A 122500-nucleotide genomic window follows, 5' to 3' on the forward strand; every position below is an offset into this window, starting at 1 on the left:
GGTTTTTTGCCCCTTGCAATTTTTAACGGTAAAAATTGCCTTTTTTTTTACAAACCTTACGTAAGGCAGCCTCAAAATTTCAATCAGTGAAAATTATTAAGTTCCAAGCCCTGTTGTTAGTTTGTGTACGGTCCCGTATTTAGTTTTCTCTTTCATTTCCTACCCTCAGCCGCTGAAATTTTTTTAATTGTTATTTAATATTTATTCATCCATCATTATTATTATTATTATTATTTTATAATTTATAAATTAATTTTTTGTTGTACTGTAGGACCAATAGGACCTATTCAATATCCTAGGAAAACCGTACCCAAAGGGTTCCGCTAAATTCCATATACTCCCTGTCACGGGGTTCTATAATTCCCGTAACTGAATAAAACACATTATCAAAATTCTCCTAACTGTAAATCTATTAATCTCTCCTTAACCGGCTTTTTAACCCCTAGTAAGGGTCGTCTCTATTATATCCGATTACATCTTAATAAGGTATATATTAAATAGCCGGTTAGTTCTCTAGAAAACACAACACCCACAATCCACTTTGGAATCTGGATTACTGAAACGCTGACAAACATGTACAGCCGTAGTAGTTTAATTATAACAGCAATAAGAACACCCGAACTGATCACTTAATTTAGTTAATCCGAGGGGCAGGGGTGTCTATTTACACAATATGGCGAATCACTTCACACCGTTCCAACCACACCCACACGTTGATAATGAGAACGCGTTCCTCTAGGAGTTAAGTAAATTAAAGGAATTAACAACACCATTCCTAACTGGTTAATTTGTTAGTTACCCTTACTACTGCGTTCAGTAACGTGTGATAATTTAGAAACTCTTGCAGGGGAACTTTAATTAATCAAGGAATTACACAGCTGATTATTCCTAACGGGTTCATTTTTAATTAACCCTAACTACTCTTTCAGTAATCTTGTAACACAGAATTAATACTTACACAATAAAAGACACTAACCTACAGTGTGTGCTACCTAGGTCCGCTAGGTACTGACTGGCTAAGCTTTATATTACCAAATACTCCGTCTAATGTTAACCAACAGGTCCTACGATTTACTACTTTTCGTCAGATGACCCGAAGACACTGTCTAAAGAATATTGGTATAAATCCAGTATTATAACAGTTTACAGTCACATGCAACATCACATCAAGGTTATACACAGATCGACAATAATATGTATCCAAGTCCCAAACGGACTAACGTTCCCCTCGGAGGCCTTCCTATTCGTTCTCCCGATCTCTCTAAAACACTAGCTATTTATATAAACAGGATTTGCCTGGGGGTACAGCGGTCCCCCTCAACGTATCCATCTCATTTCTAACTCTACTAGATCGTATATTTTCTCTCTGATCGTCATCGGCTGTCGCCCAACCCGCGAGCAATCTCCTGTCCATAAACAGCACTACCGGAGATATTACGTAATTACTCGCCACATGCTCCACAGCTGACTAAAAGTGCATATTGGAATGTCCGATCGCGCGAAGTATTACGTAACAAGTTGCCCACCCGGGGGGCTACGGGCCAATAAACTGCAACACGGCCCCCTAACACAATTAAACGCCAAGGCCGAAAAAAATTTAAGCCATGTTCCTCACACACACCCCAACCTCAAAAAGGTTTTCCTCTACCTAGGGGAATAGGGAAATATACTACATTAAAACAAAAGGTGCGTTAACCGACGCATACCGGGCATTTTATAACACCAAGTTAATAAGGTGACTACCCTTAATCACACTGATTTCCCCCCCCTCTGAGTCCCTGGATACAAATAAAATAATATAAACAAACCAAATAAAGATGTCCAACACATTATCATAACTTCAACTTTCGGGACCGGGCATCACGATTACCTTGGATGTGCCCTTATGGTTCAATGGTAATTGGGTATTCTTGCAGAAGAAGACTCCACCTCAAAACTCTCTGGTTGGTGGCTTTCATTCTGTGAATGAAATAAGCGGATTATGATCCAGTAAAGACCACCCACTTGGGCCTGGCCGTTTCACGTAGATCTGAAAATGCTTCCAGAGCTTTACCAGGGCCAAAGCTTCCTTTCTCTATTTGGAATAGTTCACCTGGTGTTTTGTCAAACTTTTTCGAGAAGAAACTTACAGGATGGTCCCATCCTTTTCCCGTCTTCCTGGAACAGCACAGCTCCAGCTCCCACGTCACTTGCATCCACAGCTAGCTTGAACGGCAATTCGTAGTCGGTGCTGCCATCACGGGAGACGAAGAAGCTCTGCTTGAGACGGTTAAAATGACTTTTCGATTCACTACCCACTGGAACTTCGTTTCCTTCTTTACAGAATCTAGCCGCAAAACGATAATAACCGGCCATGCCAAGGAACCGGCGAACTTCAGACGGTTGGTCGGTGCGGGTAAACTGGCGATGCTTATGGTCTTGGCATGCAGTGGGGCGAACCCACCATGTCCGACAGTATGACCTAAGTAGGTCAACTGAAGCTCTCACGAATTCCGCATTTGCCCAGGTTCACATTCAAGTTAGCCTTTCTGTAGGCGACTGAATATTAAGTTGTAACCCGGTTTAAATGGTTCATTCCCAAGTTCGGTGGCTAACACCACATCGTCCAATACACACTGACGTTTTTCTAAATCAATAACACCTGGTTATCATCCTTTGAAAGGCAGCAGGGGCCAGTCTTCAAACCAAATGGCATACTCGGAATTGGAAAGAGGCCGCAGGTGGATCATCGCCAGGTGTCCTTAGCTTCCTCCGTTAACGGAATGGCCTAAAACCCTTCATAGGTCCAATTTGGTGATTATTGCGGCGTGTTCAACTCGGTTCGATCAATCGTCAAGGCGGGGTCAGGGTAGGGCATCTGCCCTTGATGATTGATTTCACGCGAACGTAGGTCCGCACACCCGGAAACTGTTTCTCCCTTTTGAATAGAATAACAGGTGAGCCCACTGACTGTTTGATGGTTCCAGAATGTCGTGTTCTAACATGTAATCTTCTCTTTTTTTAGTGCCCGCCCTTTTTTTACAGGATTTATCCCGATAGGCATTGCTGTCGAATCGGTGTGCGTTGGGTTCCAAGCGCACATCCTGGATTAAATTTGGTAACCGTTGGAAAGTCCTGAACCAATGGAAACATTGCTTGTTCAAGAGTCAGCTTTGGCTCGCTGGGGCTGTCAAGGTGCGTAGATAGAAACTCAAGTCTGCTAGAATCTGGCTGTTGGGTTAATTTGATGTCCCTCTTGACGTCATCACCGGAAATTGAGTGACTCTCAATTTTGGACAGGCAACACTGGAACTATCGGGCAGTCTGTCAAAATAACCTTTTGCAAAATTGATGGACAATACCTTTTTTCCTAACCCTATCAGGATTTTTATCACATACCCTTCTCATTAACCCGTTTGTGGCACCAACATAGGGACCGAAATTTCTGGTTTCTGTAATGAACCCCGTTTAATGGAAGGACACAGCACTTTTTCCCCTGGTTTAAATTGCCGACTCTTAGCCTTCCTATCCAAAACATGAATTATTTTTGCTCTGAGCTAGCTCAGATTGCTTCCTACCTTTCGGGGTCGCCTCCACAAAACCTATCTCTAACTCCCCCCATAAATCAGCAAGGTTTTTCGGCATTATCCTTGTCTAAACCAAACTATCTTTTACCAATTTGAGAGGGCCCTCGGGCTGAATGCCCATAGACCAACTCAAAGGGGTGAATCCTAAGGATTCTTGCTTAGCATCCTGTGCTGCGGAACAACACGAAAGGAATTGACTGGTCCCAGTCAGTACCATTTCGAAACAATGGCAGCGGAGCATACTTTTCATGCTCTGGTGGAAACGTTCTATTGGCGCCCTGGCTTCTCAGGGTTTGGAATGCAGCAGAACGAATCTGTCGTAATCTAACATAGAAGTTCCCTTGCTGGATTAACTTGCTCATAAAGTTCTTACCCCCCGGTCGCTTTGAATTTCACCTGGTAAACCTGTGCACGTAAAGTCCTTAACAGCGCACTAGCTATAACCGCGCAGTAACCTTCCTTAAGGGAATCGCCTCTGGAAAGCGCGTAATTAAGCACAAATTGTTAAAAGAATTGGTTTTCCTGAACGCTTTTTCGGTAATGGCCCCACGACATCTATCAACCTTTGAAAAGGCTTCCCCAACTATGGAACCTTCTGCAGGGGATAGGGAAATTAGGCCCTGATTTTTGGTTTGCCCACAACCTGACACACCTGACATGACATACAGTGGCTTACTGACATCTGCAAACATTTCCTTCCAATAAAACTCTGAGGCGTTTTACTATGATTTTTATTCCGGCCCTAATTGGCCACCAAACACTCCTCATGTGCTAACAGTAACCAATGACGGACGGTCCTTAGAGGGCACCACAATTCCTCATCTTGTCACACTTCCTCACATCGGCACCAACCTTTCCCACTCTTATTCCATTAACACTCCCATTGTCCATATAATACCCTGACATCTGATCCTTCCCACCCTCAGTTAACAATGTAGGCGAGCTGCCAACAAACTTGGATCGCCCCCTGCTCTGGATTACTCTTGTCTATTACAAGGTAAGTCCCCCGTATCAAACCACGACCTGGTTTATTTCCCCCTGCGGGAGATAACAGGTTTCCACCACATTTAATTCCTCATTTGACTTTCTACCATTTACTGATAACCTCTCCACTCCAATTTCATGGCTAATACACGTATCCGACAAATCCCAAATATCCTCCTGGGTCCTCGTGAAACCTACTGGCCATAGCCCTAGTCATTAACACGCAGGATATCTAGTCTCATCCAACCTCCCACTCTTCTATGGGTAAAAGGGCTTCTTCAATTAACAATTGGTCACATTGCGGCGGACAACATTGACTATCAAAATCATTACCCAAAAAACTCCTATGTTTTTCCAAAAGGCAAGTCCTTAACAACACCCCATAATGACTGGTTCCCGTCCAAACTTCGAACACAAAAAACCTTATGTAACCCGGACAACCTATTTTTCTCCAGTCCCGAGGTTTAAGGCCAAACTAGGTCCTATGTCTAATTTTCAATACCACTAAACAACCTTGCCTTATCAGACTCTGACTACACCCGGTATCCTCTATAGATTGTATTGCCTTAGGACACAACTCTTGTTTTCACTCACCAAACCACCAGTGGACACCTAACGGGTTTACTTTCTCCCTGCCTGGGCCTAACCCCCCATTTAAACTCTCTCGCTAACCGGAACTGACCTCACTAAACCGACCCACTTGCCGCATTATCGCGTTTTCCTTTTAAAACATTCCCCATAAGATGGTTACCTTTTTAACAGTAACTGCAATGTGGACGAAAAGTTCGCGCATTGTCGATAATGCAGGTCTATCCTTACTTTGCCCACCCGGTGCATTCCTGGCCTGACTACTGACCAACAAGATGACTCTCCCCAAGTTACTTTCCCGGGAAAAACCCGGTGAAATTTCTTCTTATCACCCTGTTGTAAAGACTACCCTGTACTGCCCTGAGCTTTGTGTTTAACAACGTAATCATCTGCCACTATGCCTCCTCCTCATCTTTTTGACCACGTCCTCTAAATTAAAGTAAGCTACTGGTAATCCATTTTTAATGTCCTGTAAGATCAACAAACTCCCGAACTCGGTAATTGACTCTAACCTGATGAGAAACAACCCATTTATCCAAACATCCCTCCTTCTTAGCCACAAACTCCCTATAAGACTGACCCTGCTTTTTCTCAATCGCTATACCGAACATAATCCCAGGTCGTAATTCATACCCTCAACCCTGCAAGCCTTAACTTAAGTCTTACTGACTTGCTCGCTCATCACTCATTGAATTTTAAGCTAACTAGCCTTCCCCTTAAACTTAGACAACGGCTACAAGGTCCCCTTAACTGCGGCCAATTTAGCTGCTTAGCGGCCCTTTCAAAAAGTTGAAAGAACCTATCCTACCTCCTGGTCATCAAATACCGGCCCTGATCTAATAAGCCTCCCGACATGTTTAAACCCATTTTCCGGCTTCTCGTCTGCTTCTTCAGTTTCAACTTTAACTCATGTTCCACTTTTAATTTTTCTAACTGGAATTCCTCTAATTCCTTTCTTCTTTCTCTCTATCCTATCTTCTCTTTTCTCTCTCTCTCTCTATCCCTCTCTTCTCTCTCCTCGCCCCCTTTCTCTATCCCTATCTCTATCTTCTCCTATCCTTCTTTCTCTCTATCCCTATGTCCTTCTTCCCTAAATAATCTCTCTTCTCTTTCCTCCTCTCTATCCCTAATCTTCTCTTTCTCCTCTCTCCCTCTATCTAATGCCGTTCTTCTCTTTTCTCTCTCTTTCTCTTCTCCTTTCGTACTCAAGCTTTTTTAAAAGCTAATTGTTGTTCCACACTTACCCAATTTATCTCTATCTCTGGAACAATCCACTGTTTCCATAACAGGCCTACACCAAAAACTTCCCCTGGATAATAATTGTCTTTTATCACCTGAAGGTTTTTACTGATGTTAAATCATTTCTCGCTCACCCGCGATTTTTCAACTAACTCGGCCTTACGGCTCGCTTAATCTCCCTACACTGAGCGTAGGCCTATCCAGCAAATTCTTATCCATGTTTAGATATGACGCCTTATTTTAATAAATGTTTCTAGTAACAACGTCTACTTCTAGTAAATTTTAAAAAATTAATTTTAAAAACCCCCATTTCAAACAATACTTTTTTAAATATCTGTCCCATTTCAGATCCGGGACAGCGCCCCAATTTCACTCCTGCACGGGGATTCTATAATCCCTAACTGAAAAACACGTTATCAAAATTCCTCCAAATGTATACTATTGATCTCTCGTAACAGGGCTGTTAAACCCTAGTAGGCTCGTCTCTAGGTATACAGAGATGATCTTATTTAAGTATATATTAATATAGCACGTTAGTTCTCTAGAAACACAACAAAACAATACCTTTAATCTGTATTAATCTACCGACAAATGAACAGCCATAGTAGTTAATTAAAACAACAATAAGGGCTACAAAAGAATCCACTACTCAATATTGCATGGATGGAATTAATTTTCAGGGTAGAATGATGGCCAAATGGCCACATGGTAAAAAGGCTCAGGTTAGCACATTTGTGCCAGCATGATAGGCCTATCTTATCGTTTTTTCCGAATTTGAGGTATTGACTCATAACGTCCAAATGGCCGTAAGTAATTGTCCTAATAGAAAAATGTAGAGGGTTCCGCTCTAATCGACTATATTCAAAATGCTCTAGTTGTGTTGTTAAACCAAACCAAAAAGACAATTAACAGTGCGATCGTGGGGAAATTCTAATATATATAGTTCAGAGATTTCGTATTCGAATTTTTGTTTAAAAATAATATCAAAAAAAACGGAGGTCGACGTGTATATATATATATTATATATATATATATATATATATAAATATACACACAGTCAGACATCGGTATTTATTTATATTATATATATATCGATTAATAAGATATAATATATATATATATATAGATATATATATATATTATTACAGTGGTGAAATTCTAATAAATATTAGTTCAGATATTTCGTTATTCGAATTTTTGCTTTAAAAATATAATATAAATAAATAACGAGGTCTGACTGTATATATATATATATATACAGTCAGACCTCGTTATTTATATTATATTATATTATATTATATTATATTTATTTTATATATATATATATATATATATATATATATATATATATATATATATATATATATCTTACCTTTATAATTTTAAAATTGTAACAAATTACTACTTTTCAAACTAAAAGTTGTATTTTTAAGACCTAAATCCAAAAAGGGGTAAACTATTTAATTAAAATCCCCTGCCAAAATAGTATTTTTAAATCAACGAATTTAATTAATTCACTATTTTTTTTTTTAAATCTACATTCAGTGTCACAACTATTAAATGTAAAATCATTTAGGCATTATTTCGAAATCAATATTGCGACACCCCTTCTACTTTTATATAGACAGTTATTATAAAATAGGTTTCCATCCCATAAATGCTTATATCTTTCAATAAAATTATCATCCCAAAATGTTTCTTGGAGACAAATAACATTAGCATCTCTACTTTTAATAGTTGCAAACGCTGAATTCAACTTATCGATATTCCTCAAACCATTAACATTTAAAGACAATACCAACATTGTAAATAAAAAGAAATTCATAATACAATCCACTTCAAACATTTTAAAGCTTACCAACATTCTCCCTCTCATTCATTCTTCTCTTATTCACACAATCATCCACACTTTTACCTAGTGCAGCTTGTCTCTTTTGTTTCCTCGTTGTGACCACACTCCAAATGGAGTCATCAGCCGGGCGTTTAACCAAGCGTGACTGACCCCAAGTCCTCTGGTGCGTGCAGTCAGTTTCTGTATTTTCAGTTGCAGTCGCCCGCGTCCTTCTTAAGACTACTCTCAGCTGATTTTTCTCCCTTACATTAAACTGTTCCAGTCACCACAACACTTGGCCTTTTCTGTAGCTTGTCCGGGTTCAACACGGGTGTAACTGTGTTGTGAGAATCTTTTCCCTCGACATGCCGTTCCTTCTGGCCCGTGACATAACGCTAAAAATATTTTAAAATTACTTAAACTTTTTTTTCATTTTTTTTTTATTGACCCCAGACACAAGTATGGCAGTGTCAGTGTTGGGGGCCCTGATTTCACTACCTTACATCCATGTTATAAGTACATATGAACATTATTTATATATATTATATAATATAGTGTAATTAGAATCAATATAATAATATTAATAAGGATGAATACATGGAGTTCACTAATATGTGGGGTTAACAGTGAAGTTAGAGGTAGAGGAAAGATTTGAAGGAAATGGTAAAGGGAGAAAAGAGAAGGTAAGGAAGGAAGAAGGAAAGAAAGAGTGAATTAAATACTTTAATTTCGAAAGAGAAAACATATTTGTATTGAAATACCTCTAGAACATTGTATTGCCATGTCTTGTTTCTAGGTATCTGGACCAAGGTGCCCAATATTCCTCAAATTCTTGAAATTGACAATTTTCGAGAAGTATATATTTTTCAATTTCTATTTTATCTTTTAAAATATTTTAAAAAACATATATGTTAGGTCCATGTTTCTGCATTTTAGATCTATATATATAGTATTTAACAATGATAATGAGCCAATTAATAAATACCATCTTTCTTTTTCCCCTCTTTATGATTTCAAACAAGACTGTCTGTTTATTGAGTTGTGTATGTTCACCTTTGTCCTGAATCCACCGTTCAATTTCCTTCCATAAAAGAAAGATTCTATGTATTTTATTTTATATAAGAACGTGTTTGTCGTGATTATTCGATGTAGAATTCTATAGTTGTATCTTTTAAACATATAAATGGTAAATTATACACTTTTTCCCACTCCCATTACGATAGTATGAAACCTAAATTGTAATATTTTCTTTGGGAAGTCGATTTGTTTAAAATATTATACATTTCTTTGCACCCTTTAGTAGTTTTAAAAAATAACTCTAATTTAAATGGAAATATAGGATTTAAGGTGTTAACCTGTTGGTTGTTGATACTTGACAATGTGCAATGCATAACGATTTTAACTGCTTTGATTAAAGATGCATGTTCTAAGAAGTTTGATTGTATGTTAAAATTAGTTAAACTTTTTGGCTTTAATTCTCATACTGAGAAACTTTTCAAAATTAATCTCCGCCTCTTTTACCTCGGCCACAACAACTGGTCTTCGGTGTTCCTTCAGTGCTAAGTGGTGATAATCACGCCTCCCCCTCCCCTCTCTGTCAAAGACGCAAGGGCTTGCTCACGCAAGAACTTGAGCCCATGACAGGCGTGCGCTACAACAGCTTGTTCTGAATGTGCATGTTAAACCCTATGACATGACCTGGCCTACTGGTGTTGTTAAACAAAACAAACTTTAAACGTTGTATGTGTGTACGTCTGTGTGTGCGTGCACATACAAGGGTGCTGTGGATTTTTAAAAATATAAATGCTTACACACTGCACATGTGTAGCAGTGCGTCCGGTCGCTAAAAGGTTATATCATTTATTTAATGTAATCTATATTTTCATATACAATATGGCGCTGAATTAGGGCACTCGGACCCTGTTGTAGGGACAATAAGTAAACTATTATAAAATTGATAAATAAAAAATAAAGGCTCCAGAGGGATTCGAACACTCGACCTTCTGCTTACAAGGCAGACGCTCTAACCAACTGAGCTATAGAGCCTTGCTTACTTTCTTTAGCTTGCACATGACTACTAGTTCAAATCAAATTATAGAAATTTACTAACCAGCTGATACATGATATGACCAGTCCTGTCACACGTGTCACCAAATGCACGCGAAGCCATGTTTAATCCGCTATTTAATGTTAGATACAGTAAAAAACGTACCGGTACGTACCATAACAGAAAAAAATACCGGTATACAGGTAATGCCGCACACCTCTAGTTAGGTGCACATTAAATTTTAACCCAGTGAATTTTTATATGATAATATGCTTCTATCGTTCAGCAATCACTTCATATACAGGCCACCCCTCCAATGCTCACCCGCGAGACAAAAGGTAATATATATTTAACAAGTAAAGCTAATCCAATCAATGAATCATTCCTTCAACTTATTTTCATGCTTATATCCAATTAAAGTTCAAGCACGCTGTCCTGGGCACACACTTCAGCTGTCTGGGCTGTGTGTCCAGGACAGAGGTTTAGTTGTTAAAGGGACATTCCTGAGTTTGCTGCACGTTTTAAGATGTTATCGACTAACAACGACTTTTTAACAATTGTAATTACATATCAAATATATTTTTTTGCATAAAATATTAGTGGTTATATAATAAACGTGTTTCTGATCGTTCTAATATTTGTATATGGTTACATTTCATCTTATTTCCTAAAATATTGTTTTTTCGTACGTACGAAATTGTTTGAAGATAAAATCCAAACTGGGCTTCTCACAAATATTAAACCGACCAGAAAGACATCGAATATACAGACACTGATATTCTAAACAAGAAAATATATTTAATATGCAAATTTAATCTTAGAAATATTTTATTAGTCTGAAACATCTTACAACGCAGCAAACTCAGGAATGTCCCTTTAATGAGAGTGCGAGTGCGAATAATTTTTACATGCTCATATACCACTAGAGTTTCGAGCATGTCCGTCCCGGGGCCTGTCTCTGGATAGCCACGGGCTTGTCCTGGGAGAGACAAAAATTAAGCGGACAATTTTGAAATTTACATCCAAAAATTAAATAGTGGGCCTTTAAAATTTTGATGTGCATCTCTAATATAATTAATAAAGAAAATTCTACTCATTAAATTTGGTCGCTAGATTAGATCGGGTTTTCAAAAAGAAATTAGATAAGATGGAGGGGGGTGGGGGTGGGTGTAGAGTTGAAAATGGGCAGAATTTTGAAAATAGCAATTAGTAAAAAAGTTATAAGCCAAAAATAAAAAGAATTGACTGCTCGGTCGAACATTAATATAATTTGGAGCATTTTAGAAGGACAGTCCAAAAATAAATAAGAGAAAGAAGAGAGGATCGGACTATTTTATAATATTAAAAAAAGAAAGTAATTTCGACATAAACTTTTGAACGAAGGTCTAAAAGTTTAAAGTCCGATCTATATGTCCACGTCAGTGGCCTCGTTAAGGCCGTTAGGGTGCACAGCTTGTACGAACGAGATGGGTTGCATCCCGTCAAGAAAACCCCTAGATTGACAGTCAATAGACGTTGAAGGTGTAGTGCTGTGCTGAAATACAGATCTTGAGAAGCCGGATCCGTCTGAACGAGAGAAGAGTATCAGACTAGGGTATAGTCCAGTCGTCATAGGTTGGTATAGGGGTGCGGACGGGCCCGACTCCGGAGGATACGAAATGGTATCACAATAAAACAAAGTAAAGTCTAGAAAAAGAGTAGTAGGGGCCGACCCCGCTTCCTATTTCTTCTTAGAGTGGGGTGGTCAATCTTCCAGTTCTGCTAGGACAGGCTCGGACTAAACGCGAACAACCGTGGCGTTCTGCAGAATGGTCGTCATATGAGTCACAAAAAAAGAAAGTCAACATAGTCAGACGGAGAAATGACGTGGAGGCAAGGAATCTCGCTAAAAAAGAATCCAACCTGGTGGTGCAGACTATCGAAACGAGAAGCGTTCCAGCGTTCAATCAGTTCCAATGGCCGCATACATCCCAGTAGAAAACTTCACTTCGCTGATAAAAACAACAAAAGTGAAGGATCCCGAAGTCAGCCGCGAAAGCACGTGCAGTGTGCACAAACACGTCTTACCGCGACGAGCTCCAGACTGGGAATCCTTTAATGAGAGAGTGGTCTTACACCTACCCACTGAGTCGTTAAAACCCGCTCTGGGTGGGAGCCGGTACCGGGGGTGATAGCCAGTCCCGGGCTGCGAACCCTGAACCTACCATCTTATGTCCGATGGTTTAACTATGTATATATAAAATCAAAATGGTACACTGCTTGAAATATTATTCATTGACACGATCTGAATGGTTTAAAAACCCAAATGTGGGAATAGTTTTTAATTAATTAGTACTAATCATGACTTAAAGTTGGGAAGGGTAGGGATAAAATAAAATAAAATAAAATAAAATAACATACATTTAAAAAAGTCTAAAACAGTATAGCAACTAGATACGAATCGAAATTATCTGGATTGTTAAAAAGCTTCCTTGGCTGAATGTTGTTGTATGTGCTGTTTTAAACACATATTGTGTATACTGGAAGAAGTAGCGGTTGTGAATTGGCACCTGTAAGGACATAATCTAATCATACCACGAAAACCTCAAATGCAAATCTTGCCTCAGGGATCCTTATATGCCTGTTGGTGTTCACATTGCTACATATTCAGAGGTCATTTTAATACATCGACAGAACAGCACAGAACAGAATGAAATGGAAAATTGTTTAACGTATACATTCAGAGCAAGCTGTTGTAGCACACGCCTGTCCTGGGCACAAGTACCGGCCTCAACCGGTTCTTCCGTCCAGGACAGGGAAGGTTTGGGGTGGGTGGAGGAGGAACCTCCTGCATTGGCAGGTGCAAGGGGGCACCAGCAGTCCGACCGTAGCCGGTAACAGGCGGAAGGACAGAACAGAACATATCAGAACTTTATTTACCCTCAGATCACCATACGATAATACATGAAGGCTTTTTTTACAAACATTTTGTGCAGATGCAGTAAAGCACAAATAGTACAATAACCTATAGAACAGTAGAACATATCGTTTATAGTATATATATATATATATATATATATATATATATATATATTGTATATACAATAATTCGAAATATCTATTTTCAAACATAGTTTTAAATACAGAGTTAATATCTATAAAATAGTTAGATTTTTAGATACAGAAATAGTGTAATACATTTTATTATTTATAGTTGACTGATTGGAATTATAGCTGCAAAAAAATTGTACAAAAACACATTATATTAAAGGGACATTCCTGAGTTTCCTACAATTTTTAAGATGTTATCTACTAACAGAGACTTTTTTAATGACTGTAATTACATATCAAATATATTTGTCGGCATAAAATATTAGAAGCTGTATATTAAACGTGTTTCTGATTGTTCTAATGTTTGTACTAGGTTAAATTTCATTTGATTTGGTATTGTATTGTATTGTATTGTATTGTATTGAATAAAAGTAATGTATTACACTCGACATCTTTTTATTGACGATGCCGAAACACACGAGGGTAAAGCCCTCTTATTTATTAATTACTGCGTGTACCACTCGGCTAACTGGCAGGCTGTATAGGTTGGACTACACGAAGTAGAATCGCGTAGAAAGTTCAAGTTAAAGTTTGTTTTGTTTAACGACACTGCCAGAGCACATCGATTTTATTAATCATCGGCTATTGGATGTCAAACATTTGGTAATTTTGACATTATAGTCTTAGAGAGAAAATGCGCTACATTTTTCATTAGTAGCAAGAGATCTTTTAGATGCACCATCACACAAACAGGATAGTACATGCCACGGCTTTTGATATTCCAGTTGAGGTGCACTGGTTTGAACGAGATATAGCCAAATGGGCATCAAGCGAGCGCCTTACCACTGGGCTACGTCCCGCCCCTTAAAAACATATACCTGGTGGACGTCAATGATACGTCAATAACGTAGGAAGGGATCTGACTCAGTCAGTAGGGCGCTCGTCTGGTGTACTTGGGATCATAGGATCAAATCACCTCCGTTGACCGAGTCTCTGACTGAGTTTTCTCTCGTCTCAACCAGTGCCTCACTGTCAGTATATCAAAGGTTGTGTTATATGCCATCTTGTGTGTGGAAAGAATATATAAAAGATTCCTTGCTGCTAATGAAACATTTCAATGGGTTTCCTCTGAAGATTGCATGTCACAACTGACATCCAATGCTTTAGTGTTGTCATTAAACAAACACACTTTAATAAAAACCTTTTTTATATTTAAGTAACTAAAAAACAAAAAACAAGCCCAACGTGGGGCTCGAACCCACGACCCCGAGATTAAGAGTCTCGTGCTCTACCGACTGAGCTAGCCAGGCAGATGACATATCTTGTAGTATAAACTCTATCGAATAATGGGTTCGTAAGTTTACGTCTGCGACTAGCAGTTTTACCGAGCATAGATTTACACGTGTTTGGCATCTATTTCATGCAGAAAATAATAATTATTAATTACATTATTATGGAGCATTTTAAGGACGAAAATAAATGAATTATGTGTATTTCTAACTATATTTGTTGTACTATAACAGCAGTAAGAATTGTGGTTTTGTCGTAGATTTACCCTTACGTGCAAAACTAGGGTTACGATGTTTTGTTAAATTGCCTTTTTGGGGGGTGCAGGCAAAAAAACAAAAACAAAAACGGAACCATTTTCGTTGTCAAAAACGGAACCAAATTGGCTATAACGGCTTGTTATAAATATGAGATGATGCCATTTGTTAATTGTTTGTTTAAGCCAGTGAGTATCTGTTTGTGAGAGGGGGTGGGTTTGAGAGAGGGTGAGAGATGGTGACTAAACGTGTCTTCTTAAGCAGAAAAGAATTTCTGTTTTGTATATTAATACTATATATTTCTTTTACGTTCAGCTAGGTATTGCAAAAACCCCACCAAAAACCCCCACAACAACATCATCCGCAAACTTATATTATGAGAACGGCTTCGCCGATTCACAGTTTCCGGGTTATTGTTTTTGGTTCATACCCCAATACGCCTGTAAAAGAAATAACAGACAATCCTTAAAGGAAATTAATATAGTTAATAATGAAAATATCACTCCCAACGTGGGGCTCGAACCCACGACCCCGAGATTAAGAGTCTCGTGCTCTACCGACTGAGCTAGCCGGGAATACAAGTTCTCATGGGAAATTTCTAATAATACTTGTGCCATATTTAACATTCTATTTCTTTCTTTCTTTTTTTCGGACAAGAAGTTGCTCAGTGATATTTAGAGGGTTTGTCTGATCTGATGTGTTGTCGGTCCATGAATCATGGTCGATCCCCGTCGGTCGGTCCATTCATTGACGTACGGACTGATTTTCATAGGGGAGAAGGCAGATTTTTGCCAGAATTAAACGAAATTACAGCCAGTATATAAGGTTACAAACTAATCACTACGCATTATTGCATGGATTGTAATTAATTTTGAGGGTAGAATGATGGAAATAGGCTACATGGTAAAAAGGCCTCAGGTTAGCACATTTTGCCAGAATATCGTTTTTTCCCCAATTTGAGGTATTGCTCATAACCGTCTAAATGGCCGTAATTAATTTCTACTAATAGAAAAATGTAGCGGGTTTCCTCTCTAAGACTATATTTCAAAATTACTAAATGTTTGACATTCAATAGCTGATGATTAATAAATCAATGTACTCTAGTTGTGTCGTGAAACAAAACCAAAAAGACAATCTAACAGAACAGAATAAAATAGGATATGGGGGGCCTCAACTAACTGTGTTTATGGGGTGCGTGTGGTGAAATTCTAATAAATATTAGTTCAGATATTTCGTTATTGGAATTTTTGCTTTAAAAATATAATATAAATAAATAACGAGGTCTGACTGTATATAAATATACTCGGGGAAAAACAGTTCCTGAGCACCAAATAATTGCATATAGAGTATAATTTACTTGAAATCTGGTCATACATAATTCAGTAAATAAACTTGTAACCACTTCCTTCCATATCCCAGCAGTGCCCACTCAATTGCACGAGCTATTCATGCTTTGTGATCATAAGTTGCATTGCTAGCATTCTTGGTCACGTGCTCCTCTTTGACGTCATTTTTCTTATCATTGGACTCTAAAACTATTATATGGATTCTCATCACTCAGAAAAATACTTTTGTTGGCATCTGATTGTCGTCAGTATGATGTCACGCCTCCAAGAAACTTAACTTCTTCGAAAGATGGGCATGATTGCAGTTAGAATGGCACAAACGTTGTTGCTAGTCATTTTGGTGTTCATTGGTGTTCATGAGAAAACTATGCAGTGTCTGCGGAGATGTTCTCGACAGTTTAGGAATACTAGGGAATAATAGAGTATAATTAGCACATTTTGCCAGAATATATCTATCGTTTTTTCCCGAATTTGAGGTATTGCTCATAACCGTCCAAATGGCCGTAATTAATTGCTACTAATAGAAAAATGTAGCGGGTTTCCTCTCTAAGACTATATTTCAAAATTACTAAATGTTTGACATTCAATAGCTGTAGAACATATATTTTATAGTGTATGTATATATAGTGTGTGTATATATATATATATATAAAAACATCTGGTGGACGTCAATGATACGTCAATAACGTAGGAAGGGATCTGACTCAGTCGTTTGGGCGCTCGTCTGGTGTACTTGGGGTCATAGGATCAAATTACCTCGGTAGACCGAGTCTCTGACTGAGTTTTCTCTCGTCTCAACCAGTGCCTCACTGCCAATATATCAAAGGTCGTGTTATATGCCGTCCTGTGTGCGGAAAGAATATATAAAAGATTCCTTGCTGCTAATGAAACATTTTAATGGGTTTCCTCTGAAGACTGACATCAACTGCTTTAGGGGTGTCATTAAACAAAACAACAAACTCGTGACATATTCAATTAAAATATGCTCTAGTGGTGTCGTTAAACAAACACACTTTAAAAAAAAAACCTTTTTTATATTTAAGTAGCTAAAACAAAACAAAAAACAAGCCCAACGTGGGGCTCGAACCCACGACCCCGAGATTAAGAGTCTCGTGCTCTACCGACTGAGCTAGCCAGGCAGATGACATATCTTGTTGTATAAACTCTATCGAATAATGGGTTTGTTGGTTCTATTTGACACATGTGTTTGCTATTTTGTAAAATATTAGTAAAGATCATGTAAAAGTTGAATTAACTTACAGTTACAAGCACGCCTCATGATAACTCGTTTACGTAGGAAAAATACAAACAGCAGCTCATGTGCCTTGTAGAAGAGGAATGCTAGTTTTTGTCAGAATAAATCGAAAATAACCGAATCTCGATATCAACGTTTATTCATATTTGGGGATCAGGGGCCAAAGCATCGTAAGTTTACGTCTGCGACTAGCAGTTTTACCCAGCATACATTTACACGTGTTTGGCATCTATTTCATGCTACTATAACAGCAGTAAGAATTGTCGTTTTGTCGTAGATTTACGCTTACGTGCAAAACTAGGGTTACGATGTTTTGTTAAATTGCCTTTTTTGGAGGTGCAGGAAAAAACCCAAAACAAAAACGGAACCATTTTCGTTGTCAAAGACGGAACCAAACTGGCTATAACGGCTTGCTATAAATATGACATGATGCCATTTGTTAATTGTATGTTTAAGCCAGTGAGTATCTGTTTGTGAGAGGAGGTGGGTTTGAGAGAGGGTGAGAGATGGTGACTAAACGTGTCTTCTTAAGCAGAAAAGAATTTCTATTTTGTACATTAATACTATATATTTCTTTTACGTTCAACAAGGTATTGCAAAAAAAAAAACCCAACCACAACAACAAAACAAAACCCATCATCCGCAAACTTATATGAGAACGGCTTCGCCAATTCACAGTTTGCGGATGATTGTTTTTTGTTCATACCCCGATACGCCTGTAAAAGAAATAACAGACAATACTTAAAGAAAATTAATATAGTTAATAATGAAAATATCACTCCCAACGTGGGGCTCGAACACACGACCCCGAGATTAAGAGTCTCGTGCTCTACCGACTGAGCCAGAATTAAACGAAATTACTGCCAAACAGCTAGTATATAAGGTAACAAACTAATCACTACGCATTATTGCATGGATTGTAATTAATTTTGAGGGTAGAATGATGGAAATAGGCTACATGGTAAAAAGGACTCAGGTTAGCACATTTTGCCAGAATATATCTATCGTTTTTTCCCGAATTTGAGGTATTGCTCATAACCGTCCAAATGGCCGTAATTAATTGCTATCAATAGAAAAATGTAGCGGGTTTCCTCTCTAAGACTATATTTCAAAATTACTAAATGTTTGACATTCAATAGCTGATGATTAATAAATCAATGTGCTCTAGTTGTGTCGTTAAACAAAACCAAAAAGACAATCTAACAGAACAGAATAAAATAGGATATGGGGGGGGGGGGGGGGCTCAACTAACTGTGTTTATGGGGTGCGTGTGGTGAAATTCTAATAAATATTACTTTAGATATTTCGTTATTCCAATGTTTGCTTTGTTTTTGTTACCGGGCGATGTCCGGGCTCCGTGCTGCAAATAGGCTGACCGCATTTGGCTCGACGGATCATCGTCGGTGTACTACGGTTCAAACTGATAGGCAAGTACCCCTAACGGATTTTCTCCTTCTTTCTCACCAATCGAGGTAGCATTAGAATAAATAGACAAATGCGACAAGTCCGAAATGTCCAAACTAACGTCCGATAAGAATGAGCTATTTTCCGAAGAATAATTACATGCTGTCGCCATGCTAACCTACTAATGAATGCAGGCGCGGATCCAGGATTTTTAAATAGGGGGGGGGGGCCTGAAACGCGATTTCCTCGCATCTGAGTAACAAAATAGCTATATTAACGTATGTTTTTGGTATTGTCATACTGTTTTTGTTATCTTCAAAATTTCATAAACTCTGGTCTCTTCTTTTTTTTAAAGTTAAAATGGTAATTTCTCCTTCCCATATTAGGCTGGTTTTCCGTTGACTGCGGCTGCCGGTAAATGGGAAGAAATATCGAAACAGTTGTTTCAGTAATATACATTGCTTTGAACAACTGGGCCAATGTGTATGCAGAAACATATATTTGTTATGTAATTACAATCATTAAAAAGTTTCTGTTGGTCGATACCATCTTAAAAATTGCAGCAAACTCAGGAATGTTCTTTTAAGACGATTTTTATGAACAAAATATAATTTAAAGACTCTTAGGAAATAAGTGCATTTTTGTGTAATTCCACTCTAGTGTATGCTATAGTTAAAAAATAATAATAACTTGACCCCAAAAATAGGGGGGGGGGGGGGTCCGGGCCCCTTGGGCCCCCCACTAAATCCGCGCCTGGAATGAGTCACTTTGAGTGGAATTCACCTGATGCTACGTCACAGGTCAGATGCGGGTCAAATCGACTGGATCAGTGGGTTTTTTCAACAAGCGTTTTACAAAAAGTCGCTTTATTAATAATTGGGGTGGTATTTTTGTTTTTTTATGGTTAATAATGTAATCTTTATATATATATTTTTTATATATACTGTGTATTAATAATGTGCCACGATTCTACATTCAGTTTCACAACTATTAAAAGTAAAATCATTAAGGCATTATTTCGAAATCAATATTGCCACACCCCTTCTATTTTTATATAGACAATTACCCAAAATGTTTCTTGGAGACAAATAACATTAGCATCTCTACGTTTAATAGACGCCATATAACCGTAAATAAAATGTGTTGAGTGCGTCGTTAAATAAAAGATTTCCTTCCTCTACTTTTAATAGTTGCAAACGCTGAATTCAGCTTAACAATATCCCTCAAACCATTAACATTTAAAGACAATACCAACATTGTAAATAAAAGAAATTCATAATACAATCCACTTCAAACATTTTAAAGCTTACCAACATTATCACTCTCATTCATTCTTCTCTTATTCACACAATCGTCCACACTTTTACCTTGGGCAGCTTGTCTTTTTTGTTTCCTCGTTGTGACCACACTCCAAATGGAGTCATCAGCCGGGCGTTTAACCAAGTGTGACCGAAATCAAGTCCTCTGTTGCTTGTTGGCAATTACAGAGTCAGTTTCTGTATTTTCAGTTGCAGTTTCCATGGTGTCCGCGTCCTTCTTAACACTACTCTCAGCTGATTTTTCTCCCTTACATTAAACTTTTCCAGTCGCCACCACACTTGGCCTTTTCTGTAGCTTGTTCGGGTTCAACACGGGTGTAACTGTGTTGTGAGAACCTTTTCCCTGGACATGACGTTCCTGCTGGCCCGTGACATAACGCTAAAAAAAATTTTAAAAATAGTTAAATTTTTTGGCTTTAATTCTCATACTGAAAAACTTTTCAAAATTAATCTCTGCCTCTTTCACCTCGTTTACCTCGGCCACAACAACCGGTCTTCAGTGTTCCTTCAGTGCTAAGTGGTGATAATCACGCCTCCCCCTCCCCCCTCTGTCAAGGACGCAGGGACCTCCTCACGCAAGAACTTGAGCCCATGACAGGCGTGCGCTACAACAGCTTGTTCTGAATGTGCATGTTAAACCCTATGACCTGACCTAGCCTACTGGTGTTGTTAAACAAAACAAACTTTAAACGTTGTATGTGTGTACGTCTGTGTGTGCGTCTGTGTGTGCGTGCACAGACAAGGGTGCTGTGGGTTTTAAAAAAAATATATAAATGCTTACACACTGCACATGTGTAGCATTGCGTCCGGTCGCTACACGGTCATATCATTTATTTAATGTAATCTATATTTTCATATACAATATGGTGCTGAATTGGGGCACCCGGACCCTGTTGTAGGGACAATAAGTAAACTATTATAAAATTGAAAAATAAAAAATAAAGGCTCCAGAGGGTTTCGAACACTCGACCTTCTGCTTACTAGGCAGACGCTCTTTTTTTTATCTTTTTTTTTTATTCATGAACCTCAATATTGCACATATACATAAAATTGTAAAATAAAAATGATAAAAAGATTCACACATATCCACACACATACTCTCACATAGAACCACTCTCACATAGAACCACTCACACATTTATCAGAAACACACACACACACACACACATTCACACAAACACACGCAAACATTAAAAGAAAATTGAGGGATATTGATGTTATAATGTGAAATTTTAAAGAGAAATACTAAATATAAATATCAGTTTTCAAGTGGGTATTTAAAAACTAATTCATCATTATTTAGATCAAGAAAAATATTATTTTTAATATATTTATTAATAAATACAGAAAATCTATTTTTAAAGCGATATTGATTTAAAAGTATTAGGAAGTACTGACGCATATAATGCTTAAAAAACTTAACAATATTAATATTTACCCCCCTTGATTCCGCTATTAAACGTCTCTTGAAAACTGATATTCTATATATTGAAAGCAAAGCATTGATGAATTTATTTGAGCATTTTTCAATTTTGAAATAACACCCAAAAAGCATTATCTTTAAACATATAAATACATATTTCATGAAAAATAGAAATTAAATCATTAAGTTCATCACAATACAAAAATAAATGACACATATCTTCTTCTTGTTTAAAACATACAGGACATTGGCTAGAAGCTACTTTACCGTATTTAAATAATTTAGAATATGTGAATATAATGTTATGTGCTATCTTAAAATCTAAATCGACAAATTCCGAAGTCTTATCACAATAATGTATAATTGTCCAAACTGGCTTCCAGTCTATGACAAAACCCGAGTCATGCCATTTTTCTAAACTAGAAGGTACATTAAAATGTTGGGAAATTAAGATAGAATATATTAATTTAACAGTAAATTTACTTACATTTATAGTTTCATTATTATAAATCAAAAACAAATCTTTAACTTGTGATGAACTTTTAATATTATTTACAATAAGCTGTTTCCATTCATCAGGAAGCGAGTTCAGAATTACAGTATAAGCAGTATAAATCTCTGCTGCTGACATATCAGGATGTTTTTCTTTAATAATTTCAACAATTGCTGATACTGGTAAAAATCCTGGTACAACTTCATATGCAATATCAGCCACCGTTATAATACCACTTTCAATAAAAGAATTAAAGCATAATAATTTATTTTTGTAATTAATAAATGGATTATGAAATATTGGCTGATATAATATTTGATCTAAATCTATAGAGAAAAAGCGTTCACGCTTTGAAATGTCATCCCATGCCAACAAAACCTCAGCATAAAAAGGGTTAATGTTAGCCAAAGCAGGTTTATCAAAAACTATATTAAATATATTAAAAGATAAATTCATATTCATGTATTTACCAAGAAATTCAGACATTGTATGTTTCCAAACAAAACTGAAATCATTATTAAAATATTTGTTTAATAATTTAATACGAAAAGCCATTTTCTTTAAAGAAATATCTTGAATATTAAGCCCACCTGAACCTTTATTCCCAAAAATAGTAGAATATTTGATTAATGGTACTTTATCATCCCACATAAATTTACAAAACAACTTGTTCAACCCACCTAGGGACATGAATTGCACTAATTATATACCATAATCTAGAAGTTAATAAGGTATTCCACACTGTCGCTTTACCATTTAATGTAAGTTTTCTTTGTTTCTACATGTTAATCAATGAATTAAATTTTTCAATTTTTATTTTCCAATTCAATCTTTCGCACAAAGCTTTATTTGGACCTAAATAAATGCCAAGAATTTGAACACAATCTTTATTAACAGCAACTGGAATGTTAAATGACAAATCATTTTCGACGGCTTTACCAAGACAAAGTACTTCTGATTTTTCAATATTTACTTTTGCACCCGTAGCAAGACAAAAATAATTGACAGTGTGAAAAACACCTCAACAGACTGAGCATCTTGTACAGTGGTAGTAGTATAATCAGCATGCTGAAATAATAAAGAAATACATTCATTGTTTAATTTTATTCCATTAATTTTTTGTTGACTTTTTAACAAGCTATTTAAAGGTTCAGCAACAATTACATAGAGCATCATCGAAATTGGACATCCCTGTCTAACACCTCTAGTAACAGGAAAGAAAGGCGTTAGATGACCATTAATTTTAACACTACTTTTAATATCATTATATAGTACTTTAATCCAAGAAATAAATGTATTACCAAAATTAAATTTATTCAAAACTCTTACTATAAAACTATGCGATACCCTATCAAACGCCTTCTCGTGATCTATTTTAATCAAAAAACCTTCCTGGTTATTCATATCTACAAAATCAATAACATCACGCACAGACATAATATTATCAGCTATATCCCTACCCGGAACACAGCACGTTTGTTCAGGAGAAATAATAGATGACATAACTAATTTTAAACGATTTGCAAGAACTTTAGATACAATTTTATAATCAACATTTAAAATACTTATTGGCCTAAAGTTTTTAAGATTAGTTTTATCCCCTTTTTTCTTATAAAAAAGACTGATAATTCCTTTTTTCATACTAAGTGATAAATGTTCTTCATTTTGAATTGACGTAACAACTTTATATTTTAATTTCTCCCAAAATGTAAGATAAAAATCAACAGTAAGGCCATCCATACCTGGTGATTTATTCCTATTCATACCTTTCAATGCTTTTGTTAATTCTTCAATCGATATATCATTATCACAAGTTTCACTTTCAAATTCAGTTATTCTATTCGAAATTAAATTTAAAACTTCTTCTTTAACTACATCTATATCTTCTTTGGTATATAATTTAGAATAAAAGTCATGTGCACATGCAAGTATGTCTTCTGTTTTCCTAGATAATCCATTAATTGTATTAAGTTCTTTAATTGAATTTGATTCTTGTTTTGATTTTTCTAAATTAAGAAAAAACGTTGTATTTTTATCAGACTCAAAATTCCACTGCACTTTAGATCTTAAAATAGCACCATTTTAGATTGTTCTATTAACTTTAAATCCTCTTGTAAAATGTGTAAATATGTTAAATCATGTTTTTTATTTGAAGCTAATTTAGAATATTCACGTTTTAAAGCATTTTGAATAAAATAATATTTTTTATTTTCTAATTTACGTTTATTTATAGCAAAATATGTTGCACATTTTTTCATTTGAAATTTTAAATTATCCCACCATACAAGAGGCTCTGTCTGAAACAAAGGACAGTTACAAGCATTATCTATAACATTAGAAATCGCATTACAAAAAGATTCATCATTCAATAACTCATTATTGAAAATCCAAATACCTTGACCCCTCTCCACACAAGAAAAATCAAGCTTCAGTGACACAAAATTATGATCACTAAAGGTGGTGTAAGATATATATGAATTGACAACAAAATGTAAAATATTTCTAGAAAGTAAAATGAAATCTATCCTAGATTGTTTTAGGACATTTTCGACAATTTGTGTCCTACTAAACTCTCTTTTTCCAGGATTTCTATAACGCCAAATATCTACTAGGTTAAAATCACAAAGAATAGATTGTAGTACAGTACTACTTTTCAAACTAAAAGTAGTATTATTAATTCCAAGATCTAAATAAGGATCAAATATGTCATTAAAGTCTCGAGCCATTATAGTATTTTTTGAATCTATAAAATTACTTAATTCATTGAAAAAAATAACTTTTTCATCAATATTATTTGGCGCATACACATTAATAAAACTATATATATCATTATCAATGCTTACATAAATTTTTAAAATTCTGCCTTCAGTATCACAACTATTAAAAGTAAAATCATATGGACATTCTTTCGATATCAGTATTGCCACACCCCTTCTATTTTTATAAGGACAGTTATTATAAAATATTTTCCCATCCCATAAGTGTTTATACATTTCAATAAAATTATCATCACAAAACGTTTCCTGTAGAAAAATAATATTACCATATCTACTTTTAACAGTTGCAAACACTGAATTTAATTTATCAACATCCCTCAATCCATTTACATTTAAAGACAATAACAGCATTGTAATGAGAACTAAGTACATTAAATAAGCCATTGTTAATGCTTATCCACACTCATTCGTCTCTCTTTTAAACTCTCATCCACACCTTTTGCACGCACGGCTGGTCTCTTTTGTTTTCTTCTTGACACAATACTCCAAATTGACTCATCTGCAGGGCGCTTGACCAACCGTGACCGACGCAACGATTTTCTTTGTTGAGAATTGTCAATTTCTTTTGCTGTAGTATCAGCGTCCTTGTTGTCACTACTGCCACTCAATGTCACTGCTTTGGATTCAATCTTTTTGTGCTGCTTGTCCAAGTTCGAAACTGGTGTTTTACCTTTAATATCAGCAACATGTTTTTCCTGCGTAGCCTTTTCAACTGTCACTTGGCTTTCAGGCACGTCTTCATTCATTACATCATTTTCACTGTCACTTTCAACAATCCACTCACTGTCACCTTCATGCACGCTACACACACACTCATCCTCCTTATTACCACATTTATCACAAAGAAAAGTATTATAAAATTGATAAATAAAAAATAAAGGCTCCAGAGGGATTCGAACACTCGACCTTCTGCTTACTAGGCAGACGCTCTAACCAACTGAGCTATAGAGCCTTGCTTGTTTTCTTTAGCTTGCACATGGCTACTAGTTCAAATCAAATCATAGGAATTTACTAACCAGCTGATACATGATATGACCAGTCCTGTCACACGTGTCACCAAATGCACGCATAGCCATGTTTAATCCGACATTTAATGTTAGGTGCACATTAAATTTTAACCCGGTGGATTTTAATATGATAATATGCTTCTATCGTTCAGCAATCACTTCACATACCGGCCACCTCTCCAATGCACACCCGCGAGACAAAAGGTAATATATATTTAACAAGGAAAGCTAATCCAATCAATGAATCATTCCTTCAACTTATTTTCATGCTTATATCCAATTAAAGTTCAAGCACGCTGTCCTGGGCACACACTTCAGCTGTCTGTCCAGGACAGAGGTTTAGTTGTTAATGAGAGTGGACTTACACCTACCCACTGAGTCGTTAAAACTCACTCTGGGTGGGAGCCGGTACCGGGGGTGATAGCCAGTACCGGGCTGCGAACCCTGAACCTACCACCTTATGTCCGATGGCTTAACTATGTATATATAAAATCAAAATGGTACACTGCTTGAAATATTATTCATTGACACGATCTGAATGGTTTAAAAACCCAAATGTGGGAATAGTTTTTAATTAATTAGTACTAATCATGACTTAAAGTTGGGAAGGGTAGGGATAAAATAAAATAAAATAAAATAAAATAACATACATTTTAAAAAGTCTAAAACAGTATAGCAACTAGATACGAATCGAAATTATCTGGATTGTTAAAAAGCTTCCTTGGCTGAATTTTGTTGTATGTGCTGTTTTAAACACATATTGTGTATACTGGAAGAAGTAGCGGTTGTGAATTGGCACCTGTAGGGTGTATTAACCAAATCAAATCCCATAGACGACAATAGTAACATATGTGGCTAGGATCCTACCTGCCTGTGGTGTTCACGACATAAACGCCACGGATATCATTTTAATACCACCCGTCACACTTAAAGTGAATGGAAAAAATGGGGGTCAAGTGCACATTTCTGAGATAACGGGTAGCGTCTATGACTACCCTAGTTCCGCACAAAATTCGAGTACTTTTTTTTACGGTACCCCATACATGTTGTAAAGCACAAGGCTACTTGACACATTGGTACTAGATGAAATAAAATTGCATTTTTTTTTAACCCAGATAAAACTATTATTTTTTACAACCCACACACTCACATTTATAACCAATCACAGGACTTGTGGTGTTCATTTAATATATCTCTTATTTATGTACTCAATATGACCCAGCCCCAATATCTCTGCAATCTATTTTGAGCCCCCTTTTCAAAACTCAACAGAGAAATATATGCCCAATATCTCTGCAATCTCTAGTTTTGGAATAATCTAATCATACCATTCGAATCCTGTTGTACGCATATGACAAGGGCCTCAGGGATCCTTATATGCCTGGGTAGGGTGTGGGTAGGGGTGGGTGGAGGAGGGACCACCTGCACTGGCAAGTGCAAGGGAGCACCAACAGTCCGACCGTAGAATGGTAACAGGCGGAGGGACAGAACAGAACATAACAGAAGCTGTATTTACCCTCAGATCACCATACTGATAATACATGAACGGGCCTACAAACATTTTGTGCAGCTGCAGTAAAGGAAATAGTACAATAAACCTATAGAGGAGTAGAACATAATGCACTTTTATAGTGTAGTATAGCATCAATAATTCGAAATATCTACTTTTCAAACAGGCGGAAATACAGAGTTAATATCTATGAATATTTATTTTCATTTTTATTCAGATACAGAAATACTGTGTGTGATACATTTTATTATTACAAATAGTTGACTGATTGGAAGTATAGCTGCAAAAATTGTACAAAAACACATTATATAATAAGGGACATTCCTGAACATTTTTAAGATGTGGGATCCTATTGAGACTCAATGGGCATACTTTTTTATAGGATGTAGTATATATACAATAATTCGAAATATTTTTCGGCATAAACATATTTTTAAATACAGAGTTAATATCTATAAAATATTTAGATTTTGATTTGGTATTGTATCGTATTGTATTGTATTGTATTGTATTGTATTGAATAAAAGTAATGTATTACGCTCGACATCTTTTTATTGACGATGCCGAAACACACGAGGGTAAAGCCCTCTTATTTATTAATTACTGCGTGTACCACTCGGCTAACTGGCAGGCTGTATAGGTTGGACTACACGAAGTAGAATCGCGAAGAAAGTTCAAGTTAAAGTTTGTTTTGTTTAACGACCCCGCCAGAGCACATCGATTTATTAATCATCGGCTATTGAATGTCAAACAGTTGGTAATTTTGACATTATAGTCTTAGAGAGAAAATGCGCTACATTTTTCATTAGTAGCAAGGGATCTTTTATATGCACCATCACAGACAGGATAGTACATACCACGGCTTTTGATATTCCAGTTGAGGTGCACTGGTTGGAACGAGAAATAGCCCAATGGGCCCATCGACGGGGATCGATCCCAAACCGACCGCGCATCAAGCGAGCATCTGGTGGACGTCAGTGATACGTCAATAACGTAGGAAGGGATCCGACTCAGTCGGTTGGGCACTCGTCTGGTGTACTTGGGATCATAGGATCAAATCACCTCGGTGGACCGAGTCTCTGACTGGATTTTCTCTCGTCTCAAGCAGTGCGTCACTGCCAATATATCAACGGTCGTGTTATATGCCGTCCTGTGTGTGGAAAGAATATATAAAAGATTCCTTGCTGCTAATGAAACATTTTAATGGGTTTCCTCTGAAGACTGCATGTCACAACTGCATTAAACAAAACAACAAACTCGTGAAATATTCAATTAAAATATGCTCTAGTGGTGTCGTTAAACAAACACACTTTAAAAAACCCTTTTATATATTTAAGTAGCTAAAACAAAACAAAAACCAAGCCCAACGTGGGGCTCGAACCCACGACCCCGAGATTAAGAGTCTCGTGCTCTACCGACTGAGCTAGCCGGGCAGATGACATATCTTGTAATATAAACTCTATCGAATAATGGGTTTGTTGGTTCTATTTGAATTTGATACATGTGTTTGCTCTTTCGTCAAATATTAGTAAAGATCATGTAAAAGTCGAATTAACTTACAGTTACAAGCACGCCTCAAGATAACTCGTTTACGTAGAAAAATACAAACAGCAGCTCATGTGCCTTGTAGAAGAGGAATGCTAGTTTTTGTCATAATGAATCGAAAATAACCGAATCTCGTTAACAACGTTTATTCATATTTGGGGATCAGGGGCCAAAGCATCGTAAGTTACGTCTGCGACTAGCAGTTTCACCGAGCATACATTTACACGTGTTTGGCATCTATTTCATGCAGAAAATAATTATTATTAATTACATTATTATGGAGCATTTTAAGGACGAAAATAAATATATTATGTGTATTTCTAACTATATTTGTTGTACTATAACAGAAGTAAGAATTGTGGTTTTGTCGTAGATTTACGCTTACGTGCAAAACTAGGGTTACGATGTTTTGTTAAATTGCCTTTTTCAGGGGTGCAGGCAAAAAAACGGAACCAAATTGGCTATAACGGATTGCTACCGGCCTCGGTGGCGTCGTGGCAGGCCATCGGTCTACAGGCTGGTAGGTACTGGGTTCGGAACCCAGTCGAGGCACGGGATTTTTAATAGAACCGACTCCAAATGACTGAGTGCTCTGCAAGGCCAATGGGTAGGTGTAAACCACTTGCACCGACCAGTGATCCATAATTGTTTGTGCTATCCTGCCTGTGTGAGTATCTGTTTGTGAGAGCCTATGTGGGACAGCGGGTTTTTGAGAGAGGGTGAGAGATGGTGACTAAACGTGTCTTCTTAAGCAGAAAAGAATTTCTATTTTGTATAAATTAATACTATATATTTCTTGAGTACGTTCAGCTAGGTATGGTGACTAAACGTGTCTTCTTAAGCAGAAAAGAATTTCTATTTTGTACATTAATACTATATATTTCTTTTACGTTCAGCTAGGTATTGCAAAATAAAATATAAAAAAACACCCATCCCAACTTACAACTTATAGGAGAATGGCTTCGCCGATTCACAGTTTGCGAGTGATTGTTTTGGTTCATACCCGATACGCCTGTAAAAGAAATAACAGACAATCCTTAAAGCAAATTAATAATAAAAATGTCACTCCCAACGTGGGGCTCGAACCCACGACCCCGAGATTAAGAGTCTCGTGCTCTACCGACTGAGCTAGCCGGGAATACAAGTTCTCATGGGAAATTTCTAATAATACTTGTGCCATATTTAGCATTCTATTTCTTTCTTTCTTTTTTTTCTGGAGAGAAGTTGCTCAGTGATATTTAGAGCGATTGCCTGATACGTTGTCGGTCCATGATCGATCCCCGTCGGTCGGCCCATTCATTGACGTACGGACTCTGATTTTCGTAGGGGAGAATGCTAATTTTTGCCAGAATTAAATGAAATTACTGCCAAACAGCTAGCATATAAGGTTACAAACTAATCACTACGCATTATTGCATGGATTGTAATTAATTTTGAGGGTAGAATTATGGAAATGGGCTACATGTTAAAAAGGCCTCAGGTTACCACATTTTGCCAGAATATATCTATCGTTTTTTCCCGAATTTGAGGTATTGCTCATAACCGTCCAAATGGCCGTAATTAATTGCTACTAACAGAAAAATGTAGCGGGTTTCCTCTCTAAGACTGTATTTCAAAATTACTAAATGTTTGACATTCAATAGCTGATGATTAATAAATCAATGTGCTCTAGTTGTGTCGTTAAGCAAAACGAAAAAGACAATCTAACAGAACAGAATAAAATAGGATATGGGGGCGCCTCAACTAACTGTGTTTATGGGGTGCGTGTGGTGAAATTCTAATAAATATTAGTTCAGATATTTCGTTATTCGAATTTTTGCTTTAAAAATATAATATAAATAAATAACGAGGTCTGACTGTATATATATATATACAGTCAGACCTCGTTATTTATATTATATTATATTATATTATATTATATTATATTTTATATATATATATATATATATATATATATATATATATATATATATATATATATATATCTTACCTTTATAATTTAATAAATTGTAACAAATTACTACTTTTCAAACTAAAAGTTGTATTTTTAAGACCTAAATCCAAAAAGGGGTAAACTATTTAATTAAAATCCCCTGCCAAAATAGTATTTTTAAATCAACAAATTTAATTAATTCACAATAATTTTTTTTAAATCTACATTCAGTGTCACAACTATTAAATGTAAAATCATTTAGGCATTATTTCGAAATCAATATTGCCACACCCCTTCTACTTTTATATAGACAATTATTATAAAATAAGTTTCCATCCCATAAATGCTTATATCTTTCAATAAAATTATCATCCCAAAATGTTTCTTGGAGAGAAATAACATTAGCATCTCTACTTTTAATAGTTGCAAACGCTGAATTCAACTTATCGATATTCCTCAAACCATTAACATTTAAAGACAATACCAACATTGTAAATAAAAAGAAATTCATAATACAATCCACTTCAAACATTTTAAAGCTTACCAACATTCTCCCTCTCATTCATGCTTCGCTTATTCACACAATCATCCACACTTTTACCTAGCGCAGCTTGTCTCTTTTTGTTTCCTCGTTGTGACTACACTCCAAATCGAGTCGTCAGCCAGGCGTTTAACCAAGCGTGACCGACGCCAAGTCCTCTGTTGCGTGTTGTCAACTGCAGAGTCAGTTTCTGTATTTTCTGTTGCAGTTTCCATGGTGTCCGCGTCCTTCTTAACACTACACTCAGCTGATTTTTCTCCCTTACATTAAACTTTTCCAGTCGCAAACACACTTGGCCTTTTCTGTAGCTTGTCCGGGTTCAACACAGGTGTAACCGTGTTGTGATAACTTTTTACCTCGATATAACGTTCCTGCTGTCCTGTGACTGTAACCTGGCTATCCTGCGACTCGTCACTCATGTCATCACTATCACCATCATCAATATACTCACTGTCATCATCACGTACACTACCACATACTCGTCCTCCTTATTCCCACATCTATCTATCACACAGAAAGGTTTTATCAGTCTTTAACATAATGTCCCTTTTCCTTACAAAAATGGCAAACAATGTTAGGGCAATTCCGAATAACATGACTGTCTGACATACAGTTCGTTGTAACACACATTAAGTTGGTTGTCATGCAGAACGCGGACAAATTCCACACCTTCAACTGTCTTAAATTACATTAGAATATGGCAAACCTTTGGTTTCTGATGGAAATTTAATTCGAACATATCTTGTTCCTTCCACAATGTTTTTGTCCCTTGTACGTCTATAAATAGGAGGGCGAACCTGCGAAGGTCGTCACCAAACCCAATATCAAGATATCCAACGAGAATGTTCAACACCTCTCCGAAGAGACAGGATCGATAGAGCAGCAACTGATAGTGACCTGCTCCACATACGAGACGCTGCCGAACAAGCATTCCCTGAAAACGTTCCCGCACTATTACTCCAAACTGAGGGGCAACTTCACCCCGATCAGCCTATCGGGCATCCTGTGGGGGCACGTGATGATCATGGCCCATCACCCAGTCCATCACCAAGGCCGATACCAACAGGCCTACACCAAAAGCGGTACCACCAACGCAACAATACACGGTGTTTTGCACATGGTCTTCGCAGACCTGAGCGTCAAGCGGGAACACCGCACTGAGTTCCTGCAAATTGACAACTTTGATGCCAAACCGCAACTTTGACAGCCCTTTTCAGGGCTACACCACCAATCCGTGGTTCGTATAACGTCGGTATCATTAAGACTTAATTTTAAAAAATCGGACAAACTTTAACTTTCGGCCGAACCGTTCAAAATTGGCGTTTAATTACCAATTATTTTTGGCTTTAATTATCATACTGAGAAACTTTTCAAAATTAATCTCCGCCTCTTTCACCACGTTTACCTCGGCCACAACAACCGGTCTTCAGTGCTCCTTAAGTGCTAAGTTGTAAGCGAGAATCCCACCTCCCCCTTCCCTCTCTCTTTCCTGTCAGTGACGCAACGGCTTGCTCACGCAAGAACTTGCGCCCATGACAGGCGTGCGCTACAACAGCTTGTTCTGAATGTGCATGTTAAACCCTATGATCTGACCTGGTCTACTGGTGTTGTCAAACAAAACAAACTTTAAACGTTATATGTGTGTACGTCTGTGTGCGCGTGCACGGACAAGGGTGCTGTGTTCTGGTTTTTAATATAAATGCTTGCACACTGCACATGTGTAGCATTACGTCCGGTCGCTAAAAGGTCATATCATTTATTTAATGTAATCTATATTTTCATATACAATATGGCGCTGAATTGGGGCACCCGGACCCTGTTGTGGGGACAATAAGTAAACTATTATAAAATTGAAAAATAAAAAATAAAGGCTCCAGAGGGATTCGAACACTCGACCTTCTGCTTACTAGGCAGACGCTCTAACCAACTGAGCTATAGAGCCTTGCTTACTTTCTTTAGCTTGCACATGGCTACTAGTTCAAATCAAATTATAGGAATTTACTAACCAGCTGATACATGATATGACCAGTCCTGCCAAGTTTAATCCGCTATTTAATGTTAGGTGCACATTATATTTTAACCCGGTGAATTTTTATATGATAATATGCTTCTATCGTTCAGCAATCACTTCTCCAATGCGCACCCGCGAGACAAAAGGTAATATATATTGATACAACATTAACAAGTGAAGGTTATCCAATAATTCCTTCCTTCAACTTATTTTCGTGCTGATATCCAATTAAAGTTCAAACACGCTGTCCTGGGCACACACTTCAACTGTTCGGGCTGTGTGTCCATGACAGAGGTTTAGTTGTTAATGAGAGTGGTCTTACACCTACCCAGTGAGTCGTTAAAACTCGCTCTGTGTGGGAGCCGGTACCGGGGGTGATAGCCAGTAACGGGCTGCGAACCCTGAACCTACCAACCTTATGTCCGATGGTTTAACTATGTATATATAAAATCAAAATGGTACACTGCTTGAAATATTATTTATTGACACGATCTGAATGGTTTAAAAACATAAATGTGGGAATAGTTTTTAATTAATTAGTACTAATCATGACTTAAAGTTGGGAAGGGTAGGGGGATAAAATAAAATAAAATAAAATAACATACATTCCCAAGTCCCATGGAGTCGTTAAAACTCGGTCTGTAGTCCAGGCAGTTATGTAAATTTGCATTTTTTTTTTGCTCAAGTCAGTAAAATGTATTTCTTTTTATTCTTAAGACTATCCAGAATTAGAAATCCATTGATAGCATTTTTTTCAGTCATTTGATCTTGAAATTCAAAATGGCCATAATTTTGGGATATTTTACATATATTTTGACTCCCAGTTAACATAGAAACACCATTCTTGTGTCTATTTATATTTATGAGGGCAATGAACTCGCTGATAACATTGTATTTAGTCATTTGGGCATGGCATGTACAATTATGTAGCCACGAATTTATTGATGACATTTTTATAGTCATCCAATCGTGGCAGCCATCTTGAAATTCAAAATGGCCACCATTTTAATGTATTTTTCATATATCGTAACTTCCGGTTAAGGCAGAAGCACAATTATTTTTGTCTGTACATTTTTAGGATCAATAAATTAAAGGGCAACATTAACAAGTAAAGGTTATCCAATCAATGAATCATTCCTTCAACTAATTTTCGTGCTTATATCCAATTAAAGTTCAGAGAGAGGAAACCCGCTGTCACTACTTCATGGGCTACTCTTTTCGATTAGCAGCAAGGGATCTTTTATATGCACCATCCCACAGACAGAACAGTACATACCATGGCCTTTGTTACACCAGTTGTGGAGGACTGGCTGGAAAGAGAAATAGCCCAATGGGTCCACCGACGGGGATCGATCCTAGACCGACCGCGCATCAAGCGAACGCTTACCAACTGGGCTATGTCCCGCCTCGATACGTCAATAACGTAGGAAGGGATCTGAATCAGTCGGTTGGGCGTTCGTCTGGTGTATTTGGGGTCACAGGATCAAATCACCTCGGTTGACCGAGTATCTGACTGAGTTTTCTCTCGTCTCAACCAGTGCCTCACTGCCAATATATCAAAGGTCGTGTTATATGCCGTCCTGTGTGTGGAAAGAATATATAAAAGATTCCTTGCTGCTAATGAAACATTTTAGTGGGTTTCCTCTGAAGACTGCAGGTCATAACTGACATCCAATGCTTTAGTGGTGTCATTAAACAAAACAACAAACTCGTGACATAGTCAATTAAAATATGCTCTAGTGGTGACATTAAACATACACGCTTTAAAAAAAGAAAGAAAAAAATAAAATATATTTAAGTAACTAAAACAGAACAAAAAAACAAGCCCAACGTGGGGCTCGAACCCACGACCCCGAGATTAAGAGTCTCGTTCTCTACCGACTGAGCTAGCCGGGCAGATGTGGTATCTTGTAGTATATATTATATCGAATAATGGGTTTGTTGGTTCGGTTACAGGTCATATCGTCCACGATTTTTTCGTCCTATCATTATTTCTTTCAATGTAATCTTTTTACGTTTGAAAACGTTTGCACCAGTTAATCTGCAATTAGTATTGCATGGCAATACTGTTGTAAATGGTACTATAAACAAACAAATATTCTATATTGTACATAAATATATTAAACAAATACAGCGTTTTTAATAATAATAATAATAATGATAACAATAAATTGTAAATCAGTTCAGGGCTCAGTGGGTAATAATAATAATAATAATAATAATAATAATAATAAATAAATAAATTGTAAATCAGTTACGCAGGAACCTGTCTGCTAAATATTTTATAAATTGGGTTTGTCTGATTGGAAAATGAATCACCTTCGTTTGCTTTCCTTCTTCATTTTTTTCCATTCATTCATTCATTATTTATTATTTTGTATTTTTTCTGCGTTTTATTTTTCTCTCATGTATATACTTCTCTTTGAATATTTAATTGTTTGTATATTCTTGTAATAGTTGTAGTCGCCGTTATTGTCATATTGTTATATTGTCATTATTGTATGTTATTAGGAGAGGGCCTCGTAAGTTGGATAACTTGTGCCCAATCCATTTGTACCTTATATGCAATAAAATATGTTTCAATCAATAAAACTCGTATTAAAATAATATAATAATAATATAACCCCCCCCCCCCCCCCCACACACACACACACACACACCCTCCAACAACCCCACCAAGTTAACATCGACTTTTATGTGTAGTCGATAATTAACACATGATCTAATAGCCTCTATTAGAAACATACTTATCTGCCCTTGATTTGTATAGCGCTAAGCGACCCCACTCGCTTGCAACAAAGGCCCTTTGTTACTACTGAATTGTGGAGTAGTTGTCGACTTCTTTTATTTTTTGACGTTAATAACGTTTTCTATTACTATTATTATTTGTCAGATTGTGTGTAATCTCCTTCTTTACAGAAAAGAAAATGTGCAATATGTTTTGTGCTCAACAGAAATGTCGGTCATTCATACTGGATTTTGCTATAATATACATTTCAAAAATAGTAGTAAATGAAATTATGTGGATATAATTTTCTTCTTTTTTATATTATAATTATAATTATTATTATTATTTGCATGTAATTCAAGGCATTATCTTTACATATCACAATAAATACGAATAAATATTTGTTGTTGTTATGCCATATTAAACTTTTCTGCAACATCAACTTGTCATAATAGTTGTGGTAAATACTATGTGTATCACTCGGCTAAATGGGTGGTTTTATACTCGTAGGTTGGACTACACAACAATGATAACGTAGTGTGGGATGGTCTAGCTCGGTAAAGCGCTCGCATAACATGCTTAGGTCATAGGATCGAATCACCTTGGTGGACTGAGTCTCAAAGTGGATTTTCTATATGTCCCACTAATAGTATACCAAAGGCCGTGTTATGTGCTGTCCTGTTCGGCGGAAGTATAAGATCCCTTGCTGCTAATGAAAACATCCAATGGGTTTCCTCTGAAGACTGAAATCTAATGTGTTCAACAAAACAAATTTTATATAACAAAACGGCAAATTCCTGACATTCTCTTTAATTAACTAAAACAAAAATAAACACGCCCAACGTGGGGCTCGAACCCACGACCCCGAGATTAAAGGGACATTCCTGAGTTTGCTGCAATTTTAAAGATATTAATCGACTAACAGAGACTTTTTGACGACTGTAATTACATATTAAATATATTTTTCTGCATAAAATATTAGTGGTTGTATATTAAACGTGTTTCTGATCGTTCTAATATTTGTACTAGGTTAAATTTCATTTTATTTCCTAAAAAATATTTTTTCGTACGTATGAAATTATTTGAAGACAAATTTTGGGCTTCTTACAAATATTAAGACGACCAGAAACACATTGAATATACAGACACTGATATTCTAAACAAGAAAATATATTTAATATGTAAGTTTAATCGTAGATATATTTTATTAGTCTGAAACATCTTACAATGCAGCAAACTCGGGAATGTCCCTTTAAGAGTCTCGTGCTCTACCGGCTGAGCTAGCCGGGCTGTTGGTATTGACTGCAGTATATCAACTCTATAGAATACCTATTATTTGTTGGTTCAGTTTGCACAGGTGCTTTATTTTTAGTAAAATATTAGTAAAGATGGATATTGTTAAAGTCGAATCGTCTAACATTTAAAAGCTACCGACTGAGCTAGCCAGGCTGATAGTAACGACTGCAACATAAACTCTATCGAATGATGGGTTTGTTGATTCAATTTGACAAATGTTCTTGGGGTTTTTTTTTAGTAAAATATTAAGTTAATGCAGGGCTCATATTGAATAGAATTCAGTATAACTGTTAGTAGCTGGCTAATTTGGCTAGCTGTAATGCAAAAACCGAACTGACTTACAGTTACAAGCTAGACTCATCATATATATATATATATATATATATATATATATATATATATATTATATATATATATATATATATATATATTATATATATATATATATATATATATATATATATATATATATTATAACTCGGTTTCAATTGCCTCCTTATAAATCCGGCACTGCAGCTATATTGCACATTTTTACATGGATTACAACTAATGTTGATGGTAGAATGATGGAAATACATGGTACAAAGGTCTCAGGTTAGCACATTTTGCACGAATATCTATAATTTGTGTCCGAATTTGAGGTTTTGCTCCAGCACTAGTGAGGCAATCCCCCCTTCCCCCCCGCCCCGTCTGTACATTTATGATTGTCACAATGTCAGCGGGCAGTCGCCATTTTATATATACAAGGAAAGCTAATTCATGGTCTATTCTAAATGGTAAAATAATATTTATAAAATATATACTCCAGTTTGACTTCATGAAGTCATCTGATTTTGTCTTGTCAAGTGTACTTGAAATTGTAAAGATTCCCTTTATCCAGCGATGTACGTCCGATGCGGTGTGCACACGGGTCAGTGAACAAACCAGGCGCGGATCCAGTATTTTTAAATAGGGGGTGTCCTAGGGCGCGAAGCGTCCGAGATTCCTAGGGGGGGTCCGGGGGCATGCTCCCCCGCGAAATTTTTAAATTTAAGTGGCCTGAAACGCGATTTCCTCGCATCTGAGTAACAAAATAGCTATATTAACGTATGTTTTTGGTATTGTCATACTGTTTTTGTTATCTTCAAAATTTCATAAACTCTGGTCTCTTCTTTTTTTTAAAGTTAAAGTGGTCATCTCTCCTTCCCATATTAGGCTGGTTTTCCGTTGACTGCGGCTGCCGGTAAATGGGAAGAAATATCGAAACAGTTGTTTCAGTAATATACATTGCTTTGAACAACTGGGCCAATGTGTATCAACAGCCATGGTATGTAATATCTTGCTGCTAATCTGAAAGAGTAGCCCCTAGAGTCGCGGCAGCGAGTTTCCTTTCTCATTGTTTTGTGGTCCTTAACCATATTTCTGACGCTATATAAACGTAAATAAAATGAAAGTTATCCTAGTACAAATATTAAAGCAGTCAGAAACATGTTTAATATACAGTCAGTAACATTTTATGCAGAAACATATATTTGTTATGTAATTACAATCATTAAAAAGTCTCTGTTGGTCGATACCATCTTTAAAATTGCAGCAAACTCAGGAATGTCCCTTTAAGACGATTTTCATGAACAAAATATAATTTAAAGACTCTTGGGAAATAAGTGCATTTTTGTGTAATTCCACTCTAATGTATGCTATAGTTAAAAAAAAAAAAAAAAATTGACCCCAAAAATAGGGGGCGGGGGGCGGACCCTTGGGCCCCCCACTAAATCCGCGCCTGCAAACATCAAGGCTAGAAATACATTTATTTTCTTCAGTGCTGTATTTCATCGGTATTGGGTATGAGTAATTTTTGGCGTGCTGCGTGCCGCGTGACCCCGCCATAGAGTTCTGCTCATAATAGGATCACTTGACTCTATGTTTTTTTTCCAGTGGACACAATTCTTCACACAGGCTCATCAGCCGTGACCGACGCGATGATTCAACAGTTGACAAGTATTAGTTTCAGTTGTCATGGAGACCGGCCTCGGTGGTGTCGTGGTTAAGTCATCGGACATAAGGTTGGTAGGTACTGAGTTTTAATGACTCAATGGATATGATTCCGGCCTCGGTGGCGCAGAGGTTAAGCCATCGGACTACAGGCTCCAACCCAGAGCGAGTTCTTAAAGGAATGCTAAAGCAAGGCTTTTAGACTGGTGTGCATATTCAACGATACATACTGCACATTATTGCTTGATATCAACAAGTATAATCGTATAGTTAATTAATAAAACGCTTAAATGTGACGGCTATTATATATAACGGGCGTAGCCATTTTGTACCATCCCAGTGAATACGCCCTCTGGTGGTTACGTAATACCTAACGTGTCACGTCAGGAATTAGTCTTAAAAATTAAGAAACAAAACATACCTGATTTTTTCGGATGCATCGCAATGTTCTGTAATAATATCTATCCCAGTAACACAGCAACGTGTATATGTGGTTTATTTTTCAATACAAAATAAACCACCATTGTCAAAGTGTTGAAATAACTGTAAGTTGTATTTTTGTAGCGCGAATAAATTAGAAATAAACCCACGTCTATTTGGATCATAATAGTTGGTTGATCTCCATGACAAAGGATATCTGAACTTGATCAAGAATTAAGGAGGCCAGGTTTTTTTAAGGGTTTGTAATGGATTTTGGATTCCCATTGTTGACTGGGTATTCTAAATGTCTGATCAGATGGACCCTGAAAACACGAATACTGTGTATTCATTTCCTTGTAAATACAACTATGGAAGTTATCAAGAACAAAGGGTGGTCTCAAGCTAATTCACGAAGGCTACTTGTATACTAAGAGGTATGCCACGGAAGAATATTCGATGGGAGTGTTCCAGCAGAGCTGCATTTACTTGTAAAGGGCGGTGTGACTTCAGACCTGGAGGTAATTATGTTAAATAACTGCCTTCTTAGATAGATATTATTACCACCTTTTCCCCACATGTTATATTTATGGTATGCACATGTATATGCTGTTTCTTTAAATTTAATATGCAACATTATTATTATTATTATTATTATTATTATTTTAGCATCGGAAGTTCTGAAAGGCATCGGCCACTGTGTGAGGTGGAAGTAGGCTAGATTACACTTGTTTCAATAAAAAATAAATACTGTATATAATTTGTTATATATTGAGATATATGAGTGGGGTTATGTCCGAGTGGGTTTTTTTCTGTGTGGGGTTATGTCCGAGTGGGGTTTTTTCCAGTGGGGTTTTATCCAGTGGGTTTTTTTCCGGGTGGGGTTTTGTCCGTTTACCCCCAGTAACACAGCAACGTGTATATGTGGTTTATTTTTCAATACAAAATAAACCACCATTGTCAAAGTGTTGAAATAACTGTATTGTATTTTGTATATAAATTAACCCACGTACTGAAATAATAGTCGGGAGTGTTTTCTTGCTTAATTGGTCTTTTCTTTCCGTGGCCTGTACCTGTAGTTCTTGATTGGCAGGTGTATATTTAGACGGTCCCTAGACACTGTGTCTAGACACACTAAAAATACGTGCCTCTTTTATTAAGATCACAGGGTATTGTGTGATAACCTCAAATCGTAATGGACTTTACCAGCTTTATTACTGTAAGTAATTCTGTAAAACCCTTGATTAAGTAAACTTTCCCATCTAAAATCACAAAACTTACCAATTACGTAGTCTCAGAGAAAAGAAAATTATCACTTGGGTATCTGAGTGGTCGTTTTTGCTCGAACGTATCCTACCAATAGGCCTAATAATATGCATTTTTTCTTTGGATTTTTTAAAAGAATAAAATACTATAACTCCATTTCGTTATATTGATGCAAATTGAAATATATTTAGTTAAATAAATTATTATACTATCAAGTAATTTATCTTGGTTTACAAGTCAGGTTGATGAAAGCGAAGCGCCTTGTCATAAATTAGAGCATTTGTTTACACTGTGCATAATAGAGAAGTTGGACCTGAGCTGACGTCACTTCGCCCCAAGCTATATCACCGGACGTCACAAAAACGAAACAAAATGGCTGCCCCCAGTTAGCAGGAATAATCACGGTTTTTTATTAATTCTAAAATTGGGCGTTTTTCATTTGTTAAAGTGTCAGTATGTGTTGGTGGTCCGGATATGCATCTTTCCAACACATAAGGCTCTTGTTTGAGTTTAGTCTACCTTTAAGGGCTCAGTGGGTAGCTTTAAGGCCACTACACCATCTTCTATTTCACTAACCACTAACCAACTAACAACTAACCCACTATCCGGGACAGACAGCCCAGACAGCCGAGGTGTGTGCCCAGGACGGCGTGCTTGAACCTTAATTGGATATAAGCACGAAAATAAGTTGAAATGAATGAATGGATGTAGGTTAATGCATGGACAAAACATGATGTATTTATTTCGACTTGTTGTGTAGCCACTTTGACAATAGTGATATATTTTGCTTATTGCTAGCTTACCGGGATGTATATTACAGAACATTGCAATGCATGACTATTTTACCATCCCGCAAAAACTAGGTAGATTTGTTTCTCTAGTTCTAAGACTCATTCCTGACGTTACGCGTTAGTATTACGTAACCACCAGCTCGCCAGAGGGCGTATTGACTGGAATGGAATAAAATGGCTGCGCCCGGTATATCTAATAGCCGTGACATTTAACCATTTTATTAATTAAATATAATAATATACTTGTTGATATTAAGCAATAATGTGCATTATATATCGCTGAATATGCATACCAGTCCAAAAGCCTTGCTTAAGCATTCCTTTAAGAGCCGGTTTGACCAGGAAAGCTACAAGACCTACAGGAACGCCCAAGTGGTGCTACAAAACGCTATAAATGGAAACGAGTGTGACGAAGAAATCGAGACCGTTGCTGATTTCTATAAAGGTGACATCGACCGTCACATGTTGAAAACACAGCTCCAAACCTTCCAAGCGCATTTCAAGACCTGTTCACCGGATTGTAAGGCAATAGAACTTGATGCAATACTTGACTATGCACGGAACCTATCGCCCTCATTTCGAGTACCTTTCTCTGAAATCATAACACTGATCAACATACTTTTGGTGATGCCCGCAACCAATGCAACCAGCGAACGTTTGTTTTCGGCCTTGCAAAGAGTAAAAACTCTACGTACCAGTAATGTCGCAGAAAAGGTTAAATGACCTGATGCTTTTGCATGTACATAAGGACAGATTGGACAGCTTGGATATGAAATCTGTAGGCAATGCATTTTTCTGTGGTCACGACAAAAGAGTGCTCAATTTCGGCAAATTTTGAGTACCGGTAAAAAAAGAAGAAGCACAAATGGCATATCTGAGACATCATCAGAGACACACCCTCATTAAAAAACAAAACAAAAAACAACATGGGTCATGAAAAGAAGCGCCTTCCAGTGGTGTGGCCTGAATGCATTTATAAACTTTCAAGAAAAGTTTTTAAAATGTTATTAAACGCTCCTTAATGTTTTACTATATAATTTGCATTAGCAACACATTTTATCATAATCAAATATTATTTATAATGTCCAGAAGCCATTAAAATCGTTTTCCCCAGTATTTACATTTCAAAAATTTCTAGGAGCATGACCCCGGAACCCCCTAGCAAATTCAGGCCAGTGAAAAAATTGTACAAAAACACATTATATTAAAGGGACAATCCTGAGTTTGCTGCAATTTTTAAGAGACTTTTTTAACGACTGTAATTACATATCAAATATATTTTTCTGCATAAAATATTAGTAGCTGTATATTAAACGTGTTTCTGATTGTTCTAATATTTGTACTAGGTTACATTTCATTTCATTTGGTATTGTATTGTATTGTATTGTATTGTATTGTATTGTATTGTATTGTATTGAATAAAAGTAATGTATTACACTCGACATCTTTTTATTGACGATGCCGAAACACACGAGGGTAAAGCCCTCTTATTTATTAATTACTGCGTGTACCACTCGGCTAACTGGCAGGCTGTATAGGTTGGACTACACGAAGTAGAATCGCGTAGAAAATTCAAGTTAAAGTTTGTTTTGTTTAACGACACCGCCAGAGCACGTCGATTTATTAATCATCGGCTATTGGATGTCAAACATTTGGTCATTTTGACATTATAGTCTTAGAGAGAAAATGTGCTACATTTTTCATTAGTAGCAATGGATCTTTTAGATGCACCATCACACAGACAGGATAGTACATATCACGGCTTTTGATATTCCAGTTGAGGTGCACTGGATGGAACTAGAAATAGCCCAATGGGCCCATCGACGGGGATCGATCCCAAACCGACCGCGCATCAAGCGAGCCCTTAAAAATATCTCGTGGACGTCAATGATATGTCAATAAGGAAGGAAATATTTTATTTAACGACGCACTCAACACATTTTATTTACAGTTATATGGCGTCAGACATATGGTTAAGGACTACATAGATACTGAGAGAGGAAAATCCGCTGTCGCCACTTCATGGGCTACTATTTTCGATTAGCAGCAAGGGATCTTTTATATGCAATATCCCACAGAGAGGACAGTACATATCACGGCCTTTGTTACACCAGTTACACCGACGGGGATCGATCCTAGACCGACTGCGCATCAAGCGAACGCTTTACCACTGGGCTATGTCCCGCCCCGATACGTCAATAACGTAGGAAGGGATCTGAATCAGTCGGTTGGGCGCTCGTCTGGTGGATTTGGGGTCACAGGATCAAATCACCTCGGTGGACCGAGTCTCTGACTGAGTTTTCTCTCGTCTCAACCAGTGCCTCGCTGCCAGTATATCAAAGGTCGTGTTATGTGCCGTCCTGTGTGTGGAAAGAATATATAAAAGATTCCTTGCTGCTAATGAAACATTTTAATGGATTTCCTCTGAAGACTGCATGTCACAACTAACATCCAATGCTTTATTGGTGTCATTAAACAAACACACTTAAAATGACTTTTAGAATGCAGTAAATGCAGGCACATTCATTTACTTAATCAGCTCCAGTATTCATTTGCTTCCGCCATACCTGAATGAAGGAAGTGTTTCATTTAATGACGCACTCAACACATTTTATGTATGGTTATATGGCGTCGGACGTATGGTTAAGGACCACATAGATATTGAGAGAGGAGACCCGCTGCCTCCACTCCATGGGCTACTGTTTTTCGATTAGCAGCAAGGGATCTTTTATATGCACCATCCCACAGACAGGATAATACTTACCACGGTCATTGTTACATCACTTGTGGAGCACTGGCTGGAACGAGAACTGGCCCAATGGGGCCACCAACGGGGTTCGATCCTAAACCGACCGCGCATCAAGCGAGCGCTTTACTACTGGGCTACGTCCTGCCCCCCACGGCTATCCAGGGATGGGACCCGGGAAGTACATGCTCGAAACCTTAGTGGTATATGAGCATGTAAAAAGAGTTCCGCTTTACTCCAGTCCACCCCACCCCCACCCCGCCATACCTGAATATCAATATGTGAACAGGGAATGATCCGTAGGAGACCATTTTAAGTCAGTGAGTATCTGTTTGTGAGAGGGCGTGGTGATGAGAGATGGAGAGGGTGAGAGATGGTGACTAAACGTGTCTTCTTAAGCAGAAACGAATTTCTATTTTGTACAAAAAAAAAAAAAAAAAAAAAAAAAGAATCATCTGCAAACTTATATGAGTACGGCTTCGCCGATTAACAGTTTACAAATGATTTTTTTTTAGGGGGTCCATACCCCGATGAATGTTAAAGAAATAAGAGACAATCCATAATCAAAATTAATAATAAAAATATCACTCCCAACGTGGGGCTCGAACCCACGACCCCGAGATTAAGAGTCTCGTGCTCTACCGACTGAGCTAGCCGGGAATACAAGTTACGATGGGAAATTTCTACTAGTACTTGTTCTACATTTAGCATTCTATTTCTTTCTTTCTTTCTTTTTTTGGCGGGATGTTACTCAGTTATATTTAAAGCGTTTGCCTGATGCGTTGTCGGTCTATGATCGATCCCCATGGGTGGGCCCATTCACTAACGTGCGGACTCTGAGGGGAGAAGGCTGATTTTTGCCAGAATTAAACGAATTTACTGCCAAACAGCTATTATATAGGCCTAAGCCTAGGTTACAAACTAATCACTACGCATTTTTACAATTTTGAGGGTAGAATGATGGAAATAGGCTACATGGTTAACACATTTCTCCCGACTATCGCTATCGTTTTTGCCCGAATTTGAGGTATTGCTCATAACCGTCCAAATGTCCGTCTCGCTCTCTTACAGTCAGAGTACTTGGGCTAGGTGCAGTGCCGGATTTAAACGGGGGCAAATGCCCCGGACCCCCCTGCCAGACATGACCCTTGCCTCTCTCCCCCCCCCCCCCCCCCCCCGCTTCCTACACCAGTGTTTCAAAATTACCAAATGTTTGACATTCAGTAGCTGATAATTAATAAATAAATGTGCTCTAGTTGTGTCGTTAAACAAACAAAACAAGACAATTTAACAGAATATAATAGGATATGGGGGCCTCAACTAACAGGTGTTTATGGGGTGAGTGTGGTGAAATTCTAATAAATATTAGTTTAAATATTTTGTTACTAGAATTTTTTAATTTTTTAAAAAAATATAATATAAATAAATAAAAGAATATCATTAATTAAAAGAAAAAGAATAAATAAAAAAACATGCGCCCAACGTGGGGCTCGAACCCACGACCCCGAGATTAAGAGTCTCGTGCTCTACCGACTGAGCTAGCCGGGCCCGCTAGAATTTCGCTGAATATTAGTTAATGCTATCGTATAAATACTATTAGTAGTATTTATATTTGCGCCATTTTGGGAGGATCCGCGATGTGTATTTTAAGTGGCGGTAAGGAGGGGGCCACTGTCGGTGCGATTTGAAAGTGAGTGGGTGCTATTAGTATCAGTACGATTTGAAATATGTGGGGAGCATTGCGATGATTGCCGAGGGGAGAGAAACAAACGCGGGTACAAAGGGGTGTTTAAAGTCGTAAAGAGGGGTTAACCAGACCAAGCAAATTTGTCCAAAATTTTCCTTTTTGTAAATGCATTTCCTCATTTAGGAAGGACTTTCCTTTGGCAATGGCACTGTCACTGTCACTAATCTTAACTTTATTTATAATAAGTATTTATAATGTTCTTTATACGTAACAGTGCCAAAGAAAAGTCCTACCTCAATTTACCTGAGACCCTCTTCCATCCCCACCCCCACAAAACAAAAACCACAAAAAAATTCGTTTGCCAGTCCAGGGCGGTACCCTGATCAAAATCCTGGGGGGGGGGGGGGGCACTACTTGTTATAAACAAATAAAACACTATACAAATTAAACCCTGAGAGGTGTATGTTATTTTCTGGATTTAAAAAAAGAAAAAAAAAAAGTGAGATTCTCAGGGGGGCTCCTGCCCCCACCCGGAGGGTACGGCCCTGCAGTCTAGACCTTCCCTCTCATTTCAACTTATTTCAGCTTCGAAACTGGGGGGGGGGGGGGGGGGGGCACAATATGCTTTGGCCCCCTAGTTTAAAAGCGAGCATTTGAATTAATATTTTTATTTCTACACTGACCAATTTTCTGGAAAGTTCAGAAGAATGTAACTTATAATTCATCATATTATTAGGACATTGTTTTAGTACGACGGGACTTGATTATAATAGGAACCCCCCACCCCAACCCACCCCCCAACCACTTCTAAACAGTAATTGACTTTACCCGTAATTGGTCTTATCCCTACAAATATCCCAAACAGAAGAGTAGCAAACACAACACCACCACTCTACTCCCAAAACAACAACACGCACATATACACTCTCCTGAGCACACTCTAAATTGCCTTTATAACATGTTATTGGATTTTCTTTTAATTTCAAATATGAACTCGCATTTAAAAAGTGCCCCCCTTCCGCCCCAGTTGCTGCCATCTTCCGACGCCTATGTTTAGTAGTCTTACACTGACGCCATATATTAACCGTAAGTACAATGTGTTGAGTGCGTCGTTAAATTAAATATTTCCTCCCTTCCACTAAAGCACATTGATTTATTAATCATTGGCTATTGGATATTGGATTAATGGTCATGCAGTTGTTGTTGATTAGTGAGCTATAAACAAAATTGAGATAGAGGCCCATCGAGCACCGGCGTAGCCAGTGAGGGGCCGTGCAGGTCACCCTCACCCCCCTCCCATCACACTTCTCTTTTTTTTTCTCCCACCACATTAAATATTTTCCTGTCGCTACGATCCCCCCCCCCCCCCCCCAATGTGGGTGCTCCCCAATATAAAATCACCGAGTCATGATAAAACTCAGTTTACAGTCCAAGAGCATTAGGTCTAATATGGACCAAACCCGAGAATAAATAGTACTAAGCTTTTCTTTCTTCTTGTTTTTACCCAGAGTAGTTCCCTGACGTAGTTAGAAACAACATATTAAACGTCCTAGAATGCAACTACATAACATAGTTCGGTTCATTAATGATTACTTTTCACAGAATATAACAAATTAATACATACAATACATCTACCACAACTGGAATATCAAAGGCTGTGATATATGCTGTCCTGTATGTGATAAAGTGCATAACATATAAGATCGCTTACTGCTAATGGAAATGAGTCAATAAATCTACTCAATCTGGTTTGTGTGAACGACAAGACCGTATCTCTGCACAATGCAGAGTCGAATGGGTATTTAGCAAAATAATGTTTGATTCCACGAAACTCTTATCTAGCGGATCAAACTTTTTTTTAACATACCTATACTAATAACATTTTTACTAGTTTACTCGAATATGATTATTTATGTCTTTGATAGTTGTGGTAATAAAAATGAAAATGACTAATTACAGTTTAGGTTTCTTGCACTACAGTTATCCATGAAACAATTTCAGGGAATATGTCTTCTTTTTTTCCAGGATTATACATAATTCCTGAGTAAATCAGATATTACACATATTACCTGAAAATGTCTCTGAGTATACATATTCCCTATAACATCGTGTGAGGGTTGCCGTCATTTGACTGTACACAGATATGATTTGTAATATTTGTACTATGTAATTGTCGACGACAGCCTATCGTCACCTATACCATCCCATGTCAGATAACCGCATTGTCAAAGAGGTGTTAGCTGCCCTTGTCCCTGTTCTATCTGAACTTGATACACAGATTGCCACAGAAAATGTCCAGGCGTGTGATCTTCCATTGTCGCCAATGACCATTTGTTTAACGACACCACTAGAACACATTGATTTTTTAATCATCGGCAATTGGATGTCAAACGTTTGGTAAATTGGACTTATAGTCTTTGAGAGGAAACCCGCTACCTTTTTTTTTTTGCCATCAGTAGCAATCGATATTTTATATGCGCCATCCCACAAGACAGGAGATCACATACCACGGCCTTTGATATACCAATCGTGGTGCACTGGCTGGGAAGAGAAATAGTCCAGTGGGCCCACCAACGAGGATCGATCCCACACCGACCGCTCACCAAGCACGTACTTTACCACTGGGTAACGTCCTGCGCCTCGCCAATGACCAGAGCTTTGGTATAATATTATTTTGTTATTAAAACTTTCTTCTAAATTTATGTTTGTTAAAGCCGCACACCCTAGTTCCATCCAGCGAAAATAAATAATAATTTGGTTAATCTACAAACCTGTAACACACTTAGATCACGTTTTTATCAAATGGAGTGAAAAAGCAGGTTTTATATCGATAAATACCATGGGAATCCCCATGTCCCAATTGCTTGAAATAATTTTGAAAGTTAGTATTCTGATGTCACCGGTAGATGTCGCTCGAAGCACAACAATGCCTACGTCACGACAAATTTCACAGACTTGGGGTGCGTTCGTTTCCTCTCTCCTGGACATGTTCCAACTGTTCTGTCCTGGTTGTATCCCCTCTCCAGATATCGTAAGACTTAGCAAAATTATTGGTTTTAAGGGTTTGTAACGTTTTGTATTGAGACACTTACTTGTCTGAACTGTGAAGAAAAATCTCACAAATGAACAACAACAAATCGGATGTTGATTGCGCGAACCGTGCACGAGAAAACAAACCGAACCAAAATGATAACGGTCACGTGATATACCAACGTCTGTGACATTGAAATGGAAATATCCCCTCTAAAAATAGATTGGACCTCGCTTGATTAACGTTTATTTCTCGACAACACGTCTTGTGAAAAAATGCAAAAAATGCATTTCGTGGTTTTACAAACATCAGGATTACCTAAAAGCACTTCAGGTGAATGGAAATGTGTATTCTAAATAATAAAATGTAAGTAAAGTGCAATTTTATTTGTGAAAAATGGGGTTTAATAGCGAAAAACAACGCCGTAATGGTTAACAAATAAACGTAACTAGGGCGTGTCCCTTTGAAGTATAACAAAAATATCTGTTTGTGTATATCCAGACCACAATGATTTTAATCCACAATTTGTAGAAATTTTGAATGAGGATTAACTTTGATCAGCACGTGCACTGCGATACGATTGATTGGTTGATTGATTGATGAATTTATTATTTTATTACATACCAATTTTTATTGGGTTAAATCAATGTTTTAAATGTATGATTCAATCAAATAAAATTTACATATCATTTGTTTGGTTATTATTATTATTATTTTACTACATATTTGACTGAAAGTGTGAGTCGATATTAATTTTTTTGGTTAACTCGATATTTGTATGTTGTCCCCACGATATCAATACGATGCTGCTCGACTAGAGAGAGAGAGAGAGAGAGAGAGAGAGAGAGAGAGAGAGAGAGAGAGAGAGAGAGAGAGAGAGAGAGAGAGAGCGCGAGAGCGAGAGAGAGAAAGGAGGGGGGGGGGAGAGAGGGAAGAGAGATAATCACACACACACACACACACACACACACACACACACACACACAGGGGGGGGGGGATAATCACACACAGTGTTTGTGACTGTGTCTAAACCTTTTGTAATTCGACCCACTGGGCCCTTTATCTATGTCCAGCCAACCATAAGCTAATCACGTGACCTACGTTTGACCCGCATGCAGACTGACCTATGAGCTATATAGTATAAAATTAATAGTAAATATACATTTCGGATTTATTGTCAGTGGTGTGAGTAGTCGTATCAAAAAGGTAAGATTTGGGAAGAAGTTATTTTCATTAGTAATTTACTTTATGTTCTTTATTGTACACAGGTACCGTCTTCGAAACTGTATTAATAATTTCCATGTATTGAAAGAACGACAAGCGGCTTGAACGAAACGTAAACAAAATACTCGTCATTATTTAAATAGCCTGCCAACTTCAACTGTCGCTAGCTGTTTTGTTCAAGAGTTGTTCAAAATGATCAATAGGGTGCTCTCTCTGTCTGCCTGTGTGTCTGTCTGTCTGTCTGTCTGTCTGTCTCTCTCTCTCTCTCTCTCTCTCTCTCTCTCTCTCTCTCTCTCTCTCTCTCTCTCTCTCTCTCTCTCTCTCTCTCTCTCTCTCTCTCTCTCTCCAGGCACGGCGGAGCTGGGGTGGATGGGGGTGGTGGTGGTGGTGGCTCTAGGTCCCCAATAATTATGAATCAAAAATATTATTGGTAGTAAATCTTAAGCCAGAAATGAATTTTACTCGCAGAATGCACGGAAGAGCATACCCCGAACCCCTTAGAAACTTTGCTTTGCGCCATCGATCTCAGTCAGCCCTCACCCCCACCCCCGAATGTCTACTTGCTTTCGTCGTGCTCTCTCTCTCTCTCTCTCTCTCTCTCTCTCTCTCTCTCTCTCTCTCTCTCTCTCTCTCTCTCTCTCTCTCTCTCTCTCTCTCTCTCTCTCATGATTTAAATAGCCTGCCAACTTCAACTGTCGCTAGCTGTTTTGCTCAAGAATTGTTCCAAATGATCAATAGGGTAAGTATGTACATGAACCAGGAGCGGATCTGAGGCGGGTTCGGGCAATCTCTCATCCACCCTGCACCTAAAACATATTTTTGTTTACAGTGCAGTATTAGACTGTTCTTATACATGTCAACAATAGGGTCTGCTAAGTTCAAATTCGACCCCACCCCAGGTCCAGACCACACCCTCTTGAGATAACAGGTTCATCTTTCCGATCAAACATTTTGATATTAATTAGATGGTATCAGGAGTGTGTGCAGGAATTTTAGCGGGGGGGGGGGGGGGGGTCCTAGACTGGTGAGCGAAGTTTATAGAGTGGTCGAGTCATGCTTCCCCGGAAAATGTATTAACAAAAAAAATATCAAAACAAAAAAATCACTCGAGCAAGGGGAGAGACCCCCGAAACCCTCCCCCTGCACACACGCCTGAATATTCATTTCCGACTTTGCATATTTCGTGTGAATACCGGGATGCTTTAACATATAATAGTGTACTAGCCTTCCAATGACCTGGCGAATTTCACGGGTTCAAGAGGTCAGTTTATTTATTTTATTTTAAAAACAAAACAAAAAGCAACCGGCGTGGCCTACCCCTTCGAAATTCTAGATCCGCCTTTTGTAAAATGCAACGTCATGCAACTATTCAGTATATAGATAGGTGCTTTATCTTCAATCGAAAGTTCAAATCGACTCTATATATTATGTAGCGCGCGCGCGTGTGTGTGTGTGTGTGTGTGTGTGTGTGAGAGAGAGAGAGAGAGGGATATATATATATATATATATATATATATATAGAGAGATAGATAGAGATATATATATATATATATATATAGAGAGAGAGAGAGAGAGAGAGAGAGAGATATATATATATATATATATAGAGAGAGAGAGAGAGAGAGAGACGCAGAGAGAGAGAGACAGATAGAGACATACAGAGACGCAGAGAGAGAGAGAGAGAGAGAGAGAGAGAGAGAGAGAGAGAGAGAGAGAGACTGTGTGTTACAAGTGAAACTCAGTGTTTGTAGGGGTTTTATATTGCTTCTTTAAAAAAAAAAAAAAAAAAAAAAAAAAAAAAATGGGGAATGCACCCCCCTAGCTACGCCATTGATATAGTTGCATCATACATCGAATAAGAGTATTCAGGGGTTGTTCGAAAGCCACATTTCTATTTTAATTTAATATATTAATCAGATAATAAGCATGACATTACAACTTTAATGCAATGGAGTAAAGGTGAATAGATAGGCCGCATGAGTATAAAAATGATTTATCATTCAATGACATCTATTTTCACGTGAATGTGGTCGGTAACTAGAGCAGCGTGGTTACTAATCACGTCCAACCAAAGACAACTGTTAAAGGCGCAGGCTCTAGTTCCAACCCGTGCCTTTTTAGAAATTATTATGAAAAATGCATTTTGGGGTATTACAAAAAACTGGATGACCAGAACCACTTCAGATTTACGAAAATAAATATTCTAAATAATATAATGTAAGTTCTTTTAATTTAAATGATCAACAACGGTTTCAATAGTGAAAAATACATAGTGGTGTTTAAAAACTAAGGTTCGTTACTTTATCTTGATTGCTTGAAACCTGTCTCGGTTATATACCAGTGGGGTGACTAACACACACACACACACACAAACACACACACACGCACGCACGCACACACACAAATTATTATTATTACATGTATTTGTTTTAAACTGACTTTTGTTTGAAAACATGAAACTTGACCCATTACGAATATTTTCAAATATGGAACCAAGTCAGTTTTGCTCCCTGGTGACTAGGAAAGATATGAAAATGTGCCCGGACACACTCACCAACTTTTATATAGGACATTCTTAATTTAAGTAAGACTATACCAAAGAAAATCCCATATGCGACCATGTTAACGTTTGTGTTTCAAAACATATGCAATATATCAACCAAACTACATTTGTATGTCCCATAAATATCGGTACTACAACCCCTAATTCAAAGTATTAACTGAAGAAAATGGTAACTTTCATGGCTCATTTTCGGTATAACCAGATGTTTTTACAACATCCCTAGTTTCGCACAAAATTTGAGTACTTATTTTTTTACAGGTACCCCATACATGTTCCAAGCACAAGGCTATTTGACACAGTGGTACTAGATGAAATAAAATTGCATACATTTTTAGCCCAGATGAAACTATTTTTTTTTACAACCAACACACTCAATTTATAACCAAAGAAAGAAAGAAAGAAATGTTTTATTTAACGACGCACTCAACACATTTTATTTATGGTTATATGGCATCAGACATATGGTTAAGGGCCACACAGATATTAAGAGAGGAAACCCGCTGTCACCACTTCATGGGCTACTCTATTCGATTAGCAGCAAGGGATCTTTTATATGCACCATCCCACAAACAGGGTAGTACATACCACAGCCTTTGACATACCAGTCGTGATGCACTGGCTGGAACGAGCATTTATAACCAATCACAGGACTTGTGGTCTTAACTCTGTGCACCTCGAACTTTGACCCAACCGGAATTATTTGGTTTAGTGCTACCTTAAACTGACATACCCTAGTTTTTAAACGCTACCGTGTATTTTTCATTTGGAGATCTGTCTTTGATAATTTATATCAAACACTACTTACATTTTACTGTTTAGATTATCCAAGCCATTTCCGTATATCTGAGTGTTTTTGGTCCTTTTGGTATTTGTAATATCGTGAAATGTATTTTTCATGATTCTAAAAAGCACGTACCTCTGAGAAGGAAGGAAACGTTTTATTTAACAACGCACTCAACACATTTTATTTATGGTTATATGACGTCGGACATATGATTAAGGACCACAAAGGTATTGGGAGAGGAAATCCGCTGTCGCCACTTCATGGATTACTCTTTTTGATTAGCAGCAAGGGATCTTTTATATGCGCCGTCCCACAGACAGGTTAGTACATACCACGGCCTTTGTTACACCAGTTGTGAAGCACTGGCTGGAACGAGAAATAGCCCAATGGGTTCACCGACGGGGATCGATCCCAGACCAACTGCGCATCAAGTGAACGCTTTACCACTGGGCTACATCCCGCCCCTACCTCTGAGAAGTAATGGTTATTTATAGTATATTTTAGAGGGTATTTTTCTGTTTCAACGTCATAGACACGTTTGACTTTATTGCCCCCCCCCCCCCCCCCCCCCCCACACACACACACACACAGATTTGTTACAGGTTTGTACATTAACCAAATTTAATGTCCATTTTTACGGGCTGAAACTAGTCTGCGAATGTAATAGTTTTTAAGTATCCAAGCTATTGATTTTTTTATATTTATATATCGTAGTTCTAATTATGATAATTTCTAATATATGGGCCCAATTCGTTTTCAAACTAGTAAGGTTTGCAACAAATAAATACAAAATTAAAAACAAAAAATTATCTTGCAGACAAAATACCCTGGCCTAAGCAACTCATATCTCAGTTACGGAAACTGAATTAACTCTTGATGACTTTACAAAACATTTTATAGGTTTATGTGATTACATTGATGACTCTCCTAATATATATATACTAAGAAAACCTTGTATGTGCAGTTTTGGTGATTTTCACTTTTTTATTCTTTCAGAAGCAGAAATCTATTATCTTTTTATTGTCAAAACTTCGTACATGTCCAGGCAATGGAAAGTATGGAAAAGTTCAAATAAGTAAAACACGTATTTGAAAACAGCTGTTTATCTGTTATGAAAACCTCATATCTACCAACTGATTATTTTTATCATCATCATAGTTCAACCTTTTCTATTGGGTAAAGGTAAATTTTTGGTGACCAAAGTGTCTATATTGTATATATGTACATATTATGTATTCAACTGGTGGTCAAGAAAAGCTATCATACCAGAAAAGAAGTGCAGGCCCACCAGGTATTTCCGTATTTAAGGTCCAAGCTTAAATACAAAAAAAAAACATCTTGGAGAAGATAAAGATTTATCTAAAATTAAGTCTGGGACTTACATTAAGAAGCTGAAAAAAATGTATCTATACATGGACATATAATAACTAAAGGTAAAGTCCAAGTTAGGATAGCAGCAGACAACATACATGTAATATCATTCAATGACAAGACAACACATTTCAATACCATTATGTAGGACAGGAGGAACAGGTATTAATTTTAATTTTAAATGATGAAGGGTAGTGCTTACATATATTCTAGACATTTAGCTGTTTCATAGTTGAGGAAAGGGGAGGAGGTACACCCGGCGCCTATAGATATAACTGGGTTATTTTAATGGATATTTGATGTTTACTTCATGTAAAATTTCAGTTTTTAGGTAAAGGATTCTTTGGGAAGCCACTGCACAGGTTTCACAATATCGAATTATTATATATGCAAAAATGATGTATGGTATCGATTAATATGTAGGTTTATTTGTCTATTTTATTTTATTTCATTGTTATTGTTATTTATGTAAAGAGAGCAAACATGATGATGCGTCTTTATTTAAAGTTCTTTTAAAATATCTTGTTATAAAATCTCCTCCAGTTACACAGTAAATAAGATGTCATTTGTTAGCCCAGGGAATGTTTCTATTAAAATAGTATCCAAATTTATGCCAATAGTCTTAAATGCGACGAATGTTCCTGTTTTTAAACCTATGGGCTTTATTTCACATGAATTCTAGTAACCTTGGGATGAAGTAAATGTTATTGAACCTATGAATCATGTCCCAGATTTTAAACATTTTAGTTTATTCCGTGAGACAAGTATGTTCAGCTAAAACGAAATGTATTACTTTGAAAATATTTGTGGATAATCTCCTAAAAGACACATTTTCTAAACCATTGATGAATATTATTGTTAGTTAAATGGACAATGAACAATTTGTATACACATTATATTGTTATACACCCAAAAAGTGGCAGACAGCCACCCTATAGGAAACCTACCATGTAACATTTAAGATCTAATATATAAAGTTGATTAAAACATTGACACACCTAATCTATTGGTGACCCGGGGCCAGTTTCACAAAGACATTTACTGTACCTGTCTGTAAGCAATCGCTAGTGAAAATGTTTTCTTTGGTCATTTTTTAAAATAAATTCATTATTGTGCCACATTCTTGAATGTAGCAGACAATACTAATGAACATTACAAATCGTCATTTCTAGAAAATACAGTTTTAAAATTTGACCCTTACATGTTGCAGCCTTGTCAAGAAAGTGTGTGAGGTGGGGGGTGGAGAGGAGGCTTTGTTGAACTGCTCCTGATTTAAGCGATTTAAAAACAAAATATTGTCCGGAAAAGTGTTCTCTAAACATCGCTTACCACAGTCTAGGCCCCCGCCCCTGCACAATATCCTGCATATGTACCTGCAGGTCATTTTCACTTTTTTGTTTTACCAACAGCAGATTAACAGTCAGATAAACTGAACAACCTTTATGTTGTTGTTCTCTGACTGATTGGGCAAGACATTTATTTGATTAATTTTAATGAGGAATTTCTGGTCCAGCAAAGGGCACCTGGCCATGTGCGTGACTTAACAGTTAAAAATGAGTACAAGTACACATGGCAAGTACGCTAACTGATTCAGGGCCTTGTTCCATGAAGCGATCTTAGCGTTAAGATCACCTCAAGTACATACTATAGTTATTCACCTAAGGTGATCTTAGCACTAAGATTGTGTTGTGGAACAGGGCCCATGACACAATTGAGACTGGGAGTGTTTATAATATGATACACCTTACATGGCTAGATTTAAGTATCAAGGTAATTTGAAAAACAATGTAGGTCTACTGATCATACTAAATGAAGAAATTATTAATATGAAAAACTAGTAAGTAAAGTTTAATTCAGATTTTCATAGTGAAATACTCGTAAATGACATTTCTGTAATTCAAATTCAGTTATCGATAAATACTATTCATCAGTTTAAAATGGCTTTATTCATAAATTTATAGATCTTAAGAACCAGTTGTTACACTGAATCAGCTTGTACTAAAACAGTTTTTTTCGTCTCCTGGAAAAGATAATTTACTTAATGAATATTTTATAACTTTTCAAGATGTTCTTTTTCCTATTTTATGTCCTTTGTTTAATGTCATATTGAAAGTGGAAACTTTCCATATAGCTAGTCAGAAAGTATAATTATTCCATTGTATAAAAAAGGAGATGCTAATAATCCGAATAGTTATAGAGGTATAACATTGATCAGTTGTCTTGAGAACATATTTTATTTACCTCAGTTTTAAATAATAGGCTGCTTAATTGGTCAGATGAAAATAATATTGTGACAGCTGCAGTTTGGTTTTAAACCAATTACTCATTGAACAAGGAAGGTAGCCTATTGTAGAACTGAACGAGAAAATGTTGTATGTGTAATAGTCACAATCAGTCACAATATAGGCCTACGTCCCAAACAAAAATTGCAAGCTTAATAAATAGCTGGTAACAACCTTGCGGCAAGGTAGTAACTACCACGTTTCGAGCTAGTATTTGGAACCTTTTTACAACCTTGCCACAAGCTTGCGACGAGCTTCTTGCAACCTTGCCGCAAGCTTGTTGCATGCTTGCGACGAGCTTCCTGCAAGCTTATTCAGTTTAAGCTAGTATTTGGAACCTTTTTACAACCTTGCTGCAAGCTTGCGACGAGCTTCCCGCAAGCTTGTTGCAAGCTTGCGACGAGCTTCCCACAAGCTTATTCAGTTTAAGCTAGTATTTGGAACCTTTTTACAACCTTGCCGCAAGCTTGCGACGAGCTTCCCGCAAGCTTGTTGCAACCTTGCCGCAAGCTTGCGACGAGCTACCCGCACGCTTGCGACGAGCTTCCTGCAAGCTTGCAACGATCTACCTACAAACTTGCATCAGTGGCAGCCATCTTGCATCTTGTATAATTCTTTAAAAAAAAACCCAATGGTTTTAAAGTGAAAAACATGAACAGTTAAAACAAAAAAATAGGTGCTACATGTTGTCAGATACATAGGCTACAAAATTAGTTTACCTGTCTGATAGACATGTTCCATTTATGTGGGATAGTCTTGACTAAACTAATATGCTAAAAAGCTCCTGGTCCTATATTCTTCTTCTTCTTCTTCTTCTTCTTTTAGGTTATATTCCTCCACTATCTGGAGATCCACACTGTGGTGTAAAGTCATTTGTTTGTTTCTTCTTGTTTTCTTTTTTCTCCTGTTCCACCAAGCAGGATTCAACCAAACTTGGTCCAAATATACCTCTTATAGACCTGACCAAGTGTTGTTATTTTTCAGGCCAATAAAAATTCCAAGATGGCCACCCTGGCCTCTGAATAACTGAGACATTTTTAACTTTTACTCAAGTTCCACCATGCAAATTTAAACCATATGTATTCCTAATGATCCTCTCATGGCCCTGACCAAGTTTGTTATTTTTCAGGCAGATTTAAAATCAAGATAGCTGCCCTGGCCTCTGATTGACAGAGACATTTTTTTGCTTCTTTTCAAGGTCCACCAGGCAGGTTTCAATCAAACTTAGTCCAAATGATTCTCTCATGACTTACTAAGTATTGTTATTTTTGTGGCTGATTCAAAATCCAAGATGGCCACCCTGGCCTCTGATTGGCTCAGACATTTTCAACATCTTCTCAAATTCTACCAGGCTAATTTCAACCAAACATGGCCCATATGTCATCCTCTCATGGCCATGCATATGTTATTATTTTTGGGGCCAATTGAAAATCCAATTATTACAAGATGATTCTGTTTTAACCATATTGTATTATCATTCGCATGTATTAATATTAATTTTGTTTTAATTATTATTGTAAATACTATCTAAATCTGTAACATGTATGTTTGGTTGTTAATTAGCCACTGTTCCCACTGAATTTGATAAATCATATGAGAAGTTATGAATTAACAAAAAAAATAACCATGAAAATTATTTGGACTTAGCGTTTTCTCTACAAGTGTAGACATGCTTTCACAGTTGAAGATATACATGCAGCAAGTTTGCAAAAATTAAAACATGCTTGCGGGAAGCTTGCACAGTTGAAGATATGCATGCAGTAAGCTTGCGCAAGCTTGCAAAATGAAAACATGCTTGCGGGAAGCTTGCACATTTGAAGATATGCTTGCAGCAAGCTAGCAAAAATGAAAACATGTTTGCGGGAAGCTTGCACAGTTGAAGATATGCATGCAGCAAGCTTGTACATGCTTTCACAAATGAAAACATGCATGCGGCAAGCTTGCAGAAATACTGACTACCTTACGCGAGCTAAATGTTAGCTTGCAAATAGCTTGCATTGCTTGTACTACCTTGTAACAACCTTGTAACTACCTTGCAACAACCTAGCCGCAAGCATGCATTTTTGTTTGGGACATTACTAATTGAAAATGCATTTCTGAGCTTGCCTCCGTATCCCCTACGGGAGCAGGTCAATTCTCTCCAAAACCAACTCGCCCCACTTTATTATGTTCAAAGTAAACTTAAATTAATATACTACATTTGACGGAACTGAAACATACTCCTGGGAGTTCAAAGTTATCAATGTCACAGTAGTAACCTTAAGTTTGTAAATGCCAATAGCCAAGACAACTGGCAGAATAATTATAAGATACGTACCCCATCAAACTGTACATAGTAATTATTATTAATATATTAGGCCCCTATTGTTTATCCGATATTAGGACCAACCCATTATAAGACAAGTTTTAGTAAGAGATAAAAAAAAATTAAAAGATTCGTAATAGCTGAGTTTCACTGTAATGTTAATAAATAAAATTATTGACAGACAGTAAAGTTGACTAAACCGTTTGGAGCGAGTTGACCAACCGTTGGGTCGAGTTGGTTAAGGACGAGCTGATTTCGGGGAGAGTTGAAGAGCATTCTCCCCTACAGGTCTTGCACCTCGACTCATTTGCCGTCGACAAACTCAAATTGCCCATTTTGGAATTTTGTGACCCCCTTTACAAAATCCTGGATCCGCCCCTAATAACTGTTTACTTTCTATTATTACCCTCAAAATGTATAGTTTTTGTTTCATAATTTGTACGGTAGCAGAAGTTAGAACTTCATAAATTTAAAGTTTTTAGCACATGCTGTACATAGACATGGCCCCGTACCATGAAGCGATCTTAGTAGTTATGCACTTAAGGTGATCTTAGTGATAAGATTGCTTCGTGGAACGGGGCCCTGTTCATTTCATTTGGGAGTGGGATGTAGCCCAGTGGTAAAACGTTAGCCTGATACGCGGTCGGTCTGGGATCGATCCCCGTCGGTGGACCCATTTGGGCTATTTCTCGTTCCAGCCCTACATCAAAGGCCGTGGTGTGTGCTATCTTTTCTGTGGGATGGTGCATATAAAAGATCCCTTGCTAAGTGGAAACATGCAGTGGGTTTCCTCTCTTAGACTATACTTCAAAATTACCAAATGTTTGGCATCCAATAATTAATAAATCAATGTGCCCAAGTGGTGTCGTTAAACAAAACATTCTTTAACTTTTTAACTTTCTTTTTATTTGTTACTAAAGCATTTCTAACGAATACATGCGACATTATCGGAAAAGAGTTTTTAAGTGGCAATCTTTACAATATGGTTCATATTTTAATCATCTAGAATAAACCTTTCAGTTCTGTTTTGCACCTATGACTCGCTATTCTTCCCATTAAAGGGTCGCGATCGATTAATAATTTGAGGTCTCTCATTAGGCCAACACTTTCATTTTTCAATTTATTCTGCAGCTTTCACGTTAAAAAACCACAAACACTCACACTAAAAGAATGGACGAGGAACGGGAACTTCTTCTCGGTAGCAGCCAAAATCAACCGAAGCAGACGACATACGTAGCCATCAGCCACACTTCAGACGTGAGTGTTGATGGAGGAAGTGAAGAGCTCTACCCGAAGTCGAATGAACACGACTTAAGACGATCTGTGAGCATGGGTGACATTATAGAGCCGATCAGTCTGTCGTGGAAGAATGTAAACGTATTTGTGGAAATAAACAAAAACAAATGGTGTCGCCGGAAAAAGAGTGGTGGTATAGAGAGTAAACAGCTTCTTCGAAATGGTAAGACTCGGTCATTTTAACAATCAAATTACATAACAGCATCCTAAGCGGCGTTAGCCGTCTGCAGAGTGCTCTCCCTTGTCACAAAACGTCATTTTAATTTACCAAATAAAACATGATAGAGGCATGACAGAGAGACAGATGTGGGGGTGGGGTAAATGAGTGCTATAGATAAAACACCCACTTATATAGCGAAGTTTTTAGAGTTAAAAATGTCCTTTGTAGCCAATATTATAGTCCGTCCCATGGGAAACGCCCTTTTTTCATGCTATGGAATTTACTGCAAGTTATTTATTTCTGAGCCGAATGTTTTCTAAACTGGACACAACACTATTTTATTTGATTATTATTTATTTCCAAAAAACTTTTACTTTTCTTCTTACGTCAAACAAAACTGAAATTATAACATTTTTAGGATGGGACGGACTATAGCATTCTTTTTTTATAGGAGGCGGATCCGGGGGGGGGGGGGGGGCAGGGGGACGCGTCCCCCCAAATGTTTCAAGTGCCCTCAAAATGTTCAAATGCCCTTTTTGTTTGTATACAAATTGTTTTGCACGTAAGCATTTTTAGCTGCATGAAGTTAAGTTATGCGCGTACAGGGCCGTACCCTCCGGGGGGGCAGGGGGGGCAGCTGCCCCCCTGAGAATCTTGTCCTTTTTTTTTTTTCATATATCTCCAGTAATAGCATAGAAATGTTTAATCTTTATAGTATGTTAGAAATTATTTATAAAATTTAGTGCCCCCCCCCCCCCCCCCCCCCATGGATTTTGGTCAGGGTACGGCCCTGGCGTAGGCCCCTATGCGCAAGCTTGCAGATGAGTGTCTGTGTTACGGAGTCTCAATGGCGTTTACCACAGTGTCTAACACGAGTAATGAGCGCCTTAAAGTTGCGTGATCAAAGTTGCATAATGATAGCCTAATAGGTTTTGCTTTGAAATTACTAATGGACAATAGGCTCTGTCATTTTTATGTATATCTGCCCAACCTAGACAGCTGTCTCTAGAATAGTGCCCTTTACAGCTATAATTTAATTTAGAAATGCCCCTTTGAAATTACTAATGGACAATAGGCTCTGTCATTTTTATGTATAACTGCTCTACCTTGACAGAGCCGTCCCTAGAATAGTGCCCTTTAAATTTATAATTTTCAAGTGGTCCTTTGTATCGTTTTTATGTATAACTGCCCTATACAGACCAAGCCGTCCCTAGAGTAGTGCCTTTTAAAGTTTTAATTTACACATGCTTACAAGTGCCCCTTTGTATTTTTTTGTTTTTGTTTTTGTAGGCTATATCTGCCCTACTTAGACTGATCCGTCCCTAGAATAGTGCCCTTTAGAAAAAGTTATCAAAGTCAAATTACAATGAAATATATGATAGTCATACTTATATACGAAGCAAAATTGACTATATGGCCTTTTTCCGAGTCCCCCTCCACGTTCTCCCGCCCCCGGTCAACGCTAAAATTCACGATTTAGTTATTGAGATCTAAGAGTAACGAGTTTGAACTCTTCTAAATAATACTTTTTTGGTTATAAAACTCCAAAAGAGGAAGTGATCACTGTCTGAAAATGGGTATTATTATTATTATTATTATTATTATTATTTTGTTTTTTGTTTTTTGTTATTTCAAAAACGCTTTTACTTTTCTTCTTACGTCAAACCAAACTGAAATTATTTACCCCCCCCCCCCCCCCCCGACCTCACATTTTTGCAGGATGGGATGGGCTATAAGTAGGCTATGTCTATCAGACAATGAGAACAGTTTTAGAATGTTGATTTAATTTTTATATACGAATTCACATAAATTTGTTGGAATTTCTGTTAAAAGCATTTATTTAAAAATGTATATATATGCCTTCATAACTAAAACCCCCAAAACAAACAGATGTCAAGAGCTATGACAATGGCACTTTAAAATTATATATATCGGTGTTTATACATTTGTTTTTAGTGAATGGTCTTGTGAAGCCGGGGACGCTGCTTGCTATCATAGGAGCCAGGTGAGAAATCTCACTAAGATAGCACAACCTCTATCATAGGAGCCAGGTAAGAAATCTCACTAAGATAGCACAACCTCTCTATCATAGGAGCCAGGTAAGAAATCTCACTAAGATAGCACAACCTCTCTATCATAGGAGCCAGGTAAGAAATCTCACTAAGAGGAATAATAGAATTTGTCATCTATGCAATATGAATGTAGTAGAAGACGAATATCACTTTGTTCTAGTGTGTCCTTTCTACAGTAACATAAGAGATAAATATATTAAACCTTTTTATTATAATAAACCATCAACATTTAAAGTAACGCATCTACTGTCCAGCGACAATTCAAAACCGCTAATTAAATTGTGTAAGTATTTGAACACTGCTACCACGCATAGAACAGACAACATTGATACATGACATATGTTATTATATTGTATATTATTGCTATGCATGTATTACCCATTTACTATAGAATTTTATCTATTGTAACCCGATGCTACATACCATTCCCCGCAGTGTGCACATTATATTATTTTATATATAAATATGTATGTATGCCTACAAAATGTATATTTTTTGGCAAAAAATAAAATGTGTGTTATCAACACTCCGAAAAAAAGGAAAAAGATAGAGCAACCTCTCTACCATAGGAGCCAGGTAAGAATCTCACTAAGATAGTGCAACCTCTCTATAATATGAGTCAGGTAAGAATCTCACTAAGATAGTGCAACCTCTCTATAATAGGAGCCAGGTAAGAAATCTCACTAAGATAGTGCAACCTCTCTATCATAGGAGTCAGGTAAGAATCTCATTAATATAGTGCAACCTTTCTATAATAGGAGCCAGGTAAGAATCTCATTAAGATAGTGCAACCTCTCTATAATAGGAGCCAGGTAAGAATCTCATTAAGATAGTGCAACCTCTCTATGATAGGAGCCAGGTAAGAATCTCACTAAGATAGTGCAACCTCTCTATAATAGGAGTCAGGTAAGAATCTCACTAAGATAGTGTAACCTCTATCATAGGAGTCAGGTGAGAAATCTCATTAAAATAGTGCACCCTCTCTATCATAGGAGCCAGGTGAGAAATCTCACTAAGATAGCACAACCTCTCTATAATAGGAGTCAGGTAAGAATCTCACTAAGATAGTGTAACCTCTCTATCATAGGAGTCAGGTGAGAAATCTCATTAAAATAGTACACCCTCTCTATCATAGGAGCCAGGTGAGAAATCTCACTAAGACAGCACAGCCTCTCTATAATAGGAGCCAGGTAAGAAATCTCACTAAGATAGTGCAACCTCTCTGTCCTAGGAGCCAGGTAAGAATCTCACTAAGATAGCACAACCTCTCTATAATAGGAGCCAGGTAAGAAATCTCACTAAGATAGTGCAACCTCTCTGTCCTAGGAGCCAGGTAAGAAATCTCATTAAAATAGTGCACCCTCTCTATCATAGGAGCCAGGTGAGAAACCTCACTAAGATAGTGTAACCTCTCTGTCCTAGGAGCCAGGTAAGAATCTCACTAAGATAGTGTAACCTCTCTGTCCTAGGAGCCAGGTAAGAATCTCACTAAGATAGTGCAACCTCTCTATCATAGGAGCCAGGTGAGAAACCTCACTAAGATAGTGTAACCTATCTGTCCTAGGAGCCAGGTAAGAATCTCACTAAGATAGTGCAACCTGTCGAAACCGCCGACCCTTTTAAAGTCGCAAACCCTAGTTTCACCCTTTGAAAATGGACACTAAGTTTGGTTATGAAATCTCCAAACGTATAACACATTTGGGTAAAGTTACTATAACCGTGACTTCTCAGACGTATATGCTTAAAAAAACAAATTACGTTTCGTGGTAGCCTACATTGTATTACAGGCAGGGCGGAGCAGTTGTGTGTGTGTGTGTGTGTATGTGTGTGTATGTGTATGTATGTGTGTGTGTGTGTACGTATGTGTATGTGTTTGTGTGTGTGTGTGTGTTTGGTGTGTGTGTGTGTGTGTGTGTGTGTGTGTATTTTACCCAGGATACCGACTGTGACTCATTAAAATGTACATTAATGTTGTTGTATTGTTGGGGGGTTTTAGGGGGGGGGGGGGAAGAGATACAGACAGATGTAGAGAGAGAGACACACACAGAGACAAGAAAGACAGTGAGGGACTTGTCTCAGAGAGAGAGAGAGAGAGAGAGAGAGAGAGAGAGAGAGAGAGAGAGAGAGAGAGAGAGCTAGGGGGGATGAGGGAGTTGAGTTGTCAGAGATGTAATGGGACATAGTATTGACTTCCTCTGTTCGCCAGCGTCATTATTCAACAACATATATACTCTTTGTATGTGCTATCCTTTCTGTAGAAATACCTTTTTCTATTAATCGTTAATAAGATCACTTACGTAACTTTAGCGGGTTTTTAAAAATTATTATTATAAAAAAAAAATTAATAATAATAATAAAATAAAAATTATTATTTGCTAGATCCTATGTCGCAATTATAGTTTAATCAGTGGTATTTAGGTGTCTGGCGTGTAATGATTGCAATGTTTGATTTATACAATAATTTTAAAAACTGAACAAATATTCCCTTTCCGTGTTGTAGCGGGGCAGGCAAATCGACCCTTATGAATGTGCTGACTGGACGAAACACCTCCCAGTACACCATCCGCGGCGACATTCAGGTGAACGGGATAACCGTGGGCAGAGGCATCAAAAACATCTCGGCGTACGTACAGCAGGACGAACTGTTCATTGCCAACCTGACAGTGAAGGAAACACTGGTTTTCAGAGTATGTTCTGCTTCATACATGACCCACTTCTTCAAAATCCGTTTTGAAAATAACCCTGTACTAGTGTGTTCCCTAAACTATGCAGTCGTGTTAAGTCATTCATTGTCATCATCAAAAAGAATATTGTTTATAGCTGCTATTTATTTAAGATCCAAAGTTTAACGATGGACATTCTTAACTGATACATCTTCCTTAATTATTTTCTCAGTGACATGACGTAATTTTTTAAATTAAAATTACAAGATTAAGCATGTCGATAGTTGCAGTATATTATAATTCAGTATATTGTAATGCTAATGACGTGATTCCACCTTTTAAAAAAAACAAAAAAAAACAAAAACAAAAAAACAAAAGTAAAAACAAAAAGAAAAGAAGGAAGGAAGAGAAAAGAAGACGAAGAAGAAAGAAAAAGAAAATAAAGATCGATTATGTAAGGAAAGAAAGAAATGTTTTATTTAACGACGCACTCAACACATTTTATTTACGGTTATATGGCGTCAGACATATGGCTAAGGACCACACAGATTTTGAGAGGAAACCCGCTGTCGCCACTACATGGGCTACTCTTCCGATTAGCAGCAAGGGATCTTTTATTTGCGCTTCCCACAGGCAGGATAACACAAACCATGGCCTTTGTTGAACCAGTTATGGATCACTGGTTGGTGCAAGTGGTTTACACCTACCCATTGAGCCTTGCGGAGCACTCACTCAGGGTTTGGAGTCGGTATCTGGATTAAAAATCCCATGCCTCGACTGGGATCCGAACCCAGTACCTACCAGCCTGTAGACAGATGGCCTGCCACGACGCCACCGAGGCCGGTGGTTATGTAAGGAGGATAATGTTGTAGGTACATGTACATAAATCTATTGTTGCATTGTTTGTGAGAAATATGTAAATATTTAACAGAATTCATTTTAATATTACCAAACTTCTTTATTCCAGGCATTACTTCGAATGGACAAATGTCTAAATAAGCAGGCAAGACTAGCACGAGTTGATGAAGTTATCAAGGAGGTATGCTATTGTTTGTAGGATCGCAAGCTCAAACCCCCTCTCCAGTCAAGTTAAAATATCTATGCCAAAGACCTAGATGATTTAAATGATCAGGATGGTATAGCCTTCCAATGAACAGGCGGATATCAGGGTTATCCCATTTTCGGAAGTCCCAAATCCGCTACTGCAAGTACAATATAGGTCAAACGCTGACACTAAATAAATATTTCTAATTTCAGATGGGACTTCAAAAATGTGAAAATACAAAGGTTGGAAGTCCAAGTGGAAGGAAAGGTATATCTGGAGGTGAAATGAAGAGGTTGTCGTTCGCCTGTGAGGTAAATAGCACATTTTACACTGCATTATTGCACATTTCACACTTGCTTTTATCAACAGATTGTCTACATAATTATAATTTGGTCGATAGACGACAGAAAAAAAACATTTCAATGAAAAACAACATAAAACGTGATTTATAGGTGGCATTATGATCATGGCGTGTTAACCAATTTTTTTTTATATATATAAACTTAGGAATCTGATTTTTTTAAATCAGAAAAACACATTTGAAAACAAAAAGGAATATAAAAATATCTATTTAACATTCAAAGAGAATGGACTAGGATCTCACCTAGATTGCTGAAAGTTCTACGATTTGATTTCATAACCGGAGTGTGAGGTTATTCTTATTTAAACTATCCTTAATGCTTTCTCGTTTTTTTGTACTTTGTTCAGATGCTGACCAACCCGCCTCTGATGTTCTGTGACGAGCCGACGTCTGGTTTAGACTCGTTCATGGCTCAGAACATCGTGCAGACGTTGAAGGAGACGACCCAGAAGGGGAGGACGATTCTGTGTACGATTCACCAGCCGTCCTCCGAGGTGTTCGCCCTATTTGATCAGTAGGTCTACTTCTACCAGAACCAGGGGCGGATCCAGGAAAATGTTTTCCGGAGGTGGGGCGACTAACGGAAAAAGGTCATATGGACCAACTCTTCAAAAGGACATCCCAATGGGGAAAAAACATTAAGGGGGGGGGGGGGAGGACACTTGAATACTTTCAGAGAGGACGGGTTCTCCTGGTCCCCCACTATGGATCCGCCTCCGAGAATCTTTTACACACATCTATCAACTCACAGATATACCATTTTTATACACGATCCATTACCTGTCATAGAATATATGGACTTGTAAGTAAAATTTATTTTAAAAGAATAATATTACAAAACATATAACTAAAAACAATGTAAAATGTCCAAAATGGTATCGAACATTACAGCAGGATTTTGTACTGGGTGGTGGGGTATATGTAGATAATGTCCAGGTATTGTGTATTGGGAGGGAGTGTCGCCATATTTTATCTGATGCTACCCATTGACTACATTGGTTTCCGACGTGGTCATTTGGTTTAACATGAAGCGCATAAACCAGTCTAGCGGACGTTTTTTTTTGCTCGGTCTGGCTGAACGCAGCCCTGAAGTCTGCAGGCCAAGAAAGAAACCCGAAGCAGGTTTAAATCCGATGACGATCCCAATTGAAAGTTGTACGCAGTGTCTTTTCATATGTTAACAGGTAGATCCAATACAACAATAATTATTTTGCTATATATATTCTTAGTGTGATCGGTTCGAACATTCTTCTCATGTCACTTCTGGCAATGTTATTAAGTCGTTTTGTTGTTTGTTTGTTTTTAACAAGTTAACAATCGTTATATTATACCAAAACCTAGACTATATTAGTTCCAAAGACAGAGGGAAGTAGACATTGTTTGATGCTGAAAGTTACAACCATGGGTGTTCGGGTCTTGGTTGGGGTTTATTGATGTTTAGTTAGTACCACTCGATAGAAGGAAGAAGGGAATGTTTTATTTAACGACGCACTCAACACATTTCATTTACGGTTATATCGGCGTCAGACATATGGTTAAGGACCACACAGATATTGAGAGAGGAAACCCGCTGTCGCCACTTCATGGGCTACTCTTTTCGATTAGCAACAAGGGATCTTTTATATGCACCATCCCACAGACAGGATAGCACATATCACGGCCTTTGATATACCAGTCGTGGTGCACTGGCTGGAGCGAGAAATAGCCCAATGGGCCCACCGACGGGGATCGATCCCAGACAGACCGCGCATCAAGCGAACGCTTTACCACTGGCCTACGTTCCGCCCCTCGCTGGAGTGAGTCATTCGCGTACCTTGTAGTGTCGTATACTCAATATATATACAACAATACAAGGTACTCGCTTAACTCGTTCCATCGACCGGTAGGTACTAACTAAACATCCATAAACTCCAACCAGGAATCGAACGTCCGTGATCATAACACGGAGATGTCAGAACTAAGAAGATCAGAGTAGAAAAGAACATGACATGTACAATTGTAAAATAAAAAGATGAGTGAAGCTATATTTGAATCATTATATTAGAACTGTATTTTTGCATTTGATTTTTCAGTGTGTTACTTTTAGCAGAAGGTCGGACGGCATTCATGGGAACTGCTAAAAATGCATTCGCCTTTTTCAATGGGTAAGTTGACTTTTTTGTTTGACAAGTGATTTGATATGCCAGGTTTTGTTGGATCAAAATCTATAAGGTAACTCGTGCCCATGTGCAGTTGTGGGTATATTTCCCAGGAAAATGACACGAATCACATTAGACCTCTTGCCACCTGCATAATTTCCTACACATGTACCTGTAACTATTTAATGTTATACGAATTTACATTTCTTTAAATAATTAAATCTATGTCAGTGTTTCAGATGCATCAACATATTTAAAATATTCAACCAACTGACACGTACCGAAAAAGTAACTGATCTGGTAATATACAATTTATAATAAAGCATTCATTTCTATTAAAAAATACATAGGGCCGAAATATTTAATATACGCGTCTAACTTACATGCATTTACAATGTTTAAACCCATGGGCCGAATTTACGAAGCCTGTTTTTCTTAAAACGCAGGTGTTTGAGCATAATTAATGAATGTAGACACACGCGTGTAAGTCTAAAACAGGCTTTGTAAATTCCGCCCCAGCTTTTTGAGAAAAACAAGCTTACTAAATTCAACCCATATTGTTAGGTACCTAACCATGACATTATCATGGATCTGGGGGTAATGATTTTACTGATCTTTCCTTCAATATTATTCACCTGTGTCAAATTCACATACCAGTATTTGGGAGCACTTGTCGAGTAACGTATGCATCTCGTAGGTAGTCATCGGCAAGCGAAACACGTCGATCTTTTACCTGCTGCTAGTCACCGTGAATTCAACTGACCAGTCTTGATGGATCGCCGTGTCTTAACGTCTAACGTGCATAATTTATTACATTTACTGGTTATCTAATAATATCTTACAGGCACGGCGGAAGCAAGTAGACATTGGGTGGGTTGACCGAGATCGAGGGCGCAAAGCAGTTTCAAGGGGGACTCGGGGGTATGCTCCCCTGTAAAAGTTTGAAACCTAGATGTCCTGAAATGCAATTTCCTGCAATATGCAAGTAAAATTCATCTCTGCCTTGAGATTTACTACCAATAATATTTTTGATACAGAAATATTGGGACCCCCCCCCCCCCCCCCCCCATCTTATACGGCTTTGGGTAGTACGTAAACCGATAGATCCTGTAAAGTTTGAGGTAAACCTGCACTTTCGAGGCAATTCATTGGATTCTTCATTTTAACTTTATCATGTGCTTCTGTTCAATTAAGGTTCAATCACGTAGTCCTGGGTACATTATTTGCGCAATATAGGGGTTAATTGTGAGATTAAAAATAACTCCGTGTGATTCAGTACCTGTACTAGGAGTCTTGAAGGGACACACCCTAGTTACGGCTAGTTGTTAACCATTACGGCGTTGTTTTTCTCTATTAAACCCATTTTTTTCACAAATAAAATTGCACTTTACTTAACCGTTTATTATTTAGAATATACATTTCCATTCACCTGAAGTGTTTTTTGGTAATCCTGGTAATCCTGGTGTTTGTAATACCACAAAATGCATTTTTCGTATTTCTGAAAAACGGACGCACGTTTGAGAAAAAACCGTTGAGCAGACAAGGTCTAATCTATTTTTAGACGGGATATTTCCATGTCACAGACGTTGGTATACCACGTGACCGTTATCATTTTGGTTAGGTTTGTTTTCTCGTGCACGGTTCGCGCAATCAACATCCGATTTGTTGTTGTTCATTTGTGAGATTTTTCTTCACAGTTCGTGAACATTTTCAATAACAATAAAGTTCAGACAAGTAAGTATCTCAATACAAAACGTTACAAACCCTTAAAACCAATAATTTTGCTACGTCCTACGATATCTGGAGAGGGGATACAACCAGGACAGAACAGTTGGAACGTCCAGGAGAGGTGAAAAGAACGCACCCCAAGTCTGTGAAATTTGTCGCGACGTAGGCATTGTTGTGCTTCGAGCGACATCTATCGGTGACATCAGAATACAAACTTTCAAAATTATTTCAAGCAATTGGGACATGGGGATTCCCATGGTATTTATCGATATAAAACCTGCTTTTTCACTCTATTTGATAAAAACGTGATCCAAGTGTGTTACAGGTTTGTAGATTAACCAAATTATAATTTATTTTCGCTGGATGGAACTAGGGTGTGCGGCTTTAAGGCTGATGACTTCACCATTAGGAGCAATAATTTAGCTGTCATAGGATCAAACATCCGCGGTGGACCCATCCCAACCAATGCCCCAGAACTCGTACATCAAAGACTAGTATGTGCATGTCGGGGGACGTAGTTACGTAGTAAAGCGTTTGCTTGCTGCGCGGTCTGTTTAGGGTTAATCCCCGTCCGAAGGCCCATTTCTCATTCCAGTCAATGCTCGAGTCGTGTAACAAAGACTGAGATGTTGCACATAAAATATTTCTTACCGGTAGTCGGAAAGGGTCATCCGTTGCATGGCTGCAGCAGGTTTCCTCTCTCATTAGCCGTGTGGTTGTTAACCACAATGTCATGTCCGACGCCAGATAACCGTAATTAAAATGTGTCGAGTGCGTGCGTCGTTAACCATTACGCCATCAAGGTGGCTGATTAAAAACAATGCACAGCAATATACCGATACGGCAAGTTATAGATCTATACCCATCTTTCATCTTAAAACAGGCACGGCGGAAGCAAGTTGACTGGGGTGGGGGTGGGGGGGGGGGGGGGCTGACTGTAATCGAGCACACCCAGAAAAGTTTCGGGGGGGTGGGTATGCTTTCCCGTAAAAGTTTGAAAACAAATAGTCCTTAAAAGCAATTTCCTGCATTCTACAGGTAAAATTCATCTCTGCCTTATGCCCCCTTCACATACACGGATTTTTCTTACGAGTCCTTACGGATCGCACAAATTCACGGATCCTTACGATTTGGCCACTTTTACAACCGAGTTAAGAGTTGTTAGAGTTATTACGAGCTATTTACGGTTTATTACGGATTATTACGAGTCATTACGGCAAAATTCCACGATTTGTTGCGAGTTGTCACGGATAACTACGAGCATTTTACGAGCTTTTTACGGATTGTTACGAGTATATTACGGAATGTTACTATTCATCGAAGCTTTTACGTGTTAGTTACGACCTGTTTACGTGTTGTTACGAATAGTTACGAGTTAGTTACGAGTATTTACGAGTCCTTACGATTTTTTGCCAAAAAATATATAAATCCTGCAAATCTCAATGTATCATCATTCGACAACTGACATCCAGAGAGACAACATGGCATACGAGAGAAACAGATTGCAGTTATATCAACAATTTCTACAATTGCTCCTTCAACTAGCCCAGAGGGAAGAGGACGAGGCCCAGCAGCTACCAGATATTCCTCAACCGAGGCGGAGGAGGCGTCCAGCTCGCAGAAGGGTTTGGTGCAGGACCTGGCTGGCCTGCAGGACCCTCTTTGGACATACTGTCCAAAGAGGGTCCTGCATCTCCACGTAAAGTGCTCGTAATAACTCGTAACAATCCGTAAAGCCATCGTAACACGACCCGAATGAAATCGTAAAGAACACGTAAGCACTCGTAATAATCCGTAAATAAATCGTAAACTAACCGTAATAAATCGTAAAAAAAATGGTTACGAGTCATTTACGGATTCTTGCGAGCAGTTTACGGATGGTTACGTGTTGTTGCGAGCGGTTTACGATACTTACGGATTGTTACGAGTTATTTACGGAAAAATCAATCCGTGGACAATCGTAAGAAGATTTTTGACATGTCAAAAAAATTGCCTCTCCTTTCGAGTGTCTGCGAGTTGTTGCGAGTTATTTATGGATACCAGCGAGTTATTTACGGATGCTTGCGATTGACTACGAGTTGGCGATCCGTAAGGACTCGTAAGAAAAATCCGTGTATGTGAAGGGGGTATTAAGATTTACTACCAATAATATTTTTGAATCAGACGTATTGAGGAGGCTAGAGCCTCATCGGCTCCGACGTGCCTGTGAAATGGTACATTATCGGTTTATTAATAACACGATTGTATCATAAATTGCTGTTATTGACCTGGTTTCTTTTTAAAGGTTAAACTACCCATGTCCAGTGAACTTCAACCCTGCTGACTTTTACGTTCTGACGTTGGCTATAGTCCCAGGAAACGAAAGCGAATGCAGGGAAACTGTGGAGGTAGAGCGTACTTTTGAATTTTTATATGACAATAATACAAATCAATTGATGTATTTTCTCTTTTCAGAATGTACAATAAAACCTGCTTAATCTGCAGGCCTGAAACTTGAGGACGAAAATTTGTTTGGTTTTTTTTTCGGGGGGGGGGGGGGGGGGGGGGGTACACTACATCAAGAACAAAATTTGGATTGCGCCTCTACCGTCACTAGATACTGTGCTCCCTCCAGATATCGGTCCTACGGGCCTCATCTGTGACCACTGTAAAGCAACGTTAACATTTTTGAAAAATCTAATTATATGCTTAATAGATGTCTATTAGATTCAAATAAAATATTTTAAATGTTTACATTCAGCATTAATCATCCAAAGATCCAGTCTTTCAAAAAAAATTGAAATCGGAGTGAATGGCTATCGACACCAAAGGCAGTAAGAACTTATTAAGGGATCTGTTCCCATAACAATTAAATGTTTATCGCGTGCATCATGCGGTCTGAGTGATTTAAAATTAGTTTTTCAATAATTTTAATAGTTAAATAATGCAAAAGTATATCACAGATTCAAAATATTAGTACAAAGATATAGCTTTTTTTCTTTTTTTTTAAATTACATTTTAGAAAATATGCGATGCCTTCGATCAAAGTGCTGAAATGACGTCGATAGCTCACGACACAGCAACACTGAGTGAACAAAGTAGCAACCTAACGCATTCTGTGCTGGTGAGTGAGTAGTGCATTAATATGTCAGAAAAAAGGAATATTTGTTTAACATCTCATTAGAGTGCCATATTGCGACTTAGAAACATCAAGAGAATGACAGGGAAACTCTACATGTCAAATAGCCATCTTATTTAAGATTGTTTATTACAATTTATTTTCGCGGAGTCCAGTTGTGATGCAAGCACATCATCTTGGGAACAAACCTCTTCTATTTGGAATATCTCTTCAGGACCATGCTTAATGATTTGTGGTAGAGTGGTTAATGAGAAAGAAGCCAAGCTAGTGGCCTTACATCTTCCCACATAAAGGGAGGGTCAACTCAAATATGAGCCTGATGTGTTGGAAAGATGCATACCCGGACCACCAACAGATACGGACTTCCAACAAGAGTTTGTTTTGTTTAATAACACCACTAGAACACATTGATTTATTAATCATCTGCTATTGGATGTCAAACATATAGTCATTTTGACAGACAGAGAGGAAACCTGCTAAATTTTTCCATTTGTAGCAAGGGATCTTTTATATGTATCATCCCACAGACAGGATAGCACCTACCACGACCTCTGATTACCAGTTGTGGTGCACTGGCTGTAATGAGAAATAGCCCAATGGGCCCACCAACGGGGATCAATCCCAAACCGACGGTGCATCAAGCGAGCACTTTACCACTGGGCTACGTCCCACCCCTTGGATCTTTTTAATGTACTGTCCACAGAGACAGGACAGTACAGCAGTTACCATGGCCTTTGATATACCATTCGTGAAGCACTGGTGGTTGGAACATTCACTTATTTCACTTTACTGTCGTGTAATCCAATTAAAGTTCAAGCACATCATCATGTGGAGAAACCTCGACTGTCTGGGATCTATGTAGGACAGAGGTTAATGATTTGTGATAGAAAGGTCAATGATTTGTGGTAGGTTAATGATTTGTGATAGAAAGGTCAATGATTTGTGGTAGGTTAATGATTTGTGATAGAAAGGTTAATGATTTGTGATAGAAAGGTCAATGATTTGTGGTAGGTTAATGATTTGTGATAGAAAGGTTAATGATTTGTGATAGATAGGTCAATGATTTATGGTAGGTTAATGATTTGTGATAGATAGGTCAATGATTTGTGATAGAAAGGTTAATGATTTATGGTAGGTTAATGATTTGTGGTACAGATTTAGGTAGAAGAAACCAAACCTGTGACCCTACACCTTCCCATTTAGCAGCTACAACTCAGCCTGGATGGGAGTCAGTATTGGGATACAAACCCACCACCTATTGGCGTTTAAACCTGGTGCTTTAACCACTGTGCAGTCAGGGTCAGGACCATTCTGGCTAGTATTTATTAATAAGTACCAAAGTGTCTTTTATATATATGCAATTTTTTCATACAGGATAGCACATACCCACAACCATTGATATGGTTGGAACAGCAATACTGGGGGATGGGGAAGCAGTGTCAAAAATTATTTGCAATTATTCTTGCAAAAGATTTACTGACGGAATAGCCTTGGAACACCAAGTCCTGAAGACATTACCAGTATATGTAAAGGCTCACAGTATGTGCTATGCTCTGTAACAACCACCCAGCCAGTGCACCACGACTGGTACATCAAAGGCCATGGTATGTGCAATCCTGTCTTTGGGATGGTGCATATAACAGATCCCTTGCAGCTAACTGAAAAGAGTAGCCTATGAAGTGGCGACAGCAGGCTTCCTCCCTCAGTATCTGTGTGGTCCAACGCCATATAACCGTAAATAAAATGTGTTGCGTGCATCGTTAAATAAAATGTGTTGAGTGCATCGTTAAATAAAACATTTCCTTCCTTCCTTCCTTCTATAACAACAAACACACACTCTTAACAAAAACAGAAGATGAAGAAAAAAAGAAGAAAAAAAAAAGATGAATACTGCTATATTGAAAGTATTTATTGCCAATTTTTGTCCCTTAAAAACATATATAGACCTTTAGCTATGTGCAACAATACAGTGAATGAATGAAAGCCGTATTCAAATCATTATGATTAAAAGCTGTTCAATTCAAGGATTGTATTTTCACTTTCAGTTTGAGGATGCATTTGATGAACAGCACAACAGGTAAGATTTTGTTAATATGGTACATATAGCATTTCATTTGTGCTTATCAAAGTAGATTTTTTTAAATATACTATTGTAGATGTGCTCATGAACTGCACTTCAAGTGAGCACTTTACCACTTGGCTACATCAAGCCTCTAATATTCCTAAAATGCTCAAATGACGAATAGTGAATACAGAGATCTGAACAACAGGTAAACCCATCTCGAGAACATTCACGAGTATACAAGAACTTTATCTTATGAAAACTATTTCAGCCATTCTTGACAAGTTAAGAAGTATGTGATAAAAATAGCAACTGATCTAAAGAGAGAAGAACATTCACTCAACATACCGGTAGTTACACTGGACCAGGTATTCTCACCTGGAAAAGCCTCTCAACAGAAACCAAAATTTATTGCCGATATATTTTACAACCAATAAAAATGCAACATTTGTTTAAGCTAAACGATTAAGCCATCTAAAATTCCATTAAAAAACTCCAAACAATGTTGTGTACATATATTATTTATGCATAATTTGACATATACATGTGTTAATTTTCTTTCTGTCATAAAATAAGCAAATAAGCATCTATCATAAAATAAGCAAACCAAACTGAAAAATTTGTTTCTTTTAATTCTCAAATGTACTAGTATATAGTAAATTAATGCAATACCAGTATGTTTAGGTAAGTTGTGTTCACACAGTTGTTTAAATACAAAGATCCATTGCACATACACACACAATTCAAATATACATGGGCAACATCAAATACACAAGTTCTACATGTGCATGTATAAAATCAATACAACAAACATTCGGATTTTAACATGAAAACACTAGGTTTCCAATGAGTATCGTAATCCGTGCAATAAAAACAACAAAATACAATACCTTTTAAACATGTTCATCACATGCAAATAATATATGCTTAATGAAGGGACCAAAAATACACATCCAAAAGTAATGTCAATAATAAAATATTACTGATCTTAAACTTTAGCAAGATCAAAATAAGTGACATACATTTGTATTAGCAACATAAAACTTTTGTGAGGTTGTCATATCAGAAACTAAAATAAGGAAAGAATAATCTTAAGTTGTAGAGTGTGCTGAAATAATGTTTTTGAATAATTTTGAAGTTATACAGCTTACTGACAACTTAAATTTAGTAGAAAATTGCAGTAATGTGCATGCTAACTAATAACTATTGTTGTTTGCTATCCCTTTGGATTAATCAATAGCATGTAACCACTGATGTGTATTCAGTTAATCACCAAGAAAACAATCACACGGAACAGTCTATTGTATGTCTCTTTAAATTTAGCATCATCAAATATTAGTGTCTTGTATTCATGACGCTGCAAAACTCGCAAAACTTTTATGCTCGCTAACATTTCCTGATTTTCAGTATTTAAAATTGAAAATGTTTAATCCACAATTGTATTAAAACTTTTAATTAGTGATTTTCAGTATTTAAAATTGAAAATGTCTAATCCACAATTGTATTAAAACTTTTAATTAGTGTAAAAAGAAACACAAGATCTGCAGTTTTACTACCATGATAAAAAGTCACGTTTGTCCAAACACATCATTATGCTTGCTTGTTGGGGTGATCAAGTAATGCCGATCTGATGCCAACGGTCTTCAATTCCTCCACGAGTTCTCCATTTTTATGCATGTCCAACAAAATATCACATCCTCCAATGAACTCCCCATTCATGTAAACCTGTGGTATGGTTGGCCATTTACTATACTCTTTAATTCCTGAAAAATACAGAAGGTAGAATTAAATATGATAACAATAACATCATTTTTAATATGTATTTATTTTTGCATACATCCCAATCTAATTAAAATTAGCTCCACTATTACATGTGGATCTAACACCAGCCAGTTGGAGCTCATGTCCACCAATCAAAACCTTACTTGCAGAATCCTGCCTTTGATTTAAAACTAACAACACTGCATAGTAGTGGGCTGTCTGTCCAGGACAGTGGGTTAGTTGTTAGTTGGTTAATGGCTAGTGAGAGAGAAGAGGGTGTAGTGGCCTTACATCTACCCACTGAGCCCGTAAGAACTAGCTCTGGGTTGGAGTCGGTACTGGGCTGCGAACCCTGTACCTACCAGCCTGTAGTTCGATGGCTTAACCACTGAGCCACCAAGGCTGGTCATCGATCATCGATTATAATCGGTTGACATCAACCGATCACCTTTCGATTACACAATCGGTACAATCTAATTAAAATTAGCTCCACTATTACATGTGGATCTAACACTAGCCAGTTGGAGCTCATGTCCACCAATCAAAACCTTACTTGCAGAATCCTGCCAGTGATTTAAAAATAATTTGAAAACATTCCGAATTATCCTGAGGGTATACGATATGTTTCGTGTGAATTACGAATGCCTTATTTAGACCAGAACTAATTTTAATCGGATTGCTAACAACACTGCGTAGTCCCCAATGTCCAGGTAACATTTCGTCTGTAAATAATAATTTAAATATTGACCAATCACACTTCGCCTTTTATAACGTTATTTGGGAGCATACAAATTCTAAAAATATCGGGCGAGTCTATTTTAGTGGCCGCAGTACAGCGAACCATACCAATACGTACGGGGTGGGTTATCAGTCTTCAATTTTACATTAAAAATTATTTATTTATTTATAAAAATAAATCAACTAAACTAAATCAGTCTTCAGTTTTACATTACAAATTATTTATTTTATAAAATAAAACATGTTTTACGGCATTCGTAATTCACACGAAACATGTTGTATACCCTCAGGATAATTTGGAATGTTTTCAAATTATTTTTAAATCACTGGCAGGATTCTGCAAGTACGGTTTTGATTGGTGGACATGAGCTCCCAACTGGCTGGTGTTAGATCCACATGTAATAGTGGAGCTAATTTTAATTAGATTGCATACATCCATTAATAAGACTTTCCTGACAGAGTAGATAATTTATTATTTAGACCAACGTAAAACAAACAAATATTGAAAGGAAAAGAATATTTGTTTAATGACACCTCAGTACATTTTAAATTATGTCTATTTTATGTCTTAACAATGCTACTTCGACACATGGTCAAGAGAAAGTGAGAGGAAACCCACCGCTACTACATGGGTTACTTTTACTAATAAAGCAGCAAAGGATCGTTTATATGTAATTTCCTGTAGGCAGTACATTCCACAGCCTTTGATGCACCAGTTGTGGGGCACTGCAGTGAACGTTTTATTTTCCAATTTTTATTAATGTTTTAGAATTGTGTGTAGCACGCTCTGAAACTTGCATAACAAATTGCAGTGTGATAATGAACAAAATGTTCCCTGCACTAGCTGGGATGAAAAAAAAGGCGACCAAGGACAATCTATCCAGTGACCCATCACACGTCAGGCAAATGTTCTGCTACTGAGCCACCGGATTTCTCAGAAACAATTGTCTACAGTTGTATATTTAGAAACATCATGGACCCAAAATACAATTACCCATTAATTATCATGTTGTATACAGGGTCCGACAAGTCCACCAGCCGTCAGTTCCGGCCAGTGAATTTTTGTTCTGGGCTAGTGGAAATTATCAACTGTATTACTATAAATTATAATACATAGGGCTGGTGACTTTCTCTAACATTTGTCAAACACAGTGTGTACTATAATCCATCAATAAAATTACTCGGAGTTTAAATTAAGCTGGGAACTCATTCACAAAGGTCTCTTAGGCTCTATTAGACAACAAAGCATCCTCTTTGAAAGTATTTTAGTACTGTACTGCGAGATCGCAAAGTTGCAAGAGTTTAGTGAATTAGACCCCTGGACCCCAAAACTTATTAGCAGTTTGGTGGATTTGGACAGAAAGTCTTTAACCAAGCTGAAGCTTCAATTAACCTAACAATAATAACAAAATAAGTCTCTCTATCTCTATAACATATTTGACCTGTCTTTGAGCATGTTATAAAGGTCAAGTAATTACTTCTTGGCAATGTAGTTACATAATCAGAACACTGTGACACAGTGTACATTTATTCTGTGAGATATCGAAATAGTGCGAGCCAGTAAAAAACAATGGCACACAATTGTTTCAGTTAGTTTTTTTCAGCAAATTAATAATAAAATAAATCTGCCAAAGTAAACAGTGATTTACATTTGGCGAATGACAGCTTAAACCCTGATTACTAAAAAAATGCTTTCCAAAGAGTTTCCCAGTATTTATGGTTGTTCTGGTGTTTGAAGTTTGTAGTACTTTTGTAGCATTTGACCTACTAAATGACTTAGATGAAAACAATCATACAAAGACTATCATACACCATGTATATTTCCAGTCACATAAACCATACAACTCTGCCTTTAGTAAGTCAACTACCATGCGACTCTTGCCTTTATTGAACCACATTCTGCATGAATAGCTAAGAATACTTTTATCCTACAACTACTGTTTGAGGACTATAACTAACTGCTTATACCACAACCTAAAATAAGTGAGGTGTGTGTTTTGTTTCACACAATCACAGAAAGAAATGTTTTATTTAATAACGCACTCAACACATTTATATGGCGTCAGACATAATATGGTTAAGGACCACACAGATATTGAGAGAGGAAACCCACTGTCACCACTGGCTGGAACGAGAAATAACCCAATGGGCCCACCGACGGGGATCGATCCCAGACTGACCGCTCATCGAGCACTGGGCTACGTCTCGCCCCCACACAACCACAGAGCACATTAGATTATTAATCACCAGATAAGGGATGTCAAATATTTGATTATTCCAAGGATACCTGTTACAATTTTTCCATTAAAGACATGGGATCTGTTATATATGCACTTTACCAACTAAATTATTGGTAGTTCACTTTAATATAAAGTTTGTTTTGTTTGACGACACCACTAGAGCACATTGAATAATTAATCATTGGCTATTGGATGTCAAACATTTGGTAATTTGACATGTAGTCATCAGAGGAAAGTTGAAGCCCGCTACATTTTTCCATTAGTAGCAAAGGATCTTTTATATGTACCATCCCACAGACAGGATAGCACACACCACAGCCTTTGACCAGTTGTGGTGCACTGGTTGGAATGAGAAAAAACCTCAATCAGTTAAATGGATCCACTGAGGTGGTTTGATTCTGCGATGCAAGCACCCCAAGCGAGCACTCAGCTTCCACATACATGTAGTGGATGATAACCATGCAATCTGTCTCGACTTTGTTAAGATCTCCTAGGACAAAAAGCATGCCGTTTTTTGCCGACTGACATTTTACCTTTTTTTTAATGTAGAATACTCTTCAAGAATGGTGGAAGCCTCTGAAAAACTTGACATCACGATTGCCTTTATACCATAACCATGTTATGATGGTAGATTACGTCACATCCTTTAAACCCTCTTGAAGAGTACCGGTATTTCATAAAAAAGGCAAAAGTTTATGCTTTTTTGCCTTAGTGAAGTCAATACAGGTGACATGGTTATCATCTAATAATACGTGGAATCTGTAGCAGGGCTCGAACTTAAGAATATGTCTCCCACAGCAATTTTTAAAACAAATGCCATGGGCTAAACAGCCAGGCAAGACTTCTGAATGTTCCAGAACTCGGTTCATTCAGGCCTAACGATAGTACACTCATGTCACAGGTTAATTATGTTACATTACTCTTGAAACAAGTGTTGGGGTATGTTTGTAAACAAACAAACAACATTAATTTAATTCATAAAACAAATATTTGATTGTGAATATATGTATAAAATTGGTATAAAACAATGTGCTTGAAAAAACCCTCTGAATTAATGCACTAAAAGTATACTTTAGCCAGCCTCGATCAACATGGTTTTTTTTATCACCTGTCGACACGTGTCTGTCACTGCTGTAATGATTAACCTTGTATATCAACTTATACAAGTTTACATAGAAGCTTCAATACATACGTTATTGTAATTTATGAATCCATAAATGAAATAAATGTTTTATTTTATCTGTTAATGCATACTTTGAATTTCCCTCCGAGTGACACAACATAACAGGGCTCGAATTTAAGAATTTGTCTCCCACAGCAATTTTTAAAAGAATTGTCATGGGTGAAACGGCCCACCAACGGCAATTTTGAGCCTGCCTGTGGCATTTTGTTTCTAAAGTAACATTTGAAGCAAATAAAAATGATTGAAAGGTTATTTTGTTGTATGTAGACATTTCAAATATGCAAATGTTAAAGATTGGCAATTAATGTACACTAGGTGTACACATTTTACTATTGTTAAGGAGCTTTACCTATGGCACAAAAGTGCCGTTGGTGATGGTCTCTACCTATGGCAATTTATATCTCAACGACGGCAATTGCTGTTGGTAAGTTCGAGCCCTGACATAATCAATATGGCTTCCCTGACTATAAGCTTACGGCCACAGACCACAATTAATTTCGCTATATGTTTCTATATAGCCTTAGTGGCTGTAACATTTTTATTAATATCAGCAGGTCCGTGGATTTTTGTATGTACCTTTGCCTGCCTGGGGCACACATACCCTGAAAAGGACAACCCCTGTTGTCCAGCTCTTTCTCCCAGCATATTGGTTTAAACAAATACACCCTCTAAACCTGGCCTGAGTACAGCCATTTTACACAAAAAGCACTACTTTTGCATTGGCCAGAATTACCACAAACAAGTCTTCAATGTCAACAAGTTACACATGTTTACAAACTACATGTTCTCCCCTGTCACTTCAGTCAAATAGTTGCCACTTAATAGCTGTCTGCCATGAAATAATCAGTCAAACAGCAGACTACTTGCGCAGACAAATTTCCAGATTTTGGATAACCAAATGGGAAGATAACTGTAATCTGAGGCCTTACAGCATGGCCTATTTTTAGCTATAGTCTGTTACAAGTTAATTATCACTGATTGTGCTATATTTCTAATGAACACTATTTGTGCTCATTTGCACAGTTAATAACAAACAACATTTGTTGAATAATGATAATAAATTTTGACATTGACTTTTTAATATTATAATTTTGTGTTATCCAAACTAAAAAGCATGGAACACCATTTATATTCATCTCATTAAATGCATAATAAAAATTTCCCAAAACAGACTATAATAGGAAGTGTTTCTTGTCTAGAACTTACAAAAAGTCGGATCCATTATCTGTTGTTTCTGCTGGACAAAAGTGGTTGTTTTATTGTTTGCTGTGCAGACTTATGTGCCATCACGAAGGCCAGTAAAACAGTGGGGTGCCACTAAAAATGCGCTCATTAATTAAGTTTAACAAACAAAAAAACCCAAAATCTTTCAGTAGTAACCAGTGTTCGAGATTAACGGTATCCCGATGATACCAGAATTTAATTTTGGATACCAGACTTCAAGAACCCAGTATCCCACTGGGATACCATATAATACTAAATTCTTAGGTGGGATACCAGATTTTAAAATGTTAGTATCCAAATGGGATACTGCCCAAAAAATTTAATCTCGAACACTGGTAACACATTTATTGTTCCATTGTACTGTGGCGGTGAAACAAATATGCTTAAAGAAAGATTTTAACTTTAAAATATAACACATATGCTTAGGTGTGCAGATTTATGTACGCGCCACCAGTGTATTAGAATGCATGCTGGATTGTTCAAAAGTCTTTCCTTTTGCTGTACGTAGACATATTTCAATGTGTGAATGTTAAATACTGGCAGATAATGTACACATGGTCACATGATGGTGTATACATTTTGTGGCAATGCCACTGTCAATCTTTACCGACGGCAATTTGTATCTCAAGTTCGAGCTCTGCAGTAGGTAGGAGAGTAATTTATCGTAGCAGTTAACAATGTCATTCGGACTTTAGTTGAATTTGAGAAAGGGCCAGTAAGGTTTTTCTTCAACTCGCCCTGCTGCGACCATGACTTTCATTTTAATTTTCAACGCTGCTGTGCATCTGGCAAGGACTTTACCACTGGGCTACATCCCGCCCTGCCCCTTGCATTACGCTGCATAGTGATGCAACTCAAGTCAAGGTTAATCTCAAGTCAGGGGCAGAGCCTGGGGAGGGGGTTGGAGGGTAATATTCGACCCCCAGGTCCAGACAAAAGATCGCCCCTGCAAATAAACTATAACTAACCCTATATTTTATTACCTTGTCTTAGATCTTCATCCTCTAACACGTTGTAAGCGTCAAACTCTTGCACACCGTGAAAGTTCAATATTTGTACCACTGCCTTGCTGAACCCGCATCGCGGATTCTCCGGTGTCCCCTTCATAAAAATGACAATCTTCTTGCCTTTCACCAAGTTGTTAATGTGATCTTTCGTGCCAGCGGAGGCAGAGAATGTTGCAGACAACAGCCTGCCACAGTTGGACCTATAACTGGATAGCAAACAACGTGCTAGCAAACGATTCATGTTTTCATGCTAACAAAAGTGAAGGTCGTGTCCGTTCTGTGTAGAATTCCCTCCATTGGTGGCGCACTTCAGCTGATACTGAAACAAAGTAGAAAGGCCGAATTTACGAAGCCTGTTTAGTGTGCATGTTGTTACACGTGTGTAAGTTTAAAACAGGCGTTGTAAATTTGGCCCGTAATGTTTATGTATCCCCTTTTCCCATTAACGGAAGACAAACTTGGTAGTAGTCTTAGTAATATAAAGGTGGAAATCCAAGGGAAGGGACCAGAGGGTCGTAAAACATGAAGTGTTCCCTTTTTTGAATGCACGACCATTTCTGAGAGACGAAGTCCTGTGATAAAGAATTCGCCTTATGCACGGTCGGTCTAGGATCGATCCCATTCAGTGGGCCCACTGGGCTATTTCTCGTTTAATGACTTGTATATCAAATGCCGTGGTATGTGCTATCCTATTTGTGGGATGGTGCATATAAACGATCTCTTGCAACAAATGGACACCCATTTTTTGAGAACACAGACCAGGCGCGTGTGCAGGGGGCGAGGGGGGACGGACGACGTTTCGGGGGTCGAATCCCCCCCCCCTGCTAAATCAAGTTTTATTTGTTTTCTTAATATATTTTCCGGGAGAGTATGACTCGACCTCCCTATAAACTTCGGTAGGCACAGTATATACCCCCACCACCACCACCACCACCATCACCACCACCACTACCTATTAAATTTCCCGCACCCGCGCCTGTAGACAAACATTTGGACAGATATTGAGCCCTTACACGTCCGTCTAGCCCTATATAGTCAGCGTACTCGGGCTACCGCGCCTGAAGACTAATCTTTTAAGGCATATCCTTTAGGGGCGGGTTATTCCTTGAGGTGGCATAACTGCTTTGTAATATATATGTAGACTTTAGTAAAAGGACGAATGATTATTTACTACAGATTTAGGTAAACCAGTGCTTTTGCGGAAGTCTGTGCACTCTGGAAATCTGTTTGGCAAATTTCTTCTTTAAGTCTCCCAAAATCACGTTTCACTCAAAGTATATTTTTCTGCCCCATATACTTAATTACAAACAAACAAATCCCCCCCCCCCCCCCCCCCCCCGCCCACACACTACACAATATTATATTGTACTGGTTTATTGTTGGCAGATACAAAACCTCATGGATCAAGCAGTTCAGGACCGTTATCTGGAGAAGTTGGATTTCCCTTGTCAGAGATGATCTTCTCTTCAAAGTTCGAGGCGGGCAGACATTGGTAAGCAAATATATTGGGGCATACCCAAGGTTTGGTGGCGTGGTAACTGTTTTGCGGGTTGAGAGGTGGAATGGGGACGGGGGGGGGGGGGGGGGGAATTCCTTTCATTTTACAACTAAGGCCTTGGTGAATGCTATCCTATTCCTTGGAAAATACATGGTGTGTGTGTGTGTGTGTGTGTGTGTGTGTGATTCTGGGAATTATATATTTGATTGGTGTTCACTGAACTAGGTATATGTGATTCTGAGTGTGGTGTATCAGTTTTGTTTTTTAGGTTCTCAATGTGATTCTTGGGCTGGTGTATCATTTTTTTTTTTTTATTTAATGTGCTGATATATCTGGTTTTCAATACCTTCTGATATGTACAACTGATATGCCTATCTGTTTTTGTTTTCTTGGTTCTTATGTCTGGTTTCTAATAATCTCTGATATGTAGGACTGATGTGCCTATCTGGTTTTGTTTTCTAGGTTCTGATATATCTGGGTTTCAATAAGCTGTGATATGTAGAACTGATATGCCTGTCTGTTTTTGTTTTCTAGGTTCTGATATATCTGATTTCTAATAAGCTCTGATATGTAGGACTGATATGTCTATCTGTTTTTTTGTTTTTTTCTAGATTCTTATATATTTGGGTTTTAATAAGCTCTAATATGTAGGACCGATATACCTATATGTTTTTGTTTTCTAGGTTCTGATATATATCTATATCTATATATATATATATATATATATATTGGTTTTATTAAGCTGTGCTATTTATGACTGATATGCCTATCTGTTTTTGTTTTTTTTATAGGTTCTGATATATCTGGTTTCTAATAATCTCTGATATGTAGGACCGATGTGCCTATCTGTTTTTGTTTTCTAGGTTCTGATATATCTGGGTTTCATTAAACTCTGATATGTAGGACTGATATGCCTATTTGCAGTGATTCTGCCAGAAATAAAATGTTGGGTCTAGCGCCATGGAAATGAATGCATCCACAGTCAACAGGGGGTATGGGGGGGGGGGGGGGGGGGGGGGGGCTCTCCCAGAAAGAAAATGGATTGAGTTTAGGCTTGGTGTTAAGAAAAGCATGCAGAAATGATAATAATAATTAATTTTTATCAAAAGGATAACTTTAAAAAATAAAATCTGCAAACAAATGTGAGTATGGCGCCAAGCCCGTTTTACCCTCTTGCAGAAATCTTGATTTGTTTTTGTTTTCTAGGTTCTCAGTGTGATCCTGGGACTGGTGTACCTTCAGCAGGACTACGACATGATCGGAGTGAGAAACATTAACGGCGCACTGTTTCTGATGATCACCAACCAGTCATTCACTAGTCTGTTCGCAGTGCTCAATGTAAATAGAGAATATTACATGAGTGGCCGTTATATACCATTTATCTTATAACGATTTGTGTTAAAACGTATCTAACCAATCTAATTAAAATTAGCTCCACTATTACTTGTCCAGTTGACCTTTCATTCGACCAGTCAAAACCTTACTTGCAAAATCATGATTTGAAAAGAATTTGAAAACATTCGGGATTATGCCGAGGGTATACGAAATGATTCGGGTGAATTACGAAGTATGCCGGAAACTAATTGCAATATAACATTTTATATAAAATTCGTTTCAAGACGAAAAAAAAAAAACCGTGATGATATAGCCATAAAATCTGTTAAATACTAGTATACAATCCAGAGTTTATTACTGCACTTTTCCCCCAGTTTTTTCAATGTTGAAGTAGACCAACAAGTTCGCCTATTGCATAAATAGTCTCGCCCGATATTTTCAGAATTTGTATGCTCCCGAATAACGGTATAAAAGGAGAAGTGTAATTGGTCGATATTTAAATGCTGTTAGATCTACTGTAGACCCAGTAGAGCTAATTTTAATCAGATTGGTATCTAACGGGCAAAAGTGAGTTGGATATGTTTTTCAACAACGAATTGTAAGATAATTGCAAGCTAACATAATTTGATTTGTCGGGATTCATAATTTTATCATTTCGAAAACCTAGTGATAATACATGTTTAACTCGTTAGTGATAGTTCCAGGGAATATAGACGGAATTTGTACTTTCTATATCTGAGGTGATCACAATAACTTTGTTCTAACAATAATTTGCATAACAGCTAGATTAGTTTGGTATGTATTACCAGGACTGTCTTAGAGGGCTTGCAACGATGACATCTGCAAATCCAAAAAAACTATGAAAAAGCGCTTAATTTTATTATTATTAATTTTTTTGTTTGAGTTTTATAGCATCCTTTTGTCATCCTGGAGAAGACAAGGCGCGAATTTAGGCAAGAATTAAATAGATTCACTTCACTGCCCCTATTTTTGATAAAGTAATTAATTTGCACCTGTGTAAAGCGGTGAGTTAATATACTTCATTAATATTACATATTACGCCCCCCCCCCCCCCCCCCCCCCAATTACCGTCCTTATTCTTGTTTTACTGCCACTCCACATATTTTAGGATAAGTACGCATGGCCATGTATACATATTCATTTCAGCCAATCAGACTATTGGTCTGTTATGATCCTGGCGTTACTTCACCACCAAAAAGGTGTATCACGGTTAGGCCTATATAATATAATTGATTGGAATGGGGCGAGACGTATCCCAGTGGTAAAACGCCCGCCTGATGCGCGATCGGTTTTAGATCGACCGCCGTCGGTGGGCCCATTGGGCTATTTCTCGTTCCAGCCAATACTCCACAGCTGCTGTAACAAAGGCCGTGGTGTGACAGTGTACTATCCTGTCTGTCGGATGTTGCATTTAAAATATCCCTTGCTGCTAATCGAAAAGCATAGTTCATTTGATGGCAGGGGGTTTTCTCTCTCATTATCTGTGTGGTCCTCAACCGACCCCATATAGCCGTAATTAAAATGTGTTGAGTGCGTGCATTGTTAAATAAATCATTCCTTCCTTCCTCCCTTTCATGATTGATTGTCAAATTCATGGTCAGTCGGTATTCCCTGTAACATGTATACTAGTATTTTAAGGTAATCGATAATTAAAACTACATTCCCTGGAATATTTTTATTATTTAAGCATATAGAACAGAAAATCCAATTACGTTTGGTGCATATATGGCGCCACACTCTGCATTGGTTTCACTACGCTGGCTTATCCAGGTCAAAAACAAAGCCATGATTTTGAAAGTGGAACACTTTTGACGGGCTCGTACCGATCTCGGTTTTCATTGGCTTATCACAAGTATAGAATTCCCCAACAAGAGATCACGTGAGATTTCGCAATTTTTGAACAAATTTAACTGTCTTGATTGAGGGGTCGTCTGATATCTCCAAAACATATTTATATCCATAGAGGTATGGTACAACGCCTTTCCAGGGGTCGGTGAGTGGGGGATTTGCCTTGAAATTTTGACAGTGGCCAGCTGTTGGCATACGCGTTACATGTAAGGGGGTGTTACTAATTACGTAACGCTCTAGGGATAGAGGAAGAGGGTACTGTGTTCGATTTACGTAACATTTTTCAAGACTATATGTTATTTTTATTCATTACTTAGACCTAAAAAGGTGTTTTTAGGATCGATCCCCATCGGCGGTTATACAAAAAGACCATGGTATGTGATATCCTGTCTGTGGGATAGTACATATAAACAATCCCATGCTAAAAAAAATTGTAGCGGGTTTCCAAGGCGCGTGTGCAGGGATCTCAGCGGGGTTGGGGTTACAGACTGTGTTAAGCGAAGTTTATATGAGGCCATGCTCCCAAAAAAAATACATTTCAAATTTTTTTTAAGCTTGGGCAAGTAAGGGTTTCGACCTCCAATACCCTCCCCCTGCACATGTACCCGATTCCTTTCTAAGATTATATGTCAAAATTACCAAATGTTAGACATCCAACAGCAGATGGAAGGAAGGATAGGATATGTTTTATTTAACGACGCACTCAACACATTTTATTTACGGTTGTATGGGGTCGGATGATTATTAAATCAATATGCTTTATCTTTGATGTCGTTAACCCCCCCCCCCCACACAAACACACACACACCCCCCCACCCCCAACTTTACCCTTTCCAAACGAAATGATATTTATTTGAATTTGTCGATTTTAACACGTAAAATTAAGAAGTGAAAACACTCATTGTCTACTTTAGTATATTTTATTTTAAAAATATATACATGATTAATGTGTTACTAGTATACAAACTAAACTTTGAAAGTTCTACTAACACTTTATAAAATAACAATTCTAAAATAGAAAGATACGACTGTCGATAATACGTTGTTAAAGCCGCACACCCTAGTTCCATCCAGCGAAAATAAATTATAATTTGGTTAATCTACAAACCTGTAACACACTTAGATCACGTTTTTATCAAATGGAGTGAAAAAGCAGGTTTTATATCGATAAATACCATGGGAATCCCCATGTCCCAATTGCTTGAAATAATTTTGAAAGTTAGTATTCTGATGTCACCGGTAGATGTCGCTCGAAGCACAACAATGCCTACGTCACGACAAATTTCACAGACTTGGGGTGCGTTCGTTTCACCTCTCCTGGACATGTTCCAACTGTTCTGTCCTGGTTGTATCCCCTCTCCAGATATCGTAAGACTTAGCAAAATTATTGGTTTTAAGGGTTTGTAACGTTTTGTATTGAGACACTTACTTGTCTGAACTTTATTGTTACTGAAAATGTTCACAAACTGTGAAGAAAAATCTCACAAATGAACAACAACAAATCGGATGTTGATTGCGCGAACCGTGCACGAGAAAACAAACCGAACCAAAATGATAACGGTCACGTGATATACCAACGTCTGTGACATTGAAATGGAAATATCCCCTCTAAAAATAGATTGGACCTCGCTTGCTTAACGGTTTTTTCTCGACAGAACGTCTTGTGAAAAAATGCAAAAAATGCATTTCGTGGTTTTACAAACATCAGGATTACCAAAAAGCACTTCAGGTGAATGGAAATGTGTATTCTAAATAATAAAATGTAAGTAAAGTGCAATTTTATTTGTGAAAAATGGGGTTTAATAGCGAAAAACAACGCCGTAATGGTTAACAAATAGCTGTAACTAGGGTGTGTCCCATTAAGATCAAACCGGTTTTAACTACAGCGCAAGATTTCTCTTTTAATTTTTTGAGACGAACCCTACAATTTGAAATCGGCAAACGCACGTGTTAACTGAAACTGTCGTATGTGCTTTTCCGAATCAAGCGTATACGTTTGACGATATCCGTTCATAGCGAACACACGCGTCTTTTGTAAAAGTGCATTTGAGCTTGTATTTCACATTTGTACATGATGTTATAATATGGTAACCAGATAATGTAACTAACTATAAATAATATTTTGTTTTTGCAGACGTTCCCTATAGAGATAGCCGTTTTCCTTCGAGAGTACGGAAGTGGGCTATACAGAGTGGATGTATACTACATCGCCAAAGTTTTAGCAGAGGTATTAGATTCAGCGTATTGCTTCAATTTAAAACTTACATTTTAAATTTTCCCCTTTTCAATAAAAAAACAAACATTTAAAACATTTCTTATTTCTGTCCATAGGTAAAATTTGTATTTGTTACATTCTTATTAATATATGTTATCGTTCTCATCGTTATTGTCATCATCATCATCATTATCATCATCATTAAAAAAACATCATCATCATCAAACAAAATCATCATCATTTTTAAAAATCATCATCATCATCATCATTATCATCATTTGATATCAAGTTAATTATTATTATTTTATTTTTTTTCAGTTTCCAAGTTTTACCATTTTTCCGATTTTATTCAGCTGTATAATTTACTGGATGGTTGGTAAGCATATTAATTTGAATCAGTGGCGGATTGCGGGTGTGGGCGGAGATGGGAGTATGGTAGTTTTTAGTTTTAAATGGTTTAAAAAGAACCATTTCGTCTAGCTGGAAAAAAAACCTTTATGTTAATGAGCCCTGGAGTTTTGTATTAGCACTCCTCTAATCCTGTTAGGTTAAGTACAGCACTGTACTCCAAAACTGCCAACAGCAATCCGTTTTCTTAACACGTGTCATTGAAACGTGCTTCAAATGTTTGTAGATATAAAAAAGACTATAAAGAGAAGAGAGGTAACTGATCGATTTTCTAGTCTTCTTGTTTTAAAAGCTACCGTGTGACAGCACATAGCGCACGACTTGCACATTTATATATCTAGGTGTTATTTATAGGCATATATATATATATATATCAAATAATTGGTTGGGGGGGGTGGCAGTTACTGATCAGGGACGTAGGAAGGTGCCAAAAAGAGTGGAGGGTGGGGGGGGGGGTTGGGGGTCACACATATATAAACCATCCTGGCTGCTACTGGATCAAGAAAAGTGCCCCCCTTGCCCCCCTCGCTTCCTACGCCAGTGGTGATATGTTTTTTGAACGGCGGGGGAGGGGGGGGGGGTATATTATGGCTATGCCAGCTTCGTAGTTGGGGAGCAGTGCTTCCTGATCCCTCTCTTCCTACTCCTATTCTAGAGAATATATTACTAGTATAACAAGATAAAGAGTTTATATGAAAATAAACCAAAACATATCGCTATTATGATACTTGTGACCCCATGCCACCACAACATTGATTCGCCCCACCACCGGTTCTTACGGGCCTGGATAGGGGACGACCGTCTGTATAAAACACACGTTAGTGTACTGTGTAATACTGGAGATGTGTATGTGTGTGTGTGTGTGTTTGTGTGTGTGTTTATGTGTGTGTGTTTTTGTGTGTGTGTGCGTGCGTGTGTGTGTGTGTGTGTGTGTGTGTGTGTCAGTTTCCATTCCCTTCCTTGAATAAAATCCGCAGCAGCGCCTGCTGATATACAGCAATGCTAATGCAAGTACATGCATGGATCCAGGATTTTTATTTTATTTATTGTTTTATTTGTTGTATTTTATTTTACTTTACTTTACTTTACTTTACTTTTACTTTACTTTACTTTATTATTATTATTTTTGTTGTTGTTGTTGTTATTATTGTTATTTTTTTATTTATTTATTTCGGGGGGGGGGGGGGGGGGGGGGGGGGGGGGGGGGGGGGGGGGGGGGGGGGGGGGGGGGGGGGGGGGGGGGGGGCGGGTCCAAAACTACTTGTACATGAGAACAAACAAACAAACAAAAAAATCGTTTCGCGCCAACTTAAATAATAAGCACTCTCAAACGATTACATTTTTTAAAATTCGAATAGAGAAGCCTGAAATCCCCTCTCCCGAACCCCCCTCCTGAAGTACTATCCTTACTATTTTGACAGGTTTATACAACTCTGTGACTGCGTTCTTGATGTACACCGGCGTTCTTATACTGGTAGCGAATACAGCGGGAGGATTCGGTAAGAAAATGACAGAGACCATGGTTTATATATACTCAACTAAATTAAATAAGGGTCAGTGATTATTTGTGACATGTTTCTTTAAATATAGAGTACGAAATACAATTGGCTTTAATTTCACAAAGCATACAAAGATTACATCACTGGTCAGAATTTACTCGAACAACATTTAGAAATCAAGTGATTAAAACCTGCTAACATGTTATAATATTAGCAAAAACTGGCTAAAAAAAAAGTCTACTGTCCCTTAATTAATTTTGTTAAGTATATTATGAACCAATCTGACTGAAATAAAATTGTATTATTAATAGCAGGAACATAAAGATATATATAGGCCTTCACGTGTCATATTTTTGAAATTTCTTGCATATCATGGTCGAGGGTGGGTGGGAGCATTTACTAGTGTCAAAGATATCCAAGGCACAGGCGTAGGAAGGTGCCAAAAAGTGTGTGTATGGGGGGGGGGGGGGGTAGGGGGGGGGGGGCACACACACATACATATATATAAATACATGTATAAGTATATAAAAACATCGCTTCTGCTATAAAGTGCCCCCTTTCCTACGCCAGTGCAAGAGAAGGTAATCAGACCGAATGCTTAGTATCAACAGGAAGAAAATAAATTGTCTGGTGTGCACGCATGCATACAATTTACAGTGGTATCATAAGGTGGAAAATGTCGAGTCTTGGCAAAAGTAGACAAAAGTAAATACAGGCCTACAAACGAATTATTCTGGACATGCATCTGTAAGTTTATATTGTTTTTAAATATCAGTCTGAAAATTGAGATAACAGTGCTTGTCATTTTCTTTCCAGGTTACTTGGTATCATCGCTCGCACGGTCCGTCAATGTAGCTTTGTCGGTGGCGCCCCCTATAATGATTCCTTTCATGCTCTTTGGAGGTTTTTTTGTCACAGATGAGTGAGTAACTAAAACCTATTTTACGTATTTGTAGAATGAATAATTCAGGGTTTCTGCCATAGGGTAAAATGGGTATGGCGCCATACCCAATTTTGTTTTTGCAGATATATATTTTTTTAAGTTAACCTTTTGACAAAATTAATTATTCTTATCATTACTGTTTGATATTCTTAACCTTAACTCTAAACTTAACCAATTTTCTTTCTGTGGGAAGCCCCCCCCCCCTCCCCCCATCCCCTCTTGACTGTGGATACATTCAATTCCATAGCGCCATACCCACACATTTCTTTCTGGCAGAAACACTGGGATTTATCTGTGATATTTTGATATTCATGCTACATGATTTGCATATGACATCGTTGGATATAATGTAACTATAATACCCTTGTCCACCAACCCCTTGACCTTGCAATTGGTTTCCTTTAAAGGTCGCCTAAACAGCACAAGCTTTTATAATTATCTTATTTGATATCCTGGCTACAGCTAGGCGGTATTGAAATTTGAGGTTTGGTATCGATATCGGTATTTTGGGGGTGATTTACCTCGGTATCGGTACGGTATTCGGTATTGACATGATACCGATATCGAGCGCTATTTTCGGTATACTCGGCTTTAAATGCATGCCTGTGTTATGGCTCACCCGCTAATTTCATCTAAATACAATTAAATTCCATACACAAGGCTCTCGTCTGATTTATACCAACCCATTTTGCGTTCGAAAGATATATTATTACTGCTTTTCGGGAACTATTTTTCAAGACCGAAATTTCTGTATTTTGAAATTTGCTCGGTACGGCAAGTCGGTATTGACACAATACCGATACCGAACAGTATATACGGTATACCGCCCAGCTCTAATCCTGGCCTGAATTTAATACTTATACAGCTTTTAGAGTCAAGACTCAAGACTCTAGTCTGAGACTTTAATGGGCCCATCCCCACGTTCCAGTCCTAGTATCTCAAGCTATAACAAGCCAAGGGATTTTGGCGATTGGTGCAACACAGTTGCCAGTTCCATACAGTGCTTTTTTTTGTCCACCATGTAGGATGCCTGGTGTTCGCTTCTTTAGCACCGACTGAAGTAGCAACGAGCCAGTTATTTTGTGGGGGTTTTAAAAAATAATATAAAGGTCAAGAAGCCATTCCTCGAGAAAAAAGTTTGTTTTGTTTAACGACACCGCTAGAGCACATTTGATTTGTGAATCATCAGCTATTGGATGTCAAACATTTGGTAATTTCGACATAATATTGTAGTCTTAGAGAGGAAACCTGCTACTTTTTTCCATTAGTAGCAAAAGATCTTTTATATGCACCATCTCACAGACAGGATATCACATGCCACGGCCTTTTTGATATACCAGTTGTGGTGGTGTACTGGCGGGAACGAGAAATAGCCCAATGGGTCCACCGACGGAGATCGATCCTAGACCGATCGCGCATCAGGCGGGCACTTTACCACTGGGCACCGTCCCGCCCCACCCTGGAGAAAACGAGCATCTTCAATTTGAGAGTTCAATCTTTTTCCTCATTAGACAGTCCATAATGGAAGTGGAACTTTAATTGCGGGTTATTTTATTGTCGTTTTAAACAGTGGGTTGGGTTTTTTTGTATCACTATCGCACTTCCCCTTTCTTTTCCTTACCATTTCCATCTCGTTTCTCCCCAATATGGCAGCACCTATCTTTCCACTTCTTTTGCTGTACACTTTCACATCCCAGTAACTGTTTGTCTCTTCAACCGCAACAGTTGCGTTTTTATTTTAGTCATCTGTGCCACACACTACATCTCCCATCTGCTGTGACAAACAGTCATACCGGTCGTACGTTTACATGTGTTTGTCATCTATTTCACACACAAAAATTACATCATTACGGAAAATTGAGCATTCTAAGGACAACGGAAAATGAAATATGTGTACTTCTAACTGTATTTATTGTACTATAATAGTAATAAGCATTGTGGTTTAGTCATAAATCGACGTTTACGTACAAAACTAGGCTTACGATGTTTTGTGAAATTTGGCCCAGTGCTTTGTTAGCCATCTGCTATTACCTATCGTATACATAGTTGCATGACAAATGTTATACTTGCATTAAAGGGACATTCCTGAGTTTGCTTCATTGTAAGATGTTTCCGAAAAATTATATATTTCTACGATTAAGCTTACATATTAAATATATTTTCTTGTTTAGAATATCAGTGTTTGTATATTCAATGTGTTTCTGGCCGTGTTGATATTTGTAAGAAGCCCAAACTGGATTTTGTCTTCAAATAATTTCATACGTACGAAAAAATATACTTTAGGAAATAAAATGAAATTTAACCTAGTACAAATAGTAGAACGATCAGAAACACGTTTAATATATAGCCACTAATATTTAATGCCGAAAAATATATTCGATACGTAATTGAAATCGATAAAAAGTCTCTGTTAATCGATAACATCTTAAAAATTGCAGCAAACTCAGGAATGTCCCTTTAAGAGAAATGAAAGAAAACAACATAAATGCAAAATTCATTGCCACATATTTAATATGTTTAAAACAATATTTTTTACCATTGCTGTTTTCAGTTCCATTCCAGTGTATTTTATATGGCTGAAATTCGTATCCTGGTTCAAGTACGCCAACGAGCTTCTCATCATTATACAGTGGGAGGACGTTACACATATAGGTTTGTATGTTCATAGCGCATACAATAAAACTATCTGCCATTAGTCCACTAGGATATAGGACGGGGCGTAGCCCAGTGGTACAGCGTTCGCTCGATGTGCAGTCGGTATGGGATCGATCCCTGTCAGTGGGCCCATTGAGCTATTTCTCGTTCCAGCCAGTGCACCACGACTGGCATATCAAAGACCGTGGTATGTACTACCCTGTCTTTGGGATGGTGCATATAAAAGAGCTCTTGTTGCTAATCGGAAAGAGTAGCCCATGAAGTGGCGACAGCGGGTTTCCTCTCTCAATATCTGTGTGGTCCTTAACCATATGTCTGACGCCATATAACAGTAAATAAAATGTGTTGAGTGCGTCGTTAACTAAAACATTTCCTTCCATTAGGATATCGTTAGCAGAAAGGCATACGGTGTTCTAGTCTTTTTTTTCTTCTTCTAATATAACATTTTTGTGACACCTCGGTGAAAGGTTATGTATTTTCGTATTTGCGATATTAAAGTGACAGACCCTAGTTTCTACAAACGCACGTTCGTCTAAGAAGTAATGGTTGACAAGACAAGCTCTAGTTATCTTTTTTTTAGGCGGTATTTCCCTGTTTAAACATCATAGACTTTAGTTTCTCTCTGTTATCACCTTATCCAAATGATTTCATAATTCTAAGTAATGGTAATTAAAGGGACATTCCTGAGTTTGCTGCATTGTAAGATGTTTCCGTCTAATAAAATATTTCTACGATTAAACTTGCATATTAAAAATATTTTCTCGTTTAGAATATCAGTGTCTGTATATTCAATGTGTTTCTGATCGTCTTAATATTTGTAAGAAGCCCAAATTGGATTTTGTTTTCAAATAATTTCGTACGTATGAAAAAATAATATTTTAGGAAATAAAATTAAATTTAACCTAGTACAAATATTAGAACGATCAGAAACACACTCAATATACAGCCACTAATATTTTATGCCGAAAAATACAGTTGATATATAATTACAATCGTTGAAAAATCTCTGTTAGTCGATAACATCTTAAAAATTGCAACAAACTCAGGAATGTCCCTTTAAGACAAGTTCTAGTTATTTTTAGACGGTATTTCCCTGTTTAAAGGCATACTGTCACGGATTTAAGGACCTTATTTCTCCAAAAGTGGATAATAAATGAAAATTACATCAATGTTTAGAAACCAAATCTGGCTATTGACTCACTTTAACTAAACCATGATGGAGTGAAATCCATGTCAATCCTCTTGGCAATATTAATTTTTAAATTATGGATCATTGCCATAATTCAATTATTTTTACAAAATATCATTAATAAGTGGAGTATGATGGTTATGTAGATTGTTGAATAAAGTACATTTAGGGACAAATCAAATACATATGTTTCACGTAATACTTTGCTAGGCCATTTAATAGGTCAGTTGTCTGTGACAATATGCCTTTAAACATCACAGACTTTAGCTTCTCTCTGTTATACGCTTATTTAAATGTGTGTTGCAGGTTTGTAGATTAACTAAATTTAGTGTCCATTTTCACGGGCTGAAACTAGGATCTGTGACTCTTAATGTAACTAATAAATCATCATTTCCTGAAGGATCAGTTATCCTAGGCCCTAACTGGGAAATTCAAACTAGCGACTATCACTAGGAGCACTTTGATACCAACACTTTTACATACCCCACCCCCAGCCCCACTCAAATGAACCTACACCCTGGAGCTATGCCTCAACGTGCATTTTGAACTAGGTTATACTAACTATTGTATAGTTATGGTAAAAGTGCATTCAGTACCTACATCAGCTTCACATGTAACTGAGATGATTCAAATCACGCATGGGCGGATCCAAGGGGGGGGGGGGGGGGACCAGGGGGACGCGTCCCCCCCAAAAAATTGTTCAAGTGCCCTCAAAATGTCCAAGTGCTCTTTTTGTTTGTAGAATTTTTTTTTTTTAAGTAAACAATAATTATATTGTAGATAAATGAAATCAAGATTTTCGTGTACATGCACAAGCTTGCAGATATGTGTCTGTGTTATTGAGTCTCAATGGGGCCCCATTGAGGTTCTAACGCGAGTGACGCCAATTTACTTCATTATTGCTAGTATATTATGACGTAGAACTGTAGGAATTCATATTAATTGTAAATATCAAAACTTGTAGTAAGGTGCCCTTTTGACGAGTCAATGTGCCCTTCTTTTTTGGTCCCCCCCTAAAAATATTTCCTGGATCCGCCCATGTCACGGACTCTTTGTGTAAAATGTCCTGCTCACTACCACTGGTTACTAGGGTCTCCACGAGTACTCCAGTACTCGGGCACAGGTCGAGTCCGTTCACAGGAATCGAGTACCCGTACAATGTGGAATACAATGAGCAACTGTAATACAATGGACAATATAGGACAATAATTTCAGCAGTAGATAATCAACGATATAAGTTACACAATAATTACATGATCATGCGCTAGTTTCTCTTTTTAAACTGGCCGTCCGTCCGTCACAACACTTCCACAACACTTCTACAATACAATGGCATAATCTGGCATCCATTTTCAGCGCTGGAATTAAGATGAATAATGCTAGTATTTTACTTTATTCCTTAATCTCATCATCATCTAGTGTAAGTGTCGGGTACTCGGGTCCGGGTCGAGTTTGACCCTCGAGTACTAGAGTCCAATATTTTGGACTCGTGGAGGCCCTACTGGTTACTACTAGTAAATTACCAATGAGAATACTTTGTAAAACTGAATGGTTGGTGTGCTCATGGCAGTCCTCCTACGGACGATGCAAGAGGGATGATACATTATATTACGTATCTCCCAAGGGAGTGGCTGTCTTTCTGAGAATGAACGCCTGATAGTGGGTCATGGAAGAGGTCACGATTTTGCCTAATATCCATTCGACTCTACCTTGTGCAGAGATACGAGTTTCTTATTGGAATAGGTTTTGTCGTTCAGATTTACGTCAGCAGTTAATAGTAGGCGTGTCAGATAAAACAAAATGTGTTAATAACGTTTAACCCTATCGCTTGTTGAAATGTAATAAGAATACACTGAAATAGGTTATACATGTGACAGTTATGTTTTTATTACATTTCAGATTGCCACAAAAATGCCACATCAGGTAAAGGGTGTTTTCAAAATGGAACTGGTGTTATAGAAGACATGCAATACAGCAAGGTAAGGAAAGACACGGACAGTTTCACGGTTTAATGAGCAATGTGGACTTGGACTTGGGTAGGGTTTTAACGTGCTCATATACCTTTATGGTTTTGAACACGCCTATCCCGAGTCCGGCCTCCGATATGATCGGGGGTCTGACTCGGGGCAGGAAAAATGAGCACTATGACCACGAGAATGGGATTATTCCTTATTATTGAAAAAAAACGTTTTACACGAAAGCATGAATGAATGAATGAATGAATGAATGTTTAACGACACCCCAGCACGAAAAATACATCGGCTATTGGGTGTCAAACTATGGTAAATGCAAAACATTAAAGGGACACACCCTAGTTACGGCTAGTTGTTAACCATTACGGCGTTGTTTTTCGCTATTAAACCCATTTTTTTCACAAATAAAATTACACTTTACTTACCGTTTATTATTTAGAATATACATTTCCATTCACCTGAAGTGTTTTTTGGTAATCCTGGTTTTTGTAATACCACAAAATGCATTTTTCTTATTTCTTAAAAACGAACGTATGTTTGAGAAAAAACCGTTGAGCAGACAAGGTCTAATCTATTTTTAGACGGGATATTTCCATTTCAATGTCACAGACGTTGGTATACCACGTGACCGTTATCATTTTGGTCTTACGATATCTGGAGAGGGGATACAACCAGGACAGAACAGGTGGAACATGTCCAGGAGAGGTGAAAAGAACGCACCCCAAGTTTGTTCGCACTCTGTGAAATTTGTCGTGACGTAGGCATTGTTGTGCTTCGAGCGACATCTACCGGTGACATCAGAATACTAACTTTCAAAATTATTTCAAGCAATTGGGACATGGGGATTCCCATGGTATTTATCGATATAAAACCTGCTTTTTCACTCCATTTGATAAAAACGTGATTGTAGATTAACCAAATTATAATTTATTTTCGCTGGATGGAACTAGGGTGTGCGGCTTTAAGTGATACACGAAAGCATGCAGACCCATGGGTACAAGTGATTTTACGTAGTATGGGTGTGTGGGTGGGGATGTTGATTAGAAAGGAGCGTAAGCCTTGAACTCAAAGAAGGGTCTACGGTCTCACTACACATTTCACTTTCTGGTGAGAGTTCATTGACCACTATAGTTCCTAATTATGACATATGTTGTGGTTCTCATATTCACTTCTAGTAATTGGGGAAGAATTAAAACAATTTGTATATTTAATGGTAAGCCTTCTGCCTGGAGTTTGCTGATGTTATTTTGTAATATTGTGCATTGACATTTTGGAACATGGGCGTACATACCGGAAGAGACTGCCGGAGTGAATCGGTTAATGAACCACCTGTTCGGACCAGTACTACAGCCAGATGCGGTAATATAGCAAAAAACTGAGACGGAAATGTTCTCAATTTTGAAGTGAAAATAAATCAATCTAATTAAAATTAGCTCCACTATGACATGTGGATCTAACACCAGTCAGTTGGAGCTCATGTCCACCAATCAAAACCTTACTTGCAGAATCCTGCCAGGGATTTAAAAATAATTTAAAAACATTCCGAATTATTCTGAGGGTATACGATATGTTTCATGTGAATTACGAATGCCTTATTTAGACCAGTAGAACTAATTTTAATCGGATTGCTAACAACACTGCGTAGTCCCCAATGTCCAGGTAACATTTCGTCTGTAAATAATAATTTGAATATTGACCAATCACACTTCGCCTTTTATAACGTTATTTGGGAGCATACAAATTCTAAAAATATCGGGCGAGTCTATTTTAGTGGCCGCAGTACAGCGAACCATACCAATACGTACGGGGTGGGTTATCAGTCTTCAATTTTACATTAAAAATTATTTATTTATTTATAAAAAAAACTAACTAAATCAGTCGTCAGTTTTACATTACAAATTATTTATTTTATAAAATAAAACATGTTTTAAGGCATTCGTAATTCACACGAAACATGTCGTATACCCTCAGGATAATTCGGAATGTTTTCAAATTATTTTTAAATCCCTGGCAGGATTCTGCAAGTAAGGTTTTGATTGGTGGATATGAGCTCCAACTGGCTGGTGTTAGATCCACATGTAATAGTGGAGCTAATTTTAATTAGATTGAAAAAAAATGCTTATACAATGTATGTTTGCAATGGTGTATGTTGTTAGTGCCAATGAGAACCCGTTCTATTGGCAATCCTCATTTGAAGTTAGGCAATTTAACATGTGATTCAATGGCAGATGACATCTGTGTAGTGAGACCTTAAATGATGTGTGTAGCGTATGCAAGAACGATTGCGCGTTTTTAATCTCTTAATTCCATAATTGTCAAAGGAATTTAAAAGTGAAATACAAAGGAAGCAAATTATGCTAAAGTGCGACGTCTGGAGTTCTTGGATCGTAGGATCACACTTCTACTATCGACCCACTGGGTGTTACCCCTCCCAACCAGTGCCCCACTACTGGTTTATCAGGTGTCATAGTATGTGCTATCCTGTTTATTGGAAACTGCGTACATAAATGTGTCTTGCTGCCACTGGAAAACTGTTTACTCAGGAGATAGTGTCGGAATTACGAAACAGTTGACATCCAGTAACAGATGACTCATTAATGGTGTTTTGATGGTGTCGTCTTTGCAGTCTATTATCGGCCCTTATTCTGTTTCAGGACAACCTGTATTTCGATGTGGAATGTTATTATCGGCCCTTATTCTGTTTCAGGACAACCTGTATTTCGATGTGGGAAGTTATTATTTGCCCTTATTCTGTTTTAGGACAACCTGTATTTCGATGTAGGAAGTGATTATCGGCCCTTATTCTTTTTCAGGACAACCTGTATTTCGATGTAGGACGTTATTATCGTCCCTTATTCTGTTTCAGGACAACCTGTATTTCAATGTGGGAAGTTATTATTTGCCCTTATTCTGAGGGCGGGATATGTGCTATCCTGTCTGTGGGATGATGCATATAAAAGATCCCTTGCTGCTAATCGGAAAGAGTAGTCCATGAAGTGGCGACAGCGGGTTTCCTCTCTCAATATACGTGTGGTCCTTAACCTTATGTGCGACGCCATATAACCATAATTAAATGTGTTGAGTGCGTCGTTAAGTAAATCATTTCCTTCCTTCTCATATTGTGTTTCAGGACAACCTGTATTTCTACGTGGGGAGTGATTATCTGCCCTTATTTCGTTTCAGGACAACTTGTATTTCGATGTAGGGAGTGATTATCTACCTTTATTTTGTTTCAGAACAACCTATATTTTGATGTGGGAAGTTATTATCTGCCCTTATTCTGTTTCAGGACAACCTGTATTTCGATGTGGGGATGATGTTCACTCTTCTGGCCGTCTTCCACATTTTCACATTTATCTTTGTATTGATACGTGCCCGGAGATCAAAGTCTTGAACAGCACAACGGAACCGGCAACACATGTGATCATTTGTCTCTTTGTTCAATTAACCAGTGTTTTCTGGGAATGGAAAACAAAATGTTTATCTGATAATATTACTCAGTGAAATTGTAGTTTCTAGCTGAAAGGTGCGTATGACAACATGACTTATACATCTTAATAATTTCCGTTTGTCTCTTTGTTCAATTAACTTGGCACACACCCACAGTGTTTTCTGGGAATCGAAAACGAATTTTATTTAGTAATTATACTCCGTGACATTGTAGTTTTAAACTGAAAGGTACTAATGACAGCATGAATTATATATTTAATAATTTTTGGATTATGGGCCGAATTTACTTTGTCCGTTTTTTGTAAGACATAAACAAGCTTTATAAATTCGGATCTAAATGTCCACTATGTCCACAATTTTGTTTTTAAGTTTATTAGAAATTCTTTTGATGGTAATCCACACATTAAGCGTGTGACAATCATAGATCCATATTTTCATCAATAGTTATTTCATGTCTACGAAATAGCTTCCGTTTTGATAGATATAACAATATCATGTCGAGTTGACTCATTGCTTTCTTCTTCTTCTTTTTTAACACACTCGTTAATGAGAACATCATTCGTTATTTATAACACACATACGTGTAATATAGACTTAAAGACATACGATTAGCTGTTCTTAGGCGATGTTCCGGTCGCCACAGCCATACCATCCAACCAAAGAGGCACAATAGAAACTGATAGCTTTGTGACGTATGTAAGTTAGCCTGAAACTGATTGCTTTGTGAGGCATAAGCACAGGCGCCATAAATAAGTTATAGTTGAAAAAAAACCGTGTACATTTTTTTTTTTTAATGTGAGTTTTGAGGATATGTAAGATACAGAATACTACATTCGCTACGTTTTAAAACAACAGTCAAGACTTGTCTAACTGCCACCTGTATATAACAGCCACCTGTCCATAATGGTCTCCATAACTCCCGCCCAATGCATTCCTTTCTTTATTTTATCTGTATATAACAGCCACCTGTAAAATGCGGCCAGTGGTCACTATTATTTTTTTACCAAAATGAATTGTTGAACCTACTATAACGACCCCAAAATATATTGACAACTATTTTTCGGGGTTCAGTCGACAGTTGAACTTGCCACATCGGTCACAACACACACACACAAACACAAACACAAACACAAACACACACACACACACACACACACACACACACACACACACTCATGTATAATTGGTCTGTTATATCCCATGCACAATATAAAGTCACTGTTTTTCTTAGTAGAAACAAAACAGGTACATGATCCAGTGCACCTTCTGTATAAATGTTTTCTTACCTGCAACCACTTGCATCTCGTGGACTAATTTAATAAAGTAACAGAATGCCATGGGAAGCAATCAAAGATGAATCACGTTTTCAAAAGGTGAATAATAGAGTGACTTTCAACAAAACGTGTTCAATTTATACTTTAAGTAGTTAAAAATATTTTTAAAATGTCTTATTTTATTATTTGTGTGTGTGTGAAGACTGTTGATTCTTTTATGCATTCCAATTTAGTGTAAGTTTTCATTGTAAACTATTTTATGTGTTTTTATTTACCTGTATATAACAAATTAAATAGTCACCTGTCCAAAACGGCCATTTTGCCAGGTCCTATGAGAGGCCGTTCTGTACAGGTTCGTCTGTAGTTGTAAGATGAATGGTATCTATCGGAAATTCATGTACTGTTTATACCAGATGACCACATCATTACAATTTCGATATTATCGAGTTTATTATGCACAGACTACGTGTGGGATAGATTAATTTGCAGTTTATCTACAGTCCGCAGGGTCTATTTGAAAGTGGGGGAGGGAGCACTATCAGTCCGATGGTCCGGGGGATGGAAATTTGAGGGGCCGAACCTGTTAGGGGAGGGGTTGGCGGCAGGCTCCCCTGAGAAAATATAATTTTTGGTTGTTGAAATACACCCTTTTGAGCACAATTATAGGGAAGTGGGGTGGCGTAGTTCGCCCTGTTTCGCGGAGGCGGATTTATTACAAATAAATGTAAAAGTAGCGAAATACGTTACTTGCATCTCAGATAATGCACCTTTCTTTGTAGCTCGAGTCCCCTCAAGCCCTTCCCTTATTGATACTGATATGTCATCAATAAGGGGAGGGATGGATGGGACTCGAGCTACTTTCTTTGATGCACTTCATGATTATCAGCATCAGTACGACAACTACTCCACAATTCAGCAGTAACAAAGGGCCTTTGTTGCAAGTGACTGGAATGTGAACGCGATGGAAGTAATTTAGTGGCTGATTGGGGCCGCTTAGCTCTATGCAAATAAAGGGCAGATAAGTATGTTTCTAATAGAGGCTATACTAGTAGCTAATGATGGGAATCGGTTGGAATTTCATCATCGATCATCGGTTATAATCGGTTGGTACCAACCGATCAACTTTCGATTACACAATCGGTTAGAATTATGTGAACATAAAAAGGATTTCCATTACCTGTACAAGCAGCATGCATCTGTTGTTGTGTTTCCCGGATCTAGGCTTTACAATTATCTATTTCAACCATAAGAGAGTCCTCAAATTTGGGCAAAAACGATAGAGATATTCGGGCAAAATTAGCTGTACTGAAATCTTTTCACCGTTTTCATTATTCTACCCACAATGTTAGTTCTAATCCATGTACAAATGGGTAGTGATTCGTTATAACTTTTTTGGCAGTAATGCTAATATTAAGATTACCTCCCCCCCCCCCCCCCCACCCACACCCCACACACACACAAAATGGGAGCCCGTACACCCATCAATTCTACATTTAATAATTATTTAATATCTTTTTTGTTATGTACACAAAAAGCAAATACCAACACCGATATGTTTACTTCACTTCCATTATCTAAACTGGAGAAACATTTAAATTAATATTTCCCCATACAATCGATTATAGTACAGCCAAACATTTTAGTTTTCGATTACAATCGGTCATTGGAGCTTCAGCTTGAACGTTTTTTTTGTTTCACATGCCCCTATACCACTAAGGTTTCAGGCATGTCCATCTCGGGTCCGGTCTCTGGCATGACTAGTGTCCTAATCCGGGATTGAACGGTCATCGCAACATCACTAGTTATAGTGATATAGAAAACATATGATCAATGAAACCCGCTAGAAATACTTGGTGTTTCGTTTTGGGTTGATATTTTGAAGACGCCTCGGTTGTTTTATGCTAATGAGTGAGCAGAAATACTTGTATGCATGTATGTAAACCATTTTGTAATATAATTTAATGTATGATTTAAAATGACAGGGCTAAAGGCCCGTACTTAATATTTTATTATTTTAGATAGGGGTGGGTTATTCAAGAGGTAGATAGTTTGTTTCTAATTCATTGTAGTTGTATATTATTTAATTTCATTCTGTTATAAGGTCGGTATGCATAGTGTGTATTTTAAAATAACCAGTCTGTAAGATTAGTTAATCATATTATATATCAATATATATATATATATATATATATATATATATATATATATATATATATATATATATATATATATATATATATATACACACACAATAGACCATTATTTGTGTTTTGATCAAAACTAATAAAACTGTTGTTAGGTTGGTTCGTTGGTTGTTTGTTTAAATTTATTCTTTAAATATATCTGTTTTTATTCTGTTCGGTCAAGATTCGACAGGATGATTTTAGCCATTCATCGTCCGTTCACACCATTCAACAATACAATGGAATGCAATGCAATACAATACTTTACAATATAACAGCATAGCATAGCATAGCATAGCATAGCATAGCATAGAATACAGTCTTTATTGTAACCTTTGTATGTATAAAACTGGTCGAGGGGAACCTTATCCAAGTAAAAATATATAATAACAACAGAGATTTAATACATTCATTATGCACACACACACACACACACACACGCACGCACGCACGCACGCACACACACACACACGAACATTACTTGCCTAAAAATTAATTCCAATATACCCGCTTTTACTTTTAATGAATATGCATATGCTGGAGCACAGGTCGGACCCCAGTTCTTACGGGGTTATTAATGTTAAAAAAACAACAACAGAAAGTAAAAAAAAAAAAAAAAAAAAAAACAAAAAAAAACCCAAACCACTCGCCTTATTGATGTTCCCTTCAACTTGTGATATACATTATACATCTGACATTGTTAACGTCGGAACAGTATCATTACAGAACATCTGTATTGCAAGCCATAAAAAAGATACTACAAGTCGTCCCCCATTGAACTCGCCTTTACAAATCGATACACCATTGCGAAGATGCTTAATATCTGTAAGCCCCAGTTAATGACATTGTAGAAAGTAATTATCAAATAACCGTGAGTACACGAGGTTAGTATCCGCTTTAGATAGTCCTGTCTGCCCAGTAAGGTTTAACAGTAACGAACCAATTGCCTTGCTGACAATAAAAATAGGAGATAAAAGTAGACTGAACAAACAGAGGTAGATACCAGCCTCGATAATGTCGAGTAGTAGTTAAAGTCATCAGATTTAAGGTTGATAGGTGCTGGGTTCGCATCCCGGGATCGGTTCAAATGCAGGATGTATTTTAGCGGCTTAATGAGGAGATGTGATTTGCTAACGATTGTCTGTTAACCTCAGTATGTCCTGGACAGATACCTGCGGTGTTTGTGTGTTTGTTTTGTTTAACGACATCACTAGAACACATTGATTACTTAATCATCGGCTGTTACATGTCAAACATTTGTTAATTCTGACTCGTAGTCATCAGAGGAAACCCGCTAGATTTTTCCTAATGCAGCAAGGGATCCTTTATATGCACTTTCTCACAGACAGGATAGCACATACCAGGTATGATGCACTAGTAGGAACGAGAGAAAAACTAATCAGTTGAATGGATCCACCAAGGTGGTTCGATCCTGTGACGCAAGCACCTCAAGCGAGCACTTAACCGGTTCAGCTAAATTCCACCTAACCTGCGGTGTGTTCCCACAAAAGCGTGATTGAACCTCAATTGCATTTATGTGGTATGTGCTTTCTTGTCTGTGAGAAAGTACATACAAAAGATCCCTTGCTTCATTAGGAAAAAATGTTGACACCTAATAGCCGATGATTAATTATTCAATCTGCTCCTGAGGTGTCGTTACACAAAATAAACTTTAACTTTATTTAAGCACATACTAGATAGCTCGACTTTGCATTTAGATTTCTTTATTATAAGACACACACACACCAATGTCATTTTGTCATGAACTGTCAATACGAATAAGTTACGGACATGCTTATTTATGCCAGTGGTGTCTGTACTGGTAAAACGAAACAGCATCTGGGTACTTATAAATATCGCGGTGAACTCATTCTCTGATTGTGTTTTCCCGTCCCAACTAGTGTCTCACGACTGGTATAGCAAAGCCCGTGGTATGTGCTCTCCTGAGTTGGAAAGAGCATATAAAAGATCCCTTGCTGTTAATGGAAATATTTATGGGGGTTTTCTATTAAATATCAAATCCAGTAGTCAATAATTAATAAATGAGGGTGCACTAAGGTGTCGTTAAGGAAAACAAACTTTAACAAGGACATTTTTTATTTAACGACGCACTCAACACATTTTATTTACGTCTATATGGCGTCGGACAAATAGTTAAGGACCACACAGATTATGAGAGAGGAAACCCGCTGTCGCCACTTCGTGGGCTATTCTTTTCTTTTAGCAGCAAGATATATTTTATATGCACCATCCCACAGACAGGATAGTACATACCACGGCCTTTGTTACACCAGTTGTAGAGTACTGGCTGGAACGAGAAATAGCCCAATTGGCCCACCGACGGAAATCGATCGCGTATCAGGCGAGCGCTGTATCACTGAACTACGTCCCGCCCCCAACTTTAACAAAGTTAACCGGCTCTTAAAACAATGGCTTTAGTTTGGCCTACTAATGAAACTTTACGTGGGGTTGCACAATGTGACATCCTCCACATACATTTGATGAACTTCAAAACAATTTTCTTATTATATACTTTGTCAAAAAAGAAACGCATAGGTGATAGTGTTTCCCATTTTGGATCGACAGAGAGAACTCTTTCAGCAGGACAATGCCAGGCCGCATACAATGGATCTCCTACAGAATGAGAACATTAATGTGCTATCATGGCCATCAAGATCGCCAGATCTCAACCCACTGAACATCTATGGGACAAACTGGACAGACGTGTACGCCAGCGTGATCCGGAGCCTCTGATGCTTCCGCAACTGTCACATGCACTGCAGGAAGAATGGGCTAGGATTCCACGACTCATTCAGTCTATGTCAAGGAGATGTCGCGCAGTGATTGCTGCTGCTGGTGGCCACACAAGGTACTGATTTCAGCGCCCTCGTGTAACGCTATTTGGTGACGAAAACGCCTCCACTGCCATAGCAAGAACATTGTCACATACTCATGTCAAATTTGACTGTGATACGATCATAAATAACGAAATTATGCCACTTTGTATTAAAGAGATAATTCCGTGAATATTTCGCCTATGCGTTTCTTTTTTGACAGAGTATATTAATCAATAAAAGCAATCTGGCTGGAATTGTTTTTTCATTATTCTCTAAAATAATCTGATCATCATCGAGTTAGAATCCATCTTTCATTAATCTGCAAGATGGAATTCATACATTGATCTCAGCAAGGTTCAAAGCAACACAAGCCCCAACAAAAGAGTAGCACATGAAGTGGCGACAGCGGGTCAGTGTAGTTATGGGGTGTGGGACGCACAAACAGTCATTTTAAACTACAACAGTCAGTTTAAAACAGTAGACTAATATACATTCTGCTGCAACTGTTTGACTATCTTCGCAGACCAAGGTACCATTCCGTATAGCATACCGCATTATACTGTACGGAATGGTATATAATTGCGAAGATGCAGTTTGACGTCCTCGGATCCTTTTAGAGTATCATGCAGGTTCGTAGAAACGAGATCTGGTCCCGTGCTTATAAAACTTTTAGAGTCCAGACTCGAGACTCTAATAGAGTCTGAGACAGTAATGTCATGACAACGCCATACAAATTGTATGCTTGTGACGTCATTAGAGATTGAGTCTGGGCTCTAAAAGTTTTATAAGCGCGGCCCCTGGCCTGGTGCTTATATAACCTTTAAAGTCTAGACTCGAGACTCTAATAGAGTCTGAGACACTAATGTGTTTAAAATTTTTATGGGTGTGACGTCATTAGAGATCTGGCCCCGTGCTTATAAACCTTAAAGTCTAGACTTTAACGTCATGTCAACGCCATTCAAATAGCATTACGTTAAAGTCTAGACTTTAAGTTTTATAAGCACGGGCCATGGTGCTTATAAACCTTATAGAGTCTAGACTCGAGACTCTAATAGAGTTTGAGACGTGAACGTCATGGCAACGTCATGTACAAATTATATAGTATGCGTGTGACATCATTTGAGATCGAGTCTGAATTCTAAAAGCACGGGCCCTGGTTGTGTGTGTGCGTGCATGCATAATCTCTAGTGCGGGAGCCACAGTCTTTAGTGGGTGGGTGGGGGAGGGGGACACAAACCAGATTTTTATCATTACTTAAATAGAGTAGGACAAGAAATTGTACATTTTCGTCCTCTAATGGGGGGTGGGAGATCAGAACACTCGCCTAAGATACAATGGTTCCTAGAATCGCTCGCCCTCCATGGACTCGTCCCCCCCCCCCCTCCCCCTCCGCCAACCAGTGCCCCATGACTATGTATAGTACTGTCTATGGGAAAGTGGATATAAAATTCCACTTGCTGTTTTATCGGTAGTAACATATGAGGTGGCAGCAGGTTTGCCATGAGTTAAACCTAGTTTTAAAATGGGCAGAGGTGTTGTTAAACAAATATTCGATGATGGGTCAGTTTGGTTATTTCTCATTCAGAACACTGCTCAACTGACAACAGAAGTCATGTCTCATCCTCGGCGCTCTTCGCAAGGAGGAGCGGCTGTATGGAGGAAGCGGGTTTCTTCTTTGTAATTTTACAAATATATAATAACAAGTACCACAATAACGTTAACCTGACACCTATTAAAATATTTTTTTCTAATTTTATTCTTTGGAAAATGTCCCCTTTTTTCAAACAATTCCATGTCATTCCAGTTAGGGTTTTTTTTTTTTTTTTTTTTTTTTTTTTAATTGAGATTACACAATACAAGATGAGTCATCTCTTTCCTTTTTTATACACATTAAATGTAATAAATGTTATATTTCTGGTTATGAGACACCACCGAGTGACATCGTTCCAGATTTCGACCTTGCGCCTACTTCCTTTTTATTCTGATGAGCGGGGAAAAAAGCCGGATTTGACTTGTTCCGCAGGTAAGGGGCATGTTGCCCTCACCTGCAGACATCTTGAATTATAATTGTGTTGACAAGATTCACGAGGACACGCTGTTACAGCCGTGTTACCTGACGTCAGCGTTGTGAGTATAATAATACCTGCTATAAAATGCATTTATCAATTAGAAAAAACCACAAAAACTAACACCAATTTGCATTAATAACCCATTTCCTTTGTACAATTGTTTTTTATTGATTCTTATTGTCGCCTTATAATAAATGTATGCTATTAGTGTTCAGAGTTCTTTATTGCCTAATATATTATAGGGACAGACCCCAGTTTCAACCCGTGAAAATTAACACTAAGTTTGTTTAATCTACAAACCTGTAACACATCTGGATAAAGTTGCAGTTGAGTGAATAGACTAAAACTCGACTCCATAACTGTTACTTCTCAGACGCATGTACGTTTTTAAAAAAATGAGAAATGCATTTTGTGATATTAAAAACACTAGGATGGCCAAAAATACTTTGAATGTACGGAAATGAATAATCTAAAAAATAAAATCTAAGTAAAGTATGATTTCAGTTATCAAAAACGGCTCTAATAGTAAAAAATATGTCTTAGGGTGTATCCCTTTAAAGTTTTGCAAATCAGTATTATGCTTACATCAAGTATATATCTGTGTAAATACAGTATGTATAGTGTTATGGTGGGGAATGGTTTATAAGTTTAAAAAACAACAACAACAACAACAACAAAAATAAATAAATAATTAAACCTGGACCAAATACAAAACAAAGTCAAAACAAAAACACCAAAGTTTTAGTGAACGTGTTTTGTTGTCATGTACCAATATGTGTATTTTTGTATTTTGTAATCATTGTCACGGCTGTAATTATCTAAATATCCTTTAGACGATTTCTAGTACCAGAATACGATTTGGAAAGCATTAAATGGTTTTGTAATTTTGACTGATTGAAAAATATTTAAAATGTGTTTGGGACATTCTGTATACAATTTTTGTTAGTAAATAACATTACTATACAATAAAAACTGGATTTTAGAAAATTCTGAATTTGCATATTATAGTATATTGTATTTTGTTGTATTCAGCACTGAGAGGGTAAATAAATAAATAAATAAATAAGTGACTAAATGGTATCAGACTTGATTTAGCAATATGATACAATACTGTAAAAGGACCTTAAATCATTTTATTAGTATACGTTATCAGTTATGAAGCTAAAATGTGTTTTTTCTGTTTTGTTTAACAACAGCACTAGAACACATTGATTTATTAATCATCGGCTATTGGATGTTAAACGTTAGGTCATTATGACATATATTAAAGTCTTAGAGAGGAAACCCAATATATTTTTCTATTAGTAGCAAGAGATCTTTCATAGCCACCATCTCACAGACAGAAATGTACATATCACGGCCTTTGATATAACAGTTGGAACGAGAAGTAGCCCAGTGGGCCCACCGATGGGAATCGATCCCGGGGCGATCGCGCATCAAGCGAGCACTGTACCACTGGTCTATGCCGCGCCCCTAGTTATGAAGCAAGTCGGGACATTAATTTTAAAGTTAAATGATTAACCTTTTTTTTTCCTTACTAGCTTTACTAAAACAGAAAAGTTTAGCAATTTCGTAAATGTGGTTAAACAAAAGAAAACTCGTGACTTTAAATTTTAAATCAGACACTGGATTTAACCGAGGAATAATTAAATTGTGTCAGTATTTAAGTAACAGGAGATTTACAACACAAAATGAAAATGCAAAACTGTCAGGTTATTGAATGTAGCTTGTATGTTTAGAGTGTACTGCCATAAGCGTACGAGATTAGGGGTGGGGCCAACTGCCCCCCCCCCCCCCCCCCCCCCCCCCCCCCCCCCCCCCCCCCCCCCCCCCCCCCGTGCTCGAGCAAAACCTAAAATTCGGGCAAAAATTATACAGATATTTTGGCAAAATGTGCTAACCTGAAAACATTTTACAATGTATCTCCATCATTCTACACTCAAAATTAGTTATAATCCAAGTACTAATGCGTAGTGATTCGTTTGCAACCATATATAGCTGTTTGGTAGTAATGCTAATATGACTAAGTGTTGTTATCCAGATTCGGGTATTTTTGTTTAATTCTGGCCAAAAACCAGCCTGCACCCCATATAAAAATGGGAGCCCGTACGCCTATGTATACTAGGGACGAGACGTAGCCCAGTGGTAAAGCGATCGCTTGATGCGCGGTCGGTTTGGGATCGATCCCCAAAACTAGGCCTATTTGGGCCATTTCTCGCTCCAGCCAGTGCACCACGACTGGTACATCAAATGTCGTGGTATGTGCTATCCTGTCTATGGGATGGTGCATATAAAAGATCCCTTGCCTCTAATCGAAAAGAGTAGCCTATGAAGTAGCGACAGCGGGTTTCCTCTCAATATCTGTGTGGTCCTTAGCCGTATGTCTAACGCCATATAACCGTAAATAAAATGTGATGAGTGCGTCGTTCAATAAAACATTTCCTTCCTGTGTATACTGCAGTAGTTCCAAATTGCTAAACAGTATATGAGTATATTAATGTGGAATGTTAAATGTTGTGAAATAAATGTTTTGGGAAGTTCTGTGACCTTCTTCCAGTTTTAAACATTCACATTAACCCACCAGCGGAGCGAAACCAGCGTCATGTGACACTGCTGAGATATGACATGTCGGGCAGTTACAATCTGTTAAAAAATCGCTTCACACACAAAATCTAGATTAACGAGCTATGTCTGTTGTGTAATTGCAGTGATGAACTTACTAGTATAGGTGTCCTTACGCTGACCCCGTATCATACACCGTCGGACAAAATGTGTAGCCCAGTGACAAAGGCTAAAGTGTTCGCTCGATGTGCAGTCTATGTAGGATCGATCCCCGTCGGTGGGCCCATTGGGCTATTTTTCGTTCCAGCCAGTGCACCACGACTGGTGTACCAAAGGCCGTGGTATGTGCTATCCTGTATGTGGGGTGGTGCAGGGCCGTACCCTGACCAAAATCCATGGGGGGGGGGGGGGGCACTAAATTTTATAAATAATTTTTAACATACTATAAAGATTAAACATTTCTATGCTATTACTGGAGATATATAAAATAAAAAAAAAGGACAAGATTATCAGGGGGGGAAGCTGCCCCCCCCCCCCCCCCCCGGAGGGTACGGCCCTGTGGTGTCTGTAAAAGATCCTTTGCTACTGATGGGAAAAAGGCGTGCGCTACAAAAGCTTGTTCTGAATGTGCACGTAAAACCCTATATTGTTTTGTTTTTTCAAGTTAGACTATAGGGCGTAAGTCAAAATTACCAAATGTTTGACATCCAATAGCCGATGATTAATGGATCAATGTGCTCTAGCGGTGTCGTTAAACAAAACAAATTATAAATACTTACAAAAAATAAAAGTTATTTATAAGCCTTCCTAGTACGGCAATGGAACAATTACTCACAAATAAAAATACACGAAGCATTTCTGACTTAGAAAACCCCCAATCAGTGTTTAACACGCTAAAACATACAAGCCTTACATTTAATCCAATAAATTAATCATTATATTGATGTTGTCAAGAAGGGTATCAACACCAAATAACATGCGATGAACAACAAAGGCAATGAAAAATACCATAAGCAAAATTGCAATGTTGAAAAAAAACCCACTGGAAGCCAAATTACAATCAGACTATGCTCTACAACCATAAAATTGCTACTACAACAGTTCATCACCATCAATACGCGAAAACGGGCATTTTCATTGATGTTTTCGACGTAACGAGAAGCGCTCACACTGACGCAGCCGAGATGCTATTTGCTACACTGCAACCTATACTATGATATTCCACAACCTCGGCTGGTTGAGCGAACAGCACTGTGTTCAGGTATGTCTTGTTTTGGCTATACTAGACTGGGCGCTTAGCTCTCAGTACATATCAAATATTATACGATTATATCTGACTGATCATACAATATTCCTGTCGAAGTATAACAGCGTCATTTGTATTACAAGATGGACAGCCGTAAATAGATTATCGAGAGTAAACAATGCACAACCACTGAGCTTTGCTAGCCAGTCGTTTTCAACGGCAGATGCCTTCATTAATATGGCTTCGCGGTGTAACTTTAAGACATGCCTGCTGTTATTGCTTTAAAATCTCGACCGACTGACTACCTTTTACCTTTTATTTATATATCACCGCTAGCCACAGTGGCTTTAATATATATAATATGCTCGCTGTATTCACATCTTGGAATATCTTGGGTTGCAGAGAACTAAATGGAGCGATTGACGATTTCTTACACACGATTTGTATTTCGGTTAAAAATCAATAACTCGTTGATGTTTCATTTGAGTTAAGACGAGCGTTTGGTTTGGTCCCGAGAAGTCATTGCATTGGTAGGGAAAGAAATTTAATTCAACTAGCAAAGCAAAAGTTAAAGTTTCTTTTGTTTAACGGCACCACTAGAGCACATTGATTAATTAATCATCGAGTATAATTGGATGTCAAACATTTGGTATTTCTAACACGTAGTCCATCTGAGGAAACCCGCTACATTATTCAAAATGCAGCAAAAAGTTTAAAGTTTATTTTGTTTAACAATACCACCAGAGCACATTGATTTATTCATCATTGGCTATTGGATGTCATACATTTGACAGTCTTAGAGAGGAAACCTACATTTTTTAATTAGTAGCAAGGGATCTTTTATATACACCATCCCATAGATAGGACAGCACATACCACCGCCTTTGACCAGTTGTGGTGCACTGGCTTGAGCGAGAAAACCCCCAATCAGTTGAATAGATCCACCGAGGTGGATATAATATTTTCATATACTTATCATTTGTTACACCCAATAGCCGACGGGTATGTTTGTACTGGGGTGTCGTTAAACATTCATTCATTCATTCATTCATTCCACCGAGGTGGTTCGAACCTGCGACGCAAGCACCCAAGCGAACACTCAACCGACTGAGCTAAATCCAGCTCCAACTAGCAAAACATTTCAGCGTAATTTGTATCAAGAAATTTCAGAATACCAACCCAATCAAATAATAATAATTTAACACACCAAATGACGATACTACATTTAGACACACTAGACGATAACCCAATAACGTCAACATTTAGTGAATATTACTGTGATGTCTTAATATAATCCGGAGATCACCAAAAGTTATTTAGGTGCAGGCGCATATGCAGGAATTTTAGCAGGGAATGAATGAATGCACGTTTAACGACCCCTAACACATCGGCTATTGGGTGTCATGTAAAGGTAACTATATTGAAATACTATTTATAGGGCCTACAATTATGTGAATACACAGTGTAAAGAGCTGTGTGAAAAATACAATACATTACAAATATAATTTTAGCAGGGATGGATCTAGACTGGCGAGCGTAGTTTATAGGGATGTCGAGTCATGCTCCCCTCGGAAAATATATTAAAAAAGAAAGAAGAAAACTTGCTTAAGCTTTAAGGAATTTCGATCCCCGAAACCATCCTCCTGCACACGTGCCTGAGGTGGCGCACATGTAAATCTTTACAGAGGAAGCCACACTTCTGAGACCTAAATATCTGTACACACTGGTGTAGCCAGGATTTAATATTGGGGGGCCCATATTGACGGGCAACCCACACTATGTATGTACGTATGGATTATTTTATAAAATTTAATATATTTTTTGTTTTTTTCAAAGGGGAGTTTATTGAGGGTGGTGCATGGTCCCCGTGCCCGCTCTCTGGCTACGCCACTGCCTATGCATGTGTATCACCTAATTTGAATAACCTGATATCATAATATTATGAGTTACCATGTAAGGGGTTCGGGTCAAAAGGGTAGTCAAGTACAGCAGAATGATTATGAAACATAATACATAGCAAGTTACATTGTGAACTGGTCGATACATATGTTTTATACAGCAAAGAAAAGAAATATCGACCCGTGTCTATATTGACGTCACAGATGTAAACATATTGATATACGAGTCAGATATAATGAACACAGACATTTAAACAGATTGGGGGCGGAACGTAGCCCAGGGGTAAAGCGTTCGCTTGATGCGCGGTCGGTCTGGGATCGATCCCTGTCGGTGGGCCCATTGGACTACTTCTCGCTCCAGCCAGTGCACCACGACTGGTATATCAAAGACCGTGGTATGTGTTATCTTGTCTATATAATGGTGCATATAAAATATCCCTTGCTGCTAATCGAAAAGAGTAGCCCATGAAGTGGCGACAGCGGGTTTCCTCACTCAATCAATATATGTGTGGTCCTTAAAGGGACATTCCTGAGTTTGCTGCAATTTTTAAGATGTTATCGACTAACAGAGATTTTGTAACGATTGTAATTACATATCAAATATATTGTTCTGCATAAAATATTAGTGGCTGTATATTAAACGTGTTTCTGATCATTCTAATATTTGTACTAGGTTAAATTTCATTTTATTTCCTAAAATATTTTTTTTTCGTACGTACAAAATCCTGTTTCGGCTTCTTACAAATATTAAGACGACCAGAAGCACATTGAATATACAGACATTAATATTCTAAACAAGAAAACATACTTAATATGTAAGTTTAATCGTAGAAATATTTTATTAGTCGGAAACATCTTACAATGCAGCAAACATAGGAATGTCCCTTTAACCATATGTCCGACGCCATATAACCGTAAATAAAATGTGTTGAGTGCGTCGTTAAATAAAACATTTCCTTCCTTCTTTTAAACAGATTGATACAATGAGTCAAACTAATATAAACTTACTATAATTAAATGCGAGATCCAGTTATATGCAACTGGAAAATAAAAATGTCGTGTCACTACTAAGATGGTTTAGTGGGTTACAAACAAAGAATAAAATTTTGGGGAGAGAGAAAACATGTATACTACTAGAGGATAGTTAAACTCCCACATTATTAATCTCTACGAGCGCTAATCACAAATTGTATGATGCAAATCGTTCTTAGAAATCGCATCGTAAGAACGCACCTTTAGCGTGCACATGTGCTAGCTCTTCCTTTTTTCTTTTTTTTTTTATTCTTTTTTTTTTGAGGGGAGGGGGTGGTGGAGATGATCTACATAGGCGTACGGGCTCCCTGGTTTTTGCCCGAATTAAAAGAAAATGCCCGAATCTGGATAACAACATTTATTCCTATTAGCATCACTAACAAACAGCTATATAGAATCAAAAACGAATCACTACGCATTTTTAGAAGGATTAAACCTAATTTTCAGGGTAGAATGATGGAAATATATGGTAAAAATGTCTTTACCCTAATATCTGTATAAGTTTTGCCTGAATTTGAGGTTTTCCTCCAGCATTAGGGGGACAATTGACCCCCCCCCCCCCCCCCCCCCACCCCACACACACACACCTTCGCCATGTCTCGTACGCTTATGATGATCTACTGAATAGTTTTAGGTCAATCTGTTCAAGTGGCTTCCTCTGTTGTGAGGGGTGGGACGTAGCCCAGTGGTAAAGCGCCCGCTCGATGCACGGTCGGTCTGGGATCGATCCCTGTCTGTGGGCCCATTGAGCTATTTCTCGTTCCAGCCAGTGCACCACGACTGGTATATCAAAGGTCGTGGTATGTACTACCCTGTCTGTGGGATGGTGCATATAAAAGATCCCTTGCTGCTAATCGAAAAGAGTAGCCCATGAAGTAGCGACAGCGGGTGTCCTCTCTCAATATCTGTGTGGTCCTTAACCATGACCCCATATAACCGTAAAGACAATGTGTTGAGTGCGTAGTTAAATAAAACATTTCTTTCTTTTCATCTGTTGTGAAATCATTACGCAACCGTTCATGTAATGTTCCAGCTTTTACAGAAACCACAATGTCAGAAGATCTCGAAGTATTTCTTGGTGACGATCCCAGTATTCAAGTTGAGTCCACAAATGCCTACATCAGCAATACCTCACAGGGTGATATCGATGACGTCATAACACACCGGAGAGGGAAGGCCGAGAAGCTGAGCAAAGGTTCAAAAAGTTATAGTACACCACTCGAGTCGAGGTTGTCCAGAAGCCTGGGTGGGACCGAGCCGATCTGTCTGTCGTGGAGGAACATCAACGTGTTTGTGAAGACCGGTCAAAACAGATGCTTTCGACGGGCAGACTCTGACTGGAGGTTCAAGCAGATACTGCGAAACGGTAAGACTTCAATATTGGATAAAACTTAGTTTTATGACCTTGTGATAAAAGTACCATGGAACCTTCCCCCCCAAAAAAAACAAAAAAACAACAAACAAACAACAAACAACAACAACCCCAACCCCACCCCAACAAGAACGACACAAAAAACAACAACCCCCGACCCCCCAAAACCCCCAACCCCCCAAAACCCCCAACCCAAAACAATCTTCTCCCACCCAAACAAACAACAAACAAAAAAGAAAAATGTGGGGATGTTATTTATTTGATTACAGTTGTAGAGTCTCGTCCGGGAAAGGTCAGGAATATTAGTTTCACGAATCCTCAGAACATTTTTAAACTACCGTAATTATAGTTATTTCGATGAGAGAGAGAGAGAGAGAGAGAGAGAGAGAGAGAGAGAGAGAGAGAGAGAGAGAGAGAGAGAGAGAGAGAGAGTTAGAAGAAATCTGCTGTTAAAACACAGGTTACGTCTACCAAAAACATCAGGGGATCTTTTATAATATGCACTTTACACATACCACGGTACTACTCGTGGGACACTGGTTAGGCCAAGGAAACGCGAGTCTCCTGACGATCGATCCCGTGACCCACCGCATCGCAGGCTAGCTCTCTACCATTGAGCTACAACCCCATCCCACCCCTCCCTACCCCTGGCTGAAGGAAGGAATGAATGTTTTATTTAAAGACGCACTCAACACATTTTAATTATGGTTAAGGACCACACAAATAATGAAACTGCGGGTGAGATGACAAATATCGAATACGAAAATCACACAATATTACGTGGTACGAACTAATAAATGTTTTCTTTTCTTTTCTTATTTTTTAAGTGAATGGTCTTGTGAATCCCAGGACGCTGCTTGCTATTATAGGAGCCAGGTAATATACAATATATTACACACACACACACACACACACACACACACACACACACACACACACACACACACACAGTGGGACTCCTCTAAACCGGACACCCTCGGACCAAGCAAAACGTCCGGTTTTATGAGGTGTCTGGTTTAGAGAGGTTCTCTTCTGTACAGATATTGAAAAGGGGTCACACAAAACGTCCGGTTTTGAGGGAATTCCTGTTTACCGAGTGTCCGGTTTTGAGTTTTCACACATACACACACACACACACACACACACACACACACACACACACACACATATATATATATGAATATCCTTCCCGTATCTATTTACGTATTAAATGTTATAGCATACCAGAAATGTTGTACAGATGCCTTCTTTTTCATTCCTTCTTTTTTTGTTGTGGGTCTTCTTCTCTTCATCTTCTAAGTCTCCAATAAATCCTAATATATATACTCGACAACGAAAGTTTAGCTAATGTTAAAAGAAATGGCATAACATTTATAAATTAACCTATTTTTATTAATTAGTATTCACATCTGAAATGTTTACCATTACAAACAACATAAACTCATCAACCTTTGCCTTAACACAACAGGAGGACCTGGGTTTTTTTAAAAGTTTATTCAACCTTGGCAAATTTAGACGTCATAAAAGATATTTGCTAAATTTTCATTGTTGAGTATATGTACTGTAAACAGACGGCAGCCGAAAACAAAAAGGGAACTATAGCAAGCACCACCGTAGCGATACAGCAATAAAACAAAACAAAACAAAGAACAAGGAATAATAAAACAAACTGTTGTACAACTCAGTTAATGCAAAATGAATAAACTGTAACAGAAAGCAATCAATTAACATTGAGAACAAAACAAAATTAACAAAAACCAATAATGAGAACTGAATAAACTACCAGAAAACAATAATAAGAACTGAACGAACTAAGAGAAATCAACAATGTGAACTGAACAAACTGTAACGAAAACCAATAATGAGAAGTGAAAGAACTAAGAGAAATCAACAATGTGAACTGAACGAACTGTAACAGAAACCAATATTGTAAATTGATAACTGAACAAACAGGAATAAAAAATGAGATCTAAACAATCTAACAGAAGTGAACAATGCGAACTGAACATATTACGGCTGAACTGAATAAACTGTATCAGAAACCAATCAATTAAAATTGAGAACAAAACAAACTAACAAAAATCAATAATGAGAATAATAATAAGAAATGAACGAACTAAGAGAAATCAACAATATGAACTAAACAAACTGTAACAGAAACCAATATGTGAGAACTGAACAATCAGCAATCAGCAATGAGAACTAAAGAAAATGACAGAAGTGAACAATGCGAACTGAACATATTGCGACAGAATCTAACTGAGAACTGAATTAACTGTAAAAAAAAACAATGAAGCGAACTGAACAAACTATAACAGAAAGCAATCACGAGAAGAAAAGAA

The 122500-nt window shown here is 37.7% G+C and overlaps 3 protein-coding genes and 11 non-coding genes across 14 annotated transcripts in view; 2 read left to right on the forward strand and 12 right to left on the reverse strand.

Moving 5' to 3' along the window:
- Positions 1-10180: 10180 nt before the first annotated feature.
- Trnat-ugu lies at positions 10181-10254 on the reverse strand. The gene has a single exon. It is a non-coding gene; the product is annotated as a tRNA-Thr (tRNA).
- A 4268-nt stretch (positions 10255-14522) lies between these two features.
- On the reverse strand, positions 14523-14595 carry Trnak-cuu. The gene has a single exon. It is a non-coding gene; the product is annotated as a tRNA-Lys (tRNA).
- Positions 14596-15331: 736 nt separating this feature from the next.
- Positions 15332-15404, reverse strand: Trnak-cuu. The gene has a single exon. It is a non-coding gene; the product is annotated as a tRNA-Lys (tRNA).
- A 1837-nt stretch (positions 15405-17241) lies between these two features.
- Positions 17242-17314, reverse strand: Trnak-cuu. Its single transcript has one exon. It is a non-coding gene; the product is annotated as a tRNA-Lys (tRNA).
- An 8410-nt stretch (positions 17315-25724) lies between these two features.
- On the reverse strand, positions 25725-25798 carry Trnat-agu. Its single transcript has one exon. It is a non-coding gene; the product is annotated as a tRNA-Thr (tRNA).
- A 2925-nt stretch (positions 25799-28723) lies between these two features.
- Trnak-cuu lies at positions 28724-28796 on the reverse strand. The gene has a single exon. It is a non-coding gene; the product is annotated as a tRNA-Lys (tRNA).
- Positions 28797-29973: 1177 nt separating this feature from the next.
- On the reverse strand, positions 29974-30046 carry Trnak-cuu. The gene has a single exon. It is a non-coding gene; the product is annotated as a tRNA-Lys (tRNA).
- A 3204-nt stretch (positions 30047-33250) lies between these two features.
- Positions 33251-33324, reverse strand: Trnat-agu. The gene has a single exon. It is a non-coding gene; the product is annotated as a tRNA-Thr (tRNA).
- A 1892-nt stretch (positions 33325-35216) lies between these two features.
- On the reverse strand, positions 35217-35289 carry Trnak-cuu. Its single transcript has one exon. It is a non-coding gene; the product is annotated as a tRNA-Lys (tRNA).
- Positions 35290-45195: 9906 nt separating this feature from the next.
- On the reverse strand, positions 45196-45268 carry Trnak-cuu. The gene has a single exon. It is a non-coding gene; the product is annotated as a tRNA-Lys (tRNA).
- An 815-nt stretch (positions 45269-46083) lies between these two features.
- On the reverse strand, positions 46084-46156 carry Trnak-cuu. Its single transcript has one exon. It is a non-coding gene; the product is annotated as a tRNA-Lys (tRNA).
- Positions 46157-60741: 14585 nt separating this feature from the next.
- LOC121381537 (protein white-like) lies at positions 60742-106402 on the forward strand. The gene is made up of 19 exons (XM_041510865.1): positions 60742-61314; positions 63268-63316; positions 65884-66070; positions 67014-67085; positions 67304-67402; positions 67800-67966; positions 69525-69596; positions 73603-73705; positions 74320-74421; positions 76482-76513; positions 86038-86143; positions 87356-87487; positions 91488-91580; positions 91887-91944; positions 93398-93475; positions 94292-94397; positions 96970-97070; positions 100162-100241; positions 103525-106402. The coding sequence occupies exons 1-19, from the start codon at positions 61026-61028 to the stop codon at positions 103627-103629; spliced, it is 2031 nt and encodes a 676-aa protein (XP_041366799.1). The 5' UTR covers positions 60742-61025; the 3' UTR covers positions 103630-106402.
- On the reverse strand, positions 76331-84936 carry LOC121380622 (glutaredoxin-related protein 5, mitochondrial-like). The gene is made up of 2 exons (XM_041509523.1): positions 84628-84936; positions 76331-78261 (listed from the first exon to the last, which is right to left on the reverse strand). The coding sequence occupies exons 1-2, from the start codon at positions 84890-84892 to the stop codon at positions 78089-78091; spliced, it is 438 nt and encodes a 145-aa protein (XP_041365457.1). The 5' UTR covers positions 84893-84936; the 3' UTR covers positions 76331-78088.
- A 9411-nt stretch (positions 106403-115813) lies between the features above and the next one.
- Positions 115814-122500, forward strand: part of LOC121381842 (protein white-like) — a 42252-nt gene continuing 35565 nt past the window's right edge. Inside the window, exons 1-3 of the mRNA XM_041511206.1 lie at positions 115814-115871; positions 119820-120152; positions 120986-121034. Of these exons, the coding sequence (XP_041367140.1) occupies positions 119837-120152; positions 120986-121034 (365 nt within the window). The 5' untranslated portion in view covers positions 115814-115871; positions 119820-119836. The remainder of the gene's footprint in view (positions 115872-119819; positions 120153-120985; positions 121035-122500) is intronic.

The sequence above is a fragment of the Gigantopelta aegis genome, chromosome 9 (assembly GCF_016097555.1).
Source record: "Gigantopelta aegis isolate Gae_Host chromosome 9, Gae_host_genome, whole genome shotgun sequence".
Classification (NCBI taxonomy): domain Eukaryota; kingdom Metazoa; phylum Mollusca; class Gastropoda; order Neomphalida; family Peltospiridae; genus Gigantopelta; species Gigantopelta aegis.

Excerpts from the sequence above, each read along its gene's own strand:
- LOC121381537 (XM_041510865.1), top strand. The coding sequence starts at position 61,026 with ATGGACGAGGAACGGGAACTTCTTCTCGGTAGCAGCCAAAATCAACCG. Across the intron at positions 63,317-65,883 it reads CTTGCTATCATAGGAGCCAG|CGGGGCAGGCAAATCGACCC; the intron begins GTGAGAAATCTC and ends TCCGTGTTGTAG. Across the intron at positions 91,581-91,886 it reads TCGCCAAAGTTTTAGCAGAG|TTTCCAAGTTTTACCATTTT; the intron begins GTATTAGATTCA and ends ATTTTTTTTCAG.
- LOC121380622 (XM_041509523.1), bottom strand. The coding sequence starts at position 84,892 with ATGAATCGTTTGCTAGCACGTTGTTTGCTATCCAGTTATAGGTCCAAC. Across the intron at positions 78,262-84,627 it reads GGATGAAGATCTAAGACAAG|GAATTAAAGAGTATAGTAAA; the intron begins GTAATAAAATAT and ends TGTATTTTTCAG.